Source organism: Pyrus communis, chromosome 8, assembly GCF_963583255.1.
Source record: "Pyrus communis chromosome 8, drPyrComm1.1, whole genome shotgun sequence".
Taxonomy (NCBI): Eukaryota; Viridiplantae; Streptophyta; class Magnoliopsida; order Rosales; family Rosaceae; genus Pyrus; species Pyrus communis.
In genome coordinates this window covers 1,771,552-1,915,730 of record NC_084810.1, presented here as the reverse complement: position 1 = coordinate 1,915,730, position 144,179 = coordinate 1,771,552, and the positions used below count along the sequence as shown (strand labels likewise).

The window sequence follows — 144,179 nt, the reverse complement described above, 5'->3', positions numbered from 1 at the left end:
AAAAAAATCTGGGGCAGGTTGTCTCAACTTTTCCTTAAGGCGCATCCTTAATGCCTTGTTCAGGTTTCTTGTTCGTCAAATCACGAATGTCTATACGAACTTGATTTTGTGGTCGGCATAGAGGGTTCGAGATAGAGTATCATTACACAGCCCTTACGCCATGCCGCCCGCATAACACCAGAGTGGGCCCCACCTCTACACACAAGCGGGGCAGGTATGGGCTGTTTATTTTTTTGTTTGGTCAGGCAGCGGCTGTTTGTTCTTTAGGACCAATGCAACCGTTTTCAGTGACCCAATACCTTATGCGTATCAGAAATGATGTAGTAGGAGCGAGTCCAGCAAAAGAGATTTTTTTTGTGTAAACAAAATCCGAAATGATACATCACGTGTTATTATATAAGTAATATAATATGTGTGTTAAAAAATTAATAATTTAAATATTAAAAAAATTTCCTATTTATATAAAAACACGGAATGTAACAACTATATTCCGATCACAATAAAAAAAATTTCGTCCACCAGAACTCTCTCTAAAGGCCTTCACGTGTATTCAACTTCTTCGGCGGTTGCGTCTCATAATATTATTATTAAAAAAGACAGAATTTACAATAAAAATATTTTCTCTCTCTTCCTGACCCTCCCTTCTTCCTGGATCCTGTGACCGAGTGCATAAAAATAAAGGAACACGTGGGTCTCCAAAAAGGTGGAATTATGGAATTAGTGTGGTCTACCATCCATTTGATCAGTACCCCGAATACCTTGGGAAGCAAGGAAAAGGAAGCTTGTGATATTCTGAGCGGCTTTAAACGTTAAGGGCCCGGAAAAAGAAAAAAAAAAAAATTTAATGCAGCTAGAAATTTCAATGGGTTTCTGAGTTGATTGCTAATCCTAATTGTGTGCTTATCTATCCGCAGCTTGCAATTTCAATGGCAACAAAAGCAGCTTCGTTTGCCCACCAGCTCACCTCCCCCAAGACCTCTCTGCTTCATTTGAAAAATTTGTACAAGGGTTGTGCCTGGACTTTTCGTCTCCTCCACGACCGACAGCAGGCGAGGCAAATGGCGAAGATGGTGATGGTGATGCTGCTGCTGAAAACAAAGTTTCTCAGACACTAAGAAGTGATTTTTCGGCTTCTCTGTCTTGCTTGATGATGGAGATCATTAGCAGAATGGTTTTTGCAGATTGTTCTGTTTGGGTTCAAAATTAAGTATCGCAGATGTAAATTTTGATGCCATTGACTTCTATCTGTGATTTCACTGATTTACCATAAACAAAAGTACATGATCTCAATGGAAATTATATTATTGCTTTACTTTGTTTTTCCGAACTTCATTTCCCTACTCAAATTATATGTTCATGTGATTTCAATGAAAAGTATCTTGTAATCCAACCTTTTCCCCTTATAAGTTTCAAAAAAACAGTTCCCGATAACAGTTCTCAGCGAGGAGACATACCAGATCAGAGAATATAGATGAACTAAATTCTTTATTAAAGAACACGAAAGATACGATTCAACATTCAATCAAGGAAACATACATCATACAGATACAGGTAACTGTTAGACAAATAAGGAATATGGTTGGAGTCCTTGTGTAATTGTATATAATATTATTATTGGAAGAATAAGCCGTCCTACAGCCGTCCTACCTACACACTAGCCGTCCTACAGCCGTCAAGCCGTCCTACAGCCGTCAAGCCGTCCTACAACTGTCCTACCTTGTCCTACCTACACACTAGGACGGCTACCTTGTCCTCTACAGCCGTCCTACCTTGTCCTACCTACACACTAGGACGGCTACCTTGTCCTACCTACACATTTGTATCATGTATATATATCCTTGTAATCTTGTAGAGAAAGATAATGAAAAAATAAGCATTCTCTTCCATTTGCATTCTCTTCCATTTTTCCACATTCATGTATCAATAACAAATATAATTTTTAGCCTACATACCTTTTTCTACATGGTATACAGAGCAGGTTTATAACCCTAGCCCTAATTTTTTTTTTCAGTAGCTTTCTCTGCCGTTCCCATGGCTGTTCGTGGCCCGTCCCGTCCCTCCTCTGCTCGTCCTCCCTTCCACTGCACCTACTGCAATTTTGATTATCATACCCGAGACACCTGCCATAAACTTCATGGCTATCCCGTTGGCCAACCGTGGCGACCATCGCGCCGTGCCACTGCTTCCAGTTCTTCTCGCAGCCATGCACCTTCCAGTCCTCCCCAGCAGCCACGGTTTTCTGCTTCACGGCCCCATAATTTCACCCAGGCCCATCACGTGCAAGGCACCCAGGCCCCCGCCTCCTCTTCTACTCCAGCGACCCACCAAGTGCACGGGACCCAGCCCACTTTGCATGACTTGCAGCTTGCCATGCCTAACCTCTCTGCCGAGCAGCACTCCCGTGTTCTAGCTGCTCTACGTGACACCACCACCCCTCCTCAGGCCAATGCCGTGCTCACTACTGATTTTGCCCAAGGTTTGTTACCTGTCACCTCTCGTCATGGTCAATGGATTCTTGACAGTGGTGCTACGGATCATATTACTTCTTCCGCTTCATGTTTGGTTAATCGTTCTCCTTCACATTTGCCGCATGTTTCTTTGCCTAGTGGTGCTTCCGCTCCCATTACTTTTACCGGCACTCTTCCTTTAAATTCCTCAATTACTTTGAAGGATGTTTTATGTGTCCCTAATTTCCGAGTGGACCTTTTATCGGTTGGTAAATTTACAGATGGATTATCGTGTTCCATAACCTTCTTTCCTTCTTGGTGTGTTTTGCAGGACTTGGTTTCGAAGGCGATGATTGGTGTGGGTAAGCGACGTGGCGATCTGTATTACCTTGTGGCCCTTACCTCTTCTCTCCCCACCCGTCAACCTCTCTGCAACATCATTACCATCCCCTCCTCCCTCTGGCATAGGCGTCTTGGTCACCCCTCCTCCACTCGTTTGCAAGCTTTAGCATCTAGCTCTCTTAATTGCACTTTTGATTCTAGTCATATTTGTGATGTTTGTCCGTTGGCAAAACAAACTCGTCAACCTTTTCTTTTGAGTTCAATTTCATCAACTTTCCCTTTTGCTTTAATTCATTGTGATATTTGGGGCCCGAATCGTCAATCTTCTCTTTCTGGTGCTAATTATTTCTTAACCATTGTGGATGATTTTTCTTGCTTTACGTGGGTCTTCCTCATGAAACATAAATCCGACACTCAACAATTAATTAAGGATTTTTTTGCTTATGTCACTACCCAATTCCGCACTACCATCCAATGCATTCGTACTGACAATGGTGGTGAATTTTTATCTCTTCGTAGTTTTTTCTCTGATCATGGGGTGCTTTTACAAACTTCTTGTGTTTATACCCCCCAACAAAATGGCGTTGTTGAAAGAAAACATCGTCATCTTCTTGAAACCGCTTGCACCCTTCGTTTTCAATCCCATCTTCCTATCAAGTTTTGGGGGGAATGTGTTCTTACTGCTACTTATCTCATCAATCGTCTCCCTACCCGTCTTCTCCATCATAAATCCCCATTTGAGGTTCTCTTTTCGAAAACCCCATCTTATGACCACTTCCGCGTCTTTGGTTGTCTGGCATATGCCACCTCTGTCACTCCCACCACCAAATTTTCCCCTCGGGCTCATCGTTGCATTTTTCTCGGTTATCCTCATGGACAAAAGGCCTATACCCTTTACGATCTCGACAATCACCGCATTTTCACTAGTCGAGACGTCATCTTTCACGAAAGTACTTTCCCTTATGCCGTTTCTCACCCTCCTATCCCATCCTCTTCGCCTACCCTACCCATCCCACCCCCTCTGGACTTTACATATAACCCACCCCTTCCTGCCCCGACGCCTCACCCTCCTCCACCTTCCTCCCCTTCCACGCCTCCCACAGATTCCCTTGCTGCCCCATTACCCGTTCCTCCCCATGCCCCTGCCCTCTCGGCATCCCCTCCTTCCCCCCCCCCCCCCCCGCTACTTCCTTACCTTTCACCCTTTTACCCACGGACATCCCTACCCCCCCACTACCTACCAATCCTCCCCTTCCCCGCACCTCTTCCCGTGCCCATAAACCTCCATCCTATTTAAAAGACTACGTTTGCTCGCAGGTGATTCTGCCATCCCACCCATCTTCGACTTCGCAACCCGGTTCTACACAAGGTACGCGATATCCACTTTGTAATTTTCTCTCTTATCACCGTTACTCTCCCATCCATTTTTCTTACATTAACTCTGTCAGTCGGACTGTGGAGCCTTCCTCCTTTGCCGAGGCTGCCACTGACCCCAATTGGCAACGTGCTATGACTGAGGAGCTTCAAGCTTTACATGCTAATGGTACTTGGACTTTAACTTCCTTGCCCCCTGGCAAAATTCCCATTGGTTGTAAGTGGGTGTACAAACTCAAGCACAATTCCGACGGCTCTATTGACCGCTACAAAGCTCGTTTGGTTGCTAAAGGCTTCACTCAGGCTGAAGGTATTGATTATCATGACACTTTTTCTCCTACTGCTAAGATGATTACGGTGCGTTGTCTTCTTGCTCTTGCTGCTAGTCAGTCTTGGTCTCTTCATCAGCTTGATGTTAATAATGCTTTCTTACATGGTGACTTACATGAAGAAATCTATATGTCTCCTCCTCCTGGTCTTCGGCGACAGGGGGAGAATCTTGTGTGTCGCCTTCACAAGTCACTTTATGGTCTTAAGCAGGCTTCTCGCCAATGGTTTGCCAAATTCACTAGTGCCATCATTTCTGCCGGTTTTCAACAATCCAAAGCTGACTATTCATTGTTCACTAAAAAGTCTGGTATTTCTTTCACATCTTTGCTCATTTATGTGGATGATATTGTGATTACAGGCAATGATGCTAGTGCCATTAATTCTCTGAAGTCTTTTCTCCGTGATCATTTTCGGATAAAAGACCTTGGTGATTTAAAATATTTTTTGGGTATTGAGGTTTCTCGTTCCAAACAAGGGATTTATATTTCTCAACGCAAGTATGCATTAGAGATTCTCAAGGACTATGGTTTTTTGGGAGCACGACCCATTGCTTTTCCTATGGATGACACAAAATTATCTGATAAATGAGAACTTCTCAAGGATCCTGAAAAGTATCGACGATTAGTAGGTCGGTTAATATATCTCACTATCACTCGGCCGGATATCACCTATTCTGTGCATGTTCTAAGCCGTTTTATGCACGAGCCAAGGATATCTCATATGGATGCTGCGCTTCGTATTGTTCGTTCTTTGAAGGCTACTTCAGGTCAAGGTTTATTATTTCGTTCTGACAACCAGACCAAGTTAACTGCGTTTTGTGATTCTGATTGGGCAGGTTGCCCTATCACTCGCCGTTCGACTACTGGGTATTGTGTATTCTTGGGCGGTTCTTTGATTTCTTGGCGGACGAAACGACAGAAAACCGTTTCGCTCTCTTCAGCAGAGGCGGAATATAGGGCCATGGCAGGTGCTTGTTGCGAGATAGTTTGGCTTCGTTTTTTGTTGAAGGATTTGAACATTCCTTTGGATGGTCCTTCCATTTTATTTTGTGATAATCAAGCAGCGTTACATATAGCTGCCAATCCTGTTTTTCATGAACGAACTCGGCACATTGAGATGGATTGTCACTTTATACGAGATAAGATTGTAGATGGCACAATAGAGACCAAGCATGTGGGTACGGCACAACAGTTGGCAGACTTGTTTACCAAACCTCTTGGGAAAGAAAAGTTTTCGGGTATGTTACGCAAGTTGGGAGTTCTTGACATCCACTCTCCAACTTGAGGGGGAGTGTTAGACAAATAAGGAATATGGTTGGAGTCCTTGTGTAATTGTATATAATATTATTATTGGAAGAATAAGCCGTCCTACAGCCGTAAAGCCGTCCTACCTTGTCCTACCTACACACTAGCCGTCCTACAGCCGTCAAGCCATCCTACAGCCGTCCTACAGCCGTCCTACCTTGTCCTACCTACACACTAGGACGGCTACCTTGTCCTCTACAGCCGTCCTACCTTGTCCTACCTACACACTAGGACGGCTACCTTGTCCTACCTACACATTTGTATCATGTATATATATCCTTGTAATATTGTAGAGAAAGATAATGAAAAAATAAGCATTCTCTTCCATTTGCATTCTCTTCCATAAGCATTCTCTTCCATTTGCATTCTCTTCCATTTTTCCACATTCATGTATCAATAACAAATATAATTTTTAGCCTACATACCTTTTTCTACAGTAACCAAGTACTAAATATTAACAAGTAACCTAAGTTAAGCTTCAACGTTTAAACTAACAGGTTTCATGTTTTACAAAATACTGGCTAAGCCAATCCAGCTACTGGTTAAACCATTAAGACTGCTTCTTTCTCTTGTTCTTAGATGCTGACTTGCGATCTTGAGCAGAATCGTCAGAAGAAACTGCTAGGTGAATATGTGATATAGTTGCAATCAGACAAAACATTCAGGTGCATTGAGAACCCAACTTCATTCGTCATGAACTAATAGAAGAAGTTACGATACTGGCAGGATGGTGGTTGATTTCTCTGCAGTACCCGTCCTACAATTACAAAGTGAATTAAATAAAAGTACAAAATTTTACTTAAAAAAGAAAAAGTAACAGTTTTATTTTATTTTTGGGAATTCTTATTGGCACTCCAAATTTCTCATTCCACACTCCAAACTTTCTATATTTAGAAAGAAAAATATACTTGTGAGGAGTGTAGAATGAGATTTTTGAAGTGTTAATAACACTTTCCTTATTTTTTTTGTAATAATAATTAACAATTTTAAATTATGATTTTTACCTATAACAAGTCCACCACAAAATGGATCTAAAAGGCAGGCTTGGTTGAGTAGTAACATTGTATTGTGGAAGGCATGTGCTAATTCCTCATAATTATAGTATGTCAGATACCGCAGATTTATACTGCATATTAATCAACAAAATAATTAGTATGTTGTATTTGCAAAAATAGTAATATCTTTCATCTATAAATATACAAAAGCAATATCACAAAACAGAGTTCATAGTTCACTAGCAGAGGAAAATTCTTGAAACTTACTGTTCTCCTCCTGTCCCAACAGCCATAGCACTATCACGTGTAAGTGATATACCTGGGATCACTCGAAACATTTGCGGATGTGGACTAGTAGTGTCCCATCCCAAAACAAGGCTGTAAACTGTGCCATAGGGACTAACAAAATGATAGGCTAGATTAGCCGCTAGCTCCACCGTGTGCGACTCCTCAGGTATTGTTAGAAGCTATCACCATCCAATTGAAAATCAATGTGTGTGTATATATATATATATTATTTCTAAGGAAAATAAATAAAAATTTGGAGTTTTCAGTTACCACTGATGTTATCCATTGCCACATTTCCTCCCAAGCCCTCCTAAATCCAGCCATTGTAATGTATATGTTATGACTTAATCGATAGAACTTGTTGCAAGTAAGATCAGTCACATGTCCAGTCAAGGCATCGGTCAACTTTGAATCAACTCCAACACAAATAAAATTTCCCCAGCGGTAAGCAATATTAATGGTGCCATGTTCATAGCATGAAACACCTGCACCACAAATAAGGAAGGAGGGATTTATGGGTGAAAAACTTTTGTGCTCCTAATTATGGAGAAAAAGAACATAAAAGAATACAAACAATCATATCCACGAAGTGAAACAGAGTTCGGAAGGAGTGAAACCTTTTGCACCAGATTGGGAGCCATTGGGCTCCTGAGCAATCAAGTGTTCATACTCTAATGGTCTTACCACATGCCTGATCTCCGGTGGTAGAAGCTGGTGTCTGCAACATAGAGAAAATTAACCTAATTCAAAGAGATTTTGAAAAAAACAGTAAACAAGGAACTATTAATTTTGATGAGTTCCAAAAACAGGGCAGTCACCTTAGTAGTAGCTGTTTAACCAGGTCAGTTTCAGATATAGCTACGGAAATGTCAATGTCGCCAGAAAGAGTAATCATTTGACTTGAAAATCTTCTAGTGAATCGACCGATACTTGGAACATTAGCATCAATCTCACAATGATTTTTCAATGCATGGACAAAAGCGATTCTTACACCAGCCCTCTTAGAAGCAAAACAGGGCGAAAATAAATGAGGTTTGTCCAACACGAGTACAAGGGAAAACAACTTAAGCCAATGGATCAAGAATCCCAAGCTTACCTTGTCCTTCAATACCAATCCAATATGCTGTAAGTATACATCCTGCAAAAACAGTGATGGATAGGAAATAATCCACACGCCTAGTGACTCTGTGCAAGAAATCCAAATATTTGGATCGATCTCACGATAGCGATAGCAATGCAACCTACAATGATGGATTAGACTGTGATAGAGAACTAAAAGATTATCATAAAACAGGAACTTTATAAAATCATGTCAGTAATTTTCTTTGCTTCTTACTTATGATGCTGAGTCAGAATATCCTACCCTTTTGGTATCTTGCACATCATCTGCTCTAATGTAGTTATCTTGTCGTGAGTCATTGAGAGCCTCGTGTTCAGTGATTCCACGCGAGGTCCCTTAATTTGTTTCTTCTTTTCAGCGTCTAATTGTCTACGAGTAGGTTCTAGCCTGCAGCAAATGTGTTAGCAACAGATATAAATTCTTGTAGTACTGCTTTTAACATAAAACAGAGCAATTCAAAGAGAGCTTTTAGTTAACAGATAAACCAATGCAAGCAAAACATGAATTAGGTGACGGAATTATTTGTGATGCCCAAAAATTCATCACTTTATGGTAAAATAAGTGACCCATTTCAAAAAAAGGGTCACATAAAGCGTTTCATGGTGGATGAATTCTTTTTAAGATTTTATTTGACACATAATTTCAAATTCATCACAAATTGTGTGCTAGAAATTTTTTTGTGCCCAATTAATTATTAGCTGGTAACGAAAGTAGAGGATTCGCCACATAACATGTGCAAAACTATATTGCGCTAGAGTCAAGAATAAAAATATAAAAAAACTGAAGTAATTAAAAGCAAAACCTCAAATTGTGAAAACTCACTTTTTGCTCTGCTCTCTCACCCCCACGCCTACTCTCAGTTGTTCAGCGGCCGTCGACTCCGACGACCAGCCACCTGGTGGTTGCCAAAAACACATTATAAATTAAAATTCCTGTCCACTTTGGTAACTCATTTTTATTTTTGTTGTACAAATACCAGAGAAGGTGGTCCGATCACAGTTCTTGTCTCCATCAACCGTGCCGGTCTCATGCGGAAGTAGTGGCCACACCTTGGATCCCCTGGTTTTCTCCTCACTCAAACCTTCTGTCCCAACAATCAATGAATGAGTTAAACACACAAATGAAACAGATAATGAAATAAACAAAAATAATCCAACACTACAAAAAAAAATTTTGAGGGCCATGATTCACCTGATAGTGGCATTCCAGCGGCGGCGGCGGCGCAAAGACTATAGCGGTGGTGGTGATTAGATTTCTCAGACTCAGAGGAGGTTCAAATGGATTTTGGGTTTTAGAGACAGAGAGTGATAATGAATGCAGATGGCAACGAATGGGGTTTGGGTTTTACAGACAGAGCGTGACGATGAATTCATACGGCAACGTGGAAAAGGATTACCTCCGGATCCATTATGTTGGAATTCTATGTATCTCCACATTTCATCCGTCCATCTTGCATCGTTCGGGCAGAAATTATTTGATTTTATTATTTTAAATTAAACATAAATAATAATTGATAAAAACTGACCTCACAATACATAATGAACGGTTGAGATGTGAGAAACTTATGATCCCCACATAATGGATGCAGAAGGGTTGCTTTCCCGATCAGTTGGACCAACATCCACATAATGGATCCAGAAGGTTTGCTTTCCTGCTTATGGATTCGGCAAGGTTTGCTTTCCTGATTATGGATTGGGGGCAAGGTTTCATCACAACGTGGCAATGTAAAGAATATGGCGTTCTTTATGTGCTTACTTGTAATAATGGAAAGTGATTGTGGAAGGAATATGGCGTTCGTGACTGACTACGTGAAGTTGGATTGACATTGAATTATTTAAATTGCCACGTGTGATGAAAGTAAAGACTTAATCTTCACTTGTAATAAAATAATAGGAGCATGCACAAGCCTTCTTTCGTTGTCTGTATAAGCATACACGAGCCTTCTTTCGTTGTCTGCATGTAAATGGATTATTGGCAGTTTTTCTCTTATTTTGATATAATTTTTGTGAATTCTATTTTTATCTACTTTTATGAACATATCTACCATCAATATCCAACTTAACATTTTTTTTTTTCTTAAACGACAGTATAAACGGAGAAAAAATTATTTGCAAGCAAGAATGAAGTCAGAGATTTGTATGGATGAAAGAATCCTCAAACAACAAAGTCACAAATTAAAATGCTAAAAAATGTACTAAACAAAATACTTATATATAATTCATAAGATTTTTTTGTACAACATATTAAAATATCCCTTGATGCGTTTTCATGTTTTGAAAACGTACATGACAACTTCATTACCAATACAATTCATTATCTTTCTGTTTCGGCCCAAAATAATATTGTTGGGCCGAGCAGCAGGTTGCGCTCGGCCCAAGGGTGTGTCAAGTACTATGGGCCGGGTAAATAAGTCCCGGGCCAGTTGGTAGGGTCGGTCGAGTGCTATCCAAAGGAGTAGTCCAGATAAACATAAAAGGGTCGAGGAAGTCCTGGAGCAACCAGGATTCCCGGCCGGCAAAGAATAAAGCCTGGAAAGAGGGAAAGTTCAAAACCTAGTGGGAGTAGGTTTGTTCGAGGTAGAGTTGAAACAGGATAAGGACTCCCAATCCAGATAATGATGCAATTCAAGGAATGAGGTGCTATAAATACAAGAAATCATGCAACGAGAAAGGCCCCTTGAATCCAGCATACAATTGCCCTGCGCAAAACCTCTCAAACACCTTGAGATTTTTCCTTTTCTTTTCTGCCGACATACCTTCAGTTTGGATAAACAGCACTGTGGAGGCACCCGGCGAGCACCTTCAATTTGGATAAACAGCACTGCTGCCGCAGAATCAGCCGACCGAGAAGCACCTTCAGTTTGGATAAACAGCACTGCTTCGAAGCCGACCGATTACCTATCTAAGTCTCGGCCGAGAAGGGTTTTTCGAACCGTTATTGGTAGAGGTCACCTTGCTAGCCTTCTCGACATAGTCAGGTGTTACGAATTGTGTTGCTCGGCGTACTGGACGCCGAGTGATTTTATGATTGGATACTCGCAAGTAAGTTTCAGGGTTCGGCACTCCGACGGCCGAACTACATTTACCATCAAGACATACATCACGTTTGAATACCTGTGCCCATACAGTTTGGTCTCGATTCGACGTGCTTATACTCTTACGAATATAATCACAGTGACCGAATCGGGCCCCGACGATTTGTGAACTCCGTAGAATTAGTAGCCTTGTCTTCAGGCTATAGAACCCAGAGACCGAGAGTGTTCCTTCCTCGGTTGCAATCGCAAGATAGAGAAGTCAACAACGCACACAACGCGACATCAACAAATTTTACTCCTCGGCCGAGCTCGGCCGACGAGTTGGCACGTCCCGCACTCAATCGAAGGACGTAGTTAGCTTATTAGTTACTCGGCCTGCGCGCCACGTAGGTTTTGTAATTTTTAGAGTCAACACTTTCTCTATAAAAATAACTATGTTATTATTTATCCATTGATCTCCTATCTGATTTTTCAATCAATTCTTCACAAATTTCATGGGCGAGAGTGCTCTTTTAAGTTGGCAATAGCAATTGGAAGAGTTAATGTTAAAGCCACAAGCAAGTAAACTAGTAATACACCTTGCTAATTGCCCTTGCCGTTCCTCTTCTAAAACAAGTGGACATGCACAAAAACAATTACTGTTTAGGGTGAATAATAAAGGCAATTTCACTGTCTTTACCCTCAACTAACAGGTGGGGTGGAGATGCTATTGATGGCCTTGTTTGCATTTCTTATTCGTCAAGTCAACGAACATGTATATAACTGTATTGCCAAGCATCATTAAGATTTTCACACCTAAATTTCTCCTAAACTTTTATAATTAGCCAATTTCTTCGCTAAATTTAACTTTAGTGAATTTACCCCCTTAAAATTTTATAAATAGCCAATTTCCACCCCCCACCCCCACCCCCCATCATTTAGATTTTAAAAAATTTCATCCAATTTTCTATTCTTTTTGCCCTTATATAGTTGTCTTGTGTTGTTAGCGTGATCAAATGAATGAAAAATTTTAAAATCTAACATCAAGAGGGAAATTGGCTATTTATAAAAGTTAAGGGCGTAGTTTGCTAAAATTAAAGTTCAAGGGGAAATTGCTAATTATAAAAGTTCAGTGAGGTAATCGGCTAAAATTAACGTTCAAAGGAAAAATTGACAGTTGTATACAAGTTCAGGGGACAAATCGACACATATGCCAAAAAAAATACATCAATAAGATCGTCGAGTTATATCCACTCTGCATTAACTCTTGAAGACATTCGTTGGCTTGCCAAAAACATTTCAAGGATACGTTGATGGAGAAAATAACTAAACGTGCACAAACAAAGAAAAAAAATGTGTAAACATTATTTCTTTAAATTACTTTAGAAACATTTTAATAAGACGGACCCCTTATCAATTATCTTATCTTTTTAGGTCAGTTTACTCAAATTTATTTTTTAGATAATATCACTTAAATTCTCTCAAGAAAAAAAAGATAATATTGCTTAAAAAATAATGCTAGGTAGATCAACTTTTATACCAAATTTTCAAATTATATACTATGTTAAAAAATAATAATTTAAAAAACATAAATAAACAAAACGTAAACGGAACAAATAATGCTTGCGGAAGTCACTTCTCTTTTATCAAAACAAATTAACCACACCAAAGTATATACACGCATATTGCACTGTCAGCGCTAGCTGTTTGTCTTCGTTTCTTATATGTGGAACGCATATAAGCCAAGCAGCCAATGACTTGCATGCGTTCATTTCTGTGTAAACTTTAAGAATATGTCTTCACAAAAATGACCTATCATTTGTATTTAATTATTATTATCTTAGAGTATCAGCGGCACAAATAGATATTTGGAGTAGAAAAGTACTCAAGATTTTTCAGGAGTCACAAATTGTAGATAAAATTTAAGGAAAACTAACGAAAAGTCCTCAACAACTTTAGTTTTAATGAAAATGACAAATAAACGTGTAAGTGAATAGTATCAAGAAAAAAAAAAAGTAAAAATATGATTTTTCGTTAAAAGTGAACAATACTAGAAGTGTTTCATTAAAACTCATTAAAATTTATTAACTGATTTACACTTATCCGAAGTCCAACATACAAATTGTGGTTCAAATTTATTAACTGCTTTACACTTATTCAAAGTCCAACATACAAAATTGTGGTTCAAATTTATTCAAATTGTGGTATTTTTGAGAGTATATTTCTCTTCAAAACCAAGTTATGCATACTCGTTTACTCCTTCTCCAAACATTCCTTTTTTTTTTCTTTTTTCTTTTTTTTTAAGGTTTAAATTAAAAATAATAATTAAAGGACAGAAATAAACAAAACGTAGACGGAACAAATGATGCTTGCGGAAGTCACTTCTCTTTTATTAAAACAAACTAACCACACCAAAGAATACAGCAGCCCACCTGTCCAATATGTCCAATAATAGGCCCAATAGAGAACCCGTTTTTATTTGTTCGCAAACCCGACCCGCCTTCTTTCCCTCGCCGCCTCGCTTCCGCAGTTCTCACGCCTCCTCTCTGTAACGTTAGATATTCAAAATTTCCTCCTCTTCTTCCACACTCTTTTCATCCAACTCCGCCGATATGCTGACGCCAAGTTAACTTGAACTTATCCCTGCACGTCCAGTAAAACGCTTTCCTCCTTTCAACCTCGGTTCGATCACCAGCTGCTTGTTTAAATGCCTCGACGAAGTTGGCCACTTCAATGTCTTTGGTTACTTGCTCATCAAGTTAGAATAGCTCGTTATTTTAGGGTAGTTAGGAGTTGGGTGGTAAATGTTTTCCTGGTTAAGATTCTTTTCCGTGAAGAAGTTCAGCCATCATTGGACAACTTCGCTTTGCCCTTCTGTTCTATAGGTTCTCGGATCTCAACTTCGATCTTGTTCAAATCCCGGGCCGGTTTTTGTGTTTTTTTGGGTTTTCTTCTTCGGCCAAGTTGAGTTTACAAGATTTTTTTGGGATAACCAGGTATTTACAGTTAAAGGAACCTTCTTTTCAACCGTGGTGGAATAATCTTGGTCAAAATGAGCCTCCATCTCTACCAATGTTCGAGAATTCAACTATTTACATTTTGACACTTGATATGCCGGATTGTACACTAAATGTCATAGTACAAATAGTTGGTGTCCCTTCATGTCCTATCATCATTTGCTGGACAAGTATACCGGGGCAAAACCAGATATAGACTAGCTTTAAATGAAAAGAGAAAATCATTAGCAACATCTCGATCTCAACTCAAGTTCCCCTAAAACAAGTCCCATTTGTCAAATTTCACACAAATACACAAGCATATAATATCATTACACACAGGGTGGAATAACAATGAATAAAACATAAGAGCATCTCCAAATAAGATTTTAAAAAGTCCACATCAGCAATAATGGTAAAAAATGACAACACCAATGTTTTTCAACTTAAATGCCAATTTCTATGTGGCATGACTTGGAATAGGGTAATGCTAGGGAGACTAAATTTGTAAACAAAATTTTAGAAATTAAAGGACATGAAAATTGGTGATTGGTTTATTACTTGAGCATTGATAAACGTACTCATTTCTATTGGTGACACATTATTTAATTTGCAAATTTTATTTCTAAATTTAGTCTCCCTAGCATTAGCCCGTGGAATAACATCTCTTATGGTTGCGCAACTTCAAATTAATTTTTAATAAATTATTAAATGCTTTTCATTAATTTTTTGTATTGGTTTGGTTTAAAGCATTGCTTATTCATTTCCTTTCATTACCAATGCAATGTTTAAATATTTTTATACCTTTTAGTTCATTTTCTTTCATTACAAATGCAAAGAAATAGATATGAATTTTTATTTTATGTTTAAAATTTGACATATCAGGTAGAGATCAAAACTTTAAAAGGTGTCAAAAAAGCACAAAGACTCTTATTCTTTCACTTTATCAAGTGATACAAGTACCAGAACACAGCTAGAATTCCAAGGGATTGATCGAAGATATTGCATGCAGATGCAATCATTGTTTTACCTTTACCAGAGAAAAATGTGTCATACATAAACATGCGACACGGGTACTTCACATGCAGTTCAAGTGTGGACGGGTTGGCCAACTCTTCTGGAGTGATCTCTCCAAGAAGAAGGTCTCTGCGCAAATCTTTGTCCCCAGGTAGGGCCATAGCACCGACTAGAACTCTATACTTTTGACCAACTGGCTTCGAAGTATCGTTGAAACCCCAGTGTTTAAACAACATAGCCTCAACTTCGGTAGCCATTTTATGAGGGTCAGGTGCACTGACAGAATCCACAAACCTTGCGTCGGCTTCCTTAGATACCTCGGACAAAGCGGTGCAAATGGTTTTCCTTATGAACTCCCGTTCTTTAATTTTTTACATCTGTTGTGACAAATGATTGTTCAAATCTTTATTTGAGTACATAATGATTTTTCATTTTAGGATTCACTTAAAAAAGAACAAAGGCCGACCTAAGCCAAAAAAGCTCCCCGCTTTGTGAGGGTCGGGAAACGTCCTTAACCTTGCTCACTTTACAAAGAGGCCGAGCAACGGTAAGGTTTCCTACCACATTGACTTAAAAGAACAATACCAGAATTTATTCAATTGCAAACATGCTCTTAGTGATTACTGACTAATAAAAAATAAGTATTATCTTTTGTAATATTAGCAGCTGAATTATGAATAATTGAGCTAGCATGAAAAGATGAAAATAATATTAATTAATTAATTTTAGATATATGTATGATGTTGTATATAGAAAAAACTGAAAACAATCCAGCATCATAAATAGAATTAAATAGAAAAAAATTAGAGAGAGGTTAGGTCTGAATCAATCACCAGGCCAACGCCCAGTATTCGACGGCGGTGGCTATGGTGGCGCTGGCTTACTCGTACTGTCACTAACCAAGAAAGTGTACGGCGGCACACGTGCAGGTCCGACGGAGCAACCTTCAGGCACATACACAAGTTTGTAGGGTTTGGCATCTGCCCTTAACCTTGAACCTGACGCCATGGCGCTCTCTATCTGAGATTGTAGATCGATCGATGAGGAATTTTTGATAACCGAATCGATTGTTCGACTTGGAGGCGGAGGTTCTGGGTTCCCTTATATTTATAGGTTTCGGCTTCACCGTTCAGTTCGGGTTGGGCTTCACCGTCCAGTTCGGACTAGGCTTGGTATTTTTTTTTTTTATAATTTTATTATCTCAGAATGGTTATTAGAGTCAATTCCTCTCATATATATATATTTTTTCTTTTCATTCTCATGTTTACTAGAGTTTTATATAATTTAGAATTTTGTCAAGGAGAAAACAAGAGTCAATTTCTTGGAAAATCTAATTTGAAATTTTGAAATTCCAAGGTAAATAGGAAGAAATAAATGAGAAATCGATAACTAATTTAAGAGTATGTTTACTTATTGAGAATGAGAATTTTTTTTTTTTGTTCATGTACGAAATAATCTACCGTGATGATATGATACCTGATTATTTAGGTAGCAGTGGCATTAATTTGAGTTATGCCCAGTAGGGAACTTGGAAAATAAAGATCAAGTTCAAAGGATGATATTTGTCCCAAAGAAAGCAAAACGGGTTTAGCATTGGGCTTCGTTTGATTTTAATAGATTTTTGTTTCATCCAACTCTTTCGACAAGCCGACGCCAAATTAACTTGAACTTATCTCAGCTTCGTTGCCCAAGTGGAGTTTACAAGATGTTTTGAGATTACCAGGTAGATTTGTGTAAACTTTAAAAATATGTCTATACAATGACATGTCGGACATGGTGCTGTAATTCGTTAAGTCACGAATGCGTGTACGAACTTGATTTTGTTGTCGGCACAGAGGGTTCGAGATAGAGTATCATCGAAATGGATCATTTTCGGATCCATTTCATGGGATCTTAAAAAATCCTCACATCCTAACTATTCATTGTATATTATGCGGTCAGTTTTCGTCAGGTATTATTTATATTAATTTTAAATAAAAATGTCAAATGATTTATGATCGCACGATACACGATAAACAATTATGATCTGAGAATTTCTAGAATTCTCGCGAAATGGATCCGGATGGAATCCAATTCCGAGTATCATTACACAGGCCCTTCGCTATGCCGCCCGCCAGAACACCAGAATGGACCCCACCTCTACACCCGGCTGGGGCGGGGCATGTATTGGCTGTTTATTTTACTTTTTTTAGTAAAAAGCTGTTTATATTTTTGTTTGGTCTTGGCTATTTATTCTCTGTGGGACCAATGCAACCGTTTTCAACTTCTTCGACGTAATATTGTTATTAAAAAAATACAGAATTTACAATTAAAAATATTTTCTATCCCTTCCTGAATCCTGACCGTCCCTTCTTCCTGGATCCTGTGAGTGAGTGCACTAACATAAAGGAACACGTGGGTCCCCAAAAAGGTAGAATTATGGAATTAGTGTGGTCTACCATCCACTTGATCAGCAACCCGAATACCTTGGGAAGCAAGTAAAAGGAAGCTTTGTGATATTCTGAGCGTCTTTAAACGTTCAGGGGCCCGGAAATCAAAAATTCAAATTATATTATGTTAAAATTTTATTTGACGGTTGATGTGATCAATTGAATACGAATGTTATATCTGTGTTTTTTTTTTTATATACATGGTGAGAGTGAGGCACTGAGATCTTGCGTAAATGCTATCAACCTTTTGTTAAACCAATCAGATGTCTAGTGTATAATATATAACAATTGCACAGTTTTTATTTTAAATGGAAAAAACTCAACGACAAATACAATATATCAAAACATAAACACTTAATGAAATTGTATATAAAATCACAAATCACTGACTTGTTTCTTGAAGATAGAGGCTTGCAAAAGCAATTTCCAAAGACAGAAATTCGTCCCTACACCAGTGCAGCAGTTCAATGGACGTCTATTTGCAGGATACAACTATCTAATCCAAGTTCTTGCACTCGAACTTGGATTCTTGGCGAATTGGTTGTGGTGTTTCTCTGAGAAGTATGAAGGATTTGATGGAAATTGTTATTTTTGTTTCTGATCCAACAACCATATATATAATGGCGTAAATGAGCAGTTGAAACCGTTCATATTTATCTTTAAGAACGGTTGTAACCGTTCATGTGGTCAGTTTTATCCTTTCGGAAAAAATTGAATGCAAAAATCAAAAACGTAAAAATAATACCCAAGTTTTTTTTCCATCCAAGCCCCAAGGCCAATCTTTAACATTTAATATATGCACCCAAACCCTTCAAGTCTAAGACTTAAGGTCTATGACTTTGGCTTAACTCATTTTAAACTATAAGTGAGTAAACTCACTTATAAAGATATAGTGTTAAAGTTGTTTGGGCGATGTGGGACTAGCAGTCTCACATAACAAGAAGTTCCAACACCTTTGTGCCACGGAGAGTCAAGGTGAACTAAAAGATTTTGTTCGTAGTACATTAAAGGAACTTCATAACGAGCTTATTGCCAAACCTAAATCTGCAATGAAAGAAGATACCAATAACTTGCTAACTGTCTATTGTTAAAAAAAAAATTGATGATGATAACTGTCTCCTTCACAATAACTTCATTCTAGGTATATAGTTCGGATTGCATTGAATAATGGAAAATTCAGTTCTAGTCTAATGAAATATTTGCTGTGTTTAAGGTTTGTGTTCTGCTATCAGAGTTGTGGTTTATGTTTTTGCTTCAACAAATCTGTAAATGTTGCCAGATGCGTCCATTCTTAAACAGTTTTGGAACCTTTGTGTGCGACATCGCCGTAATTCAGGTTAGTATTTTGTTCTTAATCTCCTCTCTGTAGCTAAAAGTAATATGTTCAAGTTCTAATTTCATGTAAGATCGGACTTGTAACTTTCTTCTTCTTTTTCTTAAGTTAAAAATGACATGTTGTTTAATTATCTCAGAGTATCAGCGGCACAAAAAGATATTTGGATGTAGAAAATGTACTCAAGTTTTTTCAGTCACAAGTTTTTTTCAAAACTACTTGTATGTTTCTCTCTTGTGTTCAGTTTCAAATCTTTGATGGGTTTTGAGTTGATTGCTAACTCTGTGCTTATCTCTCCACAGCTTGCAATTTCACTGGCAACAAAAGCAGCTTCGTTTGCCCGGGAACTCAGTCGATAAGATCGGACTGTGCCTAGACTTTGTGGAGTACCACCAGCTCACCTCCCAAGACCTCTCTGCTTCATTTGAACAAGTTGTACAAGGGTGGTTAGAGAAAATTAAGTATCGCAGATGTAAATTTTGATGCCATTGACTTCTATCTGTGATTTCACTGATTTACCAGAAACATAAGTACATGATCTCAATGGAAATTATGTTATTGCTTTACTTTGTTTCTCCGAACTTTGTTGCCCTACTCAAATTATATGTTAAGGTGATTCCAATAGAAAATATGCAATATTTCAAACCAAAACCGTTGGTTCTTCACTACTTGGCATCATGTTTGCATATGGAACAATGCAACCATTCACACATATTTTCATTCACATATTAAAATTAAAAATCTTGTAAATTAATATTATAATACATAATTTTCAACAAATTCTTCATTACAGGCCACAAAAGTTACAATTCAGCATTCAAGCAAGGAAACATACATCACACGGATACGGATAACCAAGTGATAAATATTAACAACCAACCTAAGTTAAGCTTCAATGTTTAAAGCTACTACCTACTGGTTTCCAAGCTAACACAGGTTTCATGGTTTACCAAAATACTTGCTAAGCCAATACAACCATTCTTCCTCTTGATGCAGACTTGCGATCTTGAGCAGAATCCTGGAACCCAGCTTCATTCGTCATGACCTAATTGAAGACGTTATGATACAGGCACGATGGTGGCTGATCTCTCTGCAGTACCCGCCCTACAATTAAAAAGTAAATTAAATATAAGCACAACTTTTATTTAAAAAAAGAAATGTTACAATTTATTACATTTTTTTGGTAATAATAATTAACAAATTTTAAATTATGATTTTTACCTCTAACAACTCCACCACAAAAACGATCAAAAACGCAGGCTTGGTTGAGTAGTAACATTGTATGTTGGAAGGCATGTGCTAATTCCCCATGATAATAATCTGTTAGATACCGCATGTTTATACTACAAATAAACCAACAAAATAATTAGTATTTTATATTTACAAAAATACTAATATTTTCTATATAATTAGTACGTTATATTCTCAATAATAATAATAATAATAATTTCCATATATAAATACAAAAGCAATACAAGGTTTTAGGTTCAATTCTCGTCAAAAGCAAATTTGAACTATATTATCGCTAGTCCATTATGAAGGTTAACCCATAGATAACATCGTTTGTTTAAAAAAAAAAAAATACCACAAAAACGAAGTTCATAGTTCGAACAAAATTCTTAAAACTTACTATTCTTCTCCTGTACCAAGAGCCATAGCACTATCACTCGTCGTAAATGATTCACCTGCGATCACTCGAAACATTTGGGGATGTGGACTTGTATTGTCCCATCCCAAAATAAGGCTGCACACTGTGACACGGGGACTAACAAACTGATAGGCTAGATTAGCCGCTAGCTCCACCTTGTGCGACTTCTCAGGTATTGTTGAAAACTATCACCATCCAATTGAAAATCAATATATATAATTTTGAGTAGAAGAAAAAGAAATTGAGAATTTTTAGTTACCTCTCTTATTATCCGTTGACACATATGCTCCCATGCCGTCTTGTATCCAGCCATTGTAATATATATGTTTCGACTTATTTGATAGAACTTGTTATAATTAAGATTAGTTACATGTTCAGTCCGGGCATCGGTCAACTTTGAATCAACTCCAACACAAATAAAATTTCCCCAGCGGTAAGCAATATTAATGGTGCCATGTTCATAGCATGAAACACCTGCGCCACAAATAAGGAAGGAGGGATTTATGGGTGAAAAACTTTTGTGCCCCTAATTATGGAGAAAAAGAACATAAAAGAATACAAACAATCATATCCCCAAAGTGAAACAGAGTTCGGAAGGAGTGAAACCTTTTGCACCAGATTGGGAGCCATTGGGCTCCTGAGGAATCAAGTGTTCATACTCTAATGGTCTTACCACATGCCTGATCTCCGGTGGTAGAAGCTGGTGTCTGCAACATAGAGAAAATTAACCTAATTCAAAGAGATTTTGAAAAAAACAGTAAACAAGGAACTATTAATTTTGATGAGTTCCAAAAACAGGGCAGTCACCTTAGTAGTAGCTGTTTAACCAGGTCAGTTTCAGATATAGCTACAGAAATGTCAATGTCGCCAGAAAGAGTAATCATTTGACTTGAAAATCTTCTAGTGAATCGACCGAGACTTGGAACATTAGCATCAATCTCATGAAGATTTTTTAATGCATGGACAAAAGCGATTCTTACACCAGCCCTCTTAGAAGCAAAACAGGGCGAAAATAAATGAGGTTTGTCCAACACGAGTACAAGGGAAAACAACTTAAGCCAACGGATCAAGAATCCCAAGCTTACCTTGTCCTTCAATGCCAATCCAATATACTGTAAGTATACATCCTGCAAAAACAGTGATGGATAGGAAATAATCCACACGCCTAGTGACTCGGTGCAAGAAATCCAAATATTTGGATCGATCTCACGATAGCGATAGCAATGCACAAACAACCTACAATGATGGATTAAACTGTGAAAAAGAACTACAGGATTATGATAAAACAGGAACTTTATGAAATCATATCAGTTTTCTTTGCTTCTTACTTATGATGCTGAGTCAGAATATCCTACCCTTTTGGTATCTTGCACATCATCTGCTCTAATGTAGTTATCTTGTCGTGAGTCATTGAGAGCCTCTTGTTCAGTGATTCCACACGATGTCCCTCAGTTTCTATCTTTTGTTCAGCGTTTAATTGTATACGAGTAGTTTCTCGCCTGGTAGCAAGTGTGTTGGCAACAGATATAAATGATGTGATCAGCTGCAGAGCCCTCCAAGTAGCAGCTTGACGATAAGTTCTTGGACTGCTGCTTTAACATAAAACAGGGCAATTCAAACGAGAGTAGTTAACAGATAAACGCACCTTTTAACAATAAGAACTTGAAAATTTTGAACACTAACCGTGACAATGCAGTTATATAATCCATGCACTTTAACAAAATCTGATCAAACAATGGTCCATGTTGACACTCGCCGACCAGAGTATCCCATAAACATTGACGATTATCTTTCCTATTGTACCCTTTTCTATTGAACATTTCACTTTTCAATAGAAAAGTGAAATGTTCAATAGAAAAGGGTACAATAGGAAAGATAATCTTCAATGTTCAATAGAAAAGTGCATATGGGAAATGTTCAATAGAAAAGTGAAATGTTCAATAGAAAAGTGAAATGTTCAATAGAAAAGGGTACAATAGGAAAGATAATCTTCAATGTTCAATAGAAAAGTGCATATGGGAAATGTTCAATAGAAAAGTGAAATGTTCAATAGAAAAGTGTAATGTTCAATAGAAAAGTGAAATATTCAAGAATTTTTTGAAGTATTGCTTATTCATTTTCAACATTTCAATAGAAAAGTGAAATGTTCAATAGAAAAGTGCATATGGGAAATGTTCAATAGAAAAGTGAAATGTTCAAGAATTTTTTGAAGTATTGCTTATTCATTTTCAACATTTCAATAGAAAAGTGAAATGTTCAATAGAAAAGTGCATATGGGAAACTCTTCAATGTTCAATAGAAAAGTGCATATGGGATACTTTTCTATTTTCAATAGAAAAGTGAAATGTGGCAATGGATTACAATGGCTGGATTTAGGATGGCTTGGGAGGAAATGCGGCAATGGATTACAACAAATGTAACTAAAAACTCTCAATTTTTTTTTTCTTTTACTCAAAATTATATATATTGATTTTCAATTGGATGGTGATAGTTTTCAACAATACCTGAGAAGTCGCACCGGATGGAGCTAGCAGCTAATCTAGCCTATCAGTTTGTTAGTTCCCTTGGCACAGTGGGCAGCCTTGTTTTGGGATGGGACAACACAAGTCCACATCCGCAAATGTTTCGAGTGATCGCGGGTGAATCATTTACGACTAGTGATAGTGCTATGGCTCTTGGTACAGGAGAAGAATAGTAAGTTTTAAGAATTTTGTTCGAACTATGAACTTTGTTTTTGTGGTATTGGTTTATATATATATAAATATATATATATTGAAAACTTTATTTTAATCCTTACAAAAGATGAGTTTTAGACTATAACCTTGTGTAAGATTAAAATCCAATTTTAATCCTTTAAACTTCATTTTAATCATCTCATTTATTAGTTATATTTTGATGTTTTATTTATCTTTTTTATTCCTATTTTAATATATTAACATTTAAATCTAATTTTCATTTCATTTATCATAATATTTTAATGTCTACATTTAGGCAACTAATTTTTTTTTTTTTTTTTTTTATAATATATAGTCCGATAACAATTTTGTATGTTCTTCATTTAGGTACATTAATATATTTGAATATTTCGGTATATCCATCGATACAAACATATATGTACATTAATTCGTCGATACAAACATATACATGCATTTCGGTACATATATTTTGGTACACACATTCGAGTTTTTTTTTTAGTCAACAATATATTTTACACTAAGACGAGGGAGGTTCGGCTAAGCCACACAATGGACAACTTAATTTGGTATCGAATTCGCCATCAACGAGATTTGAACCTAATACATATCATTTGAGTATTGACTTTCAGGTACATTAATTCAATATACTATATTTTGGTACATACATTTCAATACATATATTTCGGTACATTAATTTAATATAATACATTTCGGTACGTACATTTTGGTACATCCATTTCGGTATTGATATTTAGGTACATTAATTCAATATAATACATTTCGGTATATATATTTAGGTTCATTATAATAGGTACAATCATGTAGGTACAAAAAAGTCAATTATATATATTTCAGCACAATATAATCATGTATTTATATATTTTGTATCACAAATTTCTTTTAATATTTTCTCATTTATGTTCATTTATAATTAAAGAACTAAATATGTGCATATTAATAAAATTAAAATTTAATGTGGAGAGATTAAATAAAAATGCACATTAAATAACAAAAATTGAATATAAATTTTGATAAAAGTACACTTCAAGGGATTAAATTGAATATGTAATCTAGCACCAGCTTTTTTTTTTAATTTTAATCTTTTGCAAGGAATAATGTTCAAAAAAAATTTTAACAAACTTTTTTTTTAATAAACAATTTTTTTTTTAACAAACGATATTATTTATGGGCTAAGCTTCATAATTGACTAGTGATAACATAGTTCAAATTCGCTTTTAACGAGAATTGAACCTAATACCTTGGTATTGCTTTTGTATTTATAAATAGAAATTTTTTTTTTTTTTAGAATATAACGTACTAATTATATAGAAAATATTAGTATTTTTGTAAATATAAAATACTAATTATTTTGTTGGTTAATATGTAGTATAAACCTGCGGGATCTAACAGATCATCGGGAAATTAGCACATGCCTTCGAACGTACAAGGTAACTTCTCAACCGAGCCTCCCGTTTTTTCTTTTTTAAATAAAAGTTGTGACTTATATTTAATTTACTTATCAGCTACCATCATGCCTGTATCTTTACTTCTTCAATTAGGTCATGACGAATGAAGTTGGGTTCTAGGATTCTGCTCAAGATCGCATGTCTGCATCAAGAGGAAGAAGCAGTCCTAATGGTTAATCTATACACAGCCCCATATAGAGTTTGAAAGAAATAGTCCCTTATTGGAAGAAATTCTTTTATAAAGCTCCAAAAATTCTTCGAAATTCTAAAATTGGCTATATCCACCACTTTTTCAGACCCATATAGAGTCTCTTATGGGTGTAAAGTCTTTTGAAGGCTTGAATATGCACCTTGACTTTGCATCAGGAAATGTTTGAAAATGGTTTGAAATTGTATATATTTTTTCTTTAAAATACTAATGTTGTTCAGGGCGGAGAGAGGAAAGTAAAGAGATTTTTTTTTTTTTTTTTCATTTTGTAGGTAACTGGTTTGAAACCGAACCAAAACCGTTTGAAACTGCACCAAATTGAACCAAACGGTTTGGTTTCATTTTGGTTTTGACTTCCAAACTGCATTGAATTGAACCGCAAAAAGTTTCGATTTTGGTTTTGGTTTCACTCAAAACCATACCAAACCAAACCTTGCTCATCCCTAACGTGATGCACAACAATAAGACGGAAATAGGATTTTTCTAAAACTTACAATTATCAAATTGCCCTCCCATATAAATGGGTCACTTAAAAATTCCAACTCTCATCTCTCATTTTGTAGAGAGAAACAGAGAGGAGAGATAGAAACATGACCGGCAAATTTTGATCCCGATGGTGCAATCCTTTGTTGATAGTAGGGCAGCGGGCAACAAGGTTGCAAGGTTGCAAACTTGTGAAGATAGTAAGGCAGTGGCCGAGTAATGTTAGTGGATTGTTGATTTGCAGTTTAAGTGAGAGAACAACCTTGAAGGCTATGCTTTGTTGGGAATCTTTAAATTGATGGTTAGACACATCTCTCTCTTTCTTCTATTATCTTTCTTAGTCCTTGTCCAATTGATGCAATTAGTCATTTTTTTGGGACTTCGAGTGTCACGGCAAAAATTCGAGCTTTCAATTTTTTAAATTTTTTTTAATTTGGGATTTTTGTTTTTACTGTGAGATAGGGTTCTTGGTGCCATTTTTGAAACGTGTATGAGTTTTGTTGTGGACTTGTATTGTGCAATTAATAGCGTGAGGGTATATGTAAAGGTTTAGATTATGAAAATCCCTTTAAAATCTGTAGTTTACAAATTTTTTACCTCAACCTAGTTTACAAATCTCTCTCATTCTGCAGATCGATCGAGCTCCATAAAGAATTTTAGGGATTTGATAACCGGAATTGATTGCAGAAGTTGGTGGCAAAGGTTCCGTGTTCCCATGGATTTATAGTGTTGGGCTTCACCGTCCAGTTTGGGTTGGGCTTGGCTTCTTTTTTTACATTTTTTCCCTCTCAAAATGGTTAGAATTGGGCTTCCATTGATTTTTGTTTTTTTTTTTTTTTCATTTTACAAGAGTTCTGTTTCAATTATAATTTAGAGTTTAGTCAAGTAGAAACAAGAGTCAGTTTCTTCGAAAATCCAAATTGAAAAGGAGCCAAATCATAAAAAAAGTGAAATTCCCAAGTAAATAGAAAGAAATAAAGGAGGAATCAATAACTAATTTAGGAGAATATTTACTTACTTAGAATGAGAATACTTTTTGGTTGTTTATGTACAGAATAATCTACTTTTTGGTTGTTTATCCCGAATAAAAAAATGTCACTTCCCAACTACACGAGAAATTTTTCAGTACGATTGGTACACGAGATGGTACATCATGTGTTACTATACAAATAGTAGGACATGTGTGTTAAAAAATTAATAACTTAAAAAATAAAATTTTGCACTACTTATATAAAAATACGTGATGCATTATCTGTGTTCCAATTACAATGAAAATTTTCGTCAACTACACCAAAAAATACAGCAGCCCACCTGTCCAATGTGTCCAAGAAGATGCCCAATAATAAAAATGTCAGTTAGTATTGGGCTTTCCTTTGACATTTAAATGGCTCGTTTACTAGAGTATTGGACTTTTGAGAATGAAATTTATCAACTAATTACATTTTAAACTTTTTATGTTTGTGAGATTTTAAAATTGTGGCAAGTTTGATATATGTAACAAGTTTGATATGAAGTTATGGTACGTTGAATTTGTAGCGAGTTCAATATGAAGTGTGATTTATTTTTCATGTTGTAAGATGACTAACTTTTTTTTTATTTTTTTTAATAGTAACGATATCATTTCATTTTAAAACAGTAAGGTTGGAAGCACATTAAAAGCACAATCACGCAACACAACCTTAACATTCAATTACAAGGAGATCCGCCAAAAAGTCTAGCGGTTCCTCGAACCATGACCGAAAAACCTCCTCATGTAACGCAAATTTTGCAAGACAATGGGCCATTTCATTAGCTTGACGACGAACATGGGCAATCAAGTGTAATAAGGATTCGCCCTTGACACCGCACATCACATAGACCGCATCCACCTTATGGTGCCTCCTGATCAAATTCTCACGGGCAGGAATTATATTCCGACAAATCCTCCAAGTGCATTCCTTGACTTTTGGGGGGACGTGAGCAGCCCAAATGCACTTCCAGAGATGACCCAAAGGGTTAGAACCCGAGGAAGAAGAAGCAGCCCTAGATTTTTCAAGCAACCACGCCAATGCCACATTGTATCCACTTTTCAGAAATGGCTAACGACGTGGGATAAAAATATCTTTTATCAATAATATTATATAAATATAATTCTTTATATGAATTCAATAAAGTAGCATCAAACTCACTTTTTTGGCCTACTCAAAAAAGCTTTATTGTATAACCGCTTGAATATTTGAGCATCAAAATAGTAAAAAAAAAATAAATAAATAAAATTTGGTCAAGAAATAAGAAAAAATATGCTGGTATGGAAACGCGCCAACGTTTTTGTAGCATAAGGGCTAAGCCAGCATGCTTAATTTGTTCTTAATTTTCTCTCTGCAGTTAAAAGTAATATTTCATTTCCGGTTCCAAATTCATATAAAGCTTGGACTTGTAATCTCTGGCCTAAAAAATAATTGGATTTGTAATCTGGGCGAACTACATGTTTAACTTAAACTTTTTGTTATGTAGTCGAAGCATTTAATTTTATAATAAAAAGAATCCTCACAAAAGTAATTGGAGTATACTGAAACTTAAAAAAAAAAATACAAAATTTTCCTAAAAAAAGCACTTAAGTGTTTCAAGAAGGAAGCGATGTGTGCTTCTTTTAGAAAGTACTTTAAGAAGAAATTTTTAACTTGCTAAAAATATGGTCCAATGTACCAAGTGTTATAATACAAATGTGGAAAAAAAAAATTTCTTCAAGTATTCAACCATTTGTATTATGACAATTGATGTGCCGAATTGTACACAAAGTATCGTAATACAAATGGTTGATATCCCTTCATGTCCTATCATCATTTGCTGGACAAGTATATCAGGGCAAAACTAGATATAAACTAGCTTCAAATGAAAAGAGAGAATCACTAGCAACAACTCGATCTCAACTCAAGTTCACCTAAAACAAGTCCCATTTGTCAAATTTCACACAAATACACACACATAATATCCTTACATATAGTGTGGAATAACACTGAATAAAGCATAAGAGCATCTCTCAATGAGATGTCAAAAAGTCCACATCAACAATAACAGTAAAAAATAACAACACTAATGTTTTTCAACCGCAATGTTAATTTCCAGAATGACATCTTTTATGGTTGCTGTGAAATTTAACAGCAGCTTCAAATAATTTTTAATAAACTTTTAATTTCTTTTTATTAATTTTTTATTGGTTTGAAGCATTGCTTATTCATTTCCTTTCATAACCAATGCAATGTTTAAATATTTTTGTACCTTTTAGTTCTTTTTCTTTCGTTACCAATGCAAAGAAATAAATATGAATTATTTTATTTTAGGGTAAATTACACTTTCATACCTCAGGTTTGAGGTTTATTTCAATTCCTTACAACATCTTCAAAACATTTTATTTTCATACCTTAAGTACAATTTTATTTCAAAATAATACCTCCGTTACATTTTTCATCCATTGATTTGTTAAATGTTGACGTGGCTACCAAATGTTTGCCACGTGGAAAATAAAATATTTTTTTTTAAACCTGAATTTTCTCAAAAAAAGAAAAAAAAAATTGAAAAAAGAAAGGGTAAATTACACTTTCATACCTCAGGTTTGGGGTCTATTTCCATTCCTTACAACATCTTTAAAACATTTCACTTTCATATCTTACGTACTATTTTATTTCAAATAAATACCTCCGTTACTGTGACAACCCGTTCCAAATTTTACGTTTTTATTTTATTTTAAAAGCGTGAATTTACAAAATTGCCCTAGAGGCAAGGACTTTGACTTCCGTTGACCATCGACTCGAGAGATGTGGGACTTATACTTTTAGCATATCCTCGTAGTACTTATTGGTACGAACGTATAGGCGAAAGCTGTTTGCGAGTCCGGATTATAACGGTATAGTTACGGACGTTCGAAATTGGTTCTTCGAGATTTAGCGTTTATTTAAATTGAATCCCCCCTTGTGGGGAAAAGCCCAATCAGAATTGGAAGAAAGAAAGAAAAAAAAAAAAAAAAAAAAAAAAAAAAAGAAGTGGGTTTTCGTCCACCCGCACCCACCGCGGATTCCCATTTTCCAAGGCCGATTCCGGCCAACTCCCGTGGAGTTTTTCGATGCCACCACCACCATTTTGAAGCTCTCATTCCCCTCTACAAAACCCACCCAAGAACCACCTTGATTAACCATGGGATGTGGAAGTTTGAGGCCACGAAAGTTGACGAAAATCAATGGTGCTCCGGCCACCCTTCTCGATTTTCCGGCAAATCGGCAAAGCAATGGCCGATGCCACCACTTGGGCTTTGTAGCCCATCATCCCAGGAGCAAAACCCAACCAACCTTGACCCCGTTGGACCACCGTAGACGACGAATCGACGTCGGGAAGTTTTAGGCACCCGCCGGCTTCGTGGGCAAAATTGACCATCTTCCGTCCACTTTTGGACTTTGTGGCAGGTATGAAAGTTGCTCCACTCACTGAGATCTTCATTTCTGTGAAGTTTGAGAATTTTTTGAAATAGTTGGATTTTCCGGCGAGTCAGGGCGCCCGACCGCCACCCGCGGCGGCGCGTGCGGCGGCACGTGGCCAGTGAGCCTCCAATGCCATTTTTAGGCTATTTCGAATGTTTTGAATTCAGTTTTGTCATTTGAATGACGTAGGTTGATCGTTGGAACCTAAATTCGTTATGATACGTTACTTGATAAAAATGTGAATTGATGATCCGACCGTTGGATCATCACCAAAATTGGATATATTATAATACGTAATATTTAAAGATCATAGGAATTTACGGATCGGGAATCCGACATGCGGATCTTCCTGAATTGGATTTGTAAGTTAGTAAAATAAATGTTCACGGCCACTTGTTTTAGGCAATTGGCGGAGATCTGACTGTTGGATCGTAATGAAATTTTAATATGTTATTCTAGAAACATATTGTGGATCGTTGGGAGTTGCGGATTGGAAATCTGATATGCGGATCTTCCGGGTCAAGTTATACAGGTTTGTAAACCCTACCGTCGATCTTTGATTGACGGTTGACTTGTGGTCAATGGGTATCAAACTATTTTAGAATGTCGTTGAGGTTGTGTTTTATGTGAATTACGTATTCTACGAATAAGAGTTCTGAGATGTGATTTGATAATTGGCCACAGAGACCGATCATTCAGGACGCCTCGATGCGTGCGCTAGAGAAGTATAGCGTGGACTCCAGGTGAGTGGATCTTTTCCTTTTTATTGTGCATATTATTGAGAGTTCTATCGACACTTTTAAATTGATTAGGTATATTATCTTCATATAATTATTGTGAATGCTTGAAGTACATATATGAACTACGAATGGCTTGATCCCTATTTAGGGTACGTAGGCAGTCTAACGAGACGTTAGATGCAGCCATAAAATATTTGAGACAAAAGCCTTGCTTGGGAAATTGAGTAATGCGAAGGAAATTGGTAAAGACAAGTTTTAGTTTTGTGAATTAGTTAGTTAAATTAGAGTTAATTGGGTTGTCATGGATAATTATCCCTGAAAATAAGTAGTTTGGGAGTAGGGCGTTACTGATTGTACACTTCACACCATATTGTTTATAATTGAAAATGCTACGACATGGTTGAGTAGTAGATTGCATCATGATATATCCATATGTATATTACTTGCATATAATTATTGGGAATGCTTTCAAGTGCAAAGGTGAACTCAGGACACCCAGGTAAGTTCAGGTGAGTTTATGGTACTAGTTGAATCAATTGCGTTATAGCATGACTACAGTTATGAGTTAGGCAACTTCGATATTGTCGTACTGGTTGCTATGAGTTGCACATGTTATATCGAGATGCATTGAGAGCTCATAAACCTGCACCCCGGTGTTAGTGCTCCCGCCCGTGGCCAGGGCACAGTCCTTCACGTGATGTTCACCTTCCGCACTTTACGCTCACCTTGGATCCAAGGTAGGTGCACAGTCCTGTCGTACAGACCACTTTAGGTGGTTCCGACTCGTAGGTGACCCGCGATTATTCGCCCAGCCTTCACGTGATCGTAGCACTAGAGCGTTTATATGTATTACACTCAGGCCTGTCGTACAGACCACTTTAGGTGGTTCCGACTCGTGTGCAGGTATACTTATTGAGCTATATGCTAGCCAGGATTGATGAGATATGGATAAGTCGTACATGTCACTATAGGTGACTCCGACTTATATGCTAGCCAGGATTGATGAGATATGGGTAAGTCGTACAGGTCAATATAGGTGACTCCGACTTATATGCTAGCCGTCGTACAGGTCACTATAGGTGACTCCGACTTATATGCTAGCCAGGATTGATGAGATATGGGTAAGTCGTATAGGTCACTATAGGTGACTCCGACTTATATGCTAGCCATGATTGATGAGATACGGATAAGTTGTACATGTCATTTTAGATGACTCTGACTGATATATCACTTTGTATTGATTTAGTTCATTTGGCCTACTCATTAATGTATGGTGGATTTGATGGCAAACCGTGGTTTTGGTCATTTATGAGTATGGTTTGGATATATGTATATATGTTGTACTGTCTTATGGAAAACGATACGGATTTTACATTTAGGGGCATTACTTTTAGAGAGGTAGTAACTTTGGGAAGCTTGGTTTTATTGCTTACTCGCACCTTTTGTTTGGTGCCCTCCAGGTTTTAGCAGCTGAGTTTGTATCAACAAGAATATGTGGCGAATCTTAGTATTGATGGATATTTTTGAGGGTATGATTCTTACCCACATTACTGTACCTTACTTATGCTCTGACATCGCGTGTGAAATGGGTTCGCTCCCACTCGTAGCGCACTCTGGTATTTAGACACTTTTAGATTCAAATTCATTCACTTTTTATACACTATCACATTTTATGGCTTCGTCACCTTCCAGGTGTCGGCCAGCACAGCTCGATTCAGGGTCCAAGTGGACTTTCTGGGTCGGGGTGTGTCAGTTACATTTTCCATCCATTGATCTGTTAAATGCTGGCGTGGTTGCCACATATATGCCACGTGACTGCCAAATGTCTTCCACGTGGTAAATAAAATATTTTTTTAAACAAACCTAAATTTTCTCAAAAAGAAAAAAATTGAAAAATAAAAATAAAATCGAAACCAGTGCCTTCCCCCCTTAGTGACCCTAAACCAGAACCCAAAAACTTGCAAGAAGAAGAAGAAGAAGAGGGAGGAAAAAAAAAGCCCCAGTTTCTCCCACCTGAGCCACCCCTTTCTCCCATCCCCCATCACCCACAAAAATTCCACCCGAGATTAGGTGGATCTACCACAAAACCAGTCCAAAAATCATCTCCAATTCAAAGTATTTTCAAAACCCACCCTTACTGAAAATCACGAGATCCTGACCCAAGGGGGGCCGGGAAGGAGGGAAGGTCGCGTGACGCCAGAGGGGAGGTTGCGCGGCGCGGGGGGGGGGGGGGGGGGAGGGAGGTGGGTCGCACGGGGGAGGGGGGACGAACTGGGTTTGGGGTTTTTTTTTCCTTCTTCTTCCTCTTCCTCCCTCTTCTTCTTCTTCTTCTTCCTCCTACTGCTGCTGCAGGTGTTTTTTTTTCTTCTTCTTCTTGCTGTTGCAGGTTTTTTTTGGGTTTTGGGTTAGGGATAGGGATATGGGTCGCTGGGGGGGGGGGGGGGGGGAGGGATAGTGGGTTTCATTTCATTTTTTTTTTTTTTTCAATTTATTTTTTTCTTTTTTTGAGAAAATTCAGTTTTTAAAAAAAAAAATTAAAAAATTATGTTATTTGCCACGTGGCAGACATTTGGCAGCCACGTGGCATATATGTGGTAGTCACGTTAGCATTTAACAGATCAATGGATGAAAAATGTAACGGAGGTATTATTTTGAAATAAAATAGTACTTAAGGTATGAAAGTGAAATGTTTTGAAGATATTGTAAGGAATTGAAATAGACCCCAAACCTGAGGTATGAAAATGTAATTTACCCTTTATTTTATGTTTAAAATTTGATACATTGGGCTACTTAGTATTATGGTCTAATGGTATTCCTTTTCACTTGTAAGTGATAGGTTTAAGGTTCGATTCTCGCCAAAGGCGAATTTGAACCACACTGTTGCTTACCCATTGTGAGGCTAAACCCACCCCCTCCCTTAATATCGTTTGTTCAAAAAGAAAAAAATAAATACATCGCGTAGAGAGTAAAACTATAAAAGATGTCAAAGAAGCACAAAGAGACTTATTCTTTCACTTTATCAAGTGATACAAGTACCATAACACAACTAGAATTCCAAGGGATTGATCGAAGATATTGCATGCAGATGCAGTCATTGTTTTACCTTTATCAGATAAAAATGTGCCCTAGATAAACATGCGGCACGGGTACTTCACATGCAGTTCAAGTGTGGACAGGTTGGCCAACTCTTCTCCAAGAAGAAGGTCTCTGCGCAAATCTTTGTCCCCGGGTAGAACCATAGCACCGACTAGAACTCTATACTTTTGACCAACTGGTTTCGAAGTATCGTTGAAACTCCAGTATTTAAACAGCACAACCTCAACTTCAGTAGCCATTTTACGAGGGTCAGGTGCACTGACAGAATCCACAAACCTTGCGTCGGCTTCCTTAGATACCTCGGACAAAGCGGTGCAAATGGTTTTCCTTATGAACTCCCGTTCTTTTTTTACATCTGTTGTGACAAATGATTGTTCAAATCTTTATTTAAGTACATAATGATTTTTCATTTAAGGATTCACTTAAAAAAGAACAAAGTTCGACCCAAGCCAAAAAGGCTCCCCGTTTTGTGAAGGTCGGGGAACGTCCTTAACCTTGCTCACTCTACAAAGAGGCTGAGCAATGGTAAGGTTGCCTACCACATTGACTTAAAAGGACAATACCAGAATATATTCAAGTGATTACTGACTAATAAAAAATAACTATTATCTTTTGTAATATTACCACCTGAATTATGAACAATTGAGCTAGCATGAAAAGATTAAAAAAAATATTAATTAATTAATTTTAGATATATGTATGATGTTGTATATAGAAAAATAGAAAACAATCCAGCATCATAAATAGAATTAAATAGAAAAAAAATTAGAGAGAGGTTGGGTCAGAATCAATCACCAGGCCAAGGCTCAGTATTTGTCGGCGACGGTGGTTGCGGTGGCGCTGGTTTACTTGTACCGTCACTAACCGGGAAAGTGTACGGCGGCACACGTGCAGGTCTGACGGAGCGACCTTCAAGCACATACACAAGTTTGTAGGGTTTGGCGTCTGCCCTTAATGTTGAACCTGACGCCATGGCGTTCTCTGTCTGGGATTGCAGATCGATTGATGAGGAATTTTTGATAATCGAATCGATTGTTCGACTTGGAGGTGGAGGTTCTGGGTTCCCTTATATTTATAGGTTTTGGCTTCACCATTCAGTTCGGGTTGGGCTTCACCGTCCAGTTCGGGTTGGGCTTCACCGTCCAGTTCGGATTGGGCTTGGTATTTTATTTTAATTTTAATTTTATTCTCTCAGAATGGTTAGTAGAGTCAATTCCTCTCATATATTTTTTTTTTCATTCTCTTGTTTACTAGAGTTTTATATAATTTAGAATTTTGTCAAGGAGAAAACAAGAGTCAATTTCTTGGAAAATCTAATTTGAAAAATTGAAATTCCAAGGTAAATAGGGAGAAACAAATGAGAAATCAATAACTAATTTAGGAGCATGTTTACTTCTTTAGAATGAGAATTTTTTTTTTTTTTTTGTTCATGTACAAAATAATCTACCGTGATGATATGATACCTGATTATTTAGATAGTAGTGGCATTAATTTGAGTTATGCCCAGTAGGGAACTTGGAAAATAAAGATCAAGTTCAAAGGATGATATTTGTCCCAAAGAAAGCAAAACGGGTTTAGCACTGGGCTTGGTTTGATTTTAATGGAGTTTTGTTTAGATTACAATGTTCATGGATAGGCCCAAAAGAGAACCCCTTAAAACATTTCCGCTGCTTCTTCTTCTTCTTCTTCTTCTTCTGGGCTCTTTTAATCCAACTCCGTCGACATACCGACGCCGAATTAACTTGAACTTATCTCAGCTTCGTTGCCGAAGTGGAGTTTACAAGATGTTTTGAGATTACCAGGTAGATTTGCAGTTAAAGGAACCTGCTTTTCAACTGTGGCGTGAACAATCTTGGTCCAGGCTCGAGATCCGGCTAATTTAATTAATATAATATTAATTAATGAACAATTCAATAGAGAAATATTAGCACGTGAATTATGAACAATTCAATTGAGCTAGCATGAAAAAATATAATATTAATTAATGAATAATACATATAAACGGAAGCTAAATCTAACATTAAAAGTAAAAAAAATTGAGAGAGAGAGATAGAGAGATTGGGTCCGAATCATTCACCTGCGGGAATAAGCAATGGCGTATATTCTCCAGGAGCTACTTCTTCTATAGGAGGATCCTGAACAAGTTCCAACAACCACGCTGGCTACTTCTTCTATAGGGGGATGAAAAATTTTGCGGGCTCTCGGAAATTCGGGGCCATATGCTACTGCACCTTTTGCACACAACGTTCGCCACTTATAACAAAATTGAAAGTCCGAGGTGAGTAGAAAGAGGCATGGATGAAATTCCTATGAGGAAGAATCCGCGTAGCAGCCTTTCTATATGGATGGACATCTGGCGCCCCATTTCTCGTGTTTTTTTGCTTAACATTTCTAGATTCGTTGTGAAACTAACATAGATGTAAAAGCGGAGTAAGCCTGGTTAAAATTCAAAGCTTTTAGCCCTCTCGTCTCGTATAAGACTTTCACCTCTGCTTCGTGGAATGTAACCACCATCGGCATCGGTATCTTCTGACATGTCTTCCTTCTTTTCGAATTATATTATGACTCTTGATGGGAAAGGCAGCGAGATGAATCCTCTTGGCAATTGGGGGAGAAAGATGCCTTCCTGGACAACCTCTAAAACTTGACCAGCGCCCGCATTCCACTTTCCACACATAAATACCATGGCAACATCACCTTTGGTGCCTTCAGTTAAGTGCAAAGCAGCATCGAAAACTAACTTCTTTGAACCTATAATATCATAGGGAAGAGTAGACATAAAAGGTCCCTCCAACCATAGTACATGATGTCGTTTGATCTCGGCATTCATTATTAGCTTATGGAGAGCCCTAAACAAAGAAATTAGAGATATTTTTAGAGAATCCGCGGGAATTTGTGGCTCAGCAGCCCCCCAGGTGGGTTGGGCACCCGCTACCTTGTTTATTGATAGAAAAAACAAGATTTCACTATAGTTTGTTATATTGAGACGATATATAATGAGATTATTAGTTACAAAAATATTGCACACTCATTTAGTCTTTCTACAACATTCTTTTTAGGTTTAATTTTTTTGAACAAAGATATTATCACACTAAGGGGGGGAGAGAGCAAAGCCTAATTAAAAAAAAAAAAACAATTTAAAAGACATAAATAAACAAAAATGTAGATGGAGGGAGAAGGAAAATTTGAGTTCTTATCATTAAGAACTAAAATTTAACACTCAATTTCATAAATGTCATTTTTTATAAAAGCTTTCAAATGTAGCAGAAAACCCATGTGAATAGACCTAAATGCCCTAAAAATCCAAAACCTAATTACACGGAAAAGTCAAAACCCTTGAATAGATCTCCTTTACTTCTTTGTTCAAAGTGCAGGGCCGCAAGGGGAGTTGATAAACGTTGTAGAGCAATTGCGGGTGTTATTCAACAATCAACTAATGGAGTATGGACTTAAAATTTTGTCGCTCATGTCTGAAACTCAATCGTTACCGTTGATACAAGATCGTCCTAAAAGAGTATGTTTTGTTCAATCAATTTAGCAGACATGATACTGGTTGAGGCTTCTAACTCATTGGAATCAAATTCCAATCTAATTCACAAGAGGATCATTCCAACTTTATTCTTTCTCCTCTTCCCCGTCAATCTAATTAATCTACAACACTTATTTGTAAGTTCTAAATTGTTGATCTCAACTCGTCCCAATTCTTATATCCAAAGCGAATGGATGCCATGAATCGATCACACTTTTCATTATACAAGTCCGTTATTTTGATCATGTTAGAAATTCAATTTTAGTTTTGGATTTCTTTGGAACGATTGAACTTCTAATAGGGTTTTGTTTCTTATGTTTATTTGGTTTTAATTTTGAGGGTATTTTGATCTTTTAAGTGATTTTTCTGCTATATTTGAAATATTTTATTAAAAAAAATGATATTTATGAAATTAAGTATTACATTTTAGCTATTATTAATAAATACTCGGAAAAATTGGTGCAAGCGGAAGTCAATTCCCATTCTCTTTTATTAAACCAAACCAAACCAACTACACCAAAGAATAAAGCAGCCCACCGGTCGAACGTGTCCATGAAAAGGCCCAATAGAGAACCCGTTTTTCTTTGTTTGCAAAACCGACCCGACTTCTTTCCTTCGCCCCCTCACTTCCTCAGCTCCGAAAGATTTTTCAGTATGACTGGTACAAGTGGTACATCACGTGTCATTATACAAATGATGGAATATGTGTACTAAAAAGCTAATAACTTAAAAAATAAAATTTTTCATCACTTCTATTAAAACACGTGATGTACCAATTGTATTCTGATCACAATTAAAATTTTCTCCACAGCTCCCTCTCTACCTCTGTGTAACGTTAAATATTCAAACTTTCCTCCCTTTCTTCTTCCAGGCTCTTTTTATCCGACTCCGCCCGACATGCTGACGCCAAATTAACTTGAACGTATCCCTGCACGTCCCAGTAAAACGCTTTTCTCCTTTCAACCTCAGTTCGACCACCAGCTGCCTGGTTAAATGCCTCAACGAAGCTGGCCACTTCAATTTCTTTGGTTACTTGCTCCTCAAGTTAGAAATAGGCAAGTTAGGAGTTGAGTGGTAAATGTTTTTGTGGTTAAGATTCTTTTCTGTGAAGAAATTCATCCATCATTGGACAACTTGGGTTTCCCTTTCTGCTCTATATGTTCTCGGAATCCTCAGGTTCGAGCTTGTTCAAATGCCGGGCCGGTTTCTGTGTTCTTTTGGGTTTTCTTCGTTGGCCAAGTGGAGTTTACAAGATGTTTTGGGATTACCAGTTAGACTTGCAGTTAAAGGAACCTGCTTTTCGACTGTGGTGGGAACAATCTTGGTCCAGGCCGGGCTCAAGATCCGGCTAAATTAACTGGGGACATACAGAATGTAATTGATGAGCATAGACTAAGTGATGCATGGAAGTTGCATGAGCAGCACGTGAAGACGGAAAATTTTCCTATGAAATATGTTATGAACGAGCTCCTAACGAGTCTTGTCAAAAGGTTTCGTGTTCAGTGGCTAGCTTGAGAAGGCTTATGCAAAAACAAAACAGAACTTGTTAGAGAAGGAGACACTGATTGATCTGTCTTTTCATCTTGCCAAAGCCGGATTACATATTCCTGCATGCCACTGTTTTGAGAAAAATGGTAGAAAATGGAACAGTTTCCCCCTATTGCTGCCTGGTCTGCAATATTGGCCAACATGTCTCCAACAGCCCAAAAGTCTACTGATCGTGATGAACTATTTACAGCTGATAAAGGTTATGACGGTGATGCTGGTCAAGTCCGTCAGCTTGAGGTAGCTTTTAATTAATGGTACACAAAACCATACATGCTTGTTACACATGGATCATGGATGTATGCAAAGTTTGATTCTGAAAACACAATAGGCTTAACTGCTATTATGTTGTGTTTGGTACAAGTATAACCTTGTAGCATTTTGAATCCTGACATTATTTGAACATGCCAGGATTTGCTGTTATTCTAACATCTGTATTTTTTCCCCCTGTTTGAGGTGTATATTTCACATATTTGAACTACAGCCAGTAGTAGTCCATGACATTTTTTTTCATACTGAACTTAGTCTTTGCTTGTACGTTACTGTGCTCTTGTGTTTGTTATGTTATCGGTTCATGGTATGTTTTTAACTTTCTTTTTGTTTCTAACCTATAATTATGCGGGTAGAGGGGAAATGATGTGCATATTATGAAGGCACTGGCAAACCATCCTTTGGCAGCACAAAGTTTGTTTGAGGATGATTCTCTTCAGTTGCTCTTTCAGATGGTTGCGGATGGCTCTTTGACAATCTTCTTTCAAGGTAAGCAGGGCCTGGTTCTGCTGCACAGCATTCAGCTTCATAGACATGCTATGCAGGTAGATACGTTGCACGTATTGCCTTCCCTAGCTGTAAAGATAGAGTTGGATAGCAACATTTTCCGGTCATAATCTTAAATTAGTTTTACAACCCGTAATTTAGATTTGTTTGTGCTAAGTTGTGGTTATCTTTCCAGATTATTGGCCTTCTCTTGATCAATGACAACAGGAGCACAGCAAGATATATACGCAGAAATCATCTGGTATGGTATGCGTGCACTGGATTGACAATGGTTAAATCCTAAATATACTGAATATGACTGCTCAACTGACCATGCATACCGCCCATATACCCTCTAATGTTGGATAAGCATATAGTTTTGTTATTTATCAGCAACATAAGCTAGCCCATGATGACTACACAGGCTATGCTGACTTTTTTTAATATGTATTTTTTTTTCAAAGTCATGGCGTGATCCATGCTTTTCTTGTTATCGTTTAAAATTCTTCTCACCTTTTGATTTTTCTGTTCCCTGTGTGCGGTTTTAATTGGTTCATCAGTCTTCCTTCTTTGGTTGAACTACACATCTCTTCCTTGTGCTGTGTTATTTTACTATGATTTTCTGCAGCCTAAATATGTCTTGGTTCTGATATGATACATTTTTGGCCTGTAGACGCTGGTGGTGTCAGGCTTAGGGACGACATCATAGCAAAAATGTTGTGACAAAGCGTGTTTTGGAGAATTAATCTGATTTTTTTTTTTTGTGTCTTTTCCGGCCACAAGTCTGCATGTTGATTTATGTCGATTTGCCAGGAAGTAGCTGAACACAACAGACGAGATATAACTCTTGCCATGATGAAGAATTACCTGTTCCTTCTAAGTAAGTTCATTGATGACAAAACAAAAGTACCATCACTGATTGAATATACCGTACCTTCACTGATTGAAGAGGCATGAGAAGGTGGTTAACTGTGTTTTTTTGTTTGCTTGTTATATGGTATTTTTTCAAAACTTAGGACTAGTTTGGTATTGCTGTACTTTTTAAAAAAACTGCTTCTGCTATGCTGTGAGAATAAACAGATGTAAAATAAAGTAGTTGAGTGTTTGGTAAGTTTTTTTTATAAAAGTGTTTTTAAGTGTAAGGGTGTTTGGTAAACTTTTATATAAAGCTGTTGTGACTATGTCAAATGACAAAAATGAGTATGATATTAAATATAAAATAAGAATAATTTTATTTATATTTGACAAAAAATAAAGAATAATAATTTTATTTATTAATACTCTCTTTAAAGTATTCCCCCTTTATTTTCTCTATCTGCATCGACTAGACTTTTCCAAAAACCAAAAAAATCTCTCTGGAAGTCTCCCCCACGACCCCAATTTTCTTAGTTCTTATTTTTTCTGCTCCGTCTTCTTTTTTATTTTCATCTCCATGGATTCCGAATGCGCCAATGCCATGACAATGTTGTCTTTGATGGGTTGTTCCTCAATCTCTCTCACTTGTCTCCCTGCATTTTTCTTCCTCATTTTCTCCGTCTGGGCAATCTGGCCTCTCCTAATTTGCAGAAATACGAAGATCCGTCTCCTGTAAGCGGTGCAATTTGGGAAATCTAGGCAAGTCCGCGATGCCAAAACCGAATCTAAATATAAGTCTGGTTATTGCCAGAAAAGATGGTGGTGTTTGTCGACGCGATTTTGTCGGCGTGGAAGTGAGAGAGGACGAACGAGAGATGGGTGAAAGGACAGAGACATAAACGATGTCGTAGGGTCTGGAATCCAAGGTCAATAACGGTGATTGTTGAAGCTGGGAGCGAACGACATTGTGGCCGAGTCAACGAGGACGATCTCCTAATTGAAGTTGGCGACGTCTTCCAGTTGGTATTATGGGTACTTTATTTAATTGTTTAACGTCATGTTGGGTATTTGAAAGTTTCATTAAAGGATTCAGCACCTCTTGCAAATTAGGTTTGTGCAGAAGCTGTGTAAGCAAAAAAAGCAGGTTTTTCAAAGCTAGCTTTTGCTATTTTTGTTTTTTGGATTTGTTTTTTCATCCAAAACTATGAAAAAAAAGCTGAAGTTGAAAATTTACCAAACACAAAAAACTCCTAGCTTTTTTTGACACCCACTTTTTTCAAAAATACCTGAGAACCAAAGTAGTACTTTGTCTCAAAGAAAATGCTTATATGCTTTATAATTCTGATTGCCTTGAATACTGGAAACTTCAGTTCTAGTGTAATGAAATATTTGCTGTGCTCAAGGTTTGTATTCTACTACCGGAGCTGTGGTTTCTGTTTTTGCTTCAACAAATCTGTAAAGGTTTGCCAGATGCGTCCATTCTTAAACAGTTTCGGAACCTTTGCGTGCAACAGCTCTGTATTTCACGGGTTTGTAATTTGTTCTTAATCTCCCCTCGATTGGACTTGTAATCTCTGGCCGAAAAAATAATTGGACTTGGAATCTTAGCGAACTAGATGTTTCAGTTAACTTTTTGTTATGTACCCGAATGTCATTTTTGCGTCAAGATTGTTTTATAGGAGACATTTTTCTGTATTTGTCATGTGTATATAAATGGGTCAGTCTACTGTGGTTGTGAATTTGGAGGTTTTTGTAGGAAAACAGTGGCGGAGAAACAAAACATGTGAGAGCGAGGAAGGAGGACTTGTTGCTTTTGATGAGAGGGTCCGATTCCATAGCTCACTTCGCCTCAGCTCTCAAACACTTTGGATAATGCTCTTCAGGTAAAGTTCGATCCCGTCTGCAGGTAAAGATTTGAGCTTTTTACAAATTTGGTCTCAGTAAAAAATATTATCTCAGATCTGAGTTAAAAGAGCTTAAATTGGCATTTTTTTTTTCTAGGGTACGAACATGTATTGAGTGCAAACGCTTACAAATGACCCATGTGGTGTATGAGACCGATCAGACGGTGTAGAACACCGCTCAGTGTGCCATGATGATGGTATTTTTAGGTGTTCATAGTGTAGAAGAACACTAATTCGTAATGTTTGAAATTTGAAATTTGCTTATTGATTGCCTCAACGGCAGAAATTAGTTGAAACTCAGGTGGGATTTGAGCTTATGGGACTACTTTCTTTGCTGTGTTTAAATAGGGAGCCATCGATCTAGCTAAGCCACCCATATTGACAGAGATATTCCAGAGCCACCTGAGCAACTCGGAGACAGAGTAAAGAGAAGGAATCGGAAGAACAGCAGAATGCAGAAAATTCCGGTGTAAGATTGAAGAGGAAATTCGACAACAGTCATTGCTCAGATGTGCAAGGAGCAAGGACCGAATGGCGGGAAGCTGAAGAAAGCAAAAAATGTAGGTTTTTCTCTTTTGGTCGGTGTGAAATCTTTGATGGGTTTTGAGTTGATTGCTAATTGTGTGCTCAGCTCTCTACAGCTTGCAATTTCAATGGTAACATAAGCAGCTTCGTTTGCCCGGGAACTCAAGTCGATAAGATCGGATTTATAATTTATGCACAAGCAACCAAGGTTTATGCTGCATAAATAATGACCCAGAACATAATTATTATCATATATTTACAAGAAAACAACAAAAGTAATATATTTTTCTTTCAACTGAAGTTATTTATTGATGCTTACTATTTTTGACATGTGCCTATGGCCATTGCTTGAGTGCCAGTAGTAATCGATTTACAGCACCTCACTCGGAACATCTAAGGGTTGGGACTAGTGTCCCAACCCATTACGAGGCTAGACACCGAGCCACCAGCACTGGAAGACTGGTACGCTAGACGAGTGGCTGTCTCTACCTCTGAGCCTCCTCCGGCAAATCTGAAAGCTGTCAGGGTGGAAGTCAAAAATCAAGCTGTCAGAGTGGAAGTCAAAAATCAGTGTATATATTCTTCAGGTAATAATCACTTTTAGCCATCGGAACATTTCTTCCCAGGCCGACCACAGACCAGCCATGGTGAGGTACACATTCCGACTTAATCGAAAGAACTTGTTATAGGTTAAGCTGGTGTACGTTTGTTCATGACACAGTTTAGAATCGACGCCCAAGCATATATAGTCTCCCCAAATGTAACCCAAATTAATGGTTCCATGCTCAGCTGCTCCCAATTAGGGAGATAATTTGAAATTTTCCAACAAGAAGACAATAAAAAAAATCCACAAGCAATAGAGTTCGGAGAGGGTCAAACCTTCTGCACCAGGTTGGGAGATATTGGACTTCTGAGCCTCTATACCATGCCTGATCTCTGGTGGTAGAAGCTGGTGTCTGCAGCATAGAGAAAATTAAGCTTTTGCAAAAACAGGGAACTAGTAATTTTTAACGAGTTCCAGAAAAAGGCAGTCACCTTAGTAGCTGTTTAACCAGGCCAGCTGCAGGTATAGCTACGGAAGTGTCAATGTCGCCAGCAAGAGCAATCATTTGACTTGAAAATCTTTTAATGAATAGACCAAGAGTGGGGACATTGTCATCAACCTCATACAGACATTTCAGTGCATGGACAGAAGCTTCTCTAGCACTCTTAGAAGCAGCAAAAGGGGGTATTTTTGTTTATCCTCGTATCTTTTAAAAATTGAAACTTAGGGAAGTGCTTTAGAAACAGCTTAAGTCGACGTATCAAGAATCCCAAATTTACCTTGTCATTCAATGCCAATCCAAGATACATTAAGTATGAATCCTGCAAGAACATTAAAAGTAAAAAGATTATGAGAGAGAGAGAGAGAGAGAGAGAGAGAGAGAGATTGGGTTCGAATCATTCACCTGCCGGGAGAAGCAATGGCGTATATCCTCCAGGAGCTACTTCTTCCATAGGAGGATCCTCTAAAAGTTCGGACACCCACGCTGGCATCGACTCCGGCATGTAGGGTTCGGCGTGTACCCTTAACATTGACCCTGATGCCACGCCATATTCTCTCTCTCTGAGGTTGCAGATCGATCGCGCTCTTTAGGGATTTGATAACGGAATCGATTGTTCGACTTGGAGGCGGAGGTTCAGGGTTCCATTACATTTATAGGTTTCGGCTTCACCGTTCAGTTCAGGTTGGGCTTCACCGTCCAGTTCGGGTTGGGCTGGTTTTTGTTTTTGTTTTTTTCTTTGTTTTTTTATTTTTTTTATTTTTAAATTCTCTCAGAATGGTTAGTAGAGTCAATTCCTCTCATAATATATATATATATATATATACACACACACACAAACACTAGCATATGCGCACACATAAAATGTGTGATAAAGTTTTTTATTTTTTGTTTTTGAAATAGAAGAAGAGAAGAAGAGAGTGATAGAGAATGTGGAAGTGGGAAGTTGTTTTTTTTTTTTTTTAATTAGAGATATGTTAGGATTACACGTAGGTGATGTTTTGAAAAAAAAAATAGAAAATTTTGGTTGTGTGAAATTACATTTTTGCCCCATATTGCTTATTCATGTTCTGATTTAATTAGAGGATTAAACTAGTAATTTCATAGGATTTTGGTTGACAATCAGTGTTTTATTAATTAGTAGATATATATATATATATATATATATATATTTTTTTTTTTTTTTAATTCTCTTGTTTACTAGAGTTTTATATAATTTAGACTTTTGTCAAGGAGAAAACAAGAGTCAATTTCTTGGAAAATCCAATTTGAAATATTGAAATTCCAAGGTAAATAGGAAGAAATAAATGAGGAATCGATAACTAATTTAGAAGCATGTTTACTTATTTGAAATGAGTATATTTTGTTGTTGTTTGCGTACGAAATCATCTACCATCATGATTTGATATCTGATTATTTAGATAATAATAGTGATATTAATTTGAGTTATGCCCAGTGGGGAACTTGGACAATAAAGATCAAGCTCAAGGGAACTTGGACAAATAGCATATCCCTAGTAAAAGTATATGAAATTATTTTTGTATCGGTATAATGACAAAACAAAGGCCATAATGTTTGTCATAATGAGATGATATATAATGAGACTATTAGTTACAAATATAATGCTAGTTAGTTTAATAGTATTTTCAGGAGTATATTTTTCTTCATAAATAAGTTTTGCACACTCGTTTACTCTTTTTGAAAGCATTCTTCTTCTTTTATTTATTTTTTAGTTTAGATTAAAAAATTAGTTTAAAAGACATAAATAAACAAAAACATAGATTGAACAAATGGTGTGTACGGAAATCACTTCCCCTTGGTCTATTTGAACCATGAGGTTTTAGAAACCGTATCATTTAATATATTTTGTCTATTTGAACGTCTAATCATCCATTAAACTCACGAGTTCTTTTCTAATATGATATAAATATGACTTACACGTTAGTCATATAAGAGTCTCAAGCTCACCACATCCTCAATTTAATAAATAATCAAACAATTCATCTGACCAAACGCACAAACTTATACAACTTCAACCTTAGAGTGCAATATAAAAAAATTAAAAATTCGTAGCCAATTTTTAAAGTCACCCCAAATCCGAAGAGTATAAATATAGTAAGCCAAATTTATAGTTTCAAGATTATAATTTGGAGATTTCTCAACTAAAAATTAGCGTAATTCTCTTTTAAAACCTAATTTGAAGAAGAGCGACAACATACATTATACAATCGACATTCATGCCAACCATATATAGTGTGATATCCACACATCCCTTCTTACTTCTCCCACACCTTTTTATTTTTCGGCCATCGGATCGGATAAATTGAAGAAGATCAACGGACATAAATTAATAAGGGTGTGTGAGAAGTAAAAAAAGGATGTATGGATAACATACTCCTATATATATATAGAGGTTATAGTTTTTTTTTTTATTCCTGAAAATGGACTAGTTGGTGGTTTCGCCACGACAGTTCACCATTCTAATGGCCAAAAAAACTTATAAAAACCTTTCAGCTTTTCCTTGACTACCATCATGTGATTCAGCAGCGCCAGGAATCAATATAGAGGTTATTGTTCGAAACTCCAATGTACTCCCTAAAAACCATTCCTATTACCAGCTACAGCAGCCCCCCCACCCCACCTCCCCCCACTCATTGTCACAAAGGTTATACAATTTACATTCCTACATGTACATCACAATATGATACACACACACATATATATATATATATATATCCATAGGGTGCTATTATTAAGACTCCAACTATTTTATTATGCACCGAGAGTGCGCTTGCTAACATTCTTTTTGGCACCTCAATGTTAGCTATTCACCATCTGGAGTTGCACGTTTCAAGGGTTGGATTGTTCGCCAATTAAAACGGTTGGTGAGTTGAGTTCAAAATATCGTGACAGAGTATGATCCATCGTCAACAAGAATGTTGGAGCATTGCAAAGATCATTTCCTAGTACGAGAGGACAGGGAAGAACGTACACATTGTTAATACATTTAATTACATTGAGACATTACAAGAGAGATATAAAAATATATATCCACATGTACTGTTACTTATGAAGTGGTCCATCACCGACAATGTCCATTACCATGAATCACATTGTTTTTAATTTTCTGGCTGCAATTCAGAACCACTTAAAACGATAAGAAGATAAGTCCATCTTCTTCTTCCTTCTTCCTCCTTCCTCCTTTATTCTCTGTTTCTCTCTGTCTGAAGTTAACTCCAAGTTCTTCCCATGGTACCCCTCGTTTCCCTCCACACATCCACAACCCAACCCCTCCTATATACCCCAACCGCCACCCAATCTCTCCAACCCCACCTCTCCCGAACCAAAGCCCATCCTCCACGACGAACCCAATTTCTCATTTCATCGATCTCCCAGAACTCTCATGGATTCACCAGCCAAAACCCCCAACCCCCGCAAGCTCAGCCGCCGAGAACCCAGTTCCCAGGTGGGTTCAAGCGCCCGGAGGTTAGGGTCCCCAATGTCGTGCTCCAATTGGACCCCGACGAAGTCCTTGCCGGCGAGGATGCTTTGGATCTGGTAGACAAGGCGGTGTCGAAGTGGGTCGGGGTTCTGGTGCTTAATGGTCGTGATTCAAGCGGCGGCAGGCTCTATGAAGCCGCCTGTAAGCTGAAGTCGGTGATTAGAGACCGCGCTTACTTGTTGATCTCCGAGAGGGTCGATATCGCCGCGGCAGCTAATGCTGGTGGAGTTTTGCTCTCCGATCAAGGTCAGTCTTCATTTTCAGGTCATTTTACTACTTGGGTAATCAGTATTCTGATACATGTGTGTGTGTATACAGATACAGACACATGATATTATATGAAACTTCTTTGCTTGTGTCGTCTCTGATATTAGAAGATGATTGATGTTGACTCATTGTATTTTATTCAAGTTTAGCAAGTTTTAATCTTAATGAATTATACAGCCTAAGTGGATTGATATCAAAACAAGAATAATCTGTTTAAATCTCATTTCTTTACTGAATTTTGGTACATTTGGTATCCGTGGACTTGGTCAGTGATGTGTTTTTTGGTAACGGAGGTGAATGATGGGTTTGTTTCTTCTTACATAGGTCTTCCTACCATTGTAGCAAGAAGCACAATGATGGCATCTAAATCTGATTCGGTTGTCCTTCCTTTGGTGGCAAGATACGTGCAAGATATAGATGGTGCCATAAATGCATCCAACTCTGAAGGAGCTGACTTTCTTATATACGATATTGCCGGACAGGAAAATATTCTTCTGGCACTCAACAGTCTGTTTAAAACTGTAAAGATACCAATATTTGTCACGTTCACTTCTTATAACGCCTTATATAAGGAGGGGCCAGCATTATTGAAATCTGGCGCTGGTGGATTAGTTACGTCTTTGAAAGATTTCCGGCTGCTTGATGATGAGGCTTTGAGCAAATTGTTTGACATCGTGTACATGCTGAATAGTGAAACACAAGATGAAGTTGAAGGCTTAAGTAAGCTCACGTATTTGGATGCCCATGATGGTCCCATCAACAGTACAAGTGTTGCTGGTTTTCTTAAATTGGAGGATAGAGAAAAAAAGTTCATAGAAGCAGAAAGATCAGTGTTGCTTAAAGCAATAAATGTCATCCAGAAAGCTGCTCCACTGGTGATCATTTAATAATTTGGTAGTTAAAGTTAATATTGAGATAATCATAATTTCATTCATTTTTATTTGTATACTTTATGATTAAAAGTGGAATATTGATTTTGAATGACAGATGGAGGAGGTTTCACTTCTCGTTGATGCGGTTTCTCAAATTGATGAGCCATTTTTACTGGTTATAGTGGTAATTGTGTGCTGAACTTCAACAAATTGTGGTTCCAGGAATATACATTGGTATTAGCTCTATATTTCATGTGAATCCTTCTTTTCTTTATAGAATATAGAATATAGAATATAGAATTTAGGTGGCCTTTGATAACAGTTATGCAGTAGTTTGTGAGAATTGCTAATAAAAAAGTTCAGAGATGTGTAAATTTGTAAGCCATTATTGGTTTCAAATATAGACCCGACGAATAGTTTGGTTCTATCATCTATACACCCTTAGCTAACCTTTAGGAATTAACTACACTATGTCTCTTCTGCTATTATATACGCCTATGACAATACGTTTGGTCACATGAGTGGTCATTTTGCCTTCAATTTGCCAAAAGGCACCAGTTCTTGTTCGGTCTTTGTTTGGATTAATGCTTCCAAACTGACTGTTTTAGAAGGTGCATGACTGTACTACTCATTGAAAATAATCATCACCTTAATTTAGTTATTTGTCATGTTTGAGCTAGAAAAATCATGAGGGGAGTATCGTGTCATTTTCTACAGTTGGCTTTATTCATGAACTATGTCAGAATGTTTATGGTGGTTCTCCTATGACACTTTCTCTCTTTTTGTCAACAGGGTGAATTTAACTCTGGCAAGTCAACTGTTATTAATGCCCTGCTCGGGAATAAATATCTTAAAGACGGGGTTGTTCCTACAACTAATGAGATTACTTTCTTACGGTATACTGAGATGGATGCTGGTGAGGAACAGCGTTGTGAAAGGCCTCCAGATGGTCAATATATATGCTACCTTCCTGCTCCGATTCTTAAAGAAGTGAGTAGATTTCAAACTCTTATATTCAGTTCAAATAGTACAATCCCTTATTAATAGGTTTTTTTATATGGTTAGTGTGCCTTTGTTTAATTGAATATCCTACATATCATACGTAAGTAGCCACAGAGTCATGATGGTTGGATGCACAAGATAAAAAGTTGTGTGTTGTAGGCAGAACAAAATCTACTGCACAGCTAGTCTATCATCTTCCTAGGATTAGATTAATGCTACTTTATGATTAAAAATACATTTTGTAGTATGTACTTATTTGATTTTAAATTGGACGCAGATGAACGTTGTTGATACACCTGGAACTAATGTGATTCTCCAGAGGCAACAACGCCTTACTGAGGAATTTGTGCCCCGTGCTGATCTGCTTCTTTTTGTTATCTCTGCTGATCGCCCGTTAACTGAAAGTGAGGTATGATTTGTTTGTTCGTCAAATTGCATGACATGCTGCTCAATGCATCTATAGACTACAAATTGACAAATAAAGATTTCACGAGCTTCTATGGTTGCATCTCATTCTTTTGTCCAGGCTTCTTTCTTATAAAAAAGATTAATTTATCCAGAATAACAGGATGCTAGTTAAAATATACATCTAGGAAATATCTTTCCCCTCTATTCCAATATGATTCATGACAAGGTTTATGTAAGGATTCTCCCTAGTAGGTAATAGTCCAAAGCTGCAAATAGCTGAGCTATATGGCTAGAATGACATTGATGTGGGTCTTAAAGTCTTTTAACTGATTCTGACTTTGGTTAATTATATATTTTAGACTAGTGCAATAGTTTTACCTATTCATTATTATTTTCACTAAAGCTGAATTCAATTTTGTCGCTGGTGTTTTCTCCAGGTTGCGTTTCTTCGTTATACTCAGCAATGGAAGAAGAAAGTTGTGTTTGTCTTGAATAAATCTGATATCTACCGCAATGCCCATGAGGTTCTAGCATTTCATGCATATTGAATGTTGATATTACCTTTAGTAATCCTATTGCAGAAAAAAAACATGTTAATATGATGCTTCTATCCGTTTGAGCTTCTCAATTGTCTTCATGTTGCTTTATCTAATTTCATTATTTCTGCAGCTTGAGGAAGCTATGTCATTCATCAAGAAGAATACACAAAAACTTTTGAATACTGAACATGTGACTTTATTTCCTGTGTCTGCACGCTCTGCACTTGAAGCAAAACTTTCAGCTTCTATGTTTGGGAAAGATTATGCAGAACTATCGACATCTGATGCTCAGTGGAAAAGTAGTAATTTCTCTGAACTTGAGAATTTCTTGTATAGTTTCTTAGATGGGTCAACAAGCACAGGAATGGAAAGAATGAAAATTAAACTGGAAACACCGGTAGCAATTGCAGAAAAGCTACTTTCTGCTTGTGAAACTCTTGTGACACAGGACTGCCGATATGCCAAGCAGGACTTGGCCTCAATAAAAGATATAGTTGGCAGTGTTAAGAACTATGCAGTTAAGATGGAAAATGAAAGCATCGCTTGGAGAAGAAGAATTTTATCTGTGGTATGTTTTGCACAATTTGATTCAGTGGCAAATTGGTTGTTGAGAGTAGTCCCACATTGGTGAGGGACAAGATTTGCTATGTTTTTATATGATATTGGGCTACTCCCCATATTGCCAATTGGTTTTATGGTGGAACCTCAATTTCATTATGGTATCAGAGCAAGGTTGTCCATGTGTGAAGCCCAATGGCCACACGCGCTCCACGTCACCCAGTTGTTGTCCACGTGTAGGCTTGAAAATCCGCCACACGTGCAGGGGTGTGTTGAGAGTTGTCCCACATTGGTGAACACGTGCAGGGGTGTGTTGAGAGTTGTCCCACATTGGTGAGGGACAAGGTTTGCTATGTGCTTATATAATCTTGGGCTATTCCCCATATTGCCAATTGGTTTTATAGTGGAACCTCAATTTCATTATTGGTTATATATTTTCGAACATGAGTTAATGCATTGTGCATGTACGTGAAATTGCAGATTGATATTACAAAATCACGTGTTGTTGAACTCATAGAAGCTACTCTGCAATTATCAAATCTTGATCTTGTTGCTAACTATGTTTTCAAAGGGGAAAAATCCTCCACGATTGCTACCACCTTGAGGGTTCAAAATGACGTAATGGGTCCTGCATTTTCAGATGTGCAAGTAAGTTAATAGCTTTTTCCCCTATTGCTTTGTCAAGCCCTGCAGTCTAATTTGAATTATGCAAGGATTATGCCTGTATGAGTTCATAAGACAGAATTTCATCTCCTGTTCAGCATAGGAATTAAAAGAATTATATTCTCTAATTGTTTTTTCTTCCATTATCTATTGGTTTTATGGGTTTTAATTCTTCTTTTTTTTTTCTTTTTTTTTTGTTTAATTTCAACATCTTGTCATAAAGAAACAACTTGCAGAATATGTGACATGGTTGCAATCAGACAGTGCTTGTGAAGGAAGGATGTATGCAGAAATGTTTGAAAAACGTTGGCCTTCATTTGTCTATCCATACGGTGGGGTGCATTCGGAGAATTCGCTGAAGAAAGTAAACAAACTCAGCTTGAAAGTGATAGAGGGCTTCAGTACCAGTGCTGCTTCCAAATTGTTTGATCAAGAAATACGTGAAGTGGTAAGCTCAGTATAGAATATGAACTAAAAGTTGATGTTCTTGATGAAGAACTAGTTATGATTGGGTCAATCTGTTTTGGACATTGTTTTCTTCAACCGCAGTCTCTGGCAACTTTTGGTGGACTTGGAGCGGCTGGTTTATCTGCTTCACTTCTGACGTCTGTGCTGCCGACCACATTAGAAGATCTTCTTGCTCTTGGTCTTGCCTCAGCTGGCGGGTAACGTGTATTCTGGAATTTGACTATTCGTGTCTGCCTTCATTTACTTGCAGATATCTTTCAATTCTTGAAGCTTATATGTCAAAGTTTTGCTCAAACATGGCAGAACTCCTTTCCTCTGCGACGTATAATTCATGTGTATTATTTGCTTCTTCTTTGATATAGGTTACTAGTAATCTCAAAATTTCCATCTCGTCGGCAAGAGATGATAGAGAAGGTGAAAAGGACTGCAGATGCCTTGGCACGTGAAGTTGAAGAGGCCATGCAGAATGATCTTTCTGAAGCTATTGGAAATATGGAAATCTTCGTGAAGAACGTTAGCCAGCCTTACCAAGATACTGCGCAGCAGAGACTAGACAAACTCCTAGAGCTTCAAGATGAAATATCCAATGTTGATAAACAACTTCAAACACTTCGAATCGAAATCCAAAATCTTCACGTATCGTGATCTCCGGTGGGGTTTAGCCGTCCTAGGCAGTTAGGGCTTCTTGTTGTAAAATTGTTGTACGGTTTACGTTTGATCTTTTTCCGTGTGTTAAAATTTCATCCCCTGATTTGGGGTATTAAGTGTAATATATTGTTAGTTATCAATAAGAAATATTACATGGAAGTTTGAAGTGAAGGGATGTGAATTTTGTTTGACATAAAGCTGATTCCAAGCCAACAAGGTTCCTTACTTTGCGAGTGTTGGGGGGAACGTTTATCACATGCAGCCTTACCTTTGCTTTGCAAATAGGTTATTATCACACCTCGAACCGTTCACTTGTCACAAAGGAGTAATCTTTTCTGTTGCACCAAGACTCACCCTTGAAATTTGTTTGACATGCTTAGCAAATTTCAAGCTCCAGTAACATCGGGTAAATAGTAAGCTAAAGGAAGAACTGAAAACCCTGTGCTCTCACGTTTTACAGTAAATTTATAACCGACAAGAAATGATTCGCACTGACTTTTGTCAAGTTGGTGTTAATGGAGGAGAGTGAACATTTCCTCTTTAGTTGGTGGTTAATATTACTCAACTCTTGATTAAAATTCTAAGTACTGATCCATGCCATTAAGTGTGCCCCGAGAATAGTACGATATTCATTGATAACATTTATTGTACAAGAGGATAGAGTGCATAATATAGCGTTATTAAATTTTGTCGAGACTTTCAACTTAACCAAGAAAAAAAGTACAACAACCATGCGTTATCCCACTAAATGTGAATCCTAGAAAACTATTGCGCTCAGTTTTGCGCCAAATCTTCCATTAACTCTAAGTATTCCTTACCTTCTTTTAAGTTCCACAATTCATACGTATAGAAAACAAGTGCAAGCTACACCTATATGTAAAGCAAATCGAGCAAGACGGTGTGCATCACCATTAGCTTGACCAATATGGTTAAACCGTAAAATCATCTGCAATGTTATGTTCTGGCATCGACTACACATCCTCAACCACATGACCAAAAGGGAGAAAGTGGTGTTTCACACCCGATTATTATTTTCACTAACATTCACAGTTGTCAAGACACACGACTGCACTACTAATAAACTTCCTTATAAATGACAATTATGATCGAAGGACTACAATTAAACATTTGGAAAGTTAAGTTTGAAGCCCAATGATGATATCTAGTTATCTACATATACCGTCCATAAAGTTGTTTGGTTGTGGGATCAAATGCCACTAGTTTTTATAGCTTATGTCTGCTAATTTAGTGCAATAATTAGTAGGCAGCCATTTATCTTGAGGACATGTTGCAGGATTCAAGTACCCTATGTTTATTTTTTGTCTAAGTGAAAATTATATACGTATAAAAATGGCGATTCCAAGAGAATAAAGCTTTCCGTTTTATGAGAGTAGAACGTCTAAAATGCGCAACTTTATTTGTTTTGTAAAGAGACGGTTTTTACAACTCAAATCTGTAACCTTCTAGTCACAAAAGAGCAACATTTTTGTTGTGCTAAGACTCGCCCTCTTGCATGAAACTATACACGCATGGTTTAAATTAATGGAAGAAAAAGTTGTCGCTAACATGGTCAAAAGTGTGAAGGAGTGCGCTTTGTTAACATATTTGTAGAAACCATTAATTCGATTCCATCATCTTTCTTGGTAAAGATCATAAAGTTGAGATGACCAATTTATAAATTATTAGGATTACGAAAGAAAAAGAGTATGCACAACTAGAATTGGTTATGAAATTTTTAATTGAAAATAAAATTTGGTTGCACTAAACCTACAAGTCATATATAACATTGTCAAAAGCTCTTTTATTGTCTATTTCGTGCTCTTTTAGCTTTTATTTTTGATAAAATTTTAAAACCGATTTTTGTTTTTGCATATTTTTCGTGGAAGAAGGTAGAAAGGGTGAGATAAATTATTGAAAAATGCTAAGAGGACTCTTTCAAAAGTGATACTTTTTATGGATTCTCTGTCATCTAACCGTTTACTTCAATTTTGATATCAACATTATAAAACATTATACAAAAAAATAAAATGGCAGAGAGTGTAGGGAGAATTTAACCTCTAAATTATTATTAAACCGAACTTTAAGGATTTTAACTAGAGAAGAGACTAGGTGAAACAAAGAGACCCATTTTATTGGTTACAAAATTTCAAAGGTCTATTTTCTTCTGGTTGGCCATTGTAAAACAAAATCAGAGATACGTAAAAGATTTTTAAAAGCAAAGTCAATGGCTAGGGCTCGAACATGTACAAGAGCAAAATATTCTTGTCAGCCTAATGCTAGCTAACCACATTGCATGGTGAATCTTAAACCACTATTAAGAAAGTTTCACCCAATTTCTAATCATTTAGTATGAAAATTAGTTGGTTGATCAATTTTATTTACTTTGGGACATTTTTTTTTCACACATTTGTTAGGTCCACTTCGTAATGTAGTTTAACAATTTGAATCATTTATCTTTTAAGTCTTTCATTGAAAATCATATACTTAAGAGTGTTGTAATTAAGTTTAGAATCTTATTGTATTTCTATATTTATTGTATATCAGGAAAGAACTCTTTTCACAACACAAGGACGACATGTAAATGACAAAGTTAACCTCACACATGAGGCTCGCACGCATGATATTAACTAAAAGTTAACAAAACTTTTATTTTTGGGCATAATTCATAACGGACTTCACCATAAAGGTCTTAATTCTAATTTTTTTACTACTTTCCGATGACCCTATCCCACGTGGCCAAATATCCAACTTGGCCCTTGTCAATATATTAATCTGATCACAGGTTTTTTTTTCGCATCTTTATTTACTAATCTCTCTTTTGTTTCAATAATGGATTCCATTATTATAAGTATTGGTTAAAATTACCAAAGTTGAGTAAGATGCTTTTGGTCCACACCGTAAGGAATACACTATATTTCTGTTCCAAAGGAAATATAAAAAATAGTAATGACAGTTTTCTAGACACCCTAATTTACAAAGAGGGTGTTTGAAACTCGGATGCTAAAAGGCAAGCACACTATTCATATCAAATGGCCCAACTCTTAAATTGTGTTTGTCCTTCAAGACATAATTCTATGTTTTAATTTGGTTAATAGCGTTATTGTGTAAGGAGCAAGTTCTCACATTTAGAATGCCTGGGTCTCTAAATCTTGCTTTCCTATTTGATTCCATGAACTATATATAGGGAGGGGAACCAAAACTAATCACTAATCATCTTCTCCTAATTAAGGAGATATACGGAGAAACCCCGTGCAAAGTCAAATTATTCATGTTAGCCAAGATTCGAAGACGAGCATTTTCGAGCATCAAAACATGCCTGCAGTGTACCTATCTGTTAAATTATGAGCTAGCTAAATGTATGTTCTCAAAAGATGGTGTAACATGACCTCAATAGTAAACAAACAAAAAAAAATTCATGCAAATAAAAATGGAAAAATGCTTGCCTACTCAAAGATGAGTAGGAATTCCTACTCAAAATTCTCCGTGTTTGAATCACAGAGTTTCGTGCTTATGATCAGAATCATTCATCTTATGAATCACTCTGTAAAGAACACCTTTACAAAAATGAACTAAAACTAAAGTTGTTTAGTCAATCTATTGTAGTAAATACATATGTAGAAGGTTTGTAATGATTTTATCAGTTCCGTTTATCTATTTTTATACAGTTCAATGACTAAACAACTTTATATTTGATTGATTTTTTGCAGAGGTGAATTTTATAGAGTGATTTATAATATGAACGTTCTACTCCTAAACACGAAGTTCTATGAATTGACAACGAACAATTTTGAGTTGAACTCCTACTCATCCTTTGAGTAGCTAAATATTATTCATAAAAATGTGTAATTTTTAGAGTTAAATCTCCAATAATGCACATCTATAACTATTGGATCTTCCCAGACAATTATAGGCCCTGAGAACGGGCAATAAAAACAATATGAACTTCACGTATGCAAATTGTCAGGTTTATATAACTTCTGATTTCCATTTCCACAAATTACAGTAAATTCTGATCCAATTTTTTTTTAAAATAATTTGGATTTTATTGAGTACGATGACAGATAAGGAAGGAATTATACTTATCTAATATTAGGAAAGCATGGGACGGTCTGGGATTTTTGTTATCGGAACCAGTTTAGGCAAAGCATTCATCTTGCTGCTCAGTGCCCTAGTCTCTTTCTGATGGGAAAAATATAGTAATTTATAGTATTGCAGTACTATTTTTCTTTGATTTCGAAACTAGTCGCAGTTCCTTGAATTACAGAGGCATTGATTCTTGAAATTAATGCATGATTCAGGCCACACAATATAAAGCAGATTAGGGGTTTAAGGACGAATAGTGATTTTTCACATTTTCATGTTCTTCCCATGCACACTCTTTTTAATTTTTTTTAGCATTTCAATTCAATAATTAAATGAGGATCAATTGATAAAAAAATAAGTGCAAAATGATAAAACGAGAATGAGAAAATCAACGACCCAGCTGAGAGCCAAGCCATACTCCACTTCGCGTCAGCTGGATACAAGTGGGCTAGATCAACTTTAATTGAAATAAAACCCTTTATTTAGCTGTAAATTTCATGACTAAAAATGGTTCGGGGGTCTTTTCTTGTTCCGTTATGTAGCAAAGCATGTTGGCTCGGTAATTTGCTTTAATTAAGCAAACTCGCTCTGGGGTTATTGCCTGCAGGGATGTGCTAATGCAAGATTTGGTGCATGAACCACAATATTTCCTTTCAACCAGGGTTTTTTTTTTTTTTTTTTTTTTGACAAACAATATGATATTTTTACAACAAGTAACTAGTCCACGAGTTGTGCCCATGCATCACAATAGAACTAGCTATAGCACAATATTGATCTCATTACAAAAACAGTATCATCATTGCATCATTAAGATCAGTTGAACATGAGACTTCCTCTATTCAGATAACTAGGTTAAAAGCCTAATAGGTTATTAGGTTTATGACTCAATTTCAAATGCTCGGGAAGTTTCATTGGTGTTAATTTTGCCTAACAAGTATGAACATGTGTGCCTATGTGAGTTAACAAAGGATCACGTGTAATCTTAAAATCAAAATACTTTGTATCAATTAAACCGAAACAAAAAATTTTGTTGTTTAAAGCACACAAATATGTCCGTACATGTTTGGAATTTACCTAACCAAAGAAGATTTTAGCAAAATAGGGGGGATGAAGCGCAGATCAAGTTGCTTTCTTTTGTTCCAAAGAGTAAAATAGCTACAATTTTGGAATTTTGAGTGCACAATAAGCTTCATGATTAGGGGTAAACTCTTGCCTTAGAAGAAAGCAAAGTCAGGTTTAAATTTAATTAAGTCTCCACCATGGGTTCTTCTCAGAATCTCAATTGGTCGGTCATTTTATATGTTTTATGCTGACTGCAAACTTTTTGTATGGAAGTTGAAGCAATCAGTTAGTTGAAAATGAGTCCGGCATTTGTGGAGAAATTTTTCGGTCTGCACAGAATACGGGTGACACATCATATGTCATTACTCAATAAGAGGAAAGTTTTCGTTTTTAAATGTTCTTCCAATTGTATGTAAGATGTGGCGTACTGCCCTATGCTCTATGCACATTGAAAATTTCTCTTTGCGAAACCTTACTATGTGATACTAGAGTATAATTACGTAAGATATTAATACACGTATTATAATATAAGTAGTTGTAAAACACACACTACAAACGTAGTTTCTGACCCGAACACATGCAATAGATTGCGTGGATAAAAATATCAAATTCCTATCTGGTCTGTTTGTTTGGTTTTCATTTGGCAGTAAATGCAAATGGCTGAGAAAGCCTTATGTTCCCTATCAAATGAGGCAATTACTCGTTTTATTCACAAAAATTGATTCAACCCCACAATTATTTATAGTTAAACAACAAAAAAGAGTTGTCTTAGCGGCCAAGAATAACACCCAAGTCATTCCTAAAAATTATTACCTCAGTATAGATGTCTACTTAATTATAGTTATCTCTGGTTTCCTTGTGCACTTAATTGTCTATTGTCATAAGCACAATTTAAAAATCATCTCTACAAAAAAAAAAAAAAAAAAAAAAAACACTGAACTGAATTAGAAGTTTGTTTAAACATTCATATGTACCAAATAAATGAACAGTTCATCAAGATGGTCTTAATTGTTACTAAAACCATTGAGGCCATAGAATAAGTGGAAGATATCTAATTTAACTAATATTTTGTAGATGTTCTTTTTTCTTGATATAACGATATTATTTGCACTTTGGGAAATAAATTAGTTACGAACTCGCTATTTACGAGACGGTAACCAGTTTAACTGATGTAAACATAGACGATTTTTAAATGTACGATGGAAAATTTGTTAATCTCAACCAAGTAAACAAGGTGTTACACATAGAGGGCTACTTCGTATTACAGTTTAGTGGTATCTTCTTCACTTGTAAGTGAGAGGATTTGAACTGTATTATTGTTAGACCTTTGTGAGACTTAACTCACTCTCTCACTCCCTAATGTAGATTGTAGATTATTTGTTAAAAAAAAAAAAAAAAAAAGAACAACAACAACAACCGGCTCTTATTAAAATCATACAAATGAAAGTCAAAACTATTATATTTCTTCAACCTTTTAATACTGGAAGACCATATTAAACAAGAGTTTTTTAGAGACTCAACGAAACATGCCCTAATGATTTGGTTTGCCCTGCAACCCCAAAATGCCATTACCACCGTCCAAAATCATTTTATTTTTTATATTTTATATGTGTGGTAGGAGAGATGTTTTAGTGTGCCGGAAATATAACCCGGTACATCAAATGTTATAATAAAAATGGTTCGATACTGGAAAAAATAATTCTAACCACTTGTATCATGATCTTTGATATTTTAAAACGTATTTCCGGCACACTAAAAAATTTCTCATCTAATGGTGTGAGAGAGTAAATCATAAATGTATTATTCTAGTGGGCACAAAAGTTCTCCTTTACTACAGCCCACACTTTATGGTCTTGAGAAATTTATTTAATTTCTTGAGAAAATAGTAAATCATAAATGTATTATTCTAGTAGGCACAAAAGTTCTTCTTCACTACAGTCCACACTCCACAGTTGTGGAAAGTTAACATATTTACAAAAAACGCCACCATCTCTATGCTATAAATTCAAGCCCTCCCCTTCCATTTTTTCTCAAACTATCTGCAATTTCGCTAACTTGGGTTTTCTTTAAATCTAAGTCTTTGCCGGATTTCCCTGCAAATTTTCTCTAACACCTTCAAATTCCTCACCTTTTTTCATCCAAATTCAAGCTCTCTGCTCCTACTCTGTTTTTTCAAACGCCTCTGGCTTTTTTTTTTTTTCACCTTCTTATTTTGCATACCAACATGTCTTCAACATCAAGCACTGTCTGTCATCAAGTGATGAAATCATGCCTCGAGCCTCTTGTTCGCCTCAAACTGAATCCACCGGGGTCAAATTTCCTCCCCGAATCTCCAGAGAAAACATCCCACCTCGAAAAAATTGATAACTTGGACTTGATCAACAAGAAGGACAACAAGGAAGTTGAAGTAGCTGGCTGGAGCTTCCTCCAGTCTCTGGGCAACCCAACTCAAACCGCCAAAAGCGAAAGCGAAGCAGAGAAAGTCTATGTCCACCCGCTCGCTAAGCGCTCTGCTTCAGTGCTCAGTCCAAGAAGCTTGGAAATGTGCACTGAAAGCTTAGGTAACGAGACGGGTAGCGAAAATGGTGGCGACAAGCTCTCTCTTTTGTTACACAAGATTGAAAGTCCTTTGCTCTCACTAGGAAGTAGTGGGGAGGTTAACCCTAACCCTAGATGTTCAACTACTACTATTACAAGTGAGAGTCCAAAAATACTGGGTGACAACAATGTTCAAGCTACACCAAAGAGATTGAAAAGTGGTAGTGCAACTACTACAAATTTCCCTCCTCCTTTGACATCTATCAGTGGCTCCAATGGTGTCCAAGTGACGCCTCACCGGGAAGGCGGGCGGCTGGTTTTGAAAGCTGTCACTGTAGTCTCCCCTCCCACCGCCAATTTCCAGGCGGAGCGCGGTGATGGGAGGCTCAGGCTTACATTGCTGAAGGACATTTCATCCCCTAACTGTGACATTATTGAAGAAGTTGGGCTTGAAGAAGTTGAAGAAGATGACGAGTTTAAAATCGAGGCAAAAAACGAAGAAAATGGTGGTGAAGTTGAAGCTGAGGAGATTGATGGGAAGGTTGAAAATGTTGAAACAGAGGAGATGCAGGGGGATACTGTAAGTGTTGAAACAGAGGAGGTGGAGGGGAAGAATGAACACGTTGAAAATGAGGATATGGAAGGGAATAGTGGAAATGTTGGGGGTGAAAAGGGGATGGAAAAGAAGCTCCCAAGGCCAAGCAGATGTAAGGAAGGTGGGCGTGGAAACAAGAAGATGGTCATGAATTGGCCGGAGTCCTTTTGGGTTGCCACTTAAGCCCTTTTCCTCTGTTTCTGTCCCTAAAAAATCACTATGATTATATTTTCACTATTTTTTTTTAGAATTTTTAGTCATTGAAATTTGAAGTTCCGTAGCTTCGAATTTCAAATTATGCTAATGTTGTTATTATCGTTGTCAGACATTTCTATCTTTCGTGTGTCTTTTTAAATTAATTAATCTATTATTTTCAGCACGTGCTAATTAACAATCATATAATGCATAAATCAATTATATAACACGTAAATTAATTATAACATGGTTAAGAGGCAATGAACGTTCATTATAATAAACAATAATTTTAAGGTAGGTTTGATTTTGTATACAAGAATTAATTTTATTTGCTTAGCCAGTATAACAACCAAACGGTCCAAACGTGAACATAGTGACGTAGTTTCACCAACTACCACAATTCTAAAGCATTATGCTGGTCCTGGTCCCTACTATACTGTTATCCAATCAAATGGCCCTATCACTTTTTATGCCTATCATTTTGGACCATTTTTGAAGTTGGAAGTTCAATAAGTACTCGAAATATTTTATCTTTCCCGTATTCTTCTCAAGCTACTCTTCCAGAATATGCTTCACTGCAAGCACTGTTTGAGTTCAGTAGTACAATTAACAGCTTGAGGTTGCAATCAGTGTAAGATAACTCTAAAAACAAATAATAATGTTCGTTATTTGAGAAAAGAACTTGCATAAAACGAGTTTGTATAACGTTTTTGTAGTCTTTTTTTTGTCAAATGTAGATTTTGTTAGATTACCCACCGATGAGGTTCGAACTCACACCGTCATGCAATGGCTTAACTCATTTTCATTACTGTGGTAAAGGGCTACTTGCAACGTTTTTGTAGTTATCTCATCATGTAAGATGACTTTCTTTCTTACCACGCGACAATGCGAGAAATAGAGAGAGGAGTTATGGGAGCCCCCAAACTGCACGTCACGTGACAAAGGTAAGTATGTTGCATGTTGTGGTATGTATGTCTTGTAACTATTATGTGTATCTCTTTTATTACATGATGGTAGAGAGAAAAGTCACGTGAACTTGTGAAAACCAAGTATTGTGAAAATTTGTTTCATGCAGAGGTTGTAAGTACGTTGCAAGTTGTACATGAAATAATAACCAAGTGGTCCAAAATTTGTGTCATGCTCAAAAGTAACCATATGTTGCATGTTGTGGACCTTGTGGAATGCTTATTCATGGTAACCATCAAGGTGTAGGATCCACAAGGTAACATGGAGTGACTTCATCATCCATGTGTGATCGCTTTTCTTCTTCTCAATTCATATGATATTCCATCACGCACAAGAAACTTGAGACTCAAGAGTTGTGCTAGTCGGCTCGATCGATCGTTCATGCAGCAGAGGAGGAAGAGGGCCACTGTAACAACAATAACAACCAAACCTTAAGTAGGGTTGATTGAATCTTAGAACGCTAATGAGTTCAGTTTTGCATCATGTCTTCCGTTGTTGGCTCCAAGTACTTCACATCATTTCTTAAAAGTCTCTTTTTAAGTCTTTTTAGATCTTCAACTACAGCTTTTGCCTAGAGTCTCATAGTCGCATTCTTTAATTGGAGCATCTGTTAGGTTTTCAGTTTATATGTCTAAACCACCTTAACCGATTTTTTCTCATCTTATATTTAATTGCGGCCACTCCTACTTTACCTCAATTATCTTCGTTCTTAATCCTATCTTTTATCGTTTACGCACACGTCCAACGAAACATTCTTACATTCGCTACACTCATTTTTTGCACACGTTAATTTTTAACTGCTCAACATTCCTTGTCCAACCCACTGTCCTAAAAACTTCCATTCCATAATAACATGCATTTTGTATTAATTGCAGTGTTGGCAGTACAATTTTCTTTACCAATTTATCGCGACTAACGGCTAAGATGGCTGATATATAAATATAGAATATATTGTCAGCCAATAAAAACAATGATTAACAAGGTTAAGTTAATCTAGAGGTTCCTTTCAGAATATTAGGAGTCTGCAAGTAAAGTGGTTTTTAGCTGTCGTAATTGGATGCGTTAGCAATTTCTGAGTCCTAAACGTTGATGCACGTGGATTTACATATATATATTTCATCCACGTTGTGAAGCCCTAATATAAATGTTAAGGGGATTTTCTCAAAAATAATTTTTTAGGAACTCTATGTCATTTCATATTTTTAACATAATATTTTATAATATTAACATGTAAATTAACGTTGAACTGTGAAGTGTTAGAAAGTCTATAGATATTAACATTTAAAAAAAATTCTCTTAGCATTTCTCATATTTTTAAGAGATCGAGGAAGACATTGTCCACTCATGGAGCTGGGGCATCCCTATGTCATTGTACAACGAGTGTACGATTGAAGTGGTTAGTATGGGAAAGGAAATGAAATTGTCAACTTAGCCACATGCAAGATTGTGTCTGATACATCATGTGGTTAATTCAAGAGCTTTATTGATAGATTAGATAGAGAATATAGGGTACATTAATATAGGGTGATGTTATTCACACACCTCTTTTTATCTCTTACACAATTCTTTTAATTTCTGGCCGTTAGATCGAATGAATTGAAGAAGATTAAATGACAAAAATTAACAAGGTGCATGTGAAAAGTAAAAATGAACGTGTGATAGTATCATCCTTAATATATCCTCTCACACCATGATATATGAAAGGTCATGTAAAAAGCTAGGATAGAAAACTCTTGGGGCCAAGCTATCTTGTGATCACTTTCATAGTTTTTGGTGAAGGATCACTTTCATTTTACTGTCAGTTGAAAGTACTATTACTATCCATGAAAGAAACTGGCATATTGATACATTATATAACTGCCTGCCCCGTTTAGCCATTGTTGGATTCTTATAAATGGTTAACATCACTCGTAATAATAGTTTCACACGTATCTCTAATATGGAGATTGTTTGTCTTCACATGGGAATTTCAGCTTCCTAGCTTGTTTGTGTTAAAATTTTAGAGTTGAATCAGTAGTTTATTTCAAATCACATATATCATCTCTGTATATATAATATACTAACATGTGTGATTTACCGACGATCTTGATAGTATTAAAGGTGAAACTATTCATATATATGTCAAGTCTCCAATGTGAGATTTACATTCTTCAAAACTCCTCTTACATGGGATTACATAAAGCTTCTGTACTTTATTAAGAGTGAAAATGTTTGGACCATAAATAAAAATAAGACTTGCTTTGGGGTCAGTTTATTTTTATTTTACGCAAAGTCGTGCGACAACGACCCATTAACTCCAAATCCCAACTTAGGGTACTTCCCTAGGGCTCGTGCGATCATTTCTCACCAATCCATAATTGTCCGAGGACTCTCACTCGACCTTCCCCGAAGCATGTCTGCCACGCGAACAATCAGATTCGAGAATCTCTCGCCTTCTCGTAGAACAAGGAATGCATCACCAGACATGCTGATATCACCACAACAATTGTGTAATGCACCATAAATCTCAACAGAAGGCTACCAACCATGAATTGCAACCATTGATATGATCAATATGATTGAGGCTGCTCTTCCCTAGCTGCCTATAAATAGAGTCAAAGGCCTTCAAGCTCCAAACCTTTGTAAAATACAATCTCTACGATTATACAAACTTCAAATGATTCTTTAATCAACCAAACTGCTTTTCGGTACAAACCAATTGCTCTTTAGTAAAATCTCTTAGCTCTTTAGCTATAATTCAAAGCCTTCCTTCCCTTCGAAGCAAAACACTACCTACGATCACTGAGATATAAAACATTTATAGCTCCCTGTAGTATGATGTGGTTGACTTGCAATTCCAACCACCTTGATCACCTATTTGAGACAATGTTTCATACTTAGTCTAGTCTGATACCAGTGACTTCAATGGACTCCTCTAGCATTATCTTGTCCTACATGACCTGATTTTTGCTAAAGCTGACTGGTTTCATTACATTTTCAAGTTTATTTACATTTCAAGTCATGTTGATTGGCTAACCCATATTTCGTAAACATTTCTAATTGATTTCGTCATGAATTGATAACATTTAGTTTCCTGTTTCTATATCTATTTCTAATTTCATTTCTAGTAATAACTTATGCAAACACTCATTTTTGCACTAGATTTCAAGTCCTCGTTCGCTCGAGGCATAAAAAAGAATTTAATTGAACCAACGTTCCACTTGGTGCACAATCTTTTGGTTAAAAAGTCAAATCTACGCACAAATACAACACAACTCTACACACACTACTGTTTGTTGGTATCCTCTAACAGTGTCACACGATTTTCTCTTTCTCTTGACTCTTGAGCCATCTCATGACACTGAGACTGAAATCAACATTCAGATCAAATACATGTTAAACTCAATCAAGTTTCGTCCGAATTTTAACACCAACAGAAACTATTCATTTAAAGATGGTATTTTATTCCGTCAAGATTCAAACATATGGATCTACATTCTTCAATAGTTTTTGCATGTTCGTAGGAGCCTGTGCTAATTAGAAAACAGCACCAATAAGTGCCTTAATTTTGTACAAGACCATGATGTATACACTCAACCTAAGCATCAAACTGATGGTGAAAAGATATATATAATGTCTTCTTCATTTCTTGTTTTCTGAATTGCCATATTCAGTAAAAAAAATACAGCATATATATATATATTTTTTTTTTCCTGCCGGTTTACTTGTACCACAATTAGCTAGGACCGAATTCAAGGTAATAATTATTAATGCCTTCTACACACTTGTGATTAACTTAATCCCGTCAAATTAAAAACATTTGTACTGTTATTTTTTTCCATTTGTAAGCGAGATGTTTTTTTGTTCAAAAAAAAAAAAAGTAAGAGGTCTTAGATTCAATTCTCACCCAAGACGAATTCGAACCAAATTATTAGGGCTGTCCCATTGTAAGATTTAATCTATTCTCTTACCCTTTAGTGTAGATAATATCAAATGTATATATAAAAAAAAATACATTGAAATGATGTAGTTTAGACTTTCTTTACAAAATAGAGACAGAATGTCCTTCGACCTAGTGATCGATCATGTGCACATTTACAACGGCCAACATTTGGTAACAGAAGATAGGTCAATGATTATAATTTTCGCACCATGACACAATATGTACATCCTACGTTATTACTATGCATCTCTCGGCGTTTCTGCATGCGAACCAATTAGGGTTTCCAGTTTTCTTGGCAATATGTTGTACGTAAGTATAATACCCTTACGATATATCAGTCTTTGCCCTACTACTCATGGGAATTGATCTGACACATCCCATAATGGAGGCCTTTTTGCAATATTGCATGTTAGGAGATTCACTTCTCCTCCAATGAAATTCATTTTTCTTCCTAAATTATTAAAGCTCCGGCCATTTGCAGTCTTCAGAAACTGGTCGGTATTGTTCCATATTTCAACTGAAAGTAATCATACTCCACTCTTCATCTTGGTTTGATTTTTATCGATCCCATTGGCCGTGACACATGGAAAATTCTATTATACTTCAAAGTATCTTATAGTCTAGAATTTTTTATTGTTTGATTTTAGTTATTGAATAAAGATCTAATGGTTAAAAATTCGTGCTATAGTAGACCCCAAAGCATACTAAAAAATCTCTTCTTGTTCTAAAATTATATATTAATGTGTATTATCTTCATAAGGTCATGCATGGTAAACTAGTATTAGCTATTTTAATGAAAGTTTCTACTTATTATAAGCCAGCAGCATTTTTGGAGTCGTCTAAAACTCGAATTTAAGAGATGTTTCGATGCAGAAGCGAATCCACTCATGTACCCAGGTGGTCTTAGGACCACTTGGAAGTCCAAATAAGCGCCTAAGAGGATTTTTGAGGACCGCTTAATGGTTTTGGCAGGTGGTGAAAGAGAGAAGACGAGACGACTATGGCTGTGCAAATGTTGTGCGATAGAAGCCCAGAGGAAGAGGAACGCAGAGAAATCTACCATGGCTCTATTGTTCTTGGACTTTGGTTTCAATGAAGATGAAAGACTTTCTCTCTCCATTTCCCTCATGGCCAACTCCCCATTTTTCATTTTTTTAATTGTTGTCCAATCAGGTTGCTAGCATTTTAATTAATAAAAGAATGATATTTACTCAACCAATACTTTTTATACTACATGTTTGACACCGTTATTTCTTTTAAAATTCACTATAAATTCATATGACCTTTGAAAAATATTTCGTAAAGTACTACGAACTCATAATCACTTGAACTTTCATCTCATCAAAGTCACTAAAATACTGAAGCAAAATTTTGATATTTTTGTATGTTATATGTTAAATAATAAATTCAAATTCTCAATATAAGCATATATTTTTTTTTAAGTGTAGATAGACACTTATGTATATCATATGTAATAAATATACTTTAAATCTGCCTAGTCCGTCTAGGTGCATACTCTCACTAGGCACAGCTCTTTGCTCGACTAGCGCCTAATATACCTTAATTAGGACCACCTGATACCACTATTTCAATGTTTTAAAGAAAACTCTTAACATAATAGAAGAACTCGTTGACATATATGTACGTAAAAATTATTGCTGCACAGCAAAAGTTTTGTTTCCTCACAATTTGACGTTCAAAACAATCCCACCACTTTGTCCACCCAACTGTACAAGAGAAAGAACACAAAGCCCGCACAAAGACCTCAAAATGTTGAATTGTCCCCACATTTAAGCTATGGTTATCTTTGCGTTACATGTATGCAACTTTGTGTACATGACTATGCCTGAGCTGTCCTTGTCCCATTCGTGGATGGCATGCCGTGGCTTTGCACCTGAGAAAATATTGCACCACATAACACTTTCCTAATTCTCAGTAAGGTGGAAACCCCTCTTTTCTTCTCGAACATGACTTTATTTCACTTTACAAATATTCCTATAAAAAAGATAGGAACCGATAAGCAACAATTGGTTTTAATTATTATTGGACAGTTTATGATGTTCATATTGCGCTACTTCGTGTCTCTAAAAAATAAGTAGCTTAATTATGACGTTATACAGTGAAATGAAACAATGTCATATGATGATAAGAATCTTCATCCTTGTGGAGAATAAAGGAAGGATTATCCACACAAAAATATTAATGTGTGAGGTGTGAAAAAGGGACTAGCACCAAATTAATCTAAGCTTTTTACAAACACAAATTAAGTCCACAACATCGACAGGTCCCCTGGACTGTGGTCATCGATCTCATCCTGCCATGCATATATACTGATATGCATAATATTATTCCTTAATTGGAACGGGAAGATTGTAAATTCCACCCATTAATTATGTGTGGTCTTCCACTCAGCATCGCGATGGACACCCCTTTTGTCCTACGTGTTCAACTCCATTGCTCTCCACTTGTGTCCAATAATATTTTTGACCTCTTATCAACCATGCATTATTCCAGTGTTCCGTACGGATCTTGTGTTTGATATCCATGTCATCATCCTAATCCGATTTCCTCTTCTGAAGAATTAGTAATGCTATCTATACATCTATTTTTATTTCTCACACACATTTTTTAAATTTTGTGGTTGTTAGATAAAATGAATTTAAAAAAATAAATGACCAAAAATTAATCGTGGAAAGTAAACTTCATTATATGAATATCACTGCCATTTCTTCAATCCTCTCCAATTCCCGGGTATTGGAGCTGCCATGTTAGATTTGATGTTTCACCTCCCGCCTTAATTAGTTGATTTCCAATAAACTATAGTAGTTTTTGGGTTAATTACGATGTATAAGGTTATTAATCTTATACACCTAGTTTGTTAGAAGGAATGTTATTCAGACAATTTCAAAAGCAATTTTATATATTTCGAATTTTGTGATAATTGTATCAAATTTGCGTTGCATGTGGCCGTTATATATTTTATATAATCTCTCTATTGTAAACATATTTACGTAATATGATAACACATATATTACTATATAATTAGGGTTAGTTTTCAAATTCACAGGATCAAATGAATATTAATGAGATAGATAATGCTAGTGAGACCAAATTTTTAAACCAAATGATGTGTACTAATAGGAAATAAGCGCGTTAACACTTAAGTAACAATCCAATCATCAACAGCCACATCATTTAGTTTACAAAATTTGATTTACAATTTTCGTTTCCTTAACATTAATATAATCAGATTATAGATAATATAGATGGGAAAAATACTTTTTGGTTTGATAATGGAGATGAGAAAAGTCTACTAAACAAGCAAGCAGATACCAAGGAGTAAGGACCAATCATAAATAGGGCAATATTGTAAGGGCACGTAGATAATTAGATATGCATGCTAGCTTTAAACCAAGGCCACCCGAGTCCTTGGTGCTGATGGCTCGATATATTACTTGGTTGGTGTCTTAAAAGCATGAAACATTTGTTTCTTTAGACTTCTTTATCACCAATATTCTAAATGACATATTGATGGCTGAGTTGGTATTGGATTTTATAACCATAGAGAGAATGTGAGGACCGGTCGCGGGGTGTGTGGGAGGTTGGGGAGGGGATGTTAAAGTTAACAATGTGGCCCAAGCACTTGCACCTTGTCAAGATTTAAAAAAGGAGCTGTTCAGCCATCCACTACTAATGAGTCAATCCAGCACCGATATTATTTGAGAAATAACAAGAGTGTTGTAGGCCTATTTGATTGAACGATCTAAGGGTTTAGAGAGAGAGGGGCCGACGGTATTGAGGGAGAAGAGAGAGTGATTTAATTATGAGGTGTGTTTGATTCATCCCATTGTGCCTTTATTTATAGTAGTAGGATAGGTAAAAACCTTTCCCTTTAGAATTACAAAATTTAATAGGTAATCAACTCCTAATTGGAATATAAGATATATTCTCATATCTACTAGGATTTACACAATCACATTCTTATTCTAAATATGACTGCAACAAAGAGGACTTACCATGGATTCTCTGCCAACTTATGTTTTTTGCACAAAATTATAATAGTGACACGAGATACGTTAAACTATGATGTGACAGATAATTCATGAAGAGTCTCACTTTAAGAGAATCTCTTAGCATTTATCTTATCATTTCAATACAACGACATTTACACGTCATGTACGTAGTCGCATGCATAAATTGCAGTGTTTATATATATATGCATTACTTGTATTTAATGTTAAGACAAGTTGTTTGATACGAATATGCTGGCCATGAATTAGTAAACTGATAACCAAGAGAACATGACTATAACGTGTAATATTATCACTGGATAAATGACCATAGAAAGTTTTATGCATATATAACCTTAAATTACTTAATTAATTTGTGACGCAAATGCATTTTCTCTTGGCCCGAGTAAAAGCATGCATGCGCGCGTGTATATATATATATATGTGTGTGTGTGTTTACACACACATATTACTGATTTTAGTAGAAAGAGCGCACATATGTGTTTACACACACATATTACTGATTTTAGTAGAGAAAGCGCGCATATATATATATATATATGTGTGTGTGTGTTTATTCACACATATTACTGATTTTAATAGTTTCTCTACTAATTAAACACATATCACATATACGTATGCTTTACTTAATGGGTTGCAATGCATGAATTAATTAATGCTACAAACAACTAGTACTCATCATGGCAGTTGATGAGGAAGTGGTATCTGAGAATCTGCATGCTTGACAAGAGGATGAAGGGGATGATTCAGAGCAGAAGATCCAAGACGGTATCAAACTGCGGGACCCCACGACCGTAATTTCCATATGCATTTTGGATTCTCGATATCTATGCTCTTTGTTGGGGTTTCATACATTAGATTTCTTTGTCTGATTGCTCAAAACAGAAAGGAAAAGAAAAAAGATTTTCTGAACGTCGATCCATTTTGTAATTCATGTGTCTGTCTTCAATTCGACCGTTACCCCTGGCGGCCCCCTGGCCTGGCCCACTCGTACAATTATATGATAAGCTAGGTACGTAGCTAGGAACCCTAGCTGTAGACGATATCTTAGTACGTGTACGTTGATCGTTTATCTTGGAGGGAAATCCTAGCCGTACGCCATTGTATCTATCGACTAGCTAGGAGAATTTTTCAGTGTTCTCGAAACACGGATCAGTACGCCACATAATATACAATTGAAGAGATACTTGAAAAAAGAAATTTCCATCAATTATATGATGACACAAAGTGTATACCGCTTCGTATTCCTGGCAATACTGAAAATTTCTCACTAGCTAGAGACATCAATTACTTGTTTGAGACTTAATTCACGTATTTTTCACGTTAGTTTCATGCAATATGTTACATGCATGTTCATGGCGAGAGTGATCAATAATATATCTTCATGTATAGAACCAGATTATACTATAGCTCTGAACACATGAGTTTACATCGGTCGATCATGGATAGTTACTCTCTCTCTCTCTCTTCTCTCTCTCTCACTATCTCCCGTTGGAAGAGATTTTTTGGTGTACTTAAAATACTGTCATATTACTCTATTATTTCACTTACATTATAAATTAAATTCTATTTTTGTTTTTTTTTTTGGTAAATTGTGTTTTGTTATTATTATTATAAATGAAATAGATCAATTATATCGTACACTTACACATAAAATAATAAACTAAGTCACATGTATTTGGAGTACACAGAAGTTTATGCTCTCTTTCCTTTCCTCTCTCTAGATTCTCTATCCATGATTTCTCTTCTTCAAATGCACCAATAACGTTGGGACAACGATCTTAGGGAGCTAGCCCCTGCAGAGATTCATGAAGGAAAATAGTCAAAAAGCATGCAACTAAAAGAGATACATTGAGATCTTGAGAGAAATAAAATTGCTCGTCAGGCAGACAGATCACCGAGAGAAACTTGACCAAGGGAGGTTTTTCTTTGGAAGTGATGGAAACCAAAGAACAAGATCTTGTTTACCTCTATCTGTGCCAACTTGATACATGTCGATATTCCACAATCCCCCATCCTTTAAGTCAAATCAGATTCTTTGTTTTTTTCTTTCAAGTAAGGGTGATGCAATGTACAAAAACACAAAATACTGACACATTCTCGAATACAAATGAAATTCAAATATAATAATCAATTAGATTTATAGCGAATACATCGATCTTGCACATACATCTAATACAAACTCTAAGAAAAGACAAACAGACATACACTAGACGTTACTTATACAAACATAGCATGAGTAATAGTTTTACTCACATCATTTACAAACAGATACATAAAATGAGCCTCAATCCAATGCGAAAAATCCTCCAATGAGGCCTAAACAATAGAAGCCTAAGGTGAAGGATGACACGCCCATGCTGCCAGGAATCTAGAGGCGACCATCCTCTATGTGGCTTTACATAAAATTTAGCCTTTTGCTACTGTAATTAAGTATCACGCATGAAATCATAATTGGCTTAGCGACTTTGTCCCCGATTTGTAGGTTTGAATCGATGAGATTGTTGAAAATTTTGGCCAACAAGTTCAATCAAGGTAAACCCAAAGAGGAGCATAAATATCTGGATCAACGGTGTGAAGTGAAGGCAGAGACACCCCCCCCCCCCCCGCCGTCGCCCCCCCCCCCCCCCCCTAAAAAGACAAAATCATGTGTTTTTCTACATTGTTCTCTCTCACTCAATTACCTAGTAAATAGGTTGATTTAGGATTTGAGATTTATACACAAATAGAACTACATGATTTGCATATGCCCGTCCATCCAGTGCAGGGATGCCCTAATCGAGCAGACATAACTTTTTGCCGAAATTACACCATTACTGCATAGATTTGATTTGAGACAATTTGGGACACATCACATGTAATACCTAATGCCTATACTTCGTGTACTAGGCCAAATGTGGGCTTAGGTATGTGTGGGTTGGTCTAGTTGGTTAAGCTTAGACAACGTGTTTGTTATGTTGTAATTGAGTTTAAATCGCGCTCTACATAAATTCTAGGAGTTTAAAAATTGACTAGTGAAATAGAAATTGTTAATACTTGGTGACTATATTGATCTTGACTTTTTGTTAATAGTTTGTTAGCTAGTGGCTTCGCCGTGACAATCTATCTTTTTGAGTGTCAGGAAGACTCACAGAGGTATTTCAACCTCGACCTAGCAATCATCGTGTCATTTACCAGCGTCATGAATCAAACTCAGGCTTTTCGTGTGAAATACAAGCTTAGAATTCGTTCCCAACCACGTACTACGTTGATTTTGACCATTTGTTTGTAGGAATAGACACAAAAATCATACTAACCACCTCTTAAATACCGGTGGATTCCACCATTGTATATAAAATTCACTTAATGCCCATGTTAGAGAGGTGATCAATAATGTGGTTAACTTTGTATGTCTAAGTAGCATTATTGTTGCCATTTAAGATTACAATTTAATGATATTATTCTTCACTTGTAAGTGTGAGGTATTGGATTCGGTTTCTTGCCAAAACGAATTCGAACCAAATTAATATAGCTAGCTCATTGTGAGGTTTAGGTCACTCTATCACTATTTTGTGTAGACAATTAAAATTTATATATTTAACCACCATATAGGAAAGGGTTGCTCTATATATAAATAGTTAAGTTTTATTTATTTATTTTTATTTTGATGATAGAATATTTTAATCTACTCTTATTTACGGAGAGGGGATTTAAACTTGTGTACAAATTCTAAGTAGTGAGTTATTAGATCCTCGAGATATGTATTGGGCTTCGAGGACAATCAATTCTTATGAGTTCCTTTGGACTTTAAAGAAGCCCAATCTTAAAAAAATCAATTTTACTTCCAAGAGTCCAACCCAGAAGTTCATTTGCCAATTGGGGTTTTCAGAAAAAACCACAAAATCTGTATCGACTGGGAATTTTATTTTATTTTTTTCAAATTTTATTATTATTAAAAGGAGGAGAAGAAGAGTTCAAAACTGATACAATAATTTAAGAGATGGAGTTTCAAAACCGGAACGCATGGGTAGAAGCCAAATTCATTCCAATTCGCTGTCTAAATTGGGAATATTGGACCACATGCTAAACTGGGAATATAAACCAGACATTCATTCTAATCCGAAGTCTAAGAAAGAAAATCAATCGTGTCTCTGTGAAAGCAAACTCACAACTCAATAATAACTGCCAAGCTTCTCCGGATCGGAGTTAAACAGTATTTCGACAGTAAAAACAGGGATAAGTAACGGCTTAAGATCAAAATTGATTGTTAGTAAACTTGAAATTACCACTGCTTAAATTACAAGCAATTCTGGTATGAACCATAGGAGATCTCTATATGTTAACGGAAGTCATCCCGCTCGGGAAAAAAAATTATAATTGCTAGTATTTCTATAAATGCGCTGTTTCGAGTGTGTCCCTATTGAACTAGTTCCAAAATTTTTAGGAAAGGTATGACGGAAAACTAACCAGCAATGAAAATGTTGTAGGTTGCAACAGCAAATGATTGATGGACAAATCCCGGTGTCTAACCAGAAGCGTTTCTCCTTGCTGCATAGGCACGATAAGCTGCCAGTCCGACAACAGCAATAGCTGCCCCAACTGTAATTTGATATAACACATCTATAGTAAAGAACATTCACATAAGGTAATGCCTATACAAGATAGAGAAAGCAAAAGAGAGGTGCTACGTACCTGAAACGCACAAAAGAGATTGATTAACAACCTGGAGGTACTTCTTGCGGTTCCTCCTAGCCTCAGTTTCGGGAATGCTCAAGTGAGGATGCTCAGCTACATTTATGATTTTATAGAACACATCATTCATAGTGCTCAACTTCATGCTCACACGAACAGGTGCCTCAATGCCCAGTTCGTGACTTATCTGAAACAACAGAGTCAAATATCCATAATTATCAGCTTCATTCTCCCTCAAAATGAATAATACGAAGCAAAAACACAAGTTCATGGTGCAGTTGATAATGCATTTCCCAGACATATGAAAGTATGTGAAGACAAAACAATGAAGACTTGTATACCGCGACTGAATCTCGTACTGCCATTGGATATGCACCAAGATCATCCTTTGCAGCAATAAGGAGGCAAGGTACTCCATAGCCACTTTCTTCTCCTTGCTTAGCAACCTCCACAAGGAGTTCTCTTGATCTCTTCCATGAATGTTCACTCGAACTAGAAAGTGAAAAACAGTGGCACAACATGATATCAGAGACACAAATAAGACTTCAGGCGTATCTAAGTTATTCAACTAATGCCAGAAGGACACGTAAAACCAACAGAACTGCATGCTACATATATAGATATACAAAATGATTGAATTATTTGTCTAATCATATAAAGGTCTAAATTGTTATGTGGATCTTTTAAGTTCGATCAACTTTTCAGCCATCTTCACCCATCTGTGGGGGGTCTACATATGAACAACATTTTTCCACAAAAAAATGCAATTTGCAAACTCTGAACCAACCCAAACAAACAAAACCACCAAACCTTACATGGGTTGGTTAATAGGTTCTAACAAAAACCTCATCCTGCACTAAAGCATTGACTCTGGGTTAAGCCCAGTGTGGAGCAAACCAAACCAAGTGAGTACCCCTATATACAGAATCCCTTGTATGTTAAAATTATACACACATGTGTATACCATGCAAAATTATTTCAATCCTATTACAATGCCAGTTATATAAATTGGTCAACAACTATAAGAAGTAACGATCTCATGAAAGGAAAGCATAACATAAATTACCATTACATTACGTCTTGTGCAAAAGTGAAATAATAAATTTGACAATTTTATTGAACAAAAGAAAATCGAATTACCTGGAATGAACAAAGACAGCAACATCACAGGCTGCCAAAAAGGTCTTATCAGACAAATGTGTTTTCACTTCATCTTCTGGTATCTCTCTCAGTACAAGAGTCTTATTCCCCTGTGAACAAGTCAAGAAATCAAATAACGGATATATTTAGATCCAGGATACTAGGAATCATATAGGCAATCATGTTTGTTCACTTATTTTATTTGCCACACTTCAATTTATTTTAAACCAGGACTTCATTAAACTTGCCTTATTCTCACAAAAACTATCTCAATGCAGAAATGTTAAATATGATAGTACTCACCCCAATCTGGTTAATGACATTCACTGCATAACGTTCACCAGTAGGTATAGTCTCGCTCTTTGAGAAAGGTCTGAGGTTAAAATGGGCAACAACAAATTAACAAAGCCAAATGAAAGAACAAATGTACAGTCCCACAAAAGTTTTCTAAAAGTGGAAAATAGACCACAGTCAAACAGGAAATGGATAGCAGACATGGTGAGCTTTGTCTCAGTTTGAAAAGAAAAAAGAAAAGAAAATTGGGTAGTTTCAGAATCAAAATAGTTCATTTGTGTAGAACTAAAACAGTATCTGAGAGCTAGGAGGTTATTATCACCCAACCAAATTTGTTCTAACAAAGGATTGAGAAAATGGGATTAGGTATTGAGGTAAGTTTGGTTACTGTGGGTCAATAGGTTAACCCTTTCTCTTCACATTTATAATAAAAGGAGTACTAATTAACTATGTTGAGTACAGTGAAGAGGGAGAGCCATACCTTCCTATGAATGAATTTAAAAGAGCGGATTTTCCTGCATTTTTAGGACCAAAAACGAAGCAATTGAAAACATTTCTTTCCGTTTTTTGCTTTTTACGATCTACTGCTCTTCTTCTAGTAACATGGATTGCTGAAGCAGGACTGCCATTGAACCCAACATATATCAAATTCGCCAAACTTTGCTTTGGATCTATCAGTGTCATGAGGGCCCACTGGTCACACAAAACAAAGATATAGTTACAGTTTACAATTGGCTTAAGGAGATTGAACAAAGAAAAATGGAAACATGTATATCATCCAAAATAGACAACAAAAAATTCATGATGAACATATGTAAGCTAATATAAACAGGGTAGCAATGAAAAAGAAGATACCTCAGACAAAAACGCATTAAGAGGTAAATTCCCTGATGCCGTTGTCTCTGCAGCATCCTCGTAAGGAGCTTCACTCCAAGGACTGAAATTTCAGTGAACAGTATATTAATCTATTTTTGGAGAATAAAACGAAACAATGATAGGAACATACATTATTTTATCCACAACTAACAAAAAAGTATAAGGGAAAGGGCAGAAAAACATGGAGATAAATCAGGACTTTAGGGGTTAGTTATAGTAACTTGGAAGAAACTAATAACGTGTAGCTCGTGACACTATCACAATCAAAAGTATTGTTATTGTATAAGAGAAAGACAGAATCTTTAACATTTGGAGTCTGACATCCTGGCCATCTCTTACCATTTGCAAACCTAAACTCATCACGAGAGAAATTAACCATGACTCCATCATTAATATGTTTCAGCAACTCATAAAGACAACTAGATATTCAGGATCTTATCCTAACACTTAAACATTTGGTTGTTTGTGAGGAACAGAAAATTCACTGCCCATTAAACAGAAAGTATAAACTCAAGCACAAATCTATCAAATAACTATGAAATCTTGCAGGAAACAGAGGTGTACCCTTCTCAGCTGGCACAAGCAGCATAATATGCTGGTAACAATTAGAGTGGTTTCACTGAAAAAATACGGGAATAACCAGTCCAACAAAATGAAATAAATAAATATATATATATATATATATATATATATATTGCATTAAACTAAGGAACATAACTGATTGGCTGAACTCACTTTTCTGGAGCAGTAGAAAATAGGTTATCAAGCTCATGTGGTTGAAGGGCTCCATCCTAGTTGCCAAGGCACATTTGGAAATAAAATGACAGCAGACTCATTAGCACAGTTATAGCATAGAAAGAGCATAAATCACATCGCAAAGGCACAAAAGTATGGTGAGAATGGATATTATGGCATACATTATCACGGTCATTTATACGAAAGATCCCCTTCAGGTGCTCAATAGCCTCACTCGTCAGCTCCATGCTCTAAAATATGACATTTAAGAGTAAGTATTTCGTATCCATCATTAATAACAAAGTATCAAGAAACGATAGAAAATAAACACACAGGCAGATACCAATACAACTGTTTATGACAAAACTTGCCCCAATACCTTTCAATTAACAAAACAGTTTAGACAACACTAAAACCTTAATATGATAAGATTGAGCTATACCTGATCTGGAGAACGCTTGGATGGAAGTACGAGAAGGTCTTCCCTGAGTTTTAGACCATCATCATATCCAAATTTTCTGAGGACAGACCAAGTTGTCTCAATACGTTCTCTCTCAATGAAAAGAGTATGAAGATAATAGAACCCCTCGGGGGTAAGACCAATATCATTGACACCTTCTGGTTTCCTCTCATGTACAACCCTCTTAACTCCCACAATTTCCCCAGGCTGTAGTGGAGCATTAAAACACTCAACCTGTTTGTGACAGTTACATAACATCAAACTTCCAAATAAGCGATTAAAAAGGACCACAAAACACATGACAAAAGAAAAGAAAAAAGACCTGGAATTTATTCAGCTCCTCATCATTAAGGGCACCGTCCATGTCACAATCACAAAGAGTAAAAATCCTTTTCAAAGCTCTAATACATCGGGGTTGCAGACTTTGCGTTTCTTGATCAAACAACGGAGTTGTTGGATGAAGGACTGCCTTTGAAGCATAATGAAACACTTCGGGAACCTGTACACAAGTAAAATTCACATTGCTCAAACTTGAAGCTCCCTCACCTTTATATAACAACACATAACGAAAAGCATTTTGGCATTTAAACATACCTGAACTTGAGCGGATGCAGAACACTCAATGCAAGTCTGAATTTCCCTAAACTGATGCATGATTGGTGCCATCACCTGCTCCATGCTCATCTGTTCCTGCGGATTTCGCAAATCTAACTTGCATCCAACCAGAATTACCGGCACCTTCACCTAATATTTTGTTCCACATTCCCATATTATCGATTAATTAATAAAAAAAATTAACAATTCAAACAATTTCATAGCACCTAACCACTTGAATAATTGAATTGCAAACCTCCAAGTGCCGAAGCTCGAGCAGCCAGTAAGTAGTCAGACGAGTGAGCGTCATCGGCTGATCGCAGGCATACGTTAGCACCACCACATCCGCTCGGTTCAATTCTTCGTTCCTCTTACTGCAATTCTCCAAGCTATTCAAAAATATCGAGCAAATTCACATCAAAAAATCTGCTTTCTATTTTTTCTTGGCGAAAAAGAAATTGAATTTTCAAGCATTCCCTAATTTTACTGTGTATGTATATATATACACACACATATATATATATATATATATCTGTGTATGTATAGCTGACCTGGAGGAGGTGTCGATGATGGTGAGGGGAACGTGATCTGGAAACATATCGGCGGCGAGGCGCGTTGCGGGAAGCACGGGAGGGACGGCGGGGTCGAAAGCGTCGGTGGCCACGGCGGCAATCAAAGTCGACTTGCCGGTGCCGCGTTCGCCGGCGACGACGACTCGGACGCCGGTGCGCTTTCCGGTGTACATAAGTGCTGACATGGCCAACGGGATGAGAGTTTTTTATTTTTATTTTTATGGTTGAAGGGATGAGAGAGCCCCGGGGTTTTTATACGTTGAACGAATCAACGAAGGCGCGAGAACGACAGTTCATACGCTGTCGTTTGGTTTCTGCACTGTTCGATCTTGCTTGGAGAGAAAGACGTGGCTTTAAATTCAAAGCCCAATAATTCTCTCGTACCAAAAGACCAATAAAAGCCCAATTCTCTCGTACCAAAAGCCCAGTAAAAGTCCAATATGTTGCTCGTACCAAAATCCCCGCGTCGACTCTCGAGGTTCTTGTGACTGGGACAGTAGAGCTGATACCAGCGCGGTTCACTAACCGAAGCGAAGATGTTACTTCGAACCCTGCGAAGCTCCATCGCCGCCGTCCTATATTTCTCAGCAGAAGCGCATGAGGTAACGAAAGCGGTGGCCGCCACCGCAGCGAAAAGCTCGAGCAGCCGGCAGCGACCGAGACACACTGGGAAGGAGACTCTTGGGTAGTGCACTAGAGTCTAAAGGGCAGTAACCTTGAAGGAGATGGAGGCATTGGCAACTCCGAAAATTATAGTCGCATATTCCTCCCTGCTCAGCCTGCATACAATCATTGGCGATAAGGAAGGTGTTCGGCGAATCTGGAAAAAAGTAAAACCATTGTTCCCCAAAATGAGCACACATGCATGCTATCTTCACTTGTGAAACTCGAGCAGTTTGAAGAAGCTGGGAAACTGTATACTGAATGGGAGTCCGTTTTCGGGGACTCGTGATCCTAGGGTTTCAAATATACTTCTTGCAGCGTACATCAACGAAGACCAAATGAAAAGGGCTGAAACCTTTCATAATCTGATGGTGCGAAATGGCATAAAGCCGTGTTACAGTACTTGGGAGGAGTATTTATCAAATATAGTAAAAAATTAACTCTTAATTTCAAAAGGGCATTGTTATTGGCACTCTAAAATTTTCATTCTACACTCCAATCTTTCTATATTTAGAAAGAAAAATACACTTGTACGGAGTGTATAATGAGATTTTTGGACTGCCAATAATACTTCCCTTTCAAAAATGTCACTTTTTATAAAAACTTTCAAATATAAACAAATTTTTACTTAAATAGGCACAAATACCCTCAAATTTAACAATTAAATAAATTAAAGGTTTTCTAGCTACTGTCGCCTTAAGCTCCGGTCCAACTTCACCTTCGCTTCTACACTCCACCACCACAACCCTATCCCCTTCGACCCCCTCATCACCGACATTGAGGGCCGTCGCAGTTACCGCAAATGGGAGCAACAAAATTTCAATCATGCATTCAACACTTTTTTTCTTACTAATATCATTTTTAGTTTTAAATATAAAATAGTTTTTAAAGTTAATTCACATGTCGTTATATGATTGTATTTGTGAGACCCAAGTAGCGTCACATCATCACACTAACAGAGTAATTGATAGATTTTTCACGAAAAAACTAAAATGATCACGATGAACAAATTCAAAGAAAGACTAAAATGATTCACGATAGACAAATTCAAGAACACTACTATTGATTATCATTCATTGTTAAGGACCAGATTAAGGAGTTATGTCAATGTCACGAATCATTTTGGCTAAAAAGTCTTTAATTTATTTGATTGTTAAATTTGAGGGTATTTATGTCTATTTAGATGGAATTTTGGATATATTTGAAAGATTTTATAAAAAGTGATATTTTTGAAATTAAGGATTAATTTTTTACTATATTTAATAAATACTCACTTGGGAGCTTCTTACTTGGGGTTATTTGAAACAATAACAAGAACAAGAACAAGAACATACGGAAAAAGCGCTAGAGTATTTCAAGAAAGCTGTTGGTGGTGTAAAGAGATGGGATCCTGACAAACGGTTGATTGGCGAAGTATTTGACAGGCTCAAGGAGAAAAACCATATTCAAGGGGGTGAGGAACTATTGGTAAGAGTATAAAGAAACATAAGCAAAAAATAAATAAATAAATAAAATATATATAGAAATGGAGGATCGGTATGATGCTAGCGATTATTAAGGCACACAATCACTACAAAGATAGCGACAATACTCACGGACAATCGTTAACAAATTACCGATCGTATCATTTTCCATTTTATTTATTTAGTTTATGTTTTTTTTATTGAATTTTCTTTTCTTCCTACGTTACCTTATTTAGATTCAAATACCATTAGATTTAAATTGATATCCTCATTTTTCGTGCTCCAAGCCAGCTTCAGTTTGCGCGACGAATTCTACCTCGTTTCATGCGTGGGTCCAGCCTCGTTTTACATAACAGAAGCCTTCCAGTTTTTCGGTGAACTAACCTTGCCTCATTGTTCTTGCGCCTAAGTTCACCTCATTCTGCATGCGCGGTGTCTGCTTCATTTTGCGTGCATCAAGGCCGCCTAACACCCACGTTTTTTTTGTCAAAAATTCAATTTTTTTTTTTTATGTTCGTGAAATATTGTATGTGAGCATTAAGAAAAATTTTATAAAACATTTCGAATCGGTTTTACAATTTATTGAACAATATATATATATTTAGTATATTACCTAGGTTGAAAACAAAGAAAATAAGTGAAGATGTATTGAGGCCCAAAACATTGTTAAATGAGGCTCAAGGAGAAAGACCATATTCAAGGGGGTGAGGAACTATTGGTAAGAGAATAAAGAAACATAACAGAAAGTCTTACTTTAATTTTTAAAACTTCCCGTTGAGGCGAAGCAAAAATAAATAGTTTGTGTGTTTAGGTTCGTCTCATTCTGCATGTGAGGTGTCCGTATTGTTTTGCATGCAAGAAGGTTGCCCTTTTTTACGTTCATTGAGCCAATGTTGTTTTGGCATACACAGAGCCAGACTCGTTTTCTGTGTGCAGGAGTGAGACCTAGAAATGGGGTTCGACACTCAAGAATCTCAATGGAAAGTCTCACCTTAATTTTCAAAACTTCATAGTAAGGTGAAGATGAAAATAAATAGATTGAATGGTGTGGAGCCAAAAATAATCACAAGGCGACACGTGGATTTTTGGGTTAAAAGGACAAAATTACCCTCAAGACACGCCGAAATTCCTACGCGCTAGTAGTGGGCAATCATCTCTCAACCAAGTCAAAAGTGCCCAAAATAGGTAACAATTCAAAACCTATTTCATCTATCCTCATCAAATCCTCTCCACAAGGTAACTCCCGAATCATTCATCTTTTATTATATTAATTAGTTAATCAATTAGGAAATTATTCTATTAATTAGCTAAAGGGCAGTAACCTTGAAGGAGATGGAGGCATTGGCAACTCCGAAAATTTGAGTCGCATATTCCTCCCTGCTCAGCCTGCATACGATCATTGGCGATAAGGAAGGTGTTCGGCGAATCTGGAAAATAGTAAAACCATTGTTCCCCAAAATGAATGATGTTGAGTACACATGCATGCCGTGTTACAGTACTTGGAAGCTTCTTACTTGGGGTTATTTGAAACAAGAACATAAGGAAAAAGCACTAGACTATTTCAAGAAAGCTATTGGTAGTGTGAAGAGATTGGATCCTGACAAACGGTTGATTGGCGAAGTATTTGACGGGCTCAAGGAGAAAGACCATATTCAAGGGGGGTGAGGAACTATTGGTAAGAGAATAAAGAAACATATGCAAAAAATAAATTTAAAAAAAAAAAAAAATTAGAAAGGGGGGTCCGTTATGACGTTAGCGATTATGATGTAGCACAATCACTAGCTAGGTAGCGACAATAATTCGGACAATCATTAGCAAAATACCGATCGTATCATTTTCTATTTTATTTATTTAGTTTATGTTTTTTTTTATTGAATTTTATTTTCTTCCTAAGTTACTTTATTTAAATTCAAATACCATTAGATTTAAATTGATATCCTCATTTTCCGTGCTCCAAGCCAGCTTCAATTTGCGCAATGAGTTCTACCCACGTTATTTGTCAAAAATTCAATTTTTTTATTTTCGCAAAATATTATATGTGAGCATTAAGGAAAATTTTATAAAACATTTCAAAGCGGTTTTACAATTTATTGAACAATATATGCATATTTAGTATAATACCTAGGTTGAAAACAAGGAAATAAGTGAAGATGTATTGAGGCCCAAAACATTGTTAAATGGGTTCCAACCTCAAGAATATTGACTTTGAAACTGGGCGGCAACTGCAAAAGCTGCTTCCGTTTGGGATTAGGAAGGGTGAAGTTTCGATGGCTCTAGTCGAATCCGTATGGCCAGGCACAACAGAAAGTCTTACTTTAATTTTTAAAACTTCCCAATGAGGCGAAAGCGAAGGCAAAGGCGAAAATAAATAGTTTGTGTGTTTGGGTTCGCCTCATTCTGCATTCGAGGTGTCCGTATTGTTTTGCATGCAAGAAGGTCGCCCTTTTTTACGTTCACTAAGCCGGTGTTGTTTTGGCGTGCACGGAGCCATACTCGTTTTCCGTGTGGAGGAGTGAGACCCAGAAATAGGGTTCAACACTCAAGAATCTCAACGGGAAGTCTCACCTTAATTTTCAAAACTGCACGGTGAGGCGAATTTGAAAATAAATAGATTGAATGGTGTGGAGCCAAAATTAATCACAAGGCAACACGTGGATTTTTGGGTGAAAATGACAAAATTACCCTCAAGGCACACCAGGATTCCTACGCACGAGCAGTGGGCAATCATCTCTTAACCAAGTCAAAAGTGCCCAAAAGAGGTAACAATTCAAAACCTATTTCATCCATCCTCATTAATTCCTCTTCACAAGGTAACTCCCAAATTATTCCTCTTTTATTATATTAATTAGCTAATCAATTAGGAAATTATTCTATTAATTAGCTAATTAATTGATTTATTATTCAATTATTCCTAATTAGCTACAAATCATGAACCTCACCCAAAATACCAACCAAGTAGCCGGTCCTCCTCTTCTTAAAGGGGTCGGCCACACCCCTATAAATACTATCTCATTCTCTTCAAAACTCAATTCCAATTCTCTTGCTAAATTCTCTAAATTCTCCAAACATTTTTTCCTCAAAATTCTAATTTCGACATCGGAGGTTCTTTAGCCAAAACTCCCTCATTCATCATGGGCGCGTGAGACTCTTGGCCTTGACATGAGGTGTTATTTGTTTTGTAGGTGCAATTTAGTCCAAGAACAAGAAGGAAGAAATTTGCATCCACAAATTGGTGCTTTCATTGAGAGTTGAGTCACACACTCGTAGAAAACTTTTGCATCCAAGGTTTTATATTTTCTTGTCCATTTGTAGTTTTTTCGTACATTCTTATTTTTAGAATCTTTTTATTTGCAAAAATTCTTTGGTAAAACATAAAAGAAAAGTAAAATGGCAAGAAATTTGGAAACTTCAACGAACGAAAATTCCAATGTTCAAGAGATGGGACCACGACGATCCACGAAGCTAAACGTGACAATAAGTGGAGTGACACCACCACCAAGGCAACCACCGCAGTGGTCACCATAGTAGCCACCCATGATGAGGTCCATGAAGGCACCACCATGGCCCAAGCCATGTCATCCAAGCTTGCCGTGCCATCCAAAGCCCATAGCACCAAGGCCACGACCCAAGCTGTGTCATTCCAAGCCTAAGGCAAACTGGCCCGTGTCGCCCAAACCCGACACGAACCCAACGCATTGCCGAGCTAAGCCCTAACCTCACACCCACGTGTGCCACATGCCGAGCAACCCACTCCCATGGCACAGGCTACTCCTGCCGAGCAGCCCACTCCCGTGACCCAACCTGCTCCCACCAAGCAACCCATTCTCGCGGCCCAGCCTGCTCATGTGGCCCAACCTACTCCTGTGGCTTTCTAAGCAACCCAAATCGGTCCAAGATTAGTTCAACCGTCTCGACTCCAAATTTCTAGACCGACGATTGAACCGAGAACATTTTCACCATATTTTTCTGCGGATTTGACATTTCCCAACTCAAATCTCGCGCCCGGAGTCTACTACACTTCCACTACTCAAGGAAATACATTCCTTCCAAGCTCTTTTAACCCAAATGGAAAACAACACTTGTCTCGACAAGTCATAGAGTTGACGAGCGCCCTCGCGCAGCAGATGACCTTGGTGAATCAACTCTTGCAGCGCACTGAGATGCAACATGGCCTAGACTAGGAGTCCCAAAGTAGGATAAGGGTAGACGAAGAACCTCTATAGCAGCGTCCCAGCAGGCAGCCACTTAACCAACCACGAACCTAGCGTTCGGGCAGTGTACACTTTCTACTAAGCCTTTGAGATAGCGTATACTCCCGTCTTAGAGCGCGAATAAGTGTGCACTCTCGACTAGGCCAACGACATTCACGATTGGGGTCACACTCTGATAGTCAACATGAGTAACCTTCTAGGCGAAATGTTCATTCGCGGCTAAGTCCGCAAGGAGCATCATCCACCTCACATCGGAGTTGGCCGCACGACGGACGGAGAGAAGTAATTACTCAATTTGGCTCAAGTTTTGTTGGAAATGTGCCTTAAAACCAATCATATGATGATACTTTACGGACATTTCACAAAGTTAAACTAATGTAGTTTAAATGTAAAGGGCAAAGATTATTGTTTGAGCCGTCTCATATAAATGTTATATGCTTAAACGATAAGTCCAAGGAATATGTGATTGGAAGAATGCGATCTAAAGAAGTTAGATTCATGAGACCATTCTTTCGTTGACACATCCTAAACGGTCCTGATCATAGGATTGTTAGTTGGGCATTGACAGTCCGTTAAGATCAGTACGTGCTATGTCTTCTCTCAGGGAGAGTGACTAGTCTCGAGTCATTGGTGTGTGTGACATCAAGACAAGTACGTAGGTGCTCAATAGAGAATGAGTTCACTGAACACGATCAACAAAGAGTTCTCATATTCATGTCACATTAGAACTCATGGTTGGGATAATGCAAATTAGTCTTTTGACCTGAGGCATCACAGTTGTCTTGTGGTTAGGTTCTTAATCTGTGATTATGTCAAAGTCACTCCATCAGGAGGGTGTCCACGGCATCGTTGGGGTTAAGCCACTTAGCCATGGAGGCAAGTGAATGCGCAACAAGGGATCTCTAACCTTCAAACTGTTTGAGGGAGAATACTCTATGATATGATTAAGAATCTTTGGCCAAAGTATGAATGAGATTTAGGAATGTGTTCCAAATCACATTCAAGGTAATCATATAAGCACAAGACTCACATTGGATAGTAGACATGAATAAACTATCAAACCAAACAATGTGGTCAAGAGTATTGTATTAGAGAAAGACCGTATTGCATTTGTAATCCTAAAACTAAATAGGTTCTCCACCTCTTCTGATTAGCTTAGGTAACCATGACATGCTGCTAGGCGTCAACCATGGTTTGTGGAAGCCCTAAAAGTGTATTATCACTAACGGGAGAATTGAAAGTAAGTTTCAATTCACAATCGATTTGAAAGAGTTTGAATCACCCACTGCCTCGCTAAAAGGAACCTAATGGATCGTACACCGTGTAAGGTAGAGATTGAAGATTCAACGGAGATGAGTAAGAATAATTAAATGGTTTAATTATTTATGGCAAGGATTAATTAATATGTTAATTAATCAAACGAATAAGTTCATTAAAGACCTCGGGATAGTTTTGGACCTTAAGGCCCAATGGGCTTCGAACGTCAAGTCCATTGACTTAAGTTGTATGACAACTTAATGAATAATGATTCACAAAGGCCCAAATAGCCCAATAAATCCCCTTAGGCCGGCCATTTAGAGGAGGGTAGTGAACTTGGCTTAATTGCAAGTTTGCTACTCCATTGTGAGGTGGTATAAAGACATCTTTATAGCCATTTCATCCTTAGGGTTTTCTTAGGAGTAAAGATGAGAACACAAACCTCCCTTTGCTCTCAAAGAGGCCGGCCAATCTAGAGGGGAAAAGCTAGCAATCTTACTTCCTCTAGGTCACTCATTTCTTCTTCAATATGCCTTGGTGTGGAGACTTAGAGGTTCTCAATTTTGGGAACTTGGAGAAACCTTTTCATCCATCCAAATCCATGGATCTAAGATGCAAGGAATGAAGGCCCTCTCTTTGGGTGATTAGCCTTTGCTTATGCAAAGAGGAATCTACAAAGGTATTGATTTCTCAACTCACTTTATTTTGAGTTGAGTCTTGGTTCACCTATCTACTAGGCTTTGAAGTTCATGGGTTAAGTTTTGTTTTTGAGTGCATATAAACATGATTCCGCCTTTTAATTGTTAATTGCATGTTATTGATGTTGCTCAAATGAACTTGTTTTTCACAAATCTTCCTTCAAGTTTAACCGACAACTTGTGAAGAACTCGTTCGCCTGCTAGGAACACATCACATGCACCGCATCAGCGACATAGACTAGCCAAACACATGGAAGAGCAGCCTATACCAGCAAGTCACGACTAGGGGCAACCGAGAGCTCAGCTACCCTCATTAAAGGCAAATTCAGGAAGAAGTAGAGAGACTCTTGACCGAGCAATTGCGCGATTTCAAACACAACAAGATCACCAACGAGGCATTACTAAGGGACATAACCAACATAAGCAGGTAACCCTTCATAGACGGGATCGAGCAGGCAGAGCCTCTACGCAAGTTTAGCATGCCATATTTCACATCCTTCAAATGAGATGAAGACCCAGAGAGACATTTGAAACACTACCGAAACACAATGATCCTTTATCAAAACAATGACAATCTCATGTGCAAGATATTCACCACCACTCTACAAGGTGCGGCGCAAGATTAGTTATGCACCTTGCCGCCACTATCCATCTAGAGTTTCGATGAATTTTCTTTGGTTTTCACCAAAGAATATGCACCATATTGCTCAATCAAGAAAAAGTCCTACCACTTGTTCAACGTCAAGAAGAACCCAAAAGAGTCGTTTCGCGACTATGTGAAGAGGTTCAAAGCAGGGAAGGCAAAGATAGTTGGATGCAACAACTCGATAGCTAAAGCAGCCTTCCAAAAATGACTCCCAACCGAGCACCCGTTGTTCAAAGAATTGATCATGAAAGAAGATCTAACTTTGACAGATTCTTTCGCTCTAGCAGAGAAGCATGCCCTTTGGAACGAAGTTAACAAAAAAGTTTCTTTGGCAAATCATTATGCTCCTCACACCTATAAACAATGAACATTCAGTTATACATATATATAAATAATCATGACCATAGTAGACAATATTAAAAGATAAATAAAAAAAATGACACACATGTCGAGCACGTTTCTGAGCCTTCTCCACTATTTTAAACTTTGAACGACCACGCTTTGTAGAGCTTGATTCTTTTCTATTTTTAGACCCCATTGGACGACCTTTGTGAGGTTTAACATTAGGCTTAAGAGTTAATGGAAGAGAAGTATCAAGAAATTCACAAAGTTGCCTTTTGGTATCCCTTTTTTGAGCAAGAGGTAACTTTTCATACTTATCTTTAAACTCCACTAGAAGGCCGCTTATTTGATCTTGTTCATTGTCCAAGCTTACATGACGATCATTGACAAACAATCTTCTACCAATCCTCCATTGTGGATGTATGTCATTTAGTTGCAAGACTTCAATATTCATCTCTCTAATCATGTGAGCACAAGGAAGACCCATTGTCTTGAGAAAATGGCCCTTACATTGAGATGGAAGATCACAAGAACTTGATGCTTCATATTAATTATATAACTCATTCAATGTAAATCTAGATACATGAGTAACAACGTCTTTGAAGAAGGGAAGCTGAAACTTGTGTGAAACTCTAACTTTTTCACTTGAAAGTTGAGTTTTGATTTCTTGAAATTGATTTTCAATAGCAAGACATATTTTTTCTTTTACCCCGCGAAGACTTCCGGTTGAAACTTGAAGATATTTTTTTAGCGTTGCATGTGCACCTTCGGCTCTTAAAGTAAACGATTACCAAAGTGGGTAACTTTCTCAGACCATGCACTTACAAAGTTTTCTTTATATGGAAGCCAAGTACTAAGAATATATTTCAAAACAAATTTCTTCTCCTTGTACTTAACTTCAAAACGACTCCAAGCTTCATTGAATGATGTTTCATTAGGAGATTGGATTAAAATTGTCCAAGTAGAAATGAAATCAATCCAATCAACTTCTTCCTCAAAATGAGCCTTACAATTTGCAAGTATATTTTTCTCACTATGCCACACGCAAAAAAGATTGGAAGTACTCAGAAAGACAATGCGTATAGCATTCATCAATGCCAACTCCCTATCCGTTATAACCACCATAGGATGATTATTAACTCCCAAAATCTTACTAAACATTTTTAGAGCCCACACATAATCCTTTTCTTTCTCATTTTGCATGAAAACAAAACAAGAATAAAAGGATGTGTTGAAAATTGAAACTCCTAAAATTTCCTTTCTTAATTTTTATATGGGTGGCGTTAGGAATCCTTATCATCCTAAACTATGGAATTGTATTGATTGACAAACTAGTGCAGTAAATGGATTCAATATTCATTCATAGACAAGAATTATTGAACAATGTGTAGGTATTTACTGGCAGCAGACTCGCTGCAAAACGGCTCTTTACATCGATTTTTGCACATTGAGATTAGGCACCCAATAATTCCATATGGTCATGGGGCCTAGGTAAAACCACAACATTTAAACCTAATTCCAATTTACCATTAAGTTAAAGTGTATTGGGGACCAATAGAAACAACATTCCAACAAAAAATTAATTTCCCCAAAACCAACACAAATCAATTTTTAATTTTCTAATCCATAATTTGAAAATCTTCTCTAAAAATTAAAACTACACCAGTATTCATTCATTCGATTGACATTTGAACCACAAAGTAGGGAAAGAAAAAAATAAACCTAAAAAACAAATTGAGATAAAACCTAACACAAGAAGAGAACAAAAACCCTAAATTCCAAAATCAATCTTAATAATTTGAGAAAATACTTTAGAAACTTACCATCAAAAGTGTTAAGAGGAGGAATGCATTTTGAAATTTCATCCATGCCATCCTCCTTGCATGCCATATCCAATATGTTATGCAACTCAATGTCCATCTGGAGCTCTTCATTTGTTATTATCAGGTCATCCGTTGTGGTTTTTCACAAGAAGTAATAAAGAAGGGTAATAGATTGTGACACACCCCGACCGAAGTCAGGGCATGCTGGCCGTCACGTGAGAATGACGTAACCATGTGCACAGTGCGGAAGCTAAGAATAATAAAAGTACGAATAAATAAAAACCAAGCTAAACGCTGCGTAAATAACATACAAGTGCAAACATAAGTGTGAATACAATATTCAAAGCACGGAAGACCTAGTGCAGTCTGGAGAAACAAAAACTAAATAAACACACCCAAAAGTGATCCTACACTGGTGATAATCTGTCAGATATGCCGTGAATCCCTCGAGAGCCACCAACAGAGCTATCCAAACTAGAACCTAGAGGGGCGCAAAACAAAAAACGCGAGTGGGCAAAAACAAAGCTTTTCAAAATCATTTCAATAACAAAAGTTCTAACCCTTCACCGTAAAACCTGTATAGTTTCCCAGAAAATAGAATATGCACATATATATAACTCATGCTCGGAAATATGCCATGTCGAATGCTCAACATAGAAATGTAAGTACTCAGGTAATGTCAAATCAATGCCATGAAATCTGTCAGCCGGAGTCACTTAACGTGACCTGTATGGCTGAATCTAGAGCTCAAGTCAACAACTCACTAACTATACCTGCACACGAGTCGAAACCACCTAAAGTGGTTTGTACAACATGACTGGGTGTAAAATAAGTACGCTCAAGTGCTACGATCACGTGAAGATTGGACGAATAATCACGGGTCACCTACGAGTCGGAACCACCTACAGTGGTCTATACGACAGGACTGTGCACCTAACTTGGATCCAAGATGAGCGTGTGGTGCGGGAGGTGAACATCACGTGAAGGACTGTGCCCTACTCTGGGTGGGAGCACTACACCGGGGGTGTAGGTTATGAGCTCTCTATGCATCTCAAATCACTACTAAACATAAACATAAACCATAACCTACCTGGCACTTACCTGTGCATCCGCAGCACCATATATATTTATATATACCACTAATAATGCATAATTAACGGGCAAACATAATGCATGGCATATAAAACATATAAACGTTTAATTTCATTTTCTGGGAAAATCACAAGTATATAGGTATATACGGAAAACCAAAAGCTCACTCACTGGTATGTAGAAGGGTCGTAACCCCCTTGCCTCGAGTGACTGCGCTCGTCCTCAGGATAAGTCTCACCTATATGCGAAACAACTATAAAAACGTTAATTTTAAAGCACATAATCCTAACTAGGTAAAAATGGGGTGTGTGAATACACCAACGTGATCTACTCAACCTCACGAATATCCCCATATTTTTAAAATAATTTTCTGACACCGCACGCGCCCTCACACGCCAGCCAAGGCACGGCCACACGCGCCGCCCACGCGCAGGCACGTGCCTGGCACACTGACGGCGTCATTTAACGCCGTCATGAATATTTTGTTAAGTCTGATAGATTCTGTTAACGCCGTTAGGAATATTCCGTCCAAATTGATGGAATATTTCGTCGTCTTCTCCGGCCAAACTCCGACGTCGTCGCCGTCGTCGGAAAACTGGGAAAAATTCTAAACTTAATATCTCCCTCATTTTTCACCCAAATTTCACGAAATTGGTACCAAAATGAAGCTTACAACTAGAGGAACAAATCCTTAGCATTTTCAAGCACTAAAACCAACGGGATCTCGTCGGAAAAACTCCACCAACTCCGGCCAAACCTGCAACTTACAAACCCGACGTCCAAAACCTTCAAACGAACCACCCCGAGCCTCCTAAGGACCTCACTAAGCTTCCTACAAGCCTGAAAATCCCAAAAACACAAGAATTTACGTGTGCATGAACAGTGACCAGATCGGGGATCACAAGTTCGACGTGAAAACGAGGGTTCCCTTACCTGAAATGGGTATGGTTGGACTCCTAAGAACCTCACGAGCACAAATATGTAGTTTGTTTCCTCGATCTACCACGTTTCCAATGGTTTTGGTGTTGACCGTACGAAGAAGATAGGAAAGGGAGAGAGAGAGAGACTCGGGACAGAAAGAAGATGGGGATGAAAGTGTGTGGGTGTGTGTGTGGTCCCAAAAATAGCTAGCCAAATTCCAAAAACGACCACACAACGAAACAAACATACTAGGGGCAAAACCATCATTTTACCCCTACGGTACGAAAAATCCGAGACGGGCTGTCACAGATTGGCTTTTCATGGAAGGTATGAATGGACGCATAGAGGACAGGGAAACGGAGGCACAGAGGAAGGGGAGCAGTTTGGGAGTTTATCTTGAGTGTTGATTCTTTCTAAGTGTAAAAATCAAAACTAAAAAACAACTTTCAAAAGTTAAAAAGTAAGGATATATATGAAAGATTAAGAGGGTGTGCTATCCACACACCCCAAATTACTTCTCACACACCTCTTGTTAATTTCTGTTCGTTGATCTTTTTTAATTCATTCGATCCGACGGTCGAAAATTAGAAGGGTGTGTGAGATGTAAAATGGGGTGTGTGGATATCACACCCCAAGATTAAATAGTAGGATACCAATTAAGTATTAAAAAAAAAAAAAAAAAAGGTGTGGGAAAGTAGTTAATGATGTGTGAATATCACAACCCTTTCCGTAGCAGAGGAGAAATAGGAGAGATTATTTTTATTAATTTTAATTTTTTTTAGAACTAAAGAATATGTAATTATTAGAAGCTTTTATTAGTAGAAGCTCTTATAAGTCTGCCTTGACTTGCCAAACCCAACTGAATTGCCAGTTCTGTTGACCTGAACTGGTTCTGACTTATAAGCACTTTACAATTCCAGATTATCCCAATCTTTTTCATCACTTGTGGGTTTGGAGTAGACCTACATTTTTATTTGGTTGGATTCTTATTTGAACGAAAAATATATCAACAGTCCTTTCATTCAATATTTTAGTGGTTAAGGTATTGAATTTCTATCCACGTATATCGGATTTGAAACCCCCTCCCCTAAATTATTGAAAAAAAAAGGTGCATTTTTTATTGTCACCCCAAAGTAGTGGCGGGCATCACTACTATATTGATTGTTGTTAGATGATTGTGATCTAATTATATCTATTACATAAATTTTGAAAGTTGAACTCGTCTAATTGCAATTAATGTAACCATGATGATTACCAACGCTTAAGGGTGATGAGCAATAATATGTGTATGAAGGTGCACGATATCAAAATAACTACCTAACCCCGAGATGATTAGGCTAAGAGTTTGATTTCATACAAAATATATATATATATATATGTCCAGATTTCGTTTTTCTCAAAGCCGAAAAAGTGGCTACATTAAATGTTAATATAAGATGAACATGTACAATGAATCATTTGAGCTTACTGCTCCTTGTATAAAATAGAAAATTTTCATTTCAAGAAACTGAATTATAGATACCAACTAAAAGCTTTGAACTCAAAAATTTACCTTTTTAATTTAAATACGATATTTCAAACTATTTTAATAAGGGTTGATGCAAACTTAGGTATAAGAGGCGGATACAAGACCAACTAATCTAAAATTAAATATTAAGTCCCTACTTTTGCCTTCCTAAATGTTTCTGTGAGTCAGCTGGTCCATTTTTACATTACATATATACGTTTAATTGTACCTTGATGCGTTTAAAAAGTTGCGTATACCAAAGCTTGGTTCCAAGTAATTACCATAGAACGATTATGATGATATCTGCAAAACCTAACATTTTTTTTTGAACATACGATATTATTTACGTTAAGGAGAGGGGATGGACTAGCAATAATATAGTTCAAATTCGTCTTTGGCGAGAATTGAACCTAAAACCTCTCACTTATAAGTTAACTTTTAACATCTTGCTTATGTATCAAAATGTGGGACCCTCCTTTCCTAAACCATACTTGATTTGGTAGCGTTGGTAAGGTGGTTAAGAAAAATAGGCACTTGCACCTCCCTCCCCACTACATCTTCATACATATGGCTTATTAAAAAATGGAAGACTTTCTCTTGGTGGATAAAATTGATAGGTTTTATCGATATTTATGACATATAAGTTAAATATCAGAGAAACTTTTATATTCATTCGTTTAAATGATTGTTTGACATTCTTTAAAGTTCTTTTTTTTTGTTTTTTTTGGGTCAAACTATAGATTTGTTAGGTTAGATGTTAGATTAGAGAGCCAACAAAGTTCGAATCCACGCCGTGGTGCAATGACAACATTCTTCTCCACCATTGTGGTAGAGGGTCACTTGCCCCTAAAGTTTTATTTTAAATTCCCACATTTTTAAACAAATTTTCATCATTTCCATAGAAGAAAATCGATATCGAATTGGCATATCGATATTTTAAACAATAGTAATAAGAAAATGATATTAAAAGAATCAACTAGTTTGCAATGTAATCTTAAGTCATCTAGGGAGAAGTAGATTTTAATCAGACTGCAATGAGACGGGAACATTATTCTAACTAACTGTACTAAAACAAGTCTATAAAGTCAGCCAGCCCCAGCCAGCCCCAGCCAGCCAACATCAGAGCGTTACCTGAAGAATAACTGCAAAGACTAAATAGGAAGAGGGGTTTACCCAACCCAACCCAACCCACTTCCACGTCCACGTCCACGTCCATTATGCACACTCAATTTACCGAAATACCCCTTATTATGATAAAACCACTAGAACAAAAGTATTGACATTTATTTTGAAAAAAATATATAATTATTAATATATTTGGCTACCGGCCAGCCCTTTTTCCTAGTACAAAATTACCTTTAGGCCCTTGCATTTCTAATTTTAGATCGTTGATTTTAGAAAATTTTTGTTCACAAACTCCATGATTAATTGATATATGGTTGACCTTGATTGAAAAAAATAAAATAAGGGATAGTAACCATATGGACTTTGACTTATATTATCCATCTGATAAAGTGGTAGGCTAAGAAAAATCATTTCGGATTTGAATCTAAAAGAAGAAATCAATCAACAACAATACAACATGAGTTTAATACGAAAGTAAATTCCTATTAATAAGCTTCAGTTACATAAAGATAATTAAACTGGTAACTTTTCAAATTTTCAATCATGAGTTAAGGCTCTTTTTAATCAAGTGTAATCTCTAGGTATGAAAGTTTCCAGTTATTATCAAATTACTAATTCAATCATTATATCACGTATTATCGATCACTTTAAAGATTGCAATGTCAAAAGTAGCAATTAAGAAAAATTCAAGGCTCATTTGCAAGTGCTTTTGAAATGACTAAAAACGCTTTTAAAAAAATATTTTTGAATTTCAAAAGCACCGCTTATGTACTTCTTGCAAGAAGCAATTTAAGTATTTTTTTTTCAAAATTTACTAGCATTTTTACTAAATATTTGGTTCTAAAAATAATTTTACTAGAAACACTTTTAATTATTTTAAAAGCACTTCTAAATAAGTCAAACATCCAACATTTCACATCACACATAATTGGAAAAACGTAACCTGGTTTCCACCGTAATTCTAGTTGTAAACAAAGGGTCAAATAACGACGTGTGTTTTTAATATCCGATAAGGAAACAAATTTATACGCGCTTTATTATTGTAGATGAGTACAGAGAAAATAAATAAATAATTTTTAATTTTTAATTTTCTCCACGTGAAAGACTCCTATTTGGCTATGAAATATGATGATTTTCTCTCTCTAAAATTTGGTTCTGTTTCCTGCGAGGAGAGAGAGGGAGTGGGAGGGAGAGTATTTAGTTGCGTTACAGGTTAGAAGTTGGAACTCAAATCACAACTCTCAACCCTTCCTCTCTCCCTCTCTAAAGTGAAATAAAACCCTATCTCTCTCTCTCTTTCTCTCTCTTGTTTTTCTGTCTGTATATTTCCATGGCTGCTCATGAGGAAGGAGAGGTTGGTTTCGAAGAAGGAATGTTGTGGCTGCCGTCACAAGTTTTGGATGAAGCAATATGTGACACAAAGGTTTCTCTCTCTCTCTCTCTCTCTCTCTCTCTCTCTCTCTCTCTCTCTCTCTCTCTCTCTCTCTCTCTCTCTCTCATATTTTTTCACTCTCTTTTTGATCGGCGAAACGATAATGGTTTTATTGAGCGATATCTCTTCTTGCTCCAAATACAGAATTTAATATTTTCTAGTTTTGTTTCCATCACTGTTCCGAATTTATTAAAATTTGATTTATCTTATAATTTGCAGGCGTATTCGAGGCTCCATGTAAAACACCACCACTACCACTGTGATCAATTGGTACGTACTCTCGGCCATCACTTTCGTTTTCTTTTCTCTCCATCAATGGTGATCGGATAGGTTTTGACGTGTGCGGAATTGGTTATTAGTTTCTTTCATTCGCTCTAGTCATTTTTTTCATTCCTGCAATTCACGGGTTTTACATATAGGCTTAAATAGTTTAATAACCGACAAAATAAAAGTTTTTGCACAAATGTCAAACGGTACCATTGATAGAGAATTGAAAATGATTACTTTCGAAGATTGATTTTGAAGATTTTGGTTCCTAGCACTATAAAAAAAAAAAAAAACACCATTTTCCGACGAAATTTATTCCTGAGTCGGTCGTTTTCCATAAATAAAAATAATAAAAACATTTCCCATGCGAAAATATTAGTGGGACAAACCTTTTAAAAAAAAAATTAATTTTTTTTAAATTTTTGACAATTAACGATTACCTACTCATGAGGCTACATAATATATTACTCAACTGTCACGTTTAGGTCTTATGAAACTGGTCTACCTAATCATTTTTATTGTTAGTTTACTCCCTCTTATTTTTGCAACTAATTAACTCTTTTTTTTTTCCCTAACAATGCAACTAATTAACTTTAAGGTATAGTTTGATCTTAGAAAAAGAAAGCTAGTTGGAAATTTTTTGTTGAAGTAGTGTTTTGGGGGAGTCATTAATTTAGAGTTGTGATCAAGGAATCTATGAAGGTTTCTTCGAAAAATTGTCGATACATGGCTTAGGCATTAAGTAAAATATTTCAAAATTAGTGTATCGAAATTAATAAGGGCTTGTTTGGACTATTTAAAATGACTAAAAACGTTTTTAGAGAAAATATTTTTTTGGTTCCAAAAGCGTTTAAAGTGTTTCCTACAAAAAATACCATTTATATGCTTATTGCATAACGCGGTACAGTATTTTTCAAGAATTCACTTGTCATTGGTTCTAAAAGAGCTTTCGGCCATTTTAAAAACATTTCTAAACGAGCCATTAATTAAACAAATTAAGTCTTTTGGTGTTGTTTTTTACTCGAAATATCGATCTCGAGCTTGAATGCAGTAGTACTATTGTATACTCGTGTATACATATATAATTCGTTTGACTGAAAGATAATGTGCGAATTGCAGGATTCGAAATCTAGCTTGATGAGACCATATCATAGACCAAAAGTCAATGTGAATTGGTCATCCGGAGGACCTGGAATGCAAGCCATCTTCCTGGATTCTAGTCAAAAGTCATGTGGCACTGGCGTTTTTCTTCCACAACGAGCAGGCACCCACTTCATCAGAAGTAAAAAACCAGGTAGGTAACCCTAATTTCGGATTCGATTTTAATTTGGTCATTTTTTTGGGTATATTATTCTTAATTTTGATTAAGGTATGTACGTGAATAATGAGCGTCTTCAAATGACCAAAATCAAACGACGAAAATCGAAATACCCTTGTTAATGCTTGCTTTGCATGCAGCTTGTGCTCCCGTTCTGCTGCCCTCTCGTGTGGTTCAAGCTCTGAACCTCAACGTGCATGCACTAGGCCTGCAAATTTCACCTCGACAAGGTTAGTTATACCATCCATACAAACATATATATAGTTGATGGCAGCCGATCCGTGTCACCAATTTTTCAATAACTTTGATACGTTTTTGTATGGCCCACTCTGTAATATATTTTAACTATCCAAACCGTCTTATCTTTTAAAACATCATTCATAGATCATCCTTACAAAATATTAAACAAATCCAAAACCATTAAGGCATTCATTTGTAGTGAAGAAAATGGATGAATACGATTCTATAAAGAAATCCTAAACTCGAAATCCAACTGTCATATAGTTTCATATTCGGATGATTTTGGATCGTTAAAATATATTTCGGAGTGGGCCGGCCACAAAAAAACGTGTATACAAAAATGTTGTCAGGGATCCGCCCGCATAGTTGATATATCATATTTTACTTAATTTGATTGAGGTATCTTTTGTTGTTTTATTTTATGCTGCTAAGAAATTCGAGATTCTAACTTCAGATTCTAAAGAACATAAGTGGAAAAGTGAAGACTACTTGGTAGCTCAAAACAAGAATGGAAATAAGGATGTTTCGTCTACTCAATGCTACATTATTTCCCAAAATCCGAATTCTTCACCGGAATTGTTTCTTCCAAAGGAATGGACTTACTAATGGCGAATACGAACAACGATTATTACTCATATACAAGAAACTATATCATCGTATAAGGATAAGGCTCTCGTAGCTCTACGATTGATGTGTACGGCTATCTCTGTTGAATGATCGATCTTTGATCATGTAATGTAAGCTTAAATAAACAGCTAAATGCTTCCATTTTTAGACAAGTGCTTTGATAAATTGTAATTGCTTATGGGCTAGTTTGACATTACCAAAATTATTTTAAAAGAAGCCGGCCCCGAACTAGCCTAATTATATGTAATTCTTTTGAATTTAAACTGATCTTGCAAATCTTTCAATAATCAAAATTAGAAAATAAAATTTATAGCTAGTGGCCCGTTAGTCTTGTATGGACCAGTTAATGGTTTCGTTACGACAATTCACTCTTTTGGGGGTTGAAAAGACTCACAGAAACATTTTAACCTTCTTCTAGCCCATTGCACCATGAATCGAAATGAAGATGTGTTGTATGAAATACGGGCATAAACTTTGTCTCTAACCACTAGACCACCCTGAATGTTGAGTCATGTATGTCCTTTTGATCAAGCGAAAATTGCATTCATAATTCAATCGCGAGTAGCAATATAAATTAATATATGGGAAAGGCTTATGCTTGAAGTCTGCTTGTTCCCTCCGTTCAAATTCGAATCTCTTCTATGGTTTGAATACACATTGTAGAATATTAGAGTGAAAAATGGCAAAACGGGCCGTTTTGCGTCCATAGAAAAAAAACATTATTGTAGTAAAATTTGAAGATGATCCTCTCGGAATGGTGAGAAATCTAAGAATCTTCATATCTTAACCGTTCATCGTACGTTGTGCGATTATTTTTCGTCAGATATTATTTATGTTTAATTTTAAATTAAAAAAATCAAATGATTTCTAACTGCACGATGCACGATAAATGATTAAGATGTGAGGATCCGTAAAATTCTACAATTTGGATCCGAATGGGATCCAAAATCCCTTTGAAACACTAATCCCAATCATGCCTTGCCACGATGGATGGACCTTCGCCGACCTAACAATGGGGCAATAAGAATATCATGTCAATAGTGCAAAACGAGCGAGTAAAGCAGAGGATTATTCCCCCCACCTTAAAGATGAGCCGTTTCCCAGCTTAACCGAACTGAACAGTCCCGCTGCTCCGTGTTGCTCTATCAGTCCCGCCATGGAAGCCACTCTTCTCAGCTCGCAACGCTTCCATCCCAAACTCTCGCCCGCAAAATCTCGAGGTCGGTTTCCTGTTTGTTTCCCGAGAAAACTCTGGAAAATCATGGAAAATTCGGAGTATTGTTAGGTTTAGTAGTCTCTTAGTCAATTTAATCCAGTAACGCGTAGCTGTGTATCGAAAATGTGTCCATGTTGAATTTTGTAGCTTCGGATGAAGTTTCTGATGGACATTTTCTGGTCATTTACTTGCAGGTGCAGTTTCAGGTTGTGAAATTCAAATTTGTTGTTTGCCAATTGTTAGGAATAGTAGCTATGTTTCCCTTAGGACAAACCCTAGAAATTTCATGTTGCCAAACAGGCCCTTATTGTCCAGAGTGAACAGAAGAGTCTCCACTAAGTTTTCGAACCGGTTCCTAAATAATTATACAAATGTTGAGGCTACGCCTCCAGAGTCCCTAAAGGTTGAAGTTAATCCGTTGAGTGGGAGTGACGGGACGGAAATTTCGAAACAGAACGAGGTTGAGAACTTAAAGGATGAGAAGGCCAGACCTATGACGTTTAGAAACCGGTTTCTGAATTTCGTGCGCCTGAGTTCAGTGGTTAATAATGCTGCTGAGTCGTTCTTCAAGAGCGAGATTAGGAGGAGGCTGTTTGTAACAGCTGTGCTAATTGTGATTAGTCGTGTCGGTTATTTTATCCCTCTGCCTGGATTTGATAGAAGGTTGATCCCTCAAGATTACCTAAGCTTTGTATCGGGATCTGTTGGTGAGTAATTGAACTTTCTTCCTCCATGTGTATGGTCATTTTTGTAATTATCTGATGATTGTTCATGTTGTTTTCTGCCAGATGAACTTGGCGATTTTGCAGCGGAGCTTAAAATGTCTTTCTTTCAGCTTGGAATCAGTCCTCAAATCATAGCATCGATCATAATGCAGGTTTAATTCTTTCCGTCCGCTAGTTTGGTTTATGTTAACCTAACAGACAAATTTGAAACCAATAAAAGTAAACGGATATATGTTTAATGTGATTAATCTTGTGAGGAAAGTTGGCATGTAATAGAATATAGTTATATATTGAAAATCTCAAAATTGATGTACAGGTACTATGTCATGTTGTTCCCTCCCTGGTAAAGCTGCGGAAGGAAGGCTTAGATGGTCATGAGAAGATTAAGAGTTATATGTGTGTCTAGTTATTCATCTCAAGTAGTGAGCCAAGTTCTTGTTGCATAATTTGTTTGTGACTTACTTTTAGACCAGATTTGTCTCTCAAGATTTTGAACATGTTTCATGTTTCCGTCTATTCTAGATGGTGGCTATCTTTTGGCTTTGCAATAGTGGAAGCTATCATACTTGCTTGTTATTCGCTTCCATATTCAATCTATGCGGCTAGCTACAGGTAATGCAGCATATCTATTGTTATTTTCAACAATGATTGTGATTTCGAATATATCTTGGGTCTACTCACAAGTTCTTATAGATGTAGCTGCCTAGGTTCTCTCTTCCACCATGCCCTTAGCAGTTAGCATGGTTCTTTTTCTATTCTATTTAATAATAATCTCGTGTTCTCGTTATCATTTACATTTTTCACCATATATGATACTCTTAACTCGTAGATCTGTTGTTGTTTTAGTTGGTAAGCTGTATTTATGAGGTGGAACTTTTCAAGATGATATTTATCTATTGGGGGATTATGATTATGTTATGGAATTTTGCAGGGTCAAGCATGTGATGGTGACAAGTATGTTATTGGTCTGTGGAGCGATGACAATGACGTGGATTTGTGATACCATCTCAGAATCTGGATTTGGTACTATACATGATTTTTTGGTTACTTGCTTGGTATTGTAACATTGTGCTAATATTCCGTATAATTCTGTCCTGTTGTCTTTTTCCGAGCCCCTTTTTTTCAAAGAAGGATTATACTTTCATTTTCACCAGTCACTATGGTCATCATTTTTGGATGCTGGATTTAGGAAAAGATTTTACATAGTTTAATTATATATATACACAATTGTTCCACACAAATCTCATGCCTTGTAGTAGAAGATATGTCCACAATTAGGAGATTTGGCTTCAAAAGTTTCCATACCTCATAAGGTTTTTCCTGTGAATTAATAATACATAATTCTGTTCGTCCTCTTTGATGAGGTTTTGACTACCTTGTGCATCTTCTCTCATAGTAAGCATTCACGAGTCCTTGTGGAATACTTGATTTTTCATTGATGGTGACTGTTATTACATATGTGAGGTCTTAAGATCATAGTATCATTCCAACAGGTCGCTTTTTATTTCTGTAAATGTCCAAAGTACTTTCAAATTTCAAACAACGTTAAAAATTGTTTGTTCATTCTTTTGTCTTATTGTGTATGGGATTATACTCTCTATAATCTCTGACTGGTAGTTTATATTTCAGGTCAAGGTTCATCTCTAATTATTTGTGTACAAATATTGACTGGCTACACAGAGACGTTATACAAAATGCTGTCTCAGCTCTCAGGTATGTGATTTAATGAATTCCATTAGTTTGCCCTTTGTTGGGCACATTTAATATCCCATTAGATGACATTTAATTCTGTAACTTTGCTCATCCTATCATAGTATTCTGTCAGATGTCATTTAACTTGAAGATTTAAAGTTTAGCGATTCATGTTTTTTTATGTATTTCAGGAAGTTCTGTTAGTTGGGGGCCATACTTATTTGCAGTATTGGGCGTTTTCACTATAGTCACTATGTGGGCAGTTGTGGTGACTGAAGGGTGCAGGAAGATAAAGCTGCAGTACTATGGTTTTAAGCTTGCTTCTGCTGCAAGGTAATACAACCCATTTGGATGGGCTGTGATCATTCTTAAAGAAAGTGACTGTGTAGTGCGTACTTCTCTCTATACATGGTGTGGTTGATTATAAAGATGGCTGTTCTTAGCCGTTATTGCTTGTAGACTGATCTCATTGTCGATTAAAAGCTTAGTAGAAGCCTGTATTTTATTTCTGTTGGCTGACACTATTTTCTGGGCTTTTGTGTTTTGGGCAGAGATGACTCACCAATTACCGAAGTGGAGCCCTATATCCCTTTTACCATTAACCCATCAGGAATGCAGCCTGTTCTCACCACTACTTATCTCTTGGCATTTCCCAGCATTCTTGCAAGGTAAAGTTTTTTTATTTGGTGGCATCATTTCCTGGCCGACCCCGAAAGCTTCCTTAATTACACTTTGGCTTTCCCATTTTGAAGTTGAACTTACAACTTTCTGATAATGTGGTTTGTTGGCAGTATTCTTGGTTCATCTTTCTGGGAGCATGTTAAGGAGATATTGAACCCCGAAAATACCATTGGGGCAGGGCCCTGGGTGTACTACTCAATATATGCATTTTTTGTGTTCTTATTCAATATATTTGACATTGTAAGTTTTCTCTTAACATTATATATAATCATTCTAGAATCACCGTGCTTTCTGTTCGTTCTTCAATCTGCAGGCTACAATACAGCAAAAGAGTAATTTAAAACCCAACTAATAAGGATATAGTTGTAAAGCATTTTTTTTATATCTCTCTTTGCGTGCATTAAATTTCTCGTCTTTATGTTTCTATACTTGTGCATTATTGTGCTTAGATGTCTGAATTTGAAAAATATGGTATGTGGTTGTCAGTAGTTTCAACGCTAGCAGAGTCTATTATGGCTTAGGAGTTTAGCATTCTTGGTTCAAAAATCCATAGTAACAATGATATTTGTACATTTAGATGTGAATAGAAATTATGTTAATCTCGTCTGTTAAAAAGTTTGCTAGTGTTTTTAATCAATAATGCTTGTCCAGGCCAACTTGCCCAAGGAAATTGCTGATTACTTAAATAAGATGGGTGCCAGGATACCAAACATAAAACCTGGGAAGGCTACAATTGAGTACCTCTCAAAGATTCAGGCATCGACACGTTTCTGGGGTATAATTCTCCTTTCATTGTGTCTTCCTGTTATTTATGAACTTAGTTCCTTTGTTATTGGCCCCCATTGAATTTATTTTTGCTTGCTTTTTTCTTTCCTATGGTGGAAATTCTGCAGGGGGGCTATTGTTAAGTATCTTGGCAACAACATCAAGCATAATCGACCATTATTTACGCAATATCAATGCGGGGTTTGCAATCGGGTTGACATCAGTCCTCATAATAGTAAGTACAATACCAATTCTGAGTATGCCACTTTATCCACTGCTATAGCATGCTTTTGTTTGTGTTTGTTTGTGTACCTTTGTGTTGCAGTGTAACTGTAAAAAAGTTCTGGCGTTTGAAAGAATAGTTGGAGGATGTTAAATATCTTTAGGGTCTTTATTTGTTTACTATACATGTACAGATTCTAACCCGGCTTTACTTTCCTCAGCTTTGGTTACCCAAATACACCATAAACCGACTGTGTTTATTTGATTAATAAGTTTTTCTTGCATAAACTTGACGGTATATGTTTTGATGCTAGCTTTCCTGTGCGAAAAAAAAAAAAAAAAACCTGATGTACTAAAGTCTACTGTGTTGAAGGGTTTGCACTGCCGCGTTATATTGTACGCAACTCTTGCAAGTAGTTCTGACTATTGATTGTGCAGGTGGGTTCTATTATTGAACTTAGAAGATCATATCAGGCATATAATGTAATGCCGAGTTTAAGCAAAGCCTTAAGCCGGTATGGTGTATAACTCCCAAATAGGCTGTGCCTTCTCGTCTTCAGGTGATGGTCTCCTATCACCCAAAAACCGATAAAGAATTTCTGCGTAGAAGGTGACACTAACGACAAATTTTTCTCTCCCTTCAATTTGGCAGCGTTGGAATGCTTAGACTGATGAAACACCTCCAGCGGAAACCAGAAACGGTTATGGCATCGCAATATGGTGCAAGTGGTATGTACTCCTGACTTTGAGTAGCATCTAATGCTTCATTCATTGGCCACGAAGCGAAGACTTATAGCCGGCATGGTTTCTGCATCAAATGGAAACGCGTCGATGGCAGGGTTTAGTTGAGTGCACTGTAGACCAATACTGGTTTGTATCGCCGATATAAGATACCCCATCTTTTGTATATATATATAGACGCTGGTTTTTATCTTGTGATGCTCTTCTGTGTTGAATGGTAACTAGGTTCTTTTTCTCCCATCACACCCGTTTAATTTTGTCGTTTTTTTTCGTTCGATTTATTTGATTGGTAGATCAAAAGTAGGGGGTGAATTAATTTGATTATCTTTTTATTTGGTCTATAAAACTGAACCAAATTGAAATACCCGGTTTAGTATGGGCTTTTGATTTTCACAAATTGTAAGTTAACCGAACCAAATTACTTGTGATAAAACATGAAAAATAACACGTAATATGTATAGTATTATATACAAAAGCAAAATATATAATTTTATGTTTTAGTATTTTACTATACATCTCGGAGTTATGAGATTAGAAGTTCGAAGAATTGAGTTATGAAATTAAGTATTTTGAAGTTATGAGATTGTAAATTTAAGTTCTGAGGTCAACAATTTAACATTGAATTTTTTGTAAATTGATACGTATAAGTACTTATTTTAACTTCTCATACATTCTTTGCTAATTTCTGTTATTTGATATTCTTCAATTCATTTGATTTAACGGCTGGAAATTAAGCGAGATTTATGAAAAATAAAAAGATGTGTGTAGATAACATTATTTTTACCCCAAAAATATTTTCACATTGGTCCACACAAATATTTGACCACATAACTTTTAAAAACATTTGCCGCCAACGTAGCAACTGGATACGGGTTTGTGTGACTCGACCCGTATCATCTTCTTCTGGGCCGTATGGTACCCGATTCCATTTGAAATTTCAGGTAGTTCGTCTTGGCTCTCTCGGGGATCGGAGAGATGGAGATCGCCGCCGACTCTCTGAACGGCTCTGTGATCTTCCACGCCATTAACGAAATCTCCGGTTTCGTGCTTTACATGCACCAGCAAATCCCTGCGTAAGTACTTGCCCCCATTTTCCAAAATCCCTAATCATTTCGATCCTTTTTTTTTTTTTTTTTCCTTCTGAAAATCCCCAATTTTCTGCACAGAATGTTGCAGGATATCACTCTGGAATTCGATTCGCTCTGTTCTGAGTACAAGGATTTGGTACGAGAATTTAAATCTCGTGAATTTTGCGTTTTTTCGGATCCGAATTCGAATGCTTTGCCCTGAATGAGAATCTGTGAATTTTCAGGAAATGGCGGTTCAGCAAAACGAGGTGAAGCCGTCGCTCCGCAGGAAGCACGCTGGCGAAATGCGGGAGGCGAAGCGCGGGATTCGGAGATTCGAGAAGCTGATGCGCCAGGTTTCCGACCTCCAAACTGCGCTGAAGCAGATGATCAGCGAGGTTCGTGAGTTCCGAGAAGCGATTCTGATAATCGGAGCGAGTCCGCTCCGACCTCAGCACGTCTACGAGCTGAGCTTTTCAAGTGGACATGCTGTTTCGGAACTTGATTTTGCGAAAAGCAGGGCGTCGGAAGTGCTTTGTAGAAAAGCGATTCGGGGGCTGATTGCAAAGGGTGCTGGGTGTGCTGCTTATTCAGGGCCTTCCAAGCTGTTTCTGCTGGTGAAGGCTCCGGCTTCTTTCAATCTGCCTCTCCATTTTCTTCCAAAGCGTGATTTCCGATACAGCAACAAGGTCGTTTGCTATTAACAATTCAGCTTCCATTATCTACCAATTAGCTTACAACTCACTTGTGCATTCTCTTAATTGCAGATTGTGCCTCTGAAACTAAAGATCAAGAGCAAAACCCAAGATCCGAAAACGGATGCTTCTTCTCAAAGTGGCAGCTCTGATGGTGTGGTTGAGTCTACTCCAAATGATTTTATATGGTACGCCGGTCTGCGAAAAAATAGGCTTTGAACACCCTCAAATGTAAAATATTTGCCAATCCCTGAGGGCCATATCCCCTTTTGTTCCCATAACACACATAACGTTATGTGTGCTATAGGAACAACCGAACAAGGGGTACACACCCCGGGATAGGCAAGTTTCGGTGCTATAATCTTCGTTTTTTTTTCCTTGTACTTTTTGCAGTTCATATATTTGAATGTGTTTGAGTTTTGTGCTGTTTCTTGTTTGATGTTACAGGTTTCAATGCCGGCATGTAATAAAGGGTCTGGAATGTAACACACCAACTGACGGAGAATAGCCCCCGACGTGGTCGTTGTGCAAACCAGTGGTGTTCGCCGGTTCCAAACTGGTCAAGTTTAGCCATTCGGGCCTCGAATCCATGGTAGACTGGATTGTGCATACTATGCGGTCCGAAACATTGTGTTTTAGATTCTCTCAAACCTTGACTGTATAATGTAACTTGATTAGCAACCTTGTTTCTAACGTGCAGTTAAAGAAACTTATGGTAATGGTAACTCTTTGTTTTTTATCGTACAAGTAGTGAGTAGCTTGTGACTCAAGTTAGTTAAGAGCGTTTAGTGTCGTGTTCAAGTTCTTGGGATTGCATTCGAAGAAATACAAAGGGGGCCCCTTCTATAAAAGAAAACCCTCAAGTTTTTTTTCTCTTTCCGTGTAGTTTTGGTTGACACTCTTAAGTCAGGGTCTGAACCAAAAACTTAGAGGACTTGTCTACCTCCCGAGACACCACCGTGACATCCCGGCCGACGAACACGTTGCAAATGTTTTAGAATTTTCATATTGCATTGTACAATTGATTCACGATTCCGTCACCTTGGCAATCTCGTTTGTTGTTAGTCATTCTCTAGAAACTTTGCCGAATTGTAATCTCGTCCTCTCACTCTGCCATGAAAAAGCCCCAACTCCGGATAGTGCCTGGCATGAAACAGATACACCTTGACTCTCACATCTCGAGTTAATAAACAATGGTATGTGTTACATGAGCCTAATACCACGGTGATAGTATACTCATTCTATATATATCGTTTCCCTTGATTGGATCTACGTTGACTATTGAAATAGTCTATAAAAGATATAGATTGAAGCCCATCTTACAACCCGACTTATTTTATTTTTTATAAACAAATGATATTGTCTACGCTAACAGGTTGGAGTGGGGTTAGGCTTAGGCTTAGCTTAAATTCACTTTTATCGAAAATCGAACTTAATCCCTCTCACTCTAAACAGTTATTAAAGGGGCTACAACCCGACTTCTAACCCAACGTCTACATAAAAACCATAACCACCGTCCCTCTCGGTCTCAGTCCAGTGGCGGATCCACAAAAGGGACCTGGGAGGTCCCAGGACCTTTCGACGACCCTAAATCGCTGTTAGAAATTTTCCAAGGATCCCTCGTGCAATGCAAGTTGCAGGTACGACATCTTCTTGTCGGAGAAGTTGACCAGAGAAGAATGAAAATAATTGGCCCAAAACGACAGTGTTTTGGCCAATTGTTTTAAATTGTTTTTTAAATCCCAACCGAAGTGTTTGTCCATTATTTTAAATCCCACCCCCAACCCACATCATTCCCCACTGTCCCTCTTCCCCCGTTTCCCGCTCTTTTGCTTCCCCCAATGCCCAATACCATATTCACCAAAATTTCTCTTATGCTTCTCCCAATGCCCAGCTTTAACATATCCATCCAATTTCCAATTCCTAACTCCTCAGATTTCAAAACCCTAAAATTCTAAATCCCACACACAATCCCATATTATAATTTTATTACTCCAATATCATACCTCCCCAAATCTCTAGGCCACCACTATTTGGTTCACAATTCAAGTAAGTTTTTGGGTATTCTAATCTAATCTTAATTAAATTATATTAGATATTGATGAAGATTTTTAGTCTATTATTGATATGATTGTTGACATGTTATATGTTTATGCTCATTTGATCATTAGAATTTAGATGGAATTTTTGTTTATTGGGTAATTGGTATATGTTTTGTATTTTTCATTAAATGTGTAGTTTAGAAATAAGAAATATAAAATTTTTGTTTATTGGTTAATTGGTATATGTTTTGTGTTTTTTTGTTAAATATGTAGTTTAGAAATAAGAAATATGGAAGAAAAAAAATTCAAGCCAAAGCCAAAAGGACCATCTATTTGTTCGGGTAGTTCAAGCTTAAGACAGAAGGATCATATTTTCAATATTATTTTTATCTATAATTTTTTTGATCTTTATTAATAAAATCCCAAGTTTAAAATCCTGAATCCGAACTCTCTCGCCAAAACCCAAAACCTCATTAACACCATGAAGTTCCAGGTCGAAGACGTGACGGTCTACTTCCCGTACGACCACTTATACCCGGAGCAATACACCTACATGCTCGAGCTCAAGCGCGCCCTCGACGCCAAGGGCCACCGGCAACCGGCACTGGTAAAACCATCGCCCTCCTCTCACTCATCACCTCCTACACTCTCTCCAAACCCCAAAACCCCGTCAAGCTTATCTACTGCACCCGCACGGTTCACGATATGGAGAAGACTCTCGCCGAGCTCAAGCTCCTCCACAATTACCAGGTCAAGCATCTGGGTCCGCAGGCCCAGATCTTGGCTGTCGGGCTCTCGTCGAGGAAGAATCTGTGTGTTAATTCGACGGTGTTGGCGGCGGAGAATCGGGATTCTGTGGATGCGGCTTGCCGGAAATTGACTGCCAGCTGGGTCAGGAACTTGGCGGCGGAAAACCCAAACGTGCCAACTTTTGAGTTTTATGAGGAGTATGAGAAAGCTGGGTCTGGAGCTGTTTTGCCTCCTGGGGTTTATACATTGCAAGTATTGCTGAATTGGGTTTTTGATAAATTTTGTTTCTTTGAATTGGGTTTTGAAAATTTTGTTTCTTTGTTATGTTTTCGATCCGGATTGGAGTGATTGCAATTGGGTTGGTTTGTTTTGTGTGAAAAATTAGGATTTGAGGGCGTATGGGAAGCAGAGAGGGTGGTGCCCCTACTTCTTGGCGAGGCATTTGGTGCAGTTTTCGAATGTGGTGGTTTATAGTTATCAGTACATGCTTGATCTTAAAGTGGCTGGGATTATTTCCAAGGAAATACAAAAGGAGTCTGTTGTGGTGTTTGATGAGGCTCATAATATCGATAATGTGTGTATTGAAGCGCTTAGTGTTAGTGTGAGGAGGCAGACGATTGAGGGTGCCAGGAGGAATCTTAGTAAGATGCAGCATGAAATTGAAAGGTAGGTGCTTCATTTATCCGTCTCTTTATTTTCAATCATGGTTTGTTTAAAAACTGGCTAAGATTATTTCGAGATAGGCTTGTTTCAAGCTTTCTTAGCTAGTGCCCTTACATTTAATACAGATTTTCATTCATTTGCTTGACATGGTAGGTAGGTTCAAGGTCACTGATGCAGATAGATTGCGTAAAGAATAGAACCAGCTAGTTGGGGGTTTTGCACAAGGAGGAACCTACCTAGTATGTTGATTGCTCATTCCCTTGATTTTCTTCCATTGAAACTTAAATATTTTTGTTTGATGATTTCCCAAGTTCTCATAACTATTATTTCTTCTGTGTATGCAGTCACAGATACTTGACTTCAAAATCCTGCTCTACCTGATGATATTTTGAAGGAGGCTGTGCCCGGAAATATTTGTAAAGCGGACCATTTTGTGCATGTGTTATGAAGATTGGTCAATCATCTGGAAGTCCGTCTTGAAACCGAGAATGTTAAGAAGGAAGGCCCGGTCAGTTTTGTTGCCACTATCAGTTCACAAGCTGGATTGACCAGAAAACTCTGAAGTTTTGTTATGATCGCCTACACTCACTAATGATGACGTTAGAAATTACTGACACAGATGAATTATTACACATTCAAACGATTTGCGACTTTGCGACACTTGTGGGGACATACACTCGTGGATTCACTATTATAATTGAACCATTGGATGAGCGAATGCCACACATTCCTGATCCTGTTTTACAGGTTAGTTTTGTGTTATTCATTCTTTTCAAATTACATTTTTTAATAAAATGAACATTGAATGATTTCTGAAAATTGAAAAATTGGTTAAAAACTAAAAATATATTACACCACTTTCAACAATTTATAAAATTTTATGTCCACGCTAATGAAATTAATGATGCTATGGTTTTATAAAATCTTCCTGCAATATGTTTCCTTGCATATTTACTATAATGAGTCTGTCTGCCTTTACTTGATCTACTTATATTGCTTCGGTAATGGATGGACTGAAGACTTATTCAGTTATAATCTAGTCTTTTCATATTTGGTATTCCAGCTTTGCTGTCATAATGCTTCACTTGCCATAAAGCCTGTATTTGATCGATTTCAATCAGTTGTGATTACATCTGGAACCTTGAGCCCAATTGATCTCTACCCCCATCTTCTTAATTTCCATCCTGTCATCAGTCGAAGTTTTACTATGTCATTAACAAGAGATTGCATAAGCCCAATGGTTCTCACCCGTGGAAGGTATAACATCAGAAAAGTGTTTTTTTGTGCTTACATTTCATTTCTCTTGATTCATTATAGTAGGGGAGTTGTAAACTTGAGTAATTTACTAACCATATTGTTCTTATCAGATCATAAATTGCCTATTATATTTAGCACTTACTCATATTAGGTTGTATCTAAAGGTTGCTCACGTATATTATTTCAGTGATCAGCTTCCAGTAAGTACCAAATATGATATGAGAAGTGATCTTGGCGTGGTAAGAAACTATGGAAGGTTGATGCTGGAGATGGTTTCTGCTGTTCCAGATGGGGTTGTATGTTTTTTCGTCTGTTACTCTTATATGGATATGATAGTCAATAGCTGGAATGAAAATGGAATTTTGAAGGTAACTCCACTATCTATGTCTCTTGCTTTTCCTGGGTATCTATGGACTTTTCCTTTGTCCTCTTCTCCAAGTTTTCAATGAAGTTAGTTTTTCAGAAAGATGCTTACTGCTCCCATTATTGCCACAGGAAATAATGCAGCATAAGCTTGTTACCATCGAGACCCAAGATGTGGTAGAGACTACTTTGGCTCTCGACAATTACCGTAAGGTTTGTGACTGTGGGAGGGGTGCTGTCTTCTTGTCTGTTGCCAGGTATTATAAAACATTCAGAATTTCTTATTATTAATATGCAATTAAAACAAAAATGTGGGAGTGCATTTCTTCACTCAAAAAGAAAAAAATAAAAGATGGAGTACCCTTTTGCTGTTTGTGTACGCTGTCATATTTAGAAAGCTATCCATTGTTTCTTGCCACATGCAATTCAGAACTTTCAATATTACAATTGATGGGTGACACAGTTCTCTGTAATGAGTAAAATTATGTCTGTGTTTTCTCAGAGGAAAGTAGCTGAAGGAATAGACTTTGATCGACATTAAGCAAGTGAGTTCATTTTTTTGTTAAATCTCTTTTGTTTTATTAAGTGAAGAAGGGAATTTCGAATCAAATTTTCTGCATGTTTTAAATTTTTGTGTTTGGGGGTTTTGTTGGACTGACACAAATGCTACGTCTGGGGGCTTGACGTATTTTTTCTCACAGGATTTTGCTTGCACGGCTGGAATATTTGCGGGATACCTTTCAAATAAAGGAGGGAGACTTCTTGACATGTGATGCCTTGGTATCACTGCAGTGCCTTTCGTATCATCTAAGAAATATTTGTTTGTTTTTTAAGACATGTTTTCTGAACTTTTTGGGTTCTGTATGGTGCAGAGACAAGCAGCTCAATGTGTATAGCACGATGATTTTTGCTGACAAAAGGTTTGTTTTTATTTTTTATTTATTTTTTATTTTTTATCAATTGAATTACAATATCGTGAATTCACAACTTGAAGGTCTAGTTAAAATTTAGGCACTGATTTTTGGGTGCTTGACTTCAACTTCAGATATAGCCGTCATGACAAGCGACCCAAATTGCCTGGATGGATACTGTCGCATTTACGTGATGCACATCTGAACTTGAGCACGGACATGGCTCTGCATATAGCACGAGAGGTTTGTCCTTATTTGTTATCACATATTTCCACTATCTTAGTATGGTCATTGATTTGCCTGAAATAAGCATATCTATCATACTTTGTATTTGTGGTTTTCCTTTCGAGTCATTCATCAACTGTTTTACCAGTCTGTTGTGACCTAGTAAATAATTAGGTTCCATACTTCTATCCCCATCCCTTTACAACTGTGCTAGATGATTTTGGGATCCAAAGAGAATAAACTAGAAGGATCGAAACCGAAGCATTGAAACACAATTTTTTTGGTCTGATGAAGTCTGATCGCTACTTTTTAAACTGAGTCAGAAAAACATCTGAAAATACCTTAGCGTTTTTACTTCTTTTTTTTTTTTGCCAGAATCACCCAGCTGTGTCATGATGATAAAATCGAACTTTCATCTTGTTAAAGCTCTTAGCTCGCTTGCGATTTACCTTTTGGTATTCCAGCATGTTAATCTTCTCTTATCTTGAAAACAGTTCCTTAGGAAGATGGCTCAACCATATGATAAGGTTGGTGGCGGCAGCGGTAAGAAAACCCTTTTATCCCAAGAAGACAGAGAAGATGGGCGAAAGCATTGCTGCGTTAAGGACTCTGACCGAAAGCAAAGTGAGTGTTGCGGTTTGTGGGCTATTGGTTCTTCATTAGCTAATTATCAGTCCTACAAGGAGGAGTTTGGCCAACTTAGGAGATTTTGTTATCGGTGATCTGAGCAGTTACTTACCGGAGCATGGCACAGCCTTACGATAAAAATTTCACTCAAATTCAATTTTCCGGGTTTCAGGATTGAAATATGTTGTACAAATTCAGTCTTGTAGATTTTTCGCTTGTAGTTTGTCTTTGAACCTCAATTATATAGGTAGAGCTGCATTTTTGGACCTCAGTTTTGACTAGTTATTAGATGTTTACCATGGCCATGAGTTTAAGTGTTCTAATAATCGTCATTTCTCCGCTGATTGGTTTCCTAATGAATTTCCTTTTTGCATAACTTACGGATATTTGTAGGATGCTATCATCGGCACTCCAGGACAATCATTCACTCATCGTGTAATGATGTTCTTGGAAAGATGTAGAATGATATTTTTTGAGTGCTAGTAATAGCTTCGGTTTTAGATCATTTGATTAGAAGGGGAATTCAAATTGGGACCTTGAATGCAAGGGAAAGTGTTCTTAACCAACTTTGGCAACGAATTATACACATTTAATGCATAAGATGACTATAATTTGACAACGAATGTAATTCAAAGGACTTCGCAACGACAACAAAACATGAAAGATAGAATGATTTTGGAGCTCTTGTTTTAGATTATGCTGAATGTCTCGGAAACAATACACTGTTAGATTACAATACAAGGGAATAAACAATAAACACAAATTAGAAAAAAGAAGAAAAAAATGTTCTACTTAATACAGCACAATGTACAGCAAGTAGTACTGATGATGCTTGCTACCTAGAGCTACTTGGAAATATGGAATCAGAATTATTTTGTTTTCCACATTTTCCCCCTTCGAAATTCTATATTTACGTACACAAACCCTAAATGGTCCTGCAGATTTCGCCACAACTAATAACATATTAAGAGTCAGATTGGGGTATAATTTGATTTATCACCCTCTTCACTTCCGTAATACTTACTTTCTTGCCACTCACGTTATCCTTCACCTGATAAAAAATAATTCAAAATGTAAAAAAAATCAGAAAAAAAATCTCATTAACTAATACAAATTAACGAATATGCATGGTGATAAACTATCTAAATTACGTACCTTGGCTCTTAGTTCAGCTACGAAGAATCCGTTATTCAATGAGGACTGGACCACCGTGGTCTCAATTCTTAGCTCCCTAAGTGTTTGCATCACATCAAGCAATAACCCTTCTCTATACGGGCATTGGAGCTCCAACAGCCCATCACTCTCGATTATCGACACCTCTAGAGAAGTCCCCGTCACCATAGGTGTCGGTGAAGGTTCTGGCTGAGGTGGTGGCGGGGGCGGTGGAGGCGGTGAGTCCTCCATTACTTTAGCCTTACCAATGGCGACACCGCCGCTTCCCTCCACAATCCTCAACTTCCTTTTATCGGACCCCGGTGGACCTCCTTGGGTCCGCTCCACTACCGTGAGCCCACTTCGCAACTCTTTACAACTACTGGACCTTTGCATTTCCCCGGATGATCTCGATCGTTGATCTTCCTCCATCAGCATGTTACGTGCCTCGAGATCCTGAATTTTGTTACGCAGTTGCTTCACATACTCGATTGTGTCCCCTAATATCGAAGCCTTGTCCATTTTTGTCACAAAAGGCACTAGGGACCTTAGTATAATAAACCTCTCATTAAGCTTCTCTCTACGACGTCGTTCCGCTAACACATGATTGGCACTGAGCTCGTCTTGTGGGGTCCCTTTCCTCAACCGCGTCGAGCCTTCGCCCTCTTGAGATTTTGGCGAGTTTTCGTCGCGATATTTTGAGTGGAGGAACGGTACACTGAATAAAATATATTTCAAGAGCCATTGAGACGTGCCCTCAACCGGCATGAGAAAGTGGTGATCAACCCGGCTCGACCACTTGGCGAAAGCCGACTGAGTCAAGCAAGCTGTGTAGTTGGTGGACGATGAATCCATCCACCGAGTCGCTTGTCCCTGCAGTATGGTGGAGACCGTCTCCGAATAATGTGTGTCGTCATCATGTGTCAACTCCTCTAAAGCTAGGGGTCCTGCATAAACACACCAAACAAATTAGGTTGCAATAATTTTGTCAAGAAAATACTAACTAACAATTAGTTACGAATTATAATAATGATTAGGTTAAAAGCTTAATCAAGAAGTACTTAATTCAACAATTAGCATTGAACTTTACGAAGGTTGGTGGAAAATTAGCTAATCATCAAAATATAATATGAAATCTAACGAACAAATTGGCCAGGTTTTTCACGTGGCTAGAAAAATCACGCATGCAGGTTCTACTTTTGAATTAGGGTTTTATCTTTTTCAAACCATGTAGTAGAATCCCGAGAAGCGAAGATGTTTTCAGGGATCGCTGCAGCAAGTGGAAAGCTCAGTTTTGGACGGGAAAAGCAGGACCTACACGTTTGAGAAGTTGACCTATCTCCAACTCCAAGTAATAAGAAAAGAAACCCTACGTTGTAGTTTACACCAAAGCAAAAATAAGCAAATAATAGTCTGCCTTGCTAATTTCAAGAAGGAAAAAATGTACATGTTGATATGACAACTGCGAGACTACAAGTTAGGAGACATTAATTTCTCTGAAGACATATGCCAAGAAGAGTTAGAATTTTTCGTAAATTTTTTGTTAATTTATATTTTTAATATAATATTTTATAATATCGATACGAGAATTAATGTTAAATTATAAAGTGATAGAGAATCTCATCTTGAGTGAGTCTACTTAAAATTTCTCCTCTCAATACGGCTAAATAATATTATTGTTTATTTACTGTATACAATAGGATATGTATCATGAGATTGATATGTTTAATTTACTATATTAACAAAAAAAAAAAAAAACGTAATAACATAATTTAATGGTGTTTCGTTTAGGTATTTATATATTTTAAAATAAATATGTATTTAGAATGAACACTGTAAATGTATGTAAATTTGACGGTGTATAAATAAAAGGGGCATGGCCATGTGCATAGAAACCTTGAAGTTATGAAACCATATTGTATAATCACAAATCTAACTCGCATTTTTAAGGAAACCAATATCAGATAATATTATTGATTTTAATTTTTAATTTATAAGATTAAGAATTGAAAAAAAAATCAAAACAAAAGAAGAGTATACCAATTAATAACCAAGTTTTGTAGTACCTGTGTGCGGCGGTTGAAGGCCACTGCTCAGCGGCTCTTGTACTGACGGACACCGCCTGGTCGACTCGGCTCGATACGAGTCAGCTTGTCTCTGCTGATCCGCTGGGTTCCTAGACTGACTCACAGCTAACAAGTGGAAATCAGAGTCCAAGTTATTTGAGGCATCGTCCGGGGAGCCCAGCCGGATGTCTTCGGACATCTCGAGTTGCATGAGCTCGCTTGGCTCGGCTACCGCGGCCAAAACCTGAGGAGGGTTTGCGGCGGGAACAACGGCTCCACCATTGCGACCCGTTTCGGCTTCGGAGTCGGACTCGTCTCCTCCGTCGTCCTCCTCCTGATTATCATCTTCTTCTTCGTCCTCTTCGTCTTCTTGGGCGGCGTTGAGAGGAGGGTTGGTGCACATGGTCTGGAGAAGGTGCGGAGAGTGGAAATGTGGGTGATCGGATGAGGTGGCGGGGTTGGATGTGGAGTGCTCGGAGAGGGCGGGTTTTGGTGGCGGAGGGTGGTGGTGGTCAACGAAGAAGGTTTTGACGTGTTCGACTAAGGCGTGGTCTTCTGGAACCTACATTAAATTAATACGTACAATAATACAATAATTAATACAAATTAAACATGCATAAATAATTGACCTTAGACTAATGGTAGGGCAAATGGCAGGAAGATAAAATTTGTATATAAAATTTGTAATCTAAATGATGTTACTAATAAAAAATAAGCAGTTAAATATGGGTTTTTTGATATGGGTTCAAAGTCACTCAAAATTAAACACATTTCAAAAGGTAGTCTATAAAATTGAACCTATTTCAAATTTTCCCTAAATATAGTAATAATTATTAATTTTCAAGTAATTTAGTTTATAAATTTTTTGTCTACAATTTAGTTTCTTTGACATTACCCCACCTTTTAATATGACCAAAACGAAAAGTGTTACGTACCCTCTCTGTGGTGCCAAATTCTACGACGCCATCTAGAAGAGGAATGCACACTACGGTCTGTATACGAGCACTCTGTAGAATCATGCAAAGAAATACAATTTAGTAATGCATAATACGTGAAAACATAATCTCAATAAAACCTATATGGAAAGGCAGCATTATGGTACTTAGTTTTCATTTTCAAGCACGGCATCCTAAACTACTTTAATTTACAATAATCGAATTTGATATTTTTTTACAGAGCATTGTTGTATTTATAAAGCTGCACAAAGGAAGATAGAGGTTGGCTTTGTTTAGTGTATAGATGGTACCTTTGCCAAAATAGCTCTGGAAAAGGTTTTGCTATCGACCTCGTTTGCACCGGTGAGCCATACATGCTGCCTCCTTGCGTATGCTTTCCCTGGCAACCTACGTTCGCACACATATCAAAATCTTTCTTAATCATTCTTTTAATTATTATCCTATCATGATCATGTAGTATAAAGCTAGCTATATATGCTCACACAAAGCTTTGAGAGATGAAAAGGAAGTTACACATATAATTGTGCAAATAAATGGACAGACTATATATATATATATATATATATATATATATATATATATATATAGGACGTGGGATGCATGGTGCTGCTAGGTTTAGATCTTGTTTGGAAATGTTTTTCCTGAACATCACTTATGCTCATGGCCACTTCTGATTGGGACTCGATTGGAAGAACTTCTATTACAAACACATTGAATGTTTTAATAAAATCCTAGGTACTTTTTTAAAAGTATTTGAAGTGCTATTTTCAATGAAGCATCTGCTCATAAAAAGCACCATCGATTGCTTTTCTAACTCATAAGTGTTTCTAACCTTTTCCGTCGAACATTATAATAAACACTTTTAATTATTTAATAGGGGTTTTAGCTATTTTATGGATCTTGACCATTTAAATGATAGAAATGCCGACATGTACAAGCAAACTAAGTCGAGTGCTACTGCATGTGGTGGGTGCCGAAAGGCATCTCTAAAGCTCATGACCTAGAACTAGAGAGCTGCAGTAATTACATTATATCTATATATAATTTAACTCATTTTTTGAAAAAGCATGTTGTTTTACATCCAGTGGAGTTTAAGAAGGGGCATAACAGTACGGGCCCGGCCGATACATTATTTGACCTACTCCACACAGAGAGAGACTTTTAGCTGTGTGCTGGCATTGATGAACACATTTGGTTGTATGTTATCCCAAACTAGTAGCTTCCATTCCATGGAAGCAGGTGAATAATATAGTGATGAGAGTATGGAGAAAGTTTTCAATGTGCTGGAACACAACCTTGTATACCAAGTGTCATAATACAATTAGTTGAATTTTTTTTTCTTCAAATTTTCAACTAATTATATTATTACACTTGGTTTATTGAGCCGTGTGTCCGGCAAATTGAAAAATCTCTCTCCAGCTAACTAGCTAGATGGTCAAAAAAATTAATTTATATAGAATTAATTTCACTCCATCTATAAATTGCCAAATCTCTTTGCAGAGTCCCAGATTATATTCCCCCACCAGTTTCTAAATTAAGTAGTTTCCGATCTCAAATTGTAAAAAATTTAACAAATGTACCTATGCAAACTGCCCTTCATTAACTCCTCAACAGACTAGAATTCCATAAGTAGTGTAGTTATATAAAAAAGCAAGAAGAATATCACAATGATCAAATGCTTTATTCACATAACAAACACAAAACAACATCAATAAAATTAAAGTTTGGTTAATTAGCACAAACTATATATAGGATGGTGATATTCACACATTTTTTTACTTTCTACACACTCCTCTTAAATTTTGGCTGTGGATCGAACGAATTGAAGAATATCAAAAGATAAAAAATAACAAGGATGTACGAGAGGTAAAAAGATGTGTGTGGAAAGCACCACTTGTATATATAGAAGCAACTTCTTTAACAAGAATTTCGTTTTACTTTAAGGTTTAGCGGTTTTGACAGGGAGGGACTCTTATACATATCATGTATTATCAAAAATTGACTAGAAGAACAGACATATCATTTATATCTGTATGTATACAGTTTATACGTATGACACATGTACACAAAGAGACAAAGCAAGAACAAACAAACAATACATCACCAAACTAACAACAGGGTACTTCTGTTATAAAGAACTTGTTTGGGCTTGCAAAGTTCTAGACTGACAGACATTGGAGGATGGTGGTGTTGTTGTCAGTGACTTAATGTATTGGAAGTGATGATACTTTCTCTCCGGAGAACCCCATGTGCCAAGATGCACTCTTTCGCACCTACCCACAGCCTTACTCGTGTAGCTAAATAATTTTTCATCTTTTGAAGAAATACAGTTCCGGACATTTTGGCTCACCCACATTTACCACACTTGTCTCATTGCCTGATTACACACTTACATAGTGCCCTATAGTCTATATATAGAAAGCAAATTTATGAGTATTTGTCATATATCATAAATGTCATCGGCAAGTATCAACCAAAAATGTTGAAATGTTAGATGGGAGGCTCAATACGCAGGCCAGTGTTTGTACTCATGCAACTATACCAATTATTAAATCCATCAACCACAATACGTATGATACCGGAAAGTGAGCCCTTTTTAGATAATCGAAGATTTATTTGCGGTAGTTGTTAATACTGATCGACAATACCTCTAAATATGTATTATGTATGTGTTAGAGGAAAGTGTATACAGAGTTGTTATCCGCACATCAAAATAGTAAATTTACTTTCATCCCTAATCACAATGCTCGAGTTATATCTTAAGCTTTTGGGAATGAAAGAAGATGAGGATAAAACCAATGTGAGTTAATAATAGCAACATTGGTAGGGTTTTTCATTATATCGTGTAAATCAAGGAAATATTTTAACTAAATTTTACTTTTTATGTATGCGACATAACAGCAGTGTGAAACAATTAATAAAAGCGTTGAATATTCACAGTACCATAGTTTTTTTTTTTTTTTCCTAGTAATAGTTGCAGAGTCTGCATTAAACTTACACCACAAAGGCAATAATATTTGCCATGGGATTATTGAAAATTAAAGAAGCTTGCAGGGAAGGAGGAGAGCATGGAAATCAATGCAAGCCAAGTAATTAAACAGAAGCATAATTGATGAAGTGCTATTATTTGCTTACCCGACGCCGGGGGGAAAGGAGAATGAGACACACATCAAGTAGAACCATTCGGATTCGGTTAAGTCCTCCGGGGACAAGGAAGCGCAAGGGCGGCGTGCTGGGGGCTGGTTTGTCTCTCCAGCGGACAAAGAGTCGTAGAGTTCTCTGAGTTGCTGGCTCCTCTGGAGAGATGCCTCCTCGGCACTCACTTCCATTGGTTGCACCGTCTTCCTCGTCTTGATGGCTCCATTATAGTACCCATCTGACCATACTAAGATCCTGATGTATATTACAATTTATTAATGAATCTTCTTGAAGAATTAGTGACTTGAAATGAAATGAAATGAAATTGAAGGTATGGTATGGCATCTGGGTTAGGTAGACGTACCCTTGTTGGGGACAGATTTGCCAGAAGAGACTGTAAGTCCATTGGACATATTGGACTGAGGCCTGCAACATACCACGGAGGCGGCTGCTGCTTGGCGGCGGTGCAGCCATTTTTGGTCACCTGACCTTCTCTCGACCTCTACTAATCTTAATTAGAGAGAGAGAGAGAGAGAGAGAGAGAGTTGAGCTTAAGTTAGCTACCTTTTTTTCCCTAACTCTCCCTCTGAAATAACATCTAGATTAAGCAAAAATTAAGGATTAAGAGAGAAGAAGAATAAAGGAGTTGTACTTTTGGGGATTTGGGTTTGATTGGTAAGTGAGAAGGCAGCAGAAAGGAGGAGGTGGATTTGCAGAGCTAGGTAATGATCAAACAGCTTTGATGTTTGAAACTAACATATGATGAGTACATACAGAAAGGGGAAAGAGAAAGTTGAAGGACTTAAAGGAGAGAAGAGAAGGTGAGGAGAATATTAAAGCAGACCTGCAGGTGAGAGAGAGAGAGAGAGAGAGAGGAGTTAAGAAGAAGAGTGAAAAGCGGTAGATGATTACTTTGAGGAAGATACGTTAGTTGCATCCCAAGAAATGCCATCGGCCCTTATCTTTTTTAAGGAGTTATATCGCACAAGCATATTATTAGCTAAGACCATACAAGGATTTATGTAAATTTTTCTCTACTTAACGTTTGTTATCAGTACAAAAATATAACTGTGTTATATAAGTTGTTTTCTTTTGTAAACAAGGCGATGATGTTAAAAATTCAGTGGAAATACGAAGGGTCGTTGGATATGGTTGATGGGAAGAGTTAGAGCATGAGTGAAAAAGGGTTTGGCGATGTTGTGGGGGGTTTTGACTGGTCGGTCTACCAGACAGTACTGAGTCATGCTGTGCCTGCTTCTCCTGAATTTGTTAGTTGTGCTGAGCCTGCGCGCGTGACTTCATATGATTGCAAAATTGAGTGGACCTTTTTTAATGTGATCAGAGGAGAGAGAAGGGAGTAGGTGGCCAAAGACTGGGCGTTGGAGTTATTTCAGTTTAGAATATGCATGTGAAAGTTGAAGCTACCAATATTTCCACATCCACTTGTCAAAATGTGTTACGTACATGGCATACTAAAGTTTCATTCCAAAGTCGCAAGAAATTTTTATAAGCTTTGAAACGTTACGTAATATATCATTTCACGTATTATAATCAAAATGAATAATATAATTAATATATCTTGTTTATGAAGTATATATATTCATAAAAAATAAATCGTGTCATTATATAAGGAGATTATGTGACTATATTTTAAATACACTAAAATTCTAAAAGCAAAATTGATCCTGAAGTAAGACTTTTTTAGAATTAGAAATGTCACCACATAAAGATACAAGAGAGAAATTGCTATTTTCCTATTTTAGTTTTCTCTTTCCTTCCTATCTATATATATAAACTCCAACTAATTAATCCGGTGAAATTCAACACATTAGTCAAATTCAAGACATTAGTCACTAGGGTTTTGTTTTTTCTTTCCCAGGTCGTTGTCTTTAATTTAATTTTATAAAAAGGGAAATCCTAGCTAGTTAACATAATCAGTGTGTCTAGTACTTCTATATTTTTTTTCAATTTGATTGAGATTTTATTTATGTTATATTTGTACTTTGTTTTTATTTAAACATTATTAAGTTGTCTCTTTTTTTGTTTTCCTTTTTTTGTCAGCAAGCATATATTGCTTTCTCGAAGTATATGTGAACAACAAAAGACCATGTGTTACAATAGGGAAAGACAAGTTTTGCAATGAGGCTGAAGCGACCAAGGAGGAGAAAAAGAGCCATAAACAAAACAAAGAATCACACCGGAAGAGTCCACTTTCAAGACAAATATTTGGCTAAGCATGCGGTTGAGCCAACTTAAAAACAAGGATGACAACATGATTAACCATGCTCTGGAAGAAATCACCAATAAATCACCCCACAATCCGCATTAGTCACGGAAAACACTTTAAGCTGCATAACCTGATGAGATACCCTTAGCAAGCACTTTTGTATTTACTTTGATCCTAGGACACCGAGGAGGATGCCAAAGAACCAGAATTATAGAAGCTTTGCAAAACTTACCAAGATCCCAAGAGAAACTAATATTTCTTTATCCAAAACACCACGGACATTACTTGGAGAAAGAGCTCCAACCTGCCTATGTCATATTGCATTTGCTAGTATTCAGGGTATTAGCTTAAACAATTTTCCAGGTTCTGTGTCACTCTGTGATCATAGGCCTGGGAATTAACTTCATCAACAAGCAGCAGCTAATGCAAATCTCGTTCCATTTTTATGATATGGTCTACCTACCGGCCCTTCGGGCTTGTTTTGGTTCTCCGGAGGAACGACAAGCCCTCCATGTTGGAAAGTGGCGAGTGAGAGCACTTGCAACAGTGAGTTAAACAGAGGCTAAGAGTATGTGTATTACCCTTCTAACAATACACTCTCTGTGGTTGTTCTTGAGACATGAATCTCTCAAAATTTGGTATATGTTATTTTCAAGGGCATGCATGGTTAATTAAGAACCACAAGTGCATGCGTCTTTATTGCAAGTCTCAATTTCTCGCAGATTGGTAGCCGTTCAAATATCATGTCTCTATGACATGTACTTGAATCAGAGAGATTTTTTAGTATGCTGGAAATACAAGGCAGAACATCACATATCATTATATAAATTGAGGGACACTTGAAAAAATTATTCTTCTAATTGTATAATGACTTCCGCTTCGTGTTCTGGACATACTGAAACATTCTCCTTGAACTAGGAGTACTAATCAATGCATTTCTGTAGCAGTTGGCTTGGGCAAGATTTATAATAGGGAACTTTTCAAGTTTTTTTCATTAGTTTTCATTTTATAATAGGCGTGGTCCATGAAGGGTCATATTAAATCAAGTGTTGTCTATTTTCCAATTCACCATTTAATATCATCCAAGCAAACATTAACTGAATCTAAAATCGTTTATTTATCTAATGGTTATCCAATAAATCGACAAATTTACCATGTTTTTCACTAAACTGTTTATGATTTGTTTTTAAATGGTAATTTAGAAAGTAGACAAGTTTGATCATCAAACATCATTACATGATAAGAAAGAGAGCTGAGATGATCCACGTGAGGTCGCTAGAATCTCCCTCCAAAACGGGTTGTTAGTATTGTCTTGTACTTCCACTCCTCCACCACCATATGTCTTAATTCACACCATATAGTATTCTATATTAGTTTTGTACCATAAATTAATGGAGGGGTTTTTTAGTCAAATGGTCTCTGAGATTTGCATAACACATCATTTTGGTTCTTGAGATTTAAAATTAATAGAAGTGGTCTCTGAGATTGTCTATCATCTATTATTTTAGTCATTCCGTTAAAAAGCTCTGTTAGGGTATAACACATAACTTTGGTCCCTGAGATTTGCAAAACACATAATTTAGGTTCTTGAGATTTGTATAACACATAACTTTGGTCCCTGATATTGTCCACCATTCATAATTTTGATCATTCCGTTAAAAAGCTTAGGGACCACTTAAAGGAGTTTTTTAATGGAATGACTAAAATAATGGATGGTGGACAATCACAGGGACTACTTCTATTAATTTTAAATCTCAATGACCAAAGTTATGTGTTATGAAAATCTTATGAACCATTTTGGCTGAAAAGCCTTAAAGGAGGTCTAACTTTTTAGTGAGAAGATTGAAATGGTTATATGTAACTGGGCCAAATTAACATTTGCCCAATTGCCAAGCAAGGCATATAGTTCTGAAGACTCCGAACTAATGGCCGGTCCTAAGCCCAACTTTACTATTGTTGGTCCGGGCCCGAAAAACTATTTAATCATGTCAAACCTGGGCTCGAGAGACGTAGAACTTTGTTCGAGTACGTGATACAATGTTATTTTGTTTGGTCTTTTACATAAATGCTCGTTGTACTAAGTACTTTAAGCTTTGTTAAGGTACATTGTTCATGCTATCCAATATTGAGGAGATCCTTTTTTGAACTCATACATGTTTCTGTAGGTCATACTATAACAAATTTGTCTAAAAATATGTGCACCCATATTTTTCCATTACGGCATGCAATTCGTGTCTTTTTTTGCCGCCATTCTTGAAAAGCATACCTATCAAAGCAAATACGATTACCTCGATGAGATATTCCTTTCATTCTTTCTATGTGTTGTTTATGTGACGATGTTCGATAGCGGAGGCAAAGCCAAACTGGAGGTGGCCCATCCCTAAAAACATAAAAAGTACAGAGTGTGTTTACTTTGTTACGAAATTTCTTTGCTTGTATGAAATTAGGAACAAAAATATGAATTTTTCAATAAAATATTAGTAGGGTTTGAGATGGAACTCTAATTTTCATACATGATTAAATATAGTTATTTTCTCGTTTTATGTTTTAAGGAAATCATATAGTTATTTTCTCGGTTTATGTTTTAAGGATGATTTCTCGTTTACCACACCCCCTCCTCCTCTATTCCTCCTCCGCCCTCCGCCCTCCGCCCTCCACCCTCCTCCGCCTCTTCTCTTCGGGGTGAAATTCTAACTCCACCTATGAAGATGTTATTATAGATTAAACATGAATTCTCCAAGAATCAACGATCTTAAATCATATCTCCATACGTAGCCAATTGACTGTAACATAGTTCAATTAATTCAACATCGAGAAGTCTCAAAGAAAAACAAAGAAGTGAACGTTCCAAGAAACAAACAAATATAGATAATTTTAAATAATATCATTGTGTGGAGGGGAGGCAAAGGATCGAGTACTCCACCGAAATGGAGGAGGGGTATTAGTGGACTCTCCACTTATAATATGTCCTCTAATTACAATTTTTCGACCTTGTTCCTATCTGATGTCCTATCCTACATATATTGATATATAAATTTAAGGAGACCGCGACCAAACTTTTGTGGCCCGCACAAATTTTGGGAAGATTTTTTTAGTCTGCTGAGAACATGGCTTAGTACACAAGTGTAATAATATAGTTGATTAGATTTTTTTTTTTTTTTTAACTTCAAATCAATTGTATTATGACAATTGCTATATTGGGTCGTGTTCCTGACACATTAAAAACGGCTGATATGGTTAATGGGTTAATTAAGGCTGCATATAGTATTTAGTTAGGAAGAGTCACGTTGCTTCTAGACTAGTGATGCTTTTGGGACTAGAAAATATGGTTTTCTTAAATAATTAATGTAGGATCAATGATTAATCATAAGTGTGTGACATGCACTTGAAAGTTGTTTTGGAATATATGATATGAATATATCTGTTACTGCTTATATCACTATTTATCATAAGTGTGTGACATGCACTTGAAAGTTGTGGTGGAATATATGATATGAATATATCTGTTACTGCTTATATCACTATTTATCATAAATGTGTGACATGCACTTGAAAATTGTGGTGGAATATATGATATGAATATATCTGTTACTGCTTATATCACTATTTGTGATTTGGCAAACTCCTGATATGCACACTTTCTCTACCTAACATCATATCATCATGTCAATAAGTAGTTATAATTTTTTATTTTTTTTAAATGTTGTTTATGAAAATTATTTAGTTATAATTTAAGAAATGTTATTTATTGTGAATAGAATTTTTATTAAGAATGTGATTGTGTATTATTAATTAAGAATGTCATTTGAAGATAAAATCTTCATAGGTTTGTATTACTTGCAATGCAAGAAAAAGAGCTTATCATGATTAGTATAAATAAAGGTACAAGGTCAATGGATGAGGACACAATTCTCATACACATGAGTCATTCTCTCTCTCTTTGTCGTCCCCTCTCTGCACCCACTTTTATAATTAGTTTCACAACATTATTTTCTTTCTAATACAAAGTGATTTTTTTTTCATGCATACTTTTGTAAGTGAATACGATCACGATTTAATTTCTTTTAATTCAAATAATTTTTTAATTAAATAAACTAAAAAATAATTAAACTATAAAGTTGAGGGGAACGTTATGTTTGGAATATGATGTGTGAATGATCTATGTAATGATAATTTTTTTTTGTCAACTAATAGATTTTGTTAGATTAGCTAACAATGAGGTTTAAATCTACACCGTCATGCAAAAGCTCAACATATTTCTATGACTGTGAAAAATGACCACTTGCTATATAATGATAATATATTTTGACCACTATTGCATTTTCATAATGTTCATCACCGAGTGATTAATTGTTTCCTACCATCAATCATTATGATTTAGAAATTTATATTGCCTTAGCCAAAAGTATATAAGGAGCTCATCTTTCGGTACGAATTTGGTACCAACCCATTATCTCAGTTAAACCTTTTAAAAAATAAATGGACCGTGAAAAATTATTTACCTTCCACTTTTAGGCCATGATTCTGAAAAATGTTTTGACGACAAGTAACTTGGTCATATCAAATTAAGTAGTTTTTTTTTTTTTTAAAGATCAGCTGGCGGCTACTAGTCACTCTTTTGAAGATAGGGAAAACCCACATAAGCATTTCAGTATCTCCCTAACCATCATCGTGTGTGATTCTTAAGCACTAGATTGAAGCTTCTGATTTGGTGTTAGACAAAGCATTGTGTCCATTATTCAAGCCTTCATGATCTTTTAGAAGGCGTAAAAACAATTTCAACGGCGAAAGAAATTAAAGGCATAAACATACTCAAAATTTATAGTGAATGGAGTTTTAATCTGGTACGTAATCAACATTATCAACCTTTATTTATAAGTTCAATGCGTTAGATAGTTTTTTTTGACAAGCAACAATATTTGGTATTTCATTACTCAACCGAGAGCAATACATAAGCATCAATTGGGTACAATCCTCTAGTAACAAAAAAAAAATAAAAATAAAAAAAATAATAAAAAAAAAAGATTTGGAGATTAATTTGCTCAAATGAGATAATAATGGTAAACCCCTAAGCAGCTACCACATGTACGAGAACTTCCTACAACACCCATACAAACTTGTCATAGAAACAACATATAACAGATTTGTATAGGTGATTGCAAATAGTTGCCGCCAAATAGTGCGGTCACATAAAGTCATCTTGTGAGTGAGACCCCATGAAGTCATCATTAGTAGACGAGACCACATAATACAACGCTTAAAGCAAAAGCCAAATATAGCTATCGTTGTGGCGCAGCCACAACACTCACTAGGTGAGACAATTAAGCTTAGACTAAACTAGCTCAAAACTAAACTAAACTAGGCTAAAATAAACTAATGGAACCACAAAATGGACACCATACGATGGAAAGATAGGACCCTCAGGCAAGGACCATAGCGGTGCCACAACACAAGACGGGTCTGGTTGCCATATCCACAAATCCAACAGAGCAGAAACAATGAACCGCATGCGACAAAGGTTCCAAATGTGACCACCGACAAGAAGCCCAAACAGAGCCACCGCAATATTTGCGTGCCCAAACCAAAGCAGCACCACCATGGAGGTGCTGTGCTCTAATTCAAGCGGGGATTTCGACAAGTCCAGAACACCAAAGCAGGGTGACGAAACGTGGCTCCAACCCACCAACAACTGCAATTCCAAGCACAGATCACGCGCCATACCCTGAGGCAGGGAAATGGCCTTGAGCAAGGCATAACCCGGATCTGGGGGAAGCGTGAAGCTAAGAGTCAAAGCGGTGGGGGACAAGACCCATTTGCATCCATAGACCTGTAATAACGTGGGAAATTTTTTTTAAATATATGAATTAGATATTCATAATTATGAATATGAGGAAAGAATCGAGAATTTATATTAATTTATTTGAATTTAGTTTTAAATTAAGTTAGTTACGAAGTTTGAAGTTTGGAGATTAATTATTTAAAATATGTAGATCTTTTGAGGTCACAATTTATATTTTTGAATAGAACTCAATCTCACGAACATGTAGGCGTAAACCGTTCGTGAAACGAAGTTATAACGAAAAAGTTATTAACGTTTAAAGTCAGAAATATTTTGGTAATTTTACTTTATTTTAGAAGGCTCCAGAAAATCTGGAGCAAAGAGTTATGCCATGTGTGTGGCTGGGATGAAAGCAATAGGAGAAATGGACGACTGGGATGAAAAGTAAAGAATAAGAAAGGAGAGAAGGAAGAAAGGAGAAAAAGGGGAGGACCAATCAGAAAGAAAAAAAAGGAGGGGAAAGGAGAGAAGAAGAAAAAGAAAAGGAAAAAAAAAGGGGGGTGGGCCGACCCGCATAACCTTCGGACCCGACCCGTGTAGCCCCTTCTCGGGCCTTTTCTATTGATTTTCCGGCAAATCAAACCACCTACCCACTTGGGAAACACTTTAAGACCTTCCCTCTTTTCATTCCACCCAAAGTTTGATGGAATTCGACCTTAAAAATGAGAAACCCGCACGGTGGGTGCGGCGGGTTCTTGTGTAAATTCCTCAAATCCTGAAATGTTTTCCCTTAATTACCACCACCATTATACTTCCCTTGAGGCCTGAAATAAAGCCCATGCATTGGTTGGGGCGTTGTAAGATCCCACATCGTCCAGGGATGATGATTCTGTAAGCCTTATATGTATATTCCCATCTCTACCTAGCACGAGACCTTTTGGGAGCTCACTGGCTTCGGAGTTCATCGGAACTCTGAAGTTAAGCGAGTTCAGCGTGATCGAATTCAAAATGAACAATATCGTGCTACGATGGATCTCTACCTAACACGAAACCTTTTGAGCTTAAATTGAAAATTCTATACATCCGATGAATGACATGCATTAGAGTAACATATTATTAGATGTGTACTCAAGAATTTTTAACAAAAAATTGAATGATCAAGAATCTCGCTGCGTGCATACTAGAAATAACCTTAGGTTAACTTTATTTGTTTCTTTTCTAAGTCCGAGAGCGTGGGCCATAAGGTGGATGATTATCGATGATAGTGCATCATCCAATAACGATGTAAAAGTAAGAGGAAATCAGAACAAAGGGCGAAAGAAAGAGACGAGTTTGACATACAGTGATACAAGTCAAACGAATGTACGGGTGATGGTTTCCGTGGCACGGACTTAAAAGATAAAAAGTTGTTTGCCTATTGTTAAGTTGGTAGGTTTAGGTATATGTCCCCTGTCGCTACCAAAGCTTCTTAAAGTAGTTGAACTCTTCATCATTTATCCCAAATCCTAATTGCTTTGCTGACACATCGGAAGTTATATATAAAAATAAAGAAAAATTAACGAAAAGAGCTTAAAAATTTTGAGTTTAACAATAAGAATAATATAAAAGGTAAAGTGAATAGTACTATAATTGACTTTTTAGTGTAAAAATATGATTTTTTTTGTTAAAATGAACAGTACCATAAGCTTTTTGTTAAAGTTCCCAAAAAACAAACCCAAATGGTCATTTTTTTTTTAATTTTTTTTAAAGGGAGACAAATAGTGGTAAGTTATGGTTATCCACTCATTTCAAGGGTCCCGAACGGTCATTTTTGAATAGTATTCTGGAACATTAGAGAATTAAGAAACGTTTTCAAAATTTGATTAATAATATAAAAGATGAATGAAAAAAATACCCTAAAGTTGTTTATGTAGTCATAGGAAAAATCCTAAATGCAAATGAAAAAAAAAACTAATTCAAGATTACAAAAGTTTTGAAAACACTCCTAAAACTTTAAAGCTATTCTAACCTTTAAACGTTGTTAAAACATCAAAATTAAACACCGAAAATGTATCATGAGGCCAAATCAGATACCGAAAACCTTGAAAACAATATTCACCGCAACTAGCCCGAACTTGCTGTTTGATAAGCTTTTCTAGCTGCTCATCATTTGCTCTTTTTGTGTTGTATACAATGTACATGGCTGAAATATGCCCTATGTAAAAAAGATTAGGGATTCATATTCACTCCAAATAATTTACATATTATGAGGTTTACATTCTTATATTACATGAGAGCGACAAACACAAAGATGTATTCACCATAAATTAATTATTCACGAGGATGTATACACGAAGATATGTTCTGATTTGTATTACTTAATGTTTTGCTTCACAACAGTTCATGTTATGTTTTTATGCCTATAAATAGTGCTCAAGGTTCAAAACTTAACATATATATTAATCTTTGATGATTGGAAGCTATAGCCTATATTCCTTGTTAATTTGAAGACAAATTTGGAACACTGACTTCAATTTTCTTTATATATCTATAAAAAGAGGAATTTAAACTTGAAATCTCTACCAACATTACAAAATAAAACTATCACAAGAAAAACTTAAATTATATATTTGGATGGTCTTACGTATGACACTTAAATTAAATTTCATTAGTGGTTGTGACCATCATCATTCGTAAATATTTTTCAACCCCGCGTTGGATTCGTGTCCAATTAGCTCATAGATAGAGCTTTGTTGTGGAAGGTACTAATCGTACTTGAACAAAGATGATAGGTGCATGCATCATTTTTCCAACCAAGATTCGAATTCTCCAACAAAAGTAGTTTTAAATTAAGAGCGCCAATCGTGCTATGGTCTATTATTCCAAAACTTAATTAATTAGACCTAAATCTAGGTTTTACCTTTTGTTCATTAGTCAATTGATTGTGCTAATATATGGTTGGATGTTAAAAATATGTATATATGAGTATAAATTTTTTAGGCCCAACATATGATTCACTACCAACATTATCAATTTTGTCTGTAAATTTGATCACCAATTACTATGGGTAGGCTTTTATCACAAAAAGTCTCGATGATATTAAGGGCTGGTTTGGTATTGCTGTGCTTTGAAAAAAAGCTGATTCTGCTATGCTGTGAGAATAAGCGGCTGTGAAAAAAACAGCAGAGTGTTTGGTAAACTTTTTTGTAAAAGTGCTTTTGGAAAAAAAAAAAAACAGTATTATAGTGTTTGATAAACTTTTATGTAAAATAGATGTGAAAAAAACCGATTTTTCAAAGCTGGGTTTTGCAGCTTCTTGTTTTTGGCTTTTTTCACCCAAAACTGTAAAAAAAAACTGAAGCTGAATGTTTACCAAACACAAAAACAGCTCCCAGCTTTTTTTGATAGCAGCTTTTTTCAGAATCACCTCAGTACCAAACCAGGTCTAAGAGTAGAATTTTCTCATATACAAGTCATTTTGTTATATTTTCGATGTGAGATTCTATTCTCCAACAAGAAGGATAGTGTGTATTCAAATGACCTTGTATAAGCAAGCTAAGTTGTGAGGCTGGGTAGAATGATGAGTATAAGTATGCTACATCTAGGATTCGAAACCCCTCTAATCTAAAAAAAGGAAAAAAAATGCACATGACTCATGATCATTTACAAATTTTACCCCATCTTCCCTGCCTCACTCATTACTCTTCTTTAGTGCTGGACGACAGAAAGATTTTTAATTAATTTGGTGGAGGTCAAATCTTTAATGGAAGAGCTCCACGTATGGCGCATTGTCTTGCCATTTTTAGCCAAGAAAATGTAAGGTTCCCTGGTCCAACAAGTTAACAAAATTTGATTTGAAACTTTGTTTAGAACTCGTACTAGTACTATAGTTATAATCAAAGAGAGACTGAGTGGCTCTATGAATCCAGTCCATGCGATTCAAGAAGTTGTTTCGTTTTTGTCTACAGTTGCTTAATCAAAATTTTAATTAGTGACGTTTATTAATTGATGCTCTATCCTACGCAGGTGGTTGTTAACTGAAAGATCCATTTAAAAGAATTAAGAGTACATGCACATCTGTATATGCATTAATTTGATCAGGATGATGCTAATTTATCCTGTAATTAAGTATAAGAACAGATTCAGAAATAAAAAATTCCTGGCTAGCTCAACGTAGGCAAATTGTTGACAGTTGAAATGTATGCTGTCAAGCTTAGGCATAAGGTCATGTTCATGTTATCTAACTAAAATTAGGTCATTACTTTCTTAATTTAATTTCTAAGCTTTTTATTCATAGTTTCATTAGTTCATCCTTTCTTTTTCAGCCCAATTTATTGGTTTGTGCTTCTCATTTCTTGCCTCTTTCTTAGAATACAAGCGTGCAGAGTCATGCACCACGTATACATATAATTATCAATTGCACAACATCCTTTATGAAAATTAATCGTAGTGATTGATGGTTCTTCAATACTCTTAATTCATATGATTTCATATATGAAGAATGTAGAATATACGTGGACTATGTCCACAGAGTTCAAAACCACCAATGTAACTAAAAACATATAAACTATAACATATGTGAGGATGTGAAGGTAAAAAGAGTCCCACATTGGTGAAAAAGGAAACCTTGCAAGGGCTTATAAGAGGTTGGGCTATTCCCAATATTGCAAATCGATTGTATAGTAGAACCTCAACTTTTTTTTCATGGTATCAGAGTAGGTTGTCCCATGTATAAAGTTCAATGGCCACACGTGTTCCACATCATCGGAGCTCAACGGCCACACATGTTTCACATCATCTGAGTTGTGTTGTCCACGTGTATTGCTAATTGGTTTTATGGTGAAACCTCTACTTTCTTCAGGATATCAGAGCAAGTTGGCCCATGTGTGAAGTTCAATGGCCACACGTGCTCCACGTCACCCAATTCGTGTTGTCCATGTGTTTGGCTTGAAAATTCACCACACGTGAAGGGGCATGTGAGGCTGTGAAGGTAAAAAGAGTTTCACATTGGTGAAAGAGAAACCTTGGAATGACTTTAAGAGGTTGGGTTATTCCACATTGGTGAAGGAGAAACCTTGGAATGACTTTAAGAGGTTGGGTTATTCCCCATATTGCCAATTAGTTTTATGGTGGAACCTTAACTTTCTCCAACAAATAGTTCCCAACTTTCTGTTAATTTTGAAGGGAAACAAATCATATTAGAAGAAGTCACTTAGTACTGTGGTCTAGTGGTTAGTACTACGATTTAATAATATTCCTCTTTACTTGTAAGTGAGAGATTTTAGGTTCGATTCTTGCCGAAGGCGAATTTGAACCACATTATTGTTAGTCCATTTTAAAGCTTATCCCACTTCCCCATCCCTTTAATATAGATAATATCATTTGTTCCAAAAACAAAATCTTCTTAGGAGAAGCTAGCCAACATGATCACGTAACAGCCAACGAAATCGTCTATGGCCAACATAAAAAGATGTTTACCAAGAAAATGCTATAAGAACCATAGAAAATAGAGCGTGGCATCTCCACTATGAGTAAAACGTGGTGTCATTTTCTATTTGATCATCACTGGGTGACTTAATAGGCGTCAGTGTACGTTTTTAGCATTTTTAAATCTAAGATATTTCAGATTTTTGTCACTTAATATTACGGTTTGATGGTATTTCTTTTTATTTGAAAGTGAGATGTCTATAGGTTTGAATCTCATAGATGACGAATTCGATACCAAATTGAGTTGTCGATTGTGTGGCTTAACTGAACCCACCTCCCCTTAGTGTAAAAATATCTATGTATTAAAAAAAAAAAAGATATTCCAGATTTTATATCCTTTTTTATTTGTTTTTTATTTGTTTTCAGACATCTTTTTTAAAGAAGAATTGATTGGTTATTTCTCCCCTAATTTGTGATATCCGATTATACTTTATCACACGATCAGCCACGCGTTTTCTTATTCCAACCTTTCTTAAGTATTTTATTGTACAAATGCATACAAGAATATATTTTATCCAAAAAAAAAAAAAAAAACAGTCACTCGCTCACGGATGTAATTAACTCTGAATACATTAAGTATATTATCAAGCCTACATGTATCAATGATTTGTTGATCAACCTTGCATGATACGCGACACTGAAAACCTTCGCATGTTTGCAAGTTGTGAGCACTAAGCTTGGTGGTCAACCACAACGATGAAAATGCGATAACAATTTATCTGCGGCATTGGCACAATATTGCGCATAGAAAAATGTTGTTGCGAAAAGACAATTCTCCATATATATATATATATATATATATATATATATTATATACTGAATTGGCATTGGCACATTGCATAGAAGGGACTCTCGTGCCTGCAAGCGTGCTCCACTAAGGTGACTATAATTTTAATAATTTCATTCAAGAGTTCAAAACCCTACTTCTGATAAATGCGCACGTACAGTCAATGTTGGTTTTGAGGCACGTCACAAATTTATAGGGCACTGCCTTTAAATTGAAGTGCAACACCCCTGCTAGCTAGGTCCACTTTAGGTTAATAGGTACCATATAATATATGTTCCCACTTTGGCTACTTTTCTAGGGAGAGTCGTGTATATATAAACACGATATCTCCCTTCCAAATTTCACAACTACAAAGTGAGTCATTTTGTCTAGCTAAAACAAGAAAAAAAAACTAACAGAATATTTCTATTAATATTTCTTATTAGTGATTTATGGGTTCAACCGTGATAACTATTCCGGCAGATGGGGAGCTTGCTCGTCCCAAAAATATTCAAGACAAAGATGAGAGGCAGAAGTTTTCTATTTTTGGAATTATTTCCAATCTTACACTTAGAGTACTTGATCAGAAAAGCAAGCAAGATATGAGAAAGCTGCTTCACAGCATCAAGGTTGGAGTTGCCCTAGTTTTGGTTTCACTTCTCTATCTTCTGGATCCTCTCTATGAGCAAGTTGGAGAGAATGCCATGTGGGCTATAATGACCGTCATCGTCATTTTTGAGTTTTATGCAGGTTCGCTCTACTTTTCCGGGTTACTTTGGAATGTTTTGCTCTTCTTTATGCAACAAAAAAAATGTCATTAAGTTACTAATTCATGTTTTAATTAACTTTGTGTACATTTAATAATTAAGTATGGTAACAATTTTTTTCTTTTTTCAGGTGCTACACTTAGTAAGGGCTTAAACCGTGGATTCGGAACAATTTTAGGAGGTGTATTGGGGTGTTCAGCGGCAACTTTTGCTCGAGAAGTTGGTAGAATGGGCAAGGGCAACGCCGTGATTATCGGTTCTTTGGTGTTTGTCATCGGTAAGATAGTGCTCGGCTATAATTTCGTGACGTAACTTTTATAATGCGTAGTCTAATATTGTACAAAGTTGGCCCCCAAAGAATTTGGAACTTCCATCTTAACCTAGAGGATCATGGCGCATTATCCACGTGCATTACTATAGATTTTAAATGGTAGTTGATGACGAATTGTCATCATATATATATATATATATATATGACATTTTGGACGGTAGAAATCTTATTGCATAAGAAAAAAAATGAGGGCAAAGAAGATAAACTAGTAACTACGTAAATCTTACATTTTATTATATTTCAGGTATATCTGTGACATATTTTAGATTAGTGCCAAGTATCAAGAAAAGATATGACTATGGAGTCATGATCTTCATCCTGACCTTCAATCTAGTAATCGTATCGGGTTTACGTGCCGAAAAAGTGTTGGAATTAGCTCGTAATCGTCTTTCAACGATCGGAATGGGATTTGCAGTATGCATATTCATAAGCTTGCTAGTCTTCCCAACATGGGCTAGTGATGAACTTCATGACTCCACAGCTCATAAATTTCAACTCCTTGCAGATTCAATTGAAGGTAATAGTTAAAGCATGTATTAATTTGTGTTGGTGATTAAAGTAAACGAATGAACCATTTAATTAAGTAAAAAATTAACCATTGTGCGCCCATAATTGATTTGCAGGATGCTTGGAGAATTACTTCAGATTGGACAAGGAAAATATAAAGGATGACCAGCCTAGGTCCATTTCTAGTAGATGCAAGTCGGTGTTGCACTCCAAGTCCAAGGATGAGACACTGGTATAATACTATTTCATGCACATTTAATCGAGAGCGTTGTATGTACCGCATAGTAATCCACTTCTTATTAAAAATAGTGGTTCATCAAATATGAATAAATAATATTATTCTTGTATAAATTATAAGCAAAAAAGTGAGCTCACAGTGTTCTATAATATATTATGTATGTCAGGCAAATTTTGCGAAGTGGGAACCATGGCATGGAAAGTTTGGTCTCAACTACCCCTGGACAAAATACCTGCAAGTTGGAGAGCTCCTTCGAGAGCTAGCTACCATTGTCATTTCCCTCAAAGGTTGTCTTCAATCTCCTAGACAGGTACATATATACATATATAACATGCACTCTTTGGCATTTGCTTAAATTAATTTTGGTTCATCTTCTTTCGAAGAAAAATTCTCAAGCTGGTTCAAATTATGTGTGATTTTAGCCATCGTCGAGTCTGAGGCAGTCGATCGAAGAACCCTGTGAAGCTGTAGGGTTGACACTTGCATGGAGCCTAAGAGAGGTTGGAGAGAACCTTGTGAAGATGAGAAGATGCAACCGGGAGTCTGTGATAGTGCCCAAATTGAAGTCAATGAGACTAGAGCTGAGCTCCATTGTTTCTCCTTCCAAGTTTGGACCAATAGAGAATGTTGATGGACTTGCAATTGCAAGCTTTGTCTTCTTGTTGGCAGAGATGGTTGAAAAGGTGGAAGAATTGGCAAGGGAGATTGAAGAACTTGGAGAGCTTGCTGGTTTTCATACTAAATAGCTATAGCTAAGTCTATATATATACTTTAATATTCTTAACTGTGGTACATAACCATTTTCCAAATTTTGGCCTAAAAAACTCCATGTATGTTCTGAAATTATGGGACTTTGGAGAGGATGCGTAGCTACCTAGATTTACGTGTGTATATATATATATATATATATATATATATTAATCAGCCGTGTAACTGAAACAATGACAGATTTTCATATAATAGATGGTTGAGATTGTTGGAGAGTTGACCTTTTGTAATCAGTTTAGTTACCTATTTGAGTCTTTGTAATCAGATTGTAATTAGGTTATTTGATGTTTCTTTCCTTGTAAAACACTCTTGTACATTATATATTTTCCTCCTTGGTGAGAAGAATGATATCAGAAAATTAAGCCCCAAAGATAAGTTCTAATTAGCATGGTATCATAGCAGAGATCCTAGGATTTCTACAATGCATGTTCCCTCAAGCAAACTCGACCCTCCCATGGAGAACCTACCACCACTCCACGGTAAAAACAACCTCATCCTAACCGATCATACCCTTATACTAAACACTACAATCCTAAACACTACTACCCTAACCGACCCTACCATGAATCCTCCTCTTGTTTCGAGTTCTTCCGACATGCCTCCGGAGTCCTCAGGTAACTATGGTTATGCTTTTAATATGAATAATGGTGATCCTCAGTCCGATTGGATCATTGACTCCGGTGCCACATACCATATGACCTATGACCCCACTGATTTAGCTTGTGATACTGTTTCACTTCAACGAAATATTACTAATGCTAATAGTGCCACCTTACCGGTAATTAGCACTGGCGCTGGCACTATATGCCTCATGCCTACCCTCTCTTTGCCGCATACACTACTTGTACCTTCACTAAAGCATAAATTGATGTCTCCTGGCTAAGCTACTGAGCAATTGAACTGTTGTGTACTATTGTATCTGAAGTTTTGTCTTATTCAGGATATTCTCACGAAGGAGATAATTGGTCGTGGTACTAAGAGTGGGGATCTTTATTTTGTGGACGATGTCAGAACAGGACGGGTCAATCTCGCCCAAAGAGCTGTTGATCACAAGCGGCATCAGATATGGTTATGGCATCACCGATTGGGTCATCTGTCTTTCAGTTATTTACTTCATATGTTTCTGGATTTATTTGTTGGTTGTTCGATTTCAGACTTTAAATGTGACACTTGCATACTTGCCAAGAGTCACAGTGTTTCTTATCCATTGAATTCTAATAAAAGTGTTATTCCTTTTGGTCTTGTTCATTCGAATGTTTGGGGACCATCTCCAATTACTATGGTATTAGGTGGTTTGTAACTTTCATAGATGATTGCACATGGATGACATGGTTATACCTTCTTAAGCATAAAAGTGATGTGTTTCTGGCGTTTAAGACATTCCACACCATGGTTCAAACACAGTATTCTACTACAATCTGAATTTTGCGTTTTGATAATGGCGGTGAATATGTTAATAATGATTTTACACATTATTTAACTAATCACGAAATCCTCCACAAGATCTTGTCCTCAGACTCCTCAACAAAATGGGGTGGCTGAGCGCAAAAATCGTCATCTATTAGAAACGACTCGATCGCTATTGATTGGGGCGAATGTTCCCCGCTCCTCTTGGGATATTGCTCTTCAGACTGCCACTTACCTTATCAACCGCATGCCATCCAAAATGTTGAACTTTCTTACACCTTTGCAAGTTCTTGCTACATTCGTGCCTCTACCGTCCGTTTTAGTGCTCCCACCGCAAGTTTTTGGATGTGTTGCTTTTGTTCATCTACATAAAAATTATCAGAAAAAACTTGACCCATGTGTTATCCGTTGCATTTTTATAGGGTATGGACTACATCAGAAAGGGTACCATTGCTACCACCCTCATTCACATCAGATTTATACTACCATGGATGTTACTTTTTTCGAGTTTGAGATGTATTACACTTTGGCTTCTTCCAACCCTCCTCTTAAGGGGGAGACACTACATAACGAGCAAGTTTGGACCATGGTTACTAGCATTGATCTTCTGCTTGCACTATTAGCCAAGCTTGCAGTGGCTACACTGCCAGCCTAACCAATAGAAGCAACATCGCTGCCCACAGAACCAGCGACAAGCATGACAGTGCCGTCCTCACCCATGGCACCAGTGCTGCCACTTGCCGATCTTGAAACTTCTATTGATACTACTCCCCCTCATCTCCAAATATAGTACCACCAGATGACCATACTCCTGAGAATATTCCTGAGGTAAGCTATACTATCCCTATTGATAATACCATTGTTCCGAATTATCAATTACCTTTCAGGCATAACAGGGGAAAACCACCCAATCGATATTCACCGGACACAACGAAAGGCTCTAAATACCCTATTGCCAACTATGTGTCATCACAGAAGTTATCAAAACCTGGCAAAGCTTTTGTACAACAAATATCCAATGATAACACACCAAGTTCATTAAAGGAGGCACTATCTGACGATCGATGGACCAAGGCAATGGATGAAGAAATGACTGCACTCCAGAAAAATCAAACGTGGGATTTAGTTCCGCTTCCCCAAGGAAATAAGAGAGTTGGGTGTCGATGTGTGTACACCAAGTACAATGCTGATGAGCCTGTTGAACGATACAAAGCACGATTGGTGGCCAAGGGATACACTTAGATGTATGGTGTTGATTATACAGAGACATTTGCCCCAGTAGCAAAGATTAATACGGTAAGAGTATTGCTTTCATTGGCTGCCAACTTAGATTGGCCATTACAGCAATTTGATGTGAAAAAGGCTTTTTTTCATGGTAATCTTAAAGAAGAAGTATATATGGATATTCCTCCTGGTTATGCATCGGTTTTACAACCTGGAGTAGTGTGCAAGTTGAATAAAGCGTTGTATGGGTTGAAGCAATCACCTCGAGCATGGTTTGGTAGATTCCAGACAGCTATGGGTTAAGGCAAAGCAATTCCAATCATACATTTTTCTTGAAATGTCGAATGGGGAGATTGACGGCACTTATCATCTATGTGGACGATATGATTGCTACAGGTGACGACAAAGAGGAAATCTCAAGGCTCAAAGATTACCTAGCAACCAAGTTTGAGATGAAAGATCTTGGTGGTTTGAAATATTTCTTGGGGATAGAAGTAGCTCGATCTAAACAGGGTATATTTATGTCTCAAAGAAAATATGTTCTAGACTTATTAGCTGAAACCAGAATGCTTGATTGTAAACCGGCTGACATCCCCATAATCCAGAATCACCATCTTGCCGTGCACCCTGATCAAGTTCCCACTAACAGAGATCGTTATCAAAGGTTAGTTAGGAGGTTAATTTATTTATCTCACACCAGGCCTGATATTGCATACGCAGTAAGTGTTGTTAGTCAATTTATGCATTCTCGGAGTGAGGCACATATAGGTGCGGTTGAACGTATCCTACAATACCTGAAGTCCTCACCGGGTAGAGGCATCATGTTTTCCAAGAATGATCATTGCCGAATAGAGGGTTACACCGATGCAGATTGGGCAATCAATGTTACTGATCGTCGGTCCACATCTGGTTACTTTACATTTGTGGGAGGAAACTTAGTGACTTGGCTGAGTAAGAAACAAAAAGTGGTTGTTTTATCAAGTGCAGAGGCGGAATATAGGGGTATGGCAAAAGGAGAATGTGAAATATTATGGCTTCGGAGGTTACTTGGTGAACTCGGGTATGCTTCGAATTGAGCCTCGGATTTATTTTGTGATAATAAAGCGGCTATCGATATCTCACACAACCTAATTCAACATAATCGAGGAAGTTGACAAACACTTCATTAAGGAGAAGTTGGATGGGAATATTATTCAATTCCCGTTTGTAAAGTCAGAGGATCAATTGCGGATAACTTAACTAAAGTTGTTGCAAGTCAAGCGTTCTACAACTCTCTTGTCAAGTTAGGCATGAACGACATTTATGCACCAACTTGAGGGGGAGTGTTAGAGAGTTGATCTTTTGTAATTAGTTTAGTTACCTATTTGAGTCCTTGTAATTAGATTGTAATTAGGTTATTTGATGTTTCTTTCCTTATAAAACACTCTTGTACATTATATATTTTCCTCCTTGGTGAGAAGAATGATATCAGAAAATTAAGCCCCAAAGATAAGCTTTAATTAGCAGAGATTACTTCGTTATATGTTATGATTGATCTTATACATGCATATTGTGTGGGAAAGATAAAGAGAATTTGGATCTAGACATGTTGTGCCTAGCTAACTTAGTACTCGAGAAATCTTTATACGGCAACACACTCATAAGGACTAGGATCATTGGGATCCATATATAATCAAGTTTTATGGACTGAAGTGAAGTAAAGGTGACTTATTTGTCAATTTTTTTTGTTATGATCACCCTAAAAAAGCAAACGATGTCTTACCTAGAGTTGCCAAAGCATGTTTAACCTCTAGGTTTTAAATCATTCTTGTTATTGGCAAATAAAGTATAAGAACGTTTTGTAGTCCGATTATATAAGAGGTGAAATGGTTAAAGATTTGCCCAATGTAAAATTTCACACCTTATAAATGTGTTATCGCATACAACAGCTGAATGCACATAAAATTTTCTTCTAACTTAATTTCATCATCACACCATATAAAATATCTACAAAATAGATCAATAGGTTTGGCTTTAATCTCTACCAAGGTCCCTTCACAAAGTTGGGGGCCAAGGTAAGATAAATAGGATGATGACCACTCCAACCGGCATCCATGCTCAGGTCTGAATAATGTCATGATTCTTATAAAATTCAGTTTTCAGAAGCAATACATATAATTTGAGGCGAAATATCTGGTAGATAAACAAATATATAAACAATTCAATAGGATAATCAACGTAAGACCATTCACGTAAGACAAATAAAAAGTATAAAAATAAGGATGCTTACCTAGAAACATTATTATCTGCAGTGATCATGATTAAGATGATCAATAAAAAAAAGAGATAATCCAAAGTTGAAAAACCTCACCTCTGATAATATCAAGGTTGTAACATTCCACATCGCTCAGGGGAGTGGATGATGTAAGCCTTATATGTATATTCCTATCTCTACCTAGCACGAGACTTTTTGGGAGCTCACTAGCTTCGGGTTTCATCGGAATTCTAAAGTTAAGTGAGTTCGGGCGAGAGCATTCCTAGGATGGGTGACCCACTGGGAAGTTCTCATGTGAGTTCCGATAAACAAAATTGTGAGGGCGTGGTCAGGGCCCAAAGTGGACAATATCGTGCTACGATGGAGTCGAGCCCGAGATGTGGTGGGGGCTTGGGCCGGGATGTGACAAAGGTTCTAAAAGACGCTATGCTCCAATCGGGCGGCGGATTGAGGCCTAGCGCCTAGGCGAGTAGGAGGGGCCTTAGGCGGACTAGGCCGATATAAATAATTTACTATATATTGTATAAATAAATACCTATTTATACTTTAAAAACATATAATTGTATACATAAATTGCAAAATAAAATAACATATAGGTTATAAAGTATTAGAACATATTGAAAACATGGGGAACAAGTATACAATGAGTGCTCACCAAAGTATTCAAAAAGTCTCTTACATTTTATAGAAAGAAAAAAAATGCAAAATGAAAATTATCGATTTTCTATCTAAGTGAGAGTCAAGACCTAGATGGTGCCTAGGTGGGCACAAGGTGGATGCCTAAGGGGTCTAGGCGCATTTTCTTAATCTTCAAACGCCTAGGGACTACTCAAGGTGGTGGTCAGCTGCCTAGCGCCTAGGCAAATTTTTTTAGAACAATGGATAAAATCGAGAGACATCACAACAAGAAGAAATGGAGAAAAAATGGGCATTCATCTCATGAAACTTGATGGAACCCTAACCCCTATTTGGATTTGTAGGGTTTTTCTTCTGCAATGTGGTTAGAAGCAGGGCCAACCCTGAGTATTTAATTAAGGGCCCTGTGCAAAACTTAGATGCACATCCTTCATCTTTTTAATGTCATATTTTCTTTTTTCTTTTTTTTTTATTTTTTCAATTTATCTATAAAATTAAAATATTACAAGATAGTGCAAGGAAAATACGTTTGTTTGATTGGCCCAGAGTTTTTTCCTTATCTTTAAAGGTCCTGAGTTTGATACACCTCATGGGCCTATTTATACTTAAAAAACACATAATTGTATAAA

At 36.8% G+C, this 144,179-nt stretch overlaps 9 protein-coding genes, 1 long non-coding RNA gene and 1 pseudogene across 13 annotated transcripts; 9 read left to right on the top strand and 2 right to left on the bottom strand.

Annotated features, from left to right (window-relative positions):
• Nucleotides 1-41,826: 41,826 nt before the first annotated feature.
• LOC137741357 (uncharacterized) lies at nucleotides 41,827-43,088 on the top strand. Of its 2 annotated transcripts, XR_011069287.1 has the most exons (4): nucleotides 41,827-41,990; nucleotides 42,218-42,344; nucleotides 42,463-42,562; nucleotides 42,714-43,088. It is a non-coding gene; the product is annotated as an uncharacterized lncRNA (long non-coding RNA). The 2 variants fall into 2 exon arrangements; XR_011069286.1 differs by having other exon boundaries at nucleotides 42,463-43,088.
• A 3,974-nt stretch (nucleotides 43,089-47,062) lies between these two features.
• Nucleotides 47,063-53,031, top strand: LOC137742726 (probable transmembrane GTPase FZO-like, chloroplastic). The gene is made up of 11 exons (XM_068482668.1): nucleotides 47,063-47,681; nucleotides 48,027-48,577; nucleotides 48,690-48,758; nucleotides 49,367-49,564; nucleotides 49,854-49,985; nucleotides 50,422-50,508; nucleotides 50,654-51,091; nucleotides 51,562-51,729; nucleotides 51,968-52,192; nucleotides 52,294-52,409; nucleotides 52,575-53,031. The coding sequence occupies exons 1-11, from the start codon at nucleotides 47,183-47,185 to the stop codon at nucleotides 52,855-52,857; spliced, it is 2,766 nt and encodes a 921-aa protein (XP_068338769.1). The 5' UTR covers nucleotides 47,063-47,182; the 3' UTR covers nucleotides 52,858-53,031.
• A 7,029-nt stretch (nucleotides 53,032-60,060) lies between these two features.
• Nucleotides 60,061-61,477, top strand: LOC137743528 (protein FANTASTIC FOUR 1-like). The gene has a single exon (XM_068483442.1). The coding sequence runs from the start codon at nucleotides 60,230-60,232 to the stop codon at nucleotides 61,319-61,321; it is 1,092 nt and encodes a 363-aa protein (XP_068339543.1). The 5' UTR covers nucleotides 60,061-60,229; the 3' UTR covers nucleotides 61,322-61,477.
• A 12,902-nt stretch (nucleotides 61,478-74,379) lies between these two features.
• LOC137742717 (mitochondrial Rho GTPase 2-like) lies at nucleotides 74,380-79,802 on the bottom strand. The gene is made up of 14 exons (XM_068482655.1): nucleotides 79,574-79,802; nucleotides 79,279-79,411; nucleotides 79,023-79,172; nucleotides 78,751-78,927; nucleotides 78,411-78,662; nucleotides 78,151-78,219; nucleotides 77,969-78,024; nucleotides 77,213-77,294; nucleotides 76,839-77,050; nucleotides 76,367-76,436; nucleotides 76,064-76,173; nucleotides 75,265-75,415; nucleotides 74,924-75,110; nucleotides 74,380-74,830 (listed from the first exon to the last, which is right to left on the bottom strand). The coding sequence occupies exons 1-14, from the start codon at nucleotides 79,777-79,779 to the stop codon at nucleotides 74,757-74,759; spliced, it is 1,929 nt and encodes a 642-aa protein (XP_068338756.1). The 5' UTR covers nucleotides 79,780-79,802; the 3' UTR covers nucleotides 74,380-74,756.
• A 16,704-nt stretch (nucleotides 79,803-96,506) lies between these two features.
• On the top strand, nucleotides 96,507-99,453 carry LOC137741384 (uncharacterized). Its single transcript, XM_068481103.1, has 5 exons — nucleotides 96,507-96,765; nucleotides 96,994-97,044; nucleotides 98,161-98,335; nucleotides 98,500-98,589; nucleotides 99,054-99,453. Exons 1-5 carry the CDS (start codon nucleotides 96,673-96,675, stop codon nucleotides 99,203-99,205), a joined length of 561 nt encoding a protein of 186 aa, XP_068337204.1. The 5' UTR covers nucleotides 96,507-96,672; the 3' UTR covers nucleotides 99,206-99,453.
• An 853-nt stretch (nucleotides 99,454-100,306) lies between these two features.
• Nucleotides 100,307-105,676, top strand: LOC137742613 (preprotein translocase subunit SCY2, chloroplastic-like). Its single transcript, XM_068482524.1, has 14 exons — nucleotides 100,307-100,446; nucleotides 100,637-101,149; nucleotides 101,231-101,319; nucleotides 101,484-101,563; nucleotides 101,690-101,779; nucleotides 102,099-102,190; nucleotides 102,797-102,880; nucleotides 103,051-103,192; nucleotides 103,411-103,527; nucleotides 103,651-103,780; nucleotides 104,192-104,315; nucleotides 104,434-104,540; nucleotides 104,966-105,087; nucleotides 105,180-105,676. The coding sequence occupies exons 1-13, from the start codon at nucleotides 100,383-100,385 to the stop codon at nucleotides 105,053-105,055; spliced, it is 1,722 nt and encodes a 573-aa protein (XP_068338625.1). The 5' UTR covers nucleotides 100,307-100,382; the 3' UTR covers nucleotides 105,056-105,087; nucleotides 105,180-105,676.
• A 328-nt stretch (nucleotides 105,677-106,004) lies between these two features.
• On the top strand, nucleotides 106,005-107,851 carry LOC137743911 (uncharacterized). Its single transcript, XM_068483839.1, has 5 exons — nucleotides 106,005-106,341; nucleotides 106,435-106,492; nucleotides 106,581-107,024; nucleotides 107,103-107,218; nucleotides 107,478-107,851. The coding sequence occupies exons 1-5, from the start codon at nucleotides 106,244-106,246 to the stop codon at nucleotides 107,536-107,538; spliced, it is 777 nt and encodes a 258-aa protein (XP_068339940.1). The 5' UTR covers nucleotides 106,005-106,243; the 3' UTR covers nucleotides 107,539-107,851.
• A 1,702-nt stretch (nucleotides 107,852-109,553) lies between these two features.
• LOC137742739 (general transcription and DNA repair factor IIH helicase subunit XPD-like) lies at nucleotides 109,554-112,652 on the top strand (annotated as a pseudogene).
• Nucleotides 112,653-112,803: 151 nt separating this feature from the next.
• Nucleotides 112,804-114,167, top strand: LOC137742737 (general transcription and DNA repair factor IIH helicase subunit XPD-like). 2 transcript variants are annotated; one of them, XR_011069428.1, is made up of 4 exons: nucleotides 112,804-112,885; nucleotides 112,978-113,025; nucleotides 113,151-113,259; nucleotides 113,744-114,167. XR_011069428.1 is itself a non-coding variant. In XM_068482680.1 (4 exons), exons 2-4 carry the CDS (start codon nucleotides 113,006-113,008, stop codon nucleotides 113,961-113,963), a joined length of 357 nt encoding a protein of 118 aa, XP_068338781.1. In that variant the 5' UTR covers nucleotides 112,804-112,885; nucleotides 112,978-113,005; the 3' UTR covers nucleotides 113,964-114,167. The 2 variants fall into 2 exon arrangements, 1 of the variants encoding a protein (XP_068338781.1); XM_068482680.1 differs by having other exon boundaries at nucleotides 113,736-114,167.
• A 369-nt stretch (nucleotides 114,168-114,536) lies between these two features.
• On the bottom strand, nucleotides 114,537-122,110 carry LOC137742722 (transcription factor BHLH42-like). Of its 2 annotated transcripts, none has more exons than XM_068482661.1 (7): nucleotides 121,545-122,110; nucleotides 121,178-121,435; nucleotides 118,333-118,429; nucleotides 118,022-118,093; nucleotides 117,087-117,648; nucleotides 115,024-115,967; nucleotides 114,537-114,919 (listed from the first exon to the last, which is right to left on the bottom strand). In XM_068482661.1, exons 1-7 carry the CDS (start codon nucleotides 121,652-121,654, stop codon nucleotides 114,833-114,835), a joined length of 2,130 nt encoding a protein of 709 aa, XP_068338762.1. In that variant the 5' UTR covers nucleotides 121,655-122,110; the 3' UTR covers nucleotides 114,537-114,832. The 2 variants fall into 2 exon arrangements, with proteins under 2 accessions (XP_068338762.1, XP_068338764.1); XM_068482663.1 differs by having other exon boundaries at nucleotides 121,178-121,427.
• Nucleotides 122,111-135,870: 13,760 nt separating this feature from the next.
• LOC137741627 (aluminum-activated malate transporter 13-like) lies at nucleotides 135,871-138,007 on the top strand. Its single transcript, XM_068481323.1, has 6 exons — nucleotides 135,871-136,168; nucleotides 136,316-136,462; nucleotides 136,761-137,033; nucleotides 137,140-137,255; nucleotides 137,428-137,571; nucleotides 137,684-138,007. Exons 1-6 carry the CDS (start codon nucleotides 135,871-135,873, stop codon nucleotides 138,005-138,007), a joined length of 1,302 nt encoding a protein of 433 aa, XP_068337424.1.
• The last annotated feature ends 6,172 nt before the right edge of the window (nucleotides 138,008-144,179 follow it).

Bases quoted from the DNA above. Each gene is read 5' to 3' on its own strand.
- LOC137742722 (XM_068482661.1), bottom strand. From the start codon at position 121,654: ATGGCTGCACCGCCGCCAAGCAGCAGCCGCCTCCGTGGTATGTTGCAG. The intron at 118,094-118,332 runs GTACCATCTATA...ATGATTCTACAG, and splicing joins CCAGAGCTATTTTGGCAAAG to AGTGCTCGTATACAGACCGT. The intron at 117,649-118,021 runs GTACGTAACACT...AATTTAATGTAG, and splicing joins AATTTGGCACCACAGAGAGG to GTTCCAGAAGACCACGCCTT.
- LOC137743911 (XM_068483839.1), top strand. From the start codon at position 106,244: ATGGAGATCGCCGCCGACTCTCTGAACGGCTCTGTGATCTTCCACGCC. The intron at 106,493-106,580 runs GTACGAGAATTT...GTGAATTTTCAG, and splicing joins GTTCTGAGTACAAGGATTTG to GAAATGGCGGTTCAGCAAAA. The intron at 107,219-107,477 runs GTACGCCGGTCT...TTGATGTTACAG, and splicing joins ACTCCAAATGATTTTATATG to GTTTCAATGCCGGCATGTAA.
- LOC137742613 (XM_068482524.1), top strand. From the start codon at position 100,383: ATGGAAGCCACTCTTCTCAGCTCGCAACGCTTCCATCCCAAACTCTCG. The intron at 101,780-102,098 runs GTAATGCAGCAT...GGAATTTTGCAG, and splicing joins ATCTATGCGGCTAGCTACAG to GGTCAAGCATGTGATGGTGA. The intron at 102,191-102,796 runs GTACTATACATG...TTTATATTTCAG, and splicing joins CATCTCAGAATCTGGATTTG to GTCAAGGTTCATCTCTAATT.
- LOC137743528 (XM_068483442.1), top strand. From the start codon at position 60,230: ATGTCTTCAACATCAAGCACTGTCTGTCATCAAGTGATGAAATCATGC.
- LOC137742737 (XM_068482680.1), top strand. From the start codon at position 113,006: ATGATTTTTGCTGACAAAAG. The intron at 113,026-113,150 runs GTTTGTTTTTAT...CTTCAACTTCAG, and splicing joins ATGATTTTTGCTGACAAAAG to ATATAGCCGTCATGACAAGC. The intron at 113,260-113,735 runs GTTTGTCCTTAT...TCTTGAAAACAG, and splicing joins CTCTGCATATAGCACGAGAG to TTCCTTAGGAAGATGGCTCA.
- LOC137742726 (XM_068482668.1), top strand. From the start codon at position 47,183: ATGGTACCCCTCGTTTCCCTCCACACATCCACAACCCAACCCCTCCTA. The intron at 49,565-49,853 runs GTGAGTAGATTT...AATTGGACGCAG, and splicing joins CTGCTCCGATTCTTAAAGAA to ATGAACGTTGTTGATACACC. The intron at 50,509-50,653 runs GTTCTAGCATTT...TTATTTCTGCAG, and splicing joins TCTACCGCAATGCCCATGAG to CTTGAGGAAGCTATGTCATT.
- LOC137741384 (XM_068481103.1), top strand. From the start codon at position 96,673: ATGGCTGCTCATGAGGAAGGAGAGGTTGGTTTCGAAGAAGGAATGTTG. The intron at 96,766-96,993 runs GTTTCTCTCTCT...TATAATTTGCAG, and splicing joins AAGCAATATGTGACACAAAG to GCGTATTCGAGGCTCCATGT. The intron at 98,336-98,499 runs GTAGGTAACCCT...CTTTGCATGCAG, and splicing joins CATCAGAAGTAAAAAACCAG to CTTGTGCTCCCGTTCTGCTG.
- LOC137741627 (XM_068481323.1), top strand. From the start codon at position 135,871: ATGGGTTCAACCGTGATAACTATTCCGGCAGATGGGGAGCTTGCTCGT. The intron at 137,256-137,427 runs GTATAATACTAT...TATGTATGTCAG, and splicing joins AGTCCAAGGATGAGACACTG to GCAAATTTTGCGAAGTGGGA. The intron at 137,572-137,683 runs GTACATATATAC...GTGTGATTTTAG, and splicing joins GTCTTCAATCTCCTAGACAG to CCATCGTCGAGTCTGAGGCA.
- LOC137742717 (XM_068482655.1), bottom strand. From the start codon at position 79,779: ATGTCAGCACTTATGTACACCGGAAAGCGCACCGGCGTCCGAGTCGTC. The intron at 77,051-77,212 runs GTATCTTCTTTT...TTGTGTGACCAG, and splicing joins TTAATGCGTTTTTGTCTGAG to TGGGCCCTCATGACACTGAT. The intron at 76,174-76,366 runs GTGAGTACTATC...ACTTGTTCACAG, and splicing joins ATGTCATTAACCAGATTGGG to GGGAATAAGACTCTTGTACT.